The sequence below is a fragment of the Eutrigla gurnardus genome (assembly GCF_963514095.1).
Source record: "Eutrigla gurnardus genome assembly, chromosome: 8".
Lineage (NCBI taxonomy): Eukaryota > Metazoa > Chordata > Actinopteri > Perciformes > Triglidae > Eutrigla > Eutrigla gurnardus.
Genome location: NC_139922.1, coordinates 22265929 through 22404497, shown reverse-complemented (window position 1 = coordinate 22404497; position 138569 = coordinate 22265929). Strand labels below are relative to the sequence as shown.

Genomic DNA, 138569 nt, shown 5'->3' with positions numbered 1-138569 from the left:
CATTTAAATGAACAAGCACGGAGCGGTGCCGCCCTATTATACACTGATAAACAGTGAGAGGGTATTGATTTAAAACATTCTTTGAAATGATGGCTACGGAGCTAACGAGCCTCAGTCGGAGTGTGGAACATACGAATATACATAATTTATCTAATTCATCAGTTGGAATGAAAGGGGATTTACGGAGCTGGCAGAAGAACGCTCTGTAAAGCCTCATGCTACCAGACTTTACAACGGTGCCCTCCGCCTTTTTCTTTTTTCTGTCACTCCTTTCCTATTAACTGAGACATCCCCTCCATCCTTTTCCCCCGTGTCCATGTCAGTCACACGTCTGACACGTACTCCACACACTAGTCTGCACTTAACCCGGGAAAGCAGACACTCTCTTGGCTTAAAAACAAGCCGATGAGCCAAGAGGTAATGAGCAGTCTGTTGAATCTCATTATGAACCTGCAGTTTCTTTTTTTTTTTACCACTTTAAATGACACAATAAATGTCTTCTTTTTTTTTTTAAAGGGGTTACTGATGCAGTCGTCGACGACTTTACTTCCTGTGAAGCTTTTTTATAAGGATGGAAAAGGAATATAACGGGTAAAATATGTCTTCATGGGATTCAAATAATATATTTTACAATGTGTTTTATTGACTGTCTATTTAACGGACAGGGAAACAATATTTGAGAATATATATCATAGTAGACAGTATTATCTAACGCAATATAATGCGTAACGCCTTTGAGAGACTTGCTCAGTGTTTGTTGCCACATAAGTCTGTGGTGCTTTTGTCATATGATATTCTCCAACTCTAGTATACGTGTGCACGTGAGCGCTACCGTGCACTTATCCACTTGATGTCATCTGATCATCGCTCTGGATTGACTCTCATCCGTTTGCCTCGCGCGGCTGTCACAATGTTTCTTCACGTCATTGTGAATGAAAGGACATTAGGTGTGTTTAATAGTGCCGGTTGCCATGGAAACAGCCTCCTGCTTTACAGTGGTGGTGGTGATGGTGGAGGGAGAAAATAAGGGAGTGGCTGAAGGGCTCAGGGGGGGGGGGGCAGAGGTTTACTGTGTGTAGGTCAGGTGCTCTGCAAAATGCAATATCTTAGCTGCAAAGTGTTTTACGTGCACGCAGTCTACAACCGGGTCCGTAACTCATCAAGTGAACAACACGCCTTTTCACTCGGGGCTATAGGGGGCTAAAATGATCCGAACACTGCCAAATGGGTGGGAACCAATCACCAGTGTGCAGCATGTATGTGTAGCAGAGGCCCGATGTATAATGCATGAGTTTTATTCCTTTGGCGAGAGAAGCAAGTGGTTTGATATAGTCAAATTTAACAGCCTGGTTTCCAGCCTGATGTAGCTGTAAGCTGTTTAATGCTGTATTTATTGTCTAAAGGCGGTTACTCAGTAGACTGCATCTAATTTGAAGGTGTAATTATACATGTTAGTTAAGGAAAAACAGCTCAAAGCTGAAAACCTCTAAAGGGAAACGCCGTGAAATGTGGGGAAATGTAATTATCTTTCCTCTTATATGAGGATTTTTTATTTATTTATTTTTGTAATGATTGGACACAGTGCACCTCCATATTTGGCTTGGCGTGATTTTAGGATTAATCAGCCGTCTGCCCAGCAAGGATTGCAATTTGTAACCATTACATGTAATAACAGATTTCATTTTATGAGGAAATAACAGCATGCAGACTTTGATTACCTCTTGGCTGCCTTTAGTATTTTACATAGTTAATGTTTTTTGTAGTTCAACAGACCTCTGGGTTTCATTGCAAAGTGTGAGACGGTCTCTGAAAGCCAAAGGCTGTGGCTCTGGTTCAGCCCTCCATCTGCATTTGCTCCCTCCCGCCCTCCCTCTCTCTTTCATGCTCCTCTGCTCTCTGCCAGTAACATTTGTTTCAGGCTCACCAGACCACAATATACGCCGACTTGCTGCTCCAGCACCTCCAAATATCTGCTCTCCTTACACACAGCTATACCGACAACTGATCTGCGTGGACCGAATCATACGACACGTACAGCGTTGGCTTCACGCGTCGCCACGCCCGTCTGGAAGCCACGTGCACGCACCGTCTGACGGACCTGGGAGTGTTTCCGGGATGACAGATGTCACAACCTTCATCCACAGTTGACCTCACATCGCCAGATCAGTGGAATTATTAAATTCCCACTTTCAAAGACGTTGACCCGCATGCTTTCAGTGTCAGTACTACTGACCCCTGTTAGATGAGGTCACTGAATATGGAACGCTTTGTGAAGTCTTTCTATTGGCCGCCGCTCCACGATGAGCTTTAATCTATTACTGTAAAGGCAAAAGTGACTGAAGGAAAGGAAACACCGTCCCTCTCTCTTCCATTTGCCTATTCGGACTCTATTTCCCTACTTTGACTCATTATCATGCCTCTATTTGGACTCGCCCTCCATCTTTTCCTCTCTCTCTCTTGGCATCACCTCTGGCTCCAGTTAACTGGCCCAGGGCCCGACTCCAGCATGCTGACCCAGCTGAGGCCTCTGGTGCCACAGATCCTAACAGTGTTGCGCTGCATACCTGCGAGTCGCAAGCATCGGACCTGTTTCGGTCGCCGCCCGTAAACGTGGAGTCTCCTAGCAGGCGCTTCCTTAGGCACTGCACAGCCAGATGAGCTTACTCGTCTGTGGTCCCGATTGGCAGGTGGTGCTGAGGCTGTAACCGTGGCAACCCCACTCTCCCATAACACTTTAGGCCGGCTTTAACAAGCCATCCGTCCTGCTGCCTCCGTGGCTCTGCACCACTCTACTTTCTCCATGCCAGCGTATCTCAATCTTATCCAATTAAGCTCCGCTCTCTCTGATCGGCATCACGGAGAAATATCAATTGTGTTTTTTCGACTGTCAATACAGCAATAAATAGTCTTCCTCATGAGGTACAAAGTGATTTCCACAATTTTTTTCTGGCCTAATTCATATATGTAAGTCCAGCAAAATGTGATGAGATGCGTCACATGATCTGGAGCCAATTTTAAATCACTTTGTCTTGTTTATTGCTGTCACGGTTTCAATTACCCTAAATTAATTGTAGTAATCGCTAAATCGTATGTCACCATCTTGTTTTATTTCGCTGATACGAAGGTGCTCCACTCATTCATAAATCACCTGATGTTGCTCTCCTTCCCATTTCCATGAATACACATTAACTGCCATTAATATGCTCAATTAATCAATTTATCTTGGATTCAAAACTGGTTATTGGGAATTCTAATTATTAGAATTATGTCAATTATTTGGTTTAATTGAGTGTGTCGGCACGATGAGGTTCTGTTGATGTTTTTTCCTGCGCATGAATGAATTGTCACTCATCCATCAGCGTTGCTGTAAAAAAAGGTGCCAAATTAAGACAGAATAAAAATATATAAAAAGAAATGCTTTTGCCAACAGAAAAAAAAGAAATAAATGAAATCCCGGCAGAAAGAGAGAGGGAGGGGAAGGAGACAGAGTGCTCACCTGGAACATGACCCTGTATTGTTCTTCAGGCTTTTGAACCACGCACATGTTGCACCCCATTGTGACTTTTGACGCGGCTCTGGACTGTGCAGGTTCAAAAATTGCCCCAACCTGAAGAGTTCTCACACCGGGGCTCTGTCTATCGGGGTCTTTGTCTGTGGCAGTGGGAGAGCCCCACCCTCATTCGCAGACTTGTGGTATATTCTCCTCCTCCTCCTCCTCAGAGTAACACACCACGCATCCCTGCCAGGGACGGACACACAGTTTAGTTGACTGCCACTCTTCTCCTCCTCTTCTTCACGATTCAAGTGTTACAATCCAGAGTAGATTCAAACGTGGAGATCGTGTCAGAGCTGCAAGACCACGTCTTTGTTTCCGTCTCCATCGCATTTCAAAATGTTGCCTGTTTATTTGGAGTGGTTGATGTAGATCAGCGTGATGTAGGAACTGGAGGAAAGATGTTCTCTAGAGGTCCTGCTGGCTTTGTGCTTGTGGAGATTATGCCGTTGTTTCAGACGAATCAATGCTGATCCAGTGACTTGTGATCCAGTGATCACGGAGTACTCTTGCTCTGCTCCACCTGGTCTGATCTTTAGTGTTGAAACCTGGGGAACAGTGCAACCGTTTTCCCCAGCTCAACTTCCTCACGCAGCTCCAGAGTTGTTGTTTTTTTCCCTCGCAGCACTCCACTTCCAAACAGCGCACTTTCAGCGATGCTCTTTGAACAAGGTAGATGCAAACAACCCAGCTATCAAAGAACTCACCTCCAGTCCTGTTTTCCCCCTCCTCCCTCCCACAGCGAGCTTCCCGCCTGCTGCACCCTCGGCTTTCCAGGAGTGTGAAGGATTGCAGAGTGTGGCCGCTGAGATAACTTGTCCTGTCAGGACTGCCCTGCTCTCGTCCTCCACTTCGGGATCAATGCATTGTGAAAGGTATTTCCTAATTTAACTTTGAATTGGGGCGGTTGGAGCAAAGTGGTATCTTTTAAGCCCTTGCTGTGCAGCTAAGATAAGCTGTATTCCAGGGATGTAAGACCTCCAAACACATGCACACCTGCACACGCATCAAGACAGGCGACAACACACGCTTCTCTCAACTACAAGCACGCAAACTGCCAAATTTCCTGTAGCTGTCAGCACAACTGCCATCAGCAGAGCCGTCAGTTTTCATCCTGCCTCTCCAAATGATAGCAGACGTGTAAATAACACACGCCGAGACTGTAAGATTGCTATCCGCTGCAGCAGGAAGGCATTGTGTTTATCTTATCTGCTGTCAGCTATCGTGACAAGTGTTGGACCATTGATCCTCTACACGACCGGCACACTCAGCACTCTGGCCGGCTGCTCTAGGGTGAGACCTGAATGACGGATTATAATTAAATTAGTGACCTCTTAAGCAGAGATCAGACAAGACTGTGTCGAGAGATCAATATCAAACAAACTCCAATCAATTGGATTTTGTGCTTGCTGGGTTTTTGGGGAAATCCAGATTGTTTATCACAAGTAACATCAATGTTTGGCTTGTACATCCGATGATTTCAGGTCTGTTGTGTACAAACACATTTTCTCATGTTCTTGACCAGCTCCTATGAATGTCCTTTGTGGATTTTGATATGGAACTCCCGCTCACTTTCAGATTAGCAGTTGAATTCGAAGGCTATCAGAATCTGAATAACACTCTCACCCTGTCTACTCCTCTGCCTTCCGAGTCTAATCTATTGGTTAAACCTTTATCTTTAATCCTCCAGCGGGACTCGGGAGCCTTGTCTGAAAGGTCCATCGCCCTGTCTGGTGCCGGCGACAAGGTGTTAGAGCTGCTAATCCTCATTCAAGGCTCCGCTACACCTGTATCCTTTCCAGGGGCAGTGTAATCCCAAACTCTGGCTCCCGACACAAAGCACACAAAGTCACGCTCACTCGCAGTTGAATACTCATACACAAGCACACAGGGAGGTGCGATAACTTGGGGTGGGGGGGGACAACCCGATCACGATACAGCGAGGCATCAGATATGCTCAGCAGCCAGGTGTGCTCCAACTGTCACACCCTCTCTCCATCTCCGTCTCATGTCTAGCTACGTCTATCTGAGAAACAGTACATGATTATTGCAGTGGAGTGATTACAACCGTCCCCTGCTTGCCATGCTTTCAGAATCAAATATAATAGGAAATATGACAAATAATGCAGAAGGAAATGACTATTCTTCTATCAAAGCATTCAGTATAAAATTCTGTTGTCATAAAAGTTAGTCCATCTTCAGTCTGCAGCAGGCAAAAAAAAAAAGCAAAAAAGAAGGAAATTCAAGAATGGCAGTCAAGTAAGTCCATTTTAATCCTCCCTTTGTCCTCTGGTCATTCTATTTGAAATATCCACAGGAGGGTGTTTGTGTTTTTTTAAGAAAAGAAGTAAAAAGCCATGGTGGAGTATTCCAGGCGGTTTGGGGTGTTGAGCAGAGTGCAGCGCTCGTCTCAGTTCAGTGATAAATCACCATCAGCAGCCGCACAAGATGAGAGAAATCACTAACGGCTGATTGGAGGATACTTCTTGGCTTCTCCCCTTGGGCGCGACGGTAAGTGCACTCCCCCACTGCAACGGGGCGGGGGGGGGGGGGGGACACAAAAGGCGGTTGTTCCCCAGCGGTGGAGGAGCCTGCTGCTCTGGACGCTGCACTACTGCTGAAGCTGATTTCGCATGGATTTTACACTGTGTAATTTCCCTCTCTCTCTCTTCTTTCCCTTTTCCAGGGCTGGGCTCTCTTTTCTAGTCCCCCCCCACACCTCATTTGCTACCCTCTCCCTCCTCCTCACTCGCTCCTCTCCCCCTGCCTCGCTCTGCTTGTCTGCAGGCAAGAGAGCAAGCACTGGAAAGCCCATGCATACTGTTTGAGCAGGACAGGACAAGATAACCACCAAAGCTACATAAAAGTGAATGAAATATCAAGGTACGAGTGCACCGCACTATCGAGGCACGAGGGGAACGGGTTCATTCATCTTATGGCATGCGAGCGATTCTGTGTCACCTTGAGTTGTTATGAGAAGGTATTAGAAAGGAAAGGAAGATTGCAGTTCACACCAGTAAAAAAAGAAATAATGCTCAAAGCAGGTAGAGAGCTTGAGACTGGCTGTGCATTCAGATGAGGTTGTGGGCTGCCACAAAGAAGGAGGATGAAGAAACAGTTGGGGGAGGCGGGGGAGAGAGGGGGAATAAGTGAATAACAGGTGTGACGGGATACATTGAAAGATATGGAGGAGAGCCAAGAGAGAAAATGTAAATGCCTGTGTGGGAGAGCAGCGACGAAGCTGAGATGGGTGCAACAACGGTTTTCTGCAGTAATCAGAATGACCTGCTGAGGAAGAGGAGGAGGAGGGGGAGGAGGGAGGTGAGGTGGCGGAGGCATATGGAGACATTTCATTTTAAGTATCTGCCCAGTCTGGGACATATCTGTGAGTAAAAATCTTCTCTCCTCTTCTCCCAGTGAAACGCTACGCACAATCAGAGAATTGGTTAGCTCATTTTCAATTTAAAAAAAGGCTTTGCATGCACATTTGCTGCAGTGTCACTGCCAAGTACCACTGGGCTGGAAGAGGGAGACGGTCCACGGGGCAGACAGGATTAGAGTCATCGACTCCAACACGCTATTATTATAGTTTTTACACTACGCAACCACCAATCAGGGCTGACCTTTCTACTGTCACCTTCATGTCATTTTCTTATTTTCCCATCTTTGCGTGCTTGAAGTACATCAGAGGGATTCATCAGATGCCAAGAGCAGCTTATCTTCAATTCATGTTGGCTGTTAGTTCAACAGGCTTACACGCGTAATTCAGCTTGAATGCTGCACCGTCACTAATACCGAATGCACCCCACGTAGTTTACACTTAGTTAACACACACACACATCCAGGCAGACAGCCCTCTTGTCGCGATATCTGTCGCACTCATGCATCACCCGGCCCGTATATCTGTCTGCTTTAGATTTTCATCCCCAACGCAAAAGGTCAGTGTGTTATGCGGAAATAATCTGAAATATCAACTGGCCGCTCCACAAGTCGGAGAAAGTAGAGGGCATTTAAATTGACGGGTCTCTCTTGTACAGCTCATGTCACGATCTGCTTCCAGCTTAAATACCAGCACTTGTCAGCTCACATTATCCGCTACTGATTCTTGCACTTCTTTCTTTTTTTTTTTTTTACTAACCTGGACAAAGGGCAGGCCGCCCTTCCGTTCCTCAGCTGAAGTCTCACATGAGCATATACTGCCACAGATCTCAACCCTACGTGAGTAATGAACACAAACGCAGAGCAAAAGCTGGAAGGTATTCCAGTCTTCCTGTTATATTCCACAAAACAACATTCTGCAAATTGCACATCACCAAACTGCATGAGAGGTGTGAGGTGCTTCTGTCTCGTAAAAATGTTAATGTGAACACGAGTACAAGAAAGAGGAATTGCAAGTGCTAAGTTTATTATGGCAAAGGGAAAAGGAGAAAAAAGGCAGCTGGAGTGAGGGGGGAACAGTGGGGAGATAAAAGGAATAATAAAATATGTTGGAAAAAAGCAGACTCTTCAAGCGAAACCGTCCTTTTCTTTAGAAAAGGGGCAGCACAGGGAGTCACAGGGCTGATCGCAGCAGAGCAATGGAATACAGGCAGAATTTCAACAGTGTTCTCATTATTTATTTACTGCTCTGAGGAAAAGACTGCCAGTACATAATACACTGGTGCAAGAGCTATATTTTGTATTTTTGCATATATGTGTGCGTATCATGCACGCGACCTGACTGCCATATCCACGTAAGAGTTAGCAGCAGCAGCTTCATTCACATTCTGGAGAAGTCACTGTGTGTGAAAGCTATTTCAGAGAGGAAAAGATGAGCCAGTCACCTCTAAGTGGCAGAGAGAAGGCATGAGATGGGGATTCAGACTGTGGAGAGAAGGATAAATGAATGAATGGAAGAAAGGGGGGAAAAAAAGTCACTGTGTGGAGAGGAGTCTCCATGATCGGCAACTGTGTCTAATCGTAGTTGAGTGGAGGAAACTTTGTTCAGCAGTAGCGTGCACTTGTTAATTAATTATCTGAGGAAACACTGATGTACATCAAAGGAGGGCAGGCATCGTGCTGCGAATCGATCAATTCTTCAAAAGCAAGTCGGTATCCTAAATGCGTTTGTAAATTTGGTTTCTTTCAAATTATTGTTGCTGTTGGTTTCAAATGTAATAAATCACCAAATCGTTGATAAAGGTGTCCCACAAGGATCAACAGTAGGCCCTGTGTTATTAGATAAATATACATTTTTCCAACTGTGGACTGCAGTGTTCATATTTATGCTGATGATATAATGTTGCTGACCTCTAGGGTCAGAGTGTAATATCAAGGCCTGTAATATCCACCCTCTCAATATTAATTCTATAAATCTCATGTTTAACTCACTCAGAAGCTAAAAACTCAGATTGGATTCTCACAGCAGGACAGAACGTTTCTTTGATCCACCATTGCCATTTGATTCATTACTCAAGATGGCTATCGCATAACTATAATGCCATCCTATCCAAGTTGCAGAGAAATCTGACATCCTATCGCAGTTCAAAGTGCACAACCATGATTTCAGTTCAGAATAGTTTGGAATGAACAACAAAACAAAAAAAGCACATATTTCAAGTTCTGCTCATGGATACTTTTAATAATACATGTTGTTGTGATTTTTTTTGTGGGGGGGTCTGAGTCATCTCTGGATTCTCGCAAAATAAAAATCATGATTTTAGGGATCTGAATGAATTATGCCTAGCTAAGTAATGTAAAAAAGTAGAAACCATGCAGTGAAGATTTTGACTTTGAGCACTGTGTTTTAAAGTGAGCTTGTTTTGTAACATCATCATGTAAATAGATAATTTATTTTTATGAAAGGCGAGAGAAGAGACCCAGAAACACGCTGACACACTTGAGATTTGTTGAGCAGAATAAAGAGTTGAATTATCCGTCTATCATAAAAGGCTGACTGGCATGTGGGACGTGTAAGTCCTCTTTCACAAATTAATGACTTTTCTTGGCAGACGGGGAGATTGGCCAGGGAGGGGAGGGGCGGTATTCCCCAACGTCAACCCATCACTGCTCTTAAGTCTTCACTCATCGCAACTCTATGTCCTCTATTCCCAATTCTCATCTCGCTCTGCTTACTGTGTCGCAGCAGGCTTAACACAGAGCGGCGATGGGCTGGAACAAGGAGCGGAGGGAGATAAAGGGGATGTAAGGGGTAACGGAGGGAGGGAGGTGAGGGATTTGGCTCTGACCAACACCGTCTCACCTGTGAAGAAGGAAGACGAGGCCAGAGAGATTTCAGAGCATTCAATGAGCTGCTGGACCGGCCTTAATAAGGACCCCGCTGAGAGCCGCTGGTGGCATTTTAGCAATAAAAGACAACGAGCAAAACAAGAACATGGGGAGGGATTGTAGCAGTTTGAGCAGTGTGAGGCAGCCGGTTCAGAAACAAAGGAAGTCCAGTGGGCGGCGAAGGGCAATTACCACGGTACCGTAGGGGAGGAGAAAGCTTAGTGAGAGTGGCCTTATTAATCTGAGTGCTAATGTAGGGACCATGAGTCTTCATCTCCTTCACCCACCCCCCAACCCAGCGAAGGCGTGTGGCTCAGCCAGGTACAATATTAGATTCATAAAGGCTCAGTGAGAGCTAAATTAATTCCTCAGTTAATACATTATATCATCAACTATTAATTCTGTAATAATGCCGGCCGTGTGACGACTCCAGCTGTGAGATTCCAGATAATTCCCAAGCCCTTTTTCCGACCATGATGCCTTATCTTCACTGACTCTTCAGATCAATAAATACTATATCATTCTCCTAGCTATGCGTTTAATGATCCATATCGACATCTTTCACCTACTTGCCCACAAGGACACGTGTGCGTGGACACATACACCCGCTTTGATGCATTATGGAGAGAAAACGTACAAAACCTCATTAATTCCAGCTCCATCCCTCCTTAGTGATCTCACCTAATGTGATCCCCAATGGCTGCCCGCTGTCTAAATGCCTGCTTTTACAGCCAGAAGCTTTGATATTATTCTGGTCCAGCTCAGAGCTCTGCGCTCTCATGTTTCTAACATTAAAACAAAAAAAAATAAAATTCCCTCCTAATTACCCTTTAGATACAATACAAGCGGTGCAGCACAATGCTGAAATATGAATGATTTTTTTTTTTGCTAATACGCCAAAAGCCTTGCACGGATCCTTGGAAGATTATTAAAAAAAAAAAGAAAAACAGGCCTCTCTTTCTGTCAGTGTGAGCATATAATAAACCAAACATATCCCACCCAGGTGTTTTAAGACATCTGCGAGCTGTGCCTCTCCTCCTCCCACACACTCCTACTTATTTGCCCCAGGCTCATCCAAATCAATATATCATTAGCCAGTCTCTTCACTCACCCCCCCCCCCCCCCTCTTCTCCATCCAGAGAAGCTTACCTCCCCTCCCACTCCACTCTCCCAACACATTTCACACTATTTCATGCTGTTTTTCTACCGATACCTCGCGTCTCATCTACACCCCTTTGGCCTCCACCACCCAACTCTCACTTCAGCTCTGCGTCTGTCCTTTGTGTATCCCTGTATTTCTATGTGGAAGGGGGGAGGGGGGGGGGGGGGGTAAATGGGAGACTATGGGGGTTAAAGGTGTAAGGGAGGAATAGGGTAGAGATGGAGATAGTGTGAGGGCAGGCATTGCCAAAATATGAAGTGGGGGGAAAGAAAGAGATGGAAGCAGTAGGGGGAGGGGAAGCTGGCTGGCTGACTGCTGGCTGGCTATGTGGGTGAAATGAATGTGTAATTGCGTTGTAGTGGCTCACCAGACAACGGAGTGATAGCAGAGGAGCGACAGTCACTCCCCGGTGGAGGCGGCTGAGCCTGTGGGTTGCTCTGCATGTTGGGTAAACAGAAAAGGTTGTCAGTAGCGGGAAGTAACACAACCGAACCCTGCTGCAGGGTGTCAAACAGGGCCGGGGCTGATGGAACCACGGGGGCAGGCATGACTGAACAGGTGTCTGAACAGGTTGTTTTAATGTAAATAGCTGTTAAAGATTAGGGACTGTGTTACTGGCCCACTTTTGAACAAAACACACACCATCACTGTCCCTTCTATCCCCCCGGCCTTCACACAAAACAGGCCACCCATTCACTCACAAACCCACCCCGCCCTCCTTCCATTTTTTTTTTTATTTCTCTCCTCAATCTCCTCTTTATTTTCCTTTCCCCCTTCCTCTTTCCCTCCACTTAGAAGGACGCGAGGAGGGGTGAAGAAGAGGGTAATTAAAATGGGGACGCTGTGCAGTGAAAGACAGTAACGAGCTCCATCTCGTCCCTAAGAGATGGACGTATAAATGGAACAAAAACATATTGTGTGTGTGCTACAGAAATAGGTAAACAGTATATGGTCTCAGATGTTATTTTCCTCCAAATAAGAGTAGAAATAGATTACTTTGACGACCCAGTTGCCTCTCTCTCTCTCTCTCTCTCACACACACACACACACACACACACACACACACACACACACACACAAACACACACACACACACACACACACACTAGGAACAAAGCAGCAGAACAGAGCTTTGATTGATGTGAATAGCTCCAGGACAACTAAGGAAACAGGTGAGATAGTAGCAGCTCTGAGAGAGGAGAGGGGGATCAGATCCCAGAAACTGCACCATGGTAACTGTGGAGGGACAGAGAGAGAGAGAGAGAGAGAGAGAGAGAGAGAGAGAGAGAGAGAGATTGGCAAGACCAGGGAGGGTGCAGATGGAAGAGTCACCTTGAGGAGGAAGAGGGGCAGGAGGAAGGGAAGGGACACGGCGGCGATGCCAATTTATTTCTTTTCAACTCGCAAAGCTTGTAGATAATAAGAAGCACACTCGATGTGCAATTCAACTGTATCCGGGCGTGATTGCACAAAATGGTCAGAACGTGTGATAACTACGGGAGAAAATCCTTTAATCCTGAGAAAGGCTTCACAGGTGTCAAAAAAAACCAAACAAACAGTGGCAGTCTGTCCCATGTTGACTAAACACGGGAGTCAGAGGAGCTCTGGGAGGAAATGAAATCATATTGATCCAACTCACAGATTGATTTCCAAGAATATGAGTGCACTGCGTTGAGTGGTCGATGTAGCGTTTATCCACAACACTGTCGTCCTTAAACTCACCTGGGTTTCTGTTGATGGCAGCTACAAATACAGCTTTGAGATCTGTGGTGAGATATCTTCCAGGACTCAAAAGCTAAGTAAGTGGGGAGGATTAATCCATTTATACAGTCAAATAATGTAAACGTTGACAGGAATCATGGAATTGTCAGGAGTTTATGATATTTTACTGTTATTTTGAAATCCTGAAAACCAATGAGGATATACCACTTCCCCTCATTACACAACAGTGACATCTGCTGGTGGAGTACTGACACAGAATAACACCAGTTTGGTGATATTCTATAATCCTCTTATTCCAATGAAAAGACCAAAATTAACAATGAATTGATCTGTGTAGCCATATGTCTGTGCCACCTCCAAAAACAATTTAAAAACACACCAATGATCCACACCACAGCAGTGAGTTCATTCATTGCCATGAACGTCGGCCCTGTAGTTTATTTTTGAGTCTGTCTATCGTCTGCCTGTTTTACATACTCACATTAGTGCCAATACTAGAGCTGGAAATAGTCCCAACAAATATATTTATTAAGTAGCTTTTGCTAAAAAACTGAAGTGCCCATCTGTTTAAGGGGAATTTATTTTGGAAATCACTAGTCTTTTCTTTTTTTTTTTAAATACAGCGATATATTTGTGGGCTGTTTTCAAAAAGCATGCACACCCAGACAATAAATACTAGGTGCTGCACAAAAGATGGACAAAAATAGAGTCTGCACACTATAGATAATGCTCCCATGAAGCTATATTTGAATACATCTTCTTCAGACAAGAAGAACCGTTTTTAAAGATTTACATTTTCAGCAGAACACATGGGCTGAGAGTCTTATCCTTGAAATTTGCTCAGGGAAGAATTAACTGAACGCTCTTACTTGTTTAAAGGTATAACGTCCGATTTAAAACGGCATGTATTATTCTATGAGATCCCCAAAAGAATTTAAACAAATCAAAACACAAGATTCACCACAGGCATTTTTTCACAGAAGACGTTTTCCTCTTCATAGTAGTAAAAGCAAAAGCGTAACTAATAACATTAATGATGGTTCTGTTCTATCCAAGTGTCCTAGAACGCGTCATTAATTTTATTATTTACACTTTTACTGCTGAGACAAATAATGTCTTCTGTGTAAAATTGCTGATGCATTAAATGGCACAGCCTGCCACGTATCCATCACTGTCATGCAAAAGCATTAGAATCTGAACAGTGTTGTAGAAATGAACGTTGTAAGGAATGTGATAGGAATCAAATCTGCTAATTAATCAACTATCTAACACCTACGCCCTGGATGTTGCCTGGATTAAGGACTATAGTGGATATATAGACTGCTCCAACATTAGAGAGCCAGACTTTTTTTGGAATCCATCGTTCCTGATTACAATGAGTCTGTTGTTGTTTGTTGCCCCATCGATCATCTTTACACTGAGTTTACACTGAGAATGCATCGCATTAGTTCTCACCGCATTACTTTGATCATCCATCTGAGGCGTTCAGGAACTAATTGTTGGATGTTCGCTAATTCATTTTTGGTTTACTCCTTACTGATGAGATGGTAATGATTCATTGGAGAAGCTCAAAGTATACCAAGTACAAGCCAGAAAGGGAGCGTTCTAGATGTTCCTGAAAAAGCTTTTACTTAATCAAATATATGTGTGTGTTTACACTCAGGAAAACACTGAGTTGCCCTTGAGTTTCATTGTGTTTCTGAGTGATGCCAGGCAGGTGTTTCCGACTGACAATAAGCACCAGCTAGGGCATGATGGGCTACACAAATACACCCCCCCCAAGAGGAAGTATTAACACAAGTAGCCGTGTCCTTTGTACTGCCAATTCTGTGTGATTTGGCCACGAGACAAAGGCTCATCGCAGATGTGGGAGTATTAGGAATGTATTTTAGGTTTGGCCCTGCAGAGGAATTATGTTAATGTTGAAACGCTTCATGTTTTAAAGTGCACCCCAGACTGCATTTGTGAAGATGCACTATAGCTTTGCCGCACAGTTTATTGGAAATTATGTCCGTACCAGACCAAGGACACATCACTTCTTGTGAGTGCTGACAAATTAAACATTGATCTGGCACTAATGTCAGAAGAACAAATTAAATTGAACTGGAAATATTGAATGGAAGTACCTCAGATATTAAAAAAATATGTTGAAGTAAGATGTGTATTCAAATGTCATCCCTACATAGGACATTGTAATTCTGACAATCTAAAACTTGATATACAACATGTAAAACGTTCAATCACATCAATTCTGTGACCCATTATTATGTGACAAGCTACATTTATCACATTCTTTATTTTTGATAGATGCTACCAAATGTACAGTCACCATCACATTTATATAGGTTGAATACATTTTTATAGCTGTCAGTGACCCTGGATAGATTGGGTCCTACATTTTCATAACTGTAAAGAAAAAAAATCCAAAGATACAAAGAGAGTCACACATTTAGATGTGGTCTTTCTAATGGGATCACCCAAATCAAAATGTGTGACCCTCTTCATGTTTGTGGAGTTATTTATATCCTTTGATAAAATGTTAGAAAACATATGCAGGACACAGAATCTAATGGACAGTATTCAGTGTAACTCTGGCAAGCAGGCAGGGATGAGAAAATTACGATGAAAGTCATTCATAGCTTTTCATTTCCAATTACTTCGCAGATTCTGATTAATAATAAAAAATATAATCAACAAATATACATTTTTAATGATGTTAAGACTTAATTGAATCCCGGGGGGGGAATTCACAAGCCACCCAGCAGTGGGCTGTATAAAGTCATAACAATGAGCTCAACCTTTACCAGCCGTAACGTTAAAGTGATGAACACATCACCATAGCAATATTTATAACCCACTGCTAAAATTATCATTATTCTGAAATGGCCCCGTTCTACTTAATGAGCATAATGAATGCCTTTGGCACACAGAGTATAGTTTAATGCTGATACTTTTTGTTCTTTTACTCAAATAAAAATGTTATGACATTTAATTGAAAAACACTAAAAGTAAAATAGTTTAGCACGTGTTCCACCGCCGGCCAGCAGGGGGCCTCAGTGCACCGTTCGGTAGCCGCGCACACAGGCACAACAAACCTATTTCCCACCACTCTTGCTGGTGGAACCACGTGACAGCAACAAGGGGCGTGTGTGTGTGCGCGCGCGTGTCCTTGCAACGGAAGTCGAACGTTGTTGTTGCCGATAACTTCCTCCACCCGAAGCTAAGCCGCTAAATGCAGACTGTTTTAAAGCAAACATGTCGTACTGTTGCGTGCCCGGTTGTACAAATCGACGTTCTCCAGGCAGCGAACTGAAATATTTCAGGATACCGTCCGGATCCCGACCGTTTCAGGCCAACCGGAGACGTTTATGGCAACAAGCCCTCCAGCGAGTGAACGGCAGTATCGATGGGCACAAGACGAACGCTCGTATTTGTGGCGCTCATTTTATCTCACGTAAGACAACCGTGCTGTAATTCGACGTTTCTACGTTTCTAGTGTTGTAACGGCTGGCTGGGCCCCGGTACGTCGCGTTTGGTGTAACCTCGGCGCGGTGACGTCAATAGCAAGTTGAAAACCTTTTTGTGTTTGTTTGTTATTGTCTTTAGAGAAAGCCTCCTTGGATTGCAACAGTCCCGACTTTGTGCCTTCGGTGTTCACATGCACGAAACAGAGCCCCAAGGAAAAGGTGAACAGGTAAGAAACGTAAACGGATGCTAGTGTGAGGTTTTCCGCCATATAAAACAAGCAAACCCTGTAATGCGTATATTATCATTACATTTGTGGCGCTGTAAAGAGTTAGTCAGTGAACTTTTGCTGTTTTATAGATAATTAGCTAACTGCTTCAACTTACTACTAATGCCTCCCACACCACAAGCTGTTCATGGTCACCATCTTTATTTGAAAAGTGCAAAGTTTTTTTTCCTCCACCTTGATCAGTAGAAGACACATTTATGTTGTTTCCAGATGAAATAGTGTTCACATCTTCTTCTTTTTTTTTAAAGGTTTGAGGGTCGTAGAAGAAGCCTGCGCCATAAAACCAATGTGGACACTCCACCTAGAGCGGATTCTCCTGTGGACCTCCACACCTCTGTTTTGATAGAGGGAACGGAGACTCCATCAGTGCCAAAGGTAGCAGCTTCTACATGAATTTCACGCTTTGACAGTATATTTAGTTGTGTTTGTCCTTAGACGACATATAAGTTTACTTCAGGGTGGGTCTCTTCTGTGTGTTTTTCCCAGGAAGGAGAAACCTCGCCTAAACAGCCCGAGACCGAAACCACGCCGATTAAATCACAACCAACAACAAGCCCATTCAAGGCACCATTGTCATTTAAAGCACAGACGGGCTGCCGAGACCTGGACAAAGGGAGTCCCATTGTGCTCCTGAAACGTGTACACGTGCCAGCAAGTGTATACCAGCGTGATGAGTCCAATCAGAACTTCACCGATACATCACAGCTTCTAGAACACAAACAACTGCATGAAGAAGAAACAACCTTTGTCTGTGAACATTGCGGAAAGATTTTGACAAGTCAAGCCGATTTCACTGAGCACCAGTGTGTCCCCGAGCCTTCCTTTCCGTGCAACATCTGTGATCGATCCTTCGCTACAACCCATAACCTCAAGCGTCACAAGCTGCTGCATGTCAAAGATGGAAGGAAGTGCCACACGTGCGGCGTGCTGTTCTGTCAACGTCACAACCACGTTTTGTTCCAACCGTTGGCCGACACGGTAACCGAGTATGAAGAGGATCCCATCAACGTTGAGCCTCAAAAGGTCGTCAGTGATTTGAGGCCAAAAAACCATCCGCTGGCGAATCCTGAGCCGAGCCAGACTGCTGACTCGGATAAATGTGCTCAGAGCACAGTGACTGTTGCGCCTGGACCTTTAATCCAGACCTCATCTCCAGCCGTACACACAGAAATCCCTGTATCAAAAATCCCTGTATCAAAAATCCCTGTATCAAAACCCTCTGTGCCAGTGTTTCGAAAACCTCTCCCTGTGTCACTGCCCGCGTCGGTGACCAGGATCTCAAAGGACCCTGGTACTTCGTCTGCGTCTAAGCCACCCCTACCCAAGAACCCTGGTACTTCGTCTGCGTCTAAGCCACCCCTACCCAAGAACCCTCCAACCTTCACTGAAACCCGTCTCCCTGCACATCGAAAACTCCCACCCTCGCTAAAACTCTTTTCACCGCGGTTCCTCACCTCGGCGTTACTTGAGGTTAAAAGAAATTATGCATATATTTTAAGCAAACCGAGAAATGTTAAAAGGAAACGCGTGAAGGAGGAGCCATGCGAGCTGCCTCTGATTCCTCCAGATGAGCGAAGCGTCAAGCACATCAAAAAGGAATGAATTCCTTACGACCTTGGATGTTAAGCTCTGATCCAAACGCTGGGGAAGAAATGTACCCGTTTTAAAGACAAATGGTGATTGAATCAAGTACTTTGTTTTGCTGCAATTCAACCTCAGCTGGCTCATCACATTTTCCTTACTACTCATACCGAGACGCCTTAGAGCACATTCTGGCAAACACATTAATGTGTTTGCTGGATACTAAAACATGAGTTCATTTGGGCTCATTGTTGTGAACAAGTGTTCACATTTTGTTCCTATGCTATGTGTATACTGCTGCACTATTATCTTCCATGCCTATTTCCTTTGGCAGTTAGGACTAATAGGGTTCGGCACATCAATATGTTTTAATGTTTGAACGCATTATGCTGCTATTTTTATTTAGTAAGAGTTCTGTGTTTAGCTACTGTGCCCTCTATATCACCGATATGATGATATTTGTTTTTCCACTGTTAATAACACTGAGAAGATCCTGTAACTGACCTGGATTGTAAAACTGTTACTGTTACAACTGTTTGGACTGTATTCTGCAGTTTATAGGATGATAACCAGTTTAGTTCGCGAGCAAATGCACATTGCTATCAAGAATATGATGAATAACATTATCGAGAATTATATCTGACAAAAAATGTCAGTGAATTCAATTATCTACCTCAGTGACTGACAGCGTTTGTTCTTGTTTCCTCATAAACATTTTCCCCAATGCTGCAGCAATTCCAGTATTGGGGATACGCAAGTATTTTGGTTGGCCTGCGTCTACTAAAATTTTGAAATTTGGATTTATAAAGCAGGCTGGTGTATTACGAGAGGAAACTTCAGAGACTGCATTAACCTGCAGGGTTGCTGTAAGCCGAGGCTGACCCCTGAGACTCTTGTTAAATCTATTGCTATATGATTGCGATGTAAGTTAACCATATTGCATTATTTCCACTTTAAAGTTGATGCAAAACACCCTCTGACTCAGAAATAACATGTTTTAAAATGTTGCCATGATTGGTAATCTTGTTTTTGTTCATGTTTTTAATAAACTTTATTCTTGCTTTCAGTCACTACAGTCATGACATGACAATTTTATAGCAATGTTGTCTTAACCCTGTGTCGGGACCACTGTTAAAGCATTTGGACCTTTTAACATCAACATTAAAGTTCTCCATTTAAAAAACATTATGATTCTGTGATGAAAAATGTCTCCAGGTTTGTCCTGATGGTGGCACTAGAGAGACTTGAATTGACCCAAAAACGTTGCCTTCTGCCTGGACCGACCTCTTTATATATGTGCCATAGTGCATTAAAATGGTCTATGCTTATTCTGTGAGCTGCAATACAAAAGCCCATTGCTGAAAACTCCTCCACTGCAATGACTTATTACTTATTAATTACATTTTTAAGTTCACAATTCATGTCATGTGTAGTACATAACAAATTATCATACATTACACATACTGATGAAGCAGGACAAATAAATGTACTTATTGTCGCTTTAGACAAAAGCAAATAATACGGGAAATTAACTAAAACTTTATTTATTCAAACAGCTAGAGGAATTTCTTCACAACCTGGCAACACAGATGTTATAAATGACTCACTTATTACTGATCTGTTTAGCATTAATACATGTTTTTCACAATTCAATATAATGTTAATTATGTGTTTTTCTTGTTAGTTCTATAATTTCCAGTAGCACTTAGACAAACAATTAAATTGGTTTCTGTTATTTGGCTAAAAAATGTTCCCAAAAGAAATAAAGTAGGTTAAGTGTATATTGATTTTAGTCTTTACCCACAGTTCATCCCTCCGAATCCTCTGGTACCACATCTCTGAGCCAGACGCCGGCTCTCCCCCCTCTCAATCCAGGCAACCAATCGGCTGCTGAGGTCTGGGAACGCGAGCCAATCATCGTCGTCTCTGTCTGTAAGCGACAGCCACCGCGGCCAATCCGATTCGTCGCTCTCCATTCTCGCGGCCTTCCGACCAATAGGATGTGTACACAGCGTGCCTGGCCGGACGGAGTGGTGCTGATGCTGTGACAATGGGAGTCATCCAGATAAGCATCATCTGGACCGAGTGTGCTTAAAACACGGCGGCGGCGGCACGCGCGCTGAAATCACGAGGAAGCACAAGACGGGGTTAGAAACGCGGGGAGGAACCTCCAGCTGCTGCTCCGAGAGGGTAAGTGAACCTCCGGAAAACAAGCTGACATGCCCGGGGGCCAGCTGCAACTGACGGGGGGTTGGGGGGGCTGGGGAACCGTTGGTTGCAAGTCCGCAAATCCCGCTGTCGTTAGCGACGTCAACGCTCGTTACGAGCTAACGATACTTTTGCTTTTATTTTATTTTTGTGTCGAGTCGAGCATACTGTGTTAACGCGGCGGCTGTAATGCAGCTGTGGGTCAACTCGTCACATAGGTCGACTGCATTGCGGAGGGAGCATGCCTTTGCAGGAGAGCATGTGTCTACTATTCTACACACTGTCCTTGTATACGAGTCTCCAACACACCGATGCGATGCAAAAAGATAAATCGTGCTGCGCTGTGCACGCGGAGATTTCATGCTGACAGTTCCAGTTCAATGCATCTTGTTCCCAAATTCAAATGTGAATTGATATAAGCTAAACATAAAGGATAGCATACTGATTTTGATGTTGTTATGGGAACTTTGATATCTATTGCATGGATTTGCACAGATTTGCAGCGAGGTGCTGTGCATGCTGGGATTTGAAGTTTTTAGGCGGTGTGTCATTTGACAGTGGGTGAGTGGATTAGTGGGCGGTTTCATACAAACAGTGTCATCTTTCTTTCTTTTTTTGCTGTAAAAAAAAAAAAAAATGGCTTCCCTCTGCTTTTGAAGCCGAGCGATGGGAGCGTTTAGCCGACAGAAGTTTTTCCAGGAGCTTGCTCATGGCTGCCTGCTGCCTACAGCTCAGCAGGGCCTGGAGCAAGTATGGCAGCTGCTGGTTATCTGCCTGCTGTGTCGGCTCCTCTGGATGTTGGGTGAGATTCCGGTTATACAGTGTTATTCACCCTTCAGTATAGCTTTCAGCACCACAAACACCCGCGCTATCGTCTGTTTCTTTGCCTCGCTCTCTCATCAGGCCTCCCATCTTTTGTGAAACACCTGGGCACGGTGGCGGGAGGCTTCTACGCTCTCTACCTGTTCTTTGAGCTTCATATGATCTGGGTGGTCCTGCTCAGCCTTCTCTGCTACCTCTTCCTCTTCCTGTGCCGCCACTCTACCATCCGGGGCACCTTCCTCTCCATCACCGTGCTCATCTACCTACTGCTGGGGTAAGAGAAGCCCTCCCCTGATATCTGACAGCTCAGCAGCATACATCCGGTCTGTGTTTGAAGTGGACAGAGTGCAAAGTCAGTGAGGTTTAATTGGGGCGTCAAAAAAAAACTGAAGCTGTTCTCATCCAATTTGATCAGAGAGATGCACATGATGGAGACCACCAACTGGCACAAGATGAGAGGTAGGTCAGACATCAGCAACACACCTGATCGTTGTCGTTTTACTTTCATATTCAGCATTGATGAAGGGTTAGGGCTAATTTAAGTGCTGTTGCCGTCCAGGTTCACAGATGGTGGTTGCCATGAAAGCCATCTCCCTCGCCTTCGATCTGGACAGAGGCGTCGTCACCAGTGTGCCGTCGCCCATCGAGTTCATGGGCTATATTTACTTTGTGGGCACAGTCATCTTTGGTCCCTGGATCAGCTTCAACAGCTACAAAGACGCTTTAGAAGGACGTAAGCTGGTAAGTGTGATGCGGCGTCTCTCCAGAAGGATAGAGGGTCGGGGTGGGTGAGGATTATTTAAACGATTTATCTGGAGACGCGCCGCTAACTCTTTTAATCTTTGGTTCTTTTTTCCCCCCTTCTCCTCAGAGCTTTTCATGGCTTTTGAAAGTGTCTGTTAGCTGGGTGAAGAGCCAGGTCTGCCTTGTTATATCCAACTGCGTGGCCCCCTACCTCTTCCCTTATTTCATACCGGTCTACGGAGACAAGCTGCTACGAGGGTGAGTGGAACATACATACATAAAAAATCAAACCCCCTGTTTATTGTTGTGCTCACAGCTTCATGATTTGTTTTCTATTACCTGCTTTGTTTACAGCAAAAAGAGGAGGAAGATCAGGTAATTAATTGCCCTCCACACATTTTCTATGATATCCATAGTCAGTGTGTACATGGCAGTCGGCAGGAGTTACCGCACACATGCAAAGCACAGCATATTTCAGCCACTAAAAAATCAGTTGTTGTTATATATGAGTATGTGTTATATTTAGAATATTTCCACGGCTTGACCTTGCCAGCTGTTTCCGACGGGGAACTGAAGCTGTGTCCATTCATGCTCTCGCCAAAGCCACCACACTTCAGCGGGGGGGAAAAAACAACACCTTGCAGAACACCAGGGGTTGCTGGTCTACCGCTGCCTCAATTTGTTGCTTGTTAGTGTTTGATTTTGGCAAATTAAAAATAAGTTAGACAAACATTTTGTGTGAGGTAAAATTACTGCTTTTTTCAATGGAGTCTACGTCGAAAGCATAAATAACGACTTCAGTTCCCCATAAAAAACACAGCTTTCTTGAGGCAAAGCTAAACTGGCAACACATTCTAAATAGATTTCACACTTAAATTGATCAAAATAAAATGTAGTGGGCCTTTCTTTTAGGTGGCAAAAATAGGTTTTACTGCTGCCTCATGCTGTAACTCCTGTCTGCTTCTCCACACCGACTTTGGATAAGTATCTAACTATCCCTTTAAGGCATGCTTCCTTTCCATTCACCATTTGTGACACACCTTTTCCTGCACGCATGCATCCGCATTAATACCCCTCGGTTCAGCCACACGTGCACCAGGACACCCCGTCACCCTTTCATTTACCCGTTTCACTGTTTCACCATCTTGAAAATCGTGGTGAGATGCAGCCCATCACACTCAATATAACATGAATGTAATCACTGACGTTAACTGCTTCTCTCTTTATTACGCTGCTTCCCAGAGGTACACCAGCAAAGTACGTATTTAAGTGTAGTGCAATGATTGATCAGGTTGAATTAAACCTGAAATTAGCGCGTCGTACCCATCGGTTTCCCCCCTCTTTTAATCTCACTGCATTAGGTGGTTACTGGCGTACGAGAACACAATGTCTTTCCACTTCAGCAATTATTTTGTTGGTTATTTGAGCGAGACCACTACCACTCTGGCTGGAGCAGGCTTCCAAGAGGAGAAAGAAAACCTCAAATGGTCAGAATTGCATGTGCAGTATTCACATACGGCGTGTTTCTCCTTTTATTCACATTTTAAAAGCCTTTGTTTGACAGGGATATGAGCGTATCCAAGCCACTGAATATAGAGTTACCCCGGTCGATGGTGGAGGTGGTAACGTCATGGAATCTGCCCATGTCTCGCTTTCTGCACACCTGTGAGTTATAATGTTGCCAGTGATTGCTTGATGGGAGCAGCTGTGTTTTTTTTTTTTTTTTTTTGCTTTTCATTCTCATTATGATCGGCATGGTAACGGCTCATTTAAACAGCAAGCTGATGCTCTCGTCTCACAGATGTTTTTAAGAGTGCCCTGAAATTTGGGACGTTCTCCGCCGTCATGGTGACATACACGGCGAGCGCCCTCCTGCATGTGAGTACCATGTGGACGTCTCGCGAAATAAACATCTGTCGGCTACTCTGGTCTGATTGTTTCGTGTCTCACTCTTGTGCCGAGCAGGGTCTGAGCTTTCATCTGGGTGCAGTGCTCATATCTCTTGGGTTCATCACATACATTGAGCACGGTGAGAGTCTGCCCTAATGTTGTCTCCCTTTCAAACATTAGAACCTTCCCATTTAAAGAAGGTGCTTAGCTTTGCAGTAACGGTTAATTGCGACCGCTATCACACACACACTGTTTCTGTTCACTGCTGTGCTTGTAATTTATCTCATATGGCTGGAAAAGAGAATTCTTCCTCTGGCTTCCTTTTTTAATGCTTTGCTCTTGTTTTTGTGTTGCAGTGTTGCGGAAGAGGCTCGCAGCCATTTTTAATGCTTGTATACTGTCAAAGAAATGCCAGCCAAACTGCACTCACCGTAACAAAAAGGTAATGTGTGCCTTTCTCTTCCGTTTCAGAGAGAGAGAGAGAGAGGGGGAGGGTCATAGAAAGCTGCATTTCCACCAACTAGTGTGGTTTTAAGTAGCCGAGCTACCATCGATGTTGACCGTGGTGCGTCATTCACTCGACCCAGATTTTATTCTTTAAAAAACGGCAGCTTTGCTTTCCAAACTCGGACGCGGTACAGTTGACAAAGTGTTGAAATGATTCAGTGGGTGTCGTGTTGCTACGGCGATCAGCTGAGAATCCCGCCTACACCGAGGTGGTACTATGTGCAGTGGATAGGCGGCAATAATGAGTCAAACGCTGCATTTAATATTAGCAGTGAGCGTCTGGCTTTCTAGATGTAATCCTCATACAGTTGTTTAGTTTTGATATAGGCTAGTTAATTTCATTTGTTACATCTTTAATAAATGATTCATGTTTCATAAATACTTCTACATTCTATTCCACTGTTTTGTACATGTTGGGCACAAATCCTGGTTTAATTCCAACTATTTTATCCCTGCAAATGGCCATTGCACACTTCCTTCCTTTCAGAGGAGGAGGTGCTACAAAGGGAGCCTACCTAGTAGATCTTCTGGTTAGCAGTCAGGAAAAAAAATGTGGTTTCCGTTTTTAATCTGCATATAATTTAATATAAAAACATTGAAACTACCCCATATAATGTCTCCCTGATTTTGTCTTTAATAAGAATAATAATGAACTTTCTCAGCAGGCAAATCACATTAGTTTGTGAAACTTAATTAACAAGACATAAACGTAACCATAACGTATTACTAAAGTGGTGTATAATTCAGGTTTTAAAACTAGAAAAATAATAATACTGCAGCAGTTAAAACACAGCAGCCCCTATGGTCTGCCTTGTGCTGTTAGCTGATATATTTCCAGAGTTTACTGGCAAGGTGCCCAGCAAAAACCCCTTATGTTATATTGGTTACAGACATCAAGAGCAGTGGGGAATAATGATTTATGCCAAGGAACAGCAGCCCGGACTGTAACATAGTGCTGACCGCTCCCAACGTTCCTGGCAAAGATACATTAAAGCCCCTGGAAATGTGGTTTCAAATGATTCCTCCATAATGTTTAATATTCTAATATTCATGAGCAACAATCAAAGGTAACGTTTGGTAAATAAGTACCTTTTAGTTTAAGAGTTTAACAGTCAAATACTTAGTTAATCTGCTTGATGGAGAGGAAATGGTTATCTGGGCCTTTAAGAGGGAAAAAAAAAACCCCACGCAGATCGCAATGAAAGAGATATAGATAGTCTGAAATATTGATCGAAGCCTTTTGTTCTTGCCTCTCCCTCTACAGGAGCTATGGGTGTACGTGATTAACATCGCATTCAGCGCTTTGGCAATCCTCCACCTGACGTATCTGGGCTCCGTGTTCAACTCCAGCGTGGACTATATGGAGGAGGATGAGGTGAGGTCACAAAATGTATGCGACGATGTATATTTATACACCCTGCACTCATAAAATGTAACGGCACACTGTGTCACATGTGAAGCGCTGCGTAGGAATGCGACCGCAGCTGCAGTATTTAAAGTTCAAAGGGGAGAAGTGGACTGTCGTATCATTATTTTTGTGTTAGTTGGTTTAGATTCATGAAGAAATAAGCGATGAATCGTATAAATAAGTAAAGGTTTTGTAAATGCATTAAGCTTACATTGTATGTACCCCCCCTCCTCCTCCACACACAGGATGATATCACCCATCATACCATCCAGAAGTGGTCCGAGCTGAGCTGGACGAGCCACTGGGTCACGTTCGGATGCTGGATTTTGTACCGCCTCATTCTCTAATAAGGAGAGACGACAAGAAAGGGAAGCAATAATGAGAGATGTAAGCTTGGTTCTCCACTTCTGCACTGTGACTTTATTCTGCATCAGACTGAAGAGAACAGAATCAACTTATCCAACAATGAACCAACGAGCAGTGTTCAGGTAATCTGTTCACTAGTTGTGATATCCATGAAATGGAAGCCTGCTCTTTTCTCCCCGCGTCACATCCCCCCCTTTTTTTCTTTTTTTAAATCCTTGCCGCCGCTGTCGAGTCCTCATGTTGTGACAGCGGTTACCGATGTCTCACTGTGAGTTGCGATCGATGCCTATCAGCATGGTGGAAAACGGCGGCTCCTTTCTGTGGACACATGATAGAGCCCGTTATCTAGGTTTTCTTTTTTTTTTTTAGGACTGCGGCAGATGTCCTCCAGATGTGGTTTTCCCTCTCACCTCAAGTGTTTTACAATTGTATTTTTTATAGCTTTGAAGGATAAGGCTGCTGATCTTCTATCTTTATCTTTTTCTTTTTTTTCAACAAATCCAATGAAAAGGAAGGAAAGGAAAATGTTAGCCCATCTCTCAATACTTCTTGCAGTCCGTCTGTGGCTCTCAGCCTCATTTTATATGCAGGCTGAATAATTTTCTAAAACACCTGGGCATTGTAGTTTTTAGCAAACATTTCTGAAATGAGTAAATTGACAACAATGGAGGCCAATGTTACAGAAGAATAAGCCACATCAGCTTTTTAGGAGGATAAATGAATTGATGGGTTTCATGGGATTTGTTGGCGATTAAGAAAACTACAGAACATCAGCAGACTTATCCTTTAACAGAGCTTGTCTCTTGAGCATGTGTAAAACAAAAGAGTTTTCTTTTGAATGAAAAGTGCACAGGTTATATGAGGCCACACTTATGATGTTTAATTTCCCCATTTTGTGAATTTTAGACGAAAGAAAATTAATCGGTAAGTCTAGGAACTAACTTTTGTGGTGAAACTTCCAAATTGTGTTAAGATTTTGTTTATTGTTATTATTACAACTTCCTTTGCGTGGATAAGATATTATTATTAAATGTGAACTCTTCGGTATTGAAAATAAAGGTTTAGAATCAGGGTATTTGACACTTGTTACTGTAGGGGGGGGGGGGCGATGTTTAAACTTCTCTTCCAGTTTAATAGATGGAATTACACAGTATATGAGATGTTTATCCGTAGGTACAGATTTTTATGACACCGCTGCTTTTAATGGTGCATTTATGTAATTGATGATTCCCCGATGAAAGAATCAAAGGTGCGTCTGCATCAGATAACGTTCTGTCTATATCTTTCCTGAATCTAGAGCGTCAAAGGATCCGCTTCGTGACCGAGACGCAGCGTTTTAGGTTAGAGCCCCGAATGTTTGTTCCCGCCTGAGAACAAGTGCTCAACGTCTCCAGACCTAATACCACTCAATCCCACCAGTGGAGTGTTTTAAATATTATTCTGGTGTTTAAGGTTGAGCCAACTTTTCTCCCTGTAAATGTGAAAGCACTGATACATCTGTGATATTTTTATAAAAATTTTACATCAATGCCTGGATCGCCGTCTCTTTCATTCAACGTGGACGAATGTGTGAAATGTTAAGACATAGAAGCCGGATACACATGAGCTGCTGTAAGAAATAGTCGTTTATTTGCATTATTATGTACAAGAAGAATGAGTGGACTGTTGGACAGCCGATCTTGGTGTGAGGGGGGGGGGGGGGGGGGGGAGGATTGCAGAGAATGTTTTTGTTTTTTTGTTGTTGCTCAAAGCAACGGTCCGGTTTTTAACCTGGAGTCTATTTCTGAGCGTTTAGTAAGCCGGAGTGGAACTTTGTGGAGAAAAAGGGGGCCAGAAAAAAAGGCAACAGATGGTGATGGATGGAGATCAGGTTCACTTCCTGCCTCCGTGAGAGGTGAGCGGACGCTGCATTGGGAGGCCGCACAACAGCCCGGTCTGGAAACCCAGAGAGAGAGAGTGCGACTCAGCCCTGTTTGCCTCGAGAGCTCCCGTGTTTACGACGGCAGGACCCCAGCAGTGTCTCCAAGGCCATCTTCACAAACGCCTGGAAGTTATTGCTTCTCTCCCTTCGGCTGTCCTGCAAGGGGGACGAGACACAGACAGATACCTTCACTGGGGACACGGCAATCACGGCATCTCTCCCCCCCAAAAAAACCCACAGAAGTTCTATATCAATCCTTTATTTCCCACCGGATTAAATGAAAATGTACCTTCATGCTTACCTCCTTGCTTCTTGTTATCATCTCCTTTCTGATCACCTTTCTTCGGCTGCTCTTTAGGACTCTGAGGTTGCTGTGACACGAAAGCAGATATAAATACAGTGGAAAGGACAAATAATCACAGATTGAGAAGAAAATGAGGATAATATATGTACAGAGAGGACTTTCCTACCTTGGTAGCTGACTTCTTGTCCGACTTGTTACCTGAAAATGGCGGAAAGATTCACATGTATGTCATTTGGAAATAATGTCACTTTTGCTACATTTTTTTTTTTTTTTAATTGAACATACACCTCTAGTATCCAGGAAAATTAAACAAAACGCATTTTGTTCCACGCTGCTCACCTTTTGTTCCTGGCATTTTGGCTGTTCTCCAGTCAGTTCCGATTTCTGAGAGTGCTTAATGTGGTGTTCGACTCGGTCATTTATGGCCCGTGCTTGTGAATGGCTCTGTCACCGGGGCCCCTTCGAGAAAGAGCACCATGAACAAGCAAAGAGCCCCGTCAGCTGAGCAGCATGCCCCACAGCCCTGCAGGTCTTTGCTGAGCCAGGCGAAACCTCCGAGCTGACCTTGTCATACTGCCATTGTGAACCCACTGGAACTGTGTGTTCACCTATTGTCAACGACAAGAAAGCACTTTCATCATGTTACAACATGAGAGTGTTTCATTATGTTAAAAAAAAAAAAAGGTCTACTTGGTCACTTTTTAAAACAATGTCAATAAGCCACATTAGGCAGTAGGAAATGAGGCTATTTTGTATTACGCTAAATTAGCCTTCACCATTGTCAGTGCTGTGGGAGTGGAGGATGATAGCAGGGATCATTAAGCGTCCTTTTCATTCTTCATTGTGTGAACTTCTCAGTGGTGGAAGTACATTCACTCAATTACAGTACTAAAGTACTATTATAAGGTTTACTTGAAAAATGTTTGTTTTTTTACTTCGCTACATTATTAAACAACATTTGTTGCTAATTACTGAGATTAGTTATACACATTTTTCTTCTTCTATGCTCTATTTTGTTACTGTATTATGAGCCCCTATGGGTTTCATGCCTCTCCTTTTCACTGTTTTGTCTCTTCTGTTTCTGTTTTGCTAAATAAATAAATTAACTATCATTATTATAATAGCCTATTATAGTAGGAGGAGTAGTGTGTATTGTGTACATGTTTATTATAGATTGTGTACCTGTGGTTTCCTAGGGTTAGGGTGAAAGGTTAATCAAATATAATAGTGTAGTTGTGTCAAGGCAGCACTCCTAACAGGCAAATAAACGCTTTGTGCTTGTGAGCGTTAAAATGAAATGTCATTACAATCCTATGAAAACATGCTGTTGTAAATGTATGTTGTGTTTTCTGAACCAAGGAAAAACTGGCCTCATCATGTAAATCATGCAAAATGCCGTGAATAACCCGGATTCACGTGGCTCCGCGGTCGCGAGCTCCACATCAATACGTGGGCGGGGTTTACAACGTGTCATGTGACCTGACAGCAAAAGCAGCGATGGAGAAAAGCTAAGGAAGGTGAGCCGTTTTCGCACGTATTTCTCGGTGTTTCCGCGCCGTTTCGGGACAACGCGACGCCTCGTGCTCTGTGTGGACCCGGTAGCTGACAGGCTATCCGTCTAATGTGGAGAACGAGAGCGGAAGCGATGTTTAACGCGAGGACATCGGATATGATGTTGTGGCTAACTCGCTAATTGCCGGCTAACGTGAGTTAGCTTTGCGACGTTAGCTGTCAAGAAATGCCCGCTTGCTTTGGGTGCTGCTTCCCATACGCGCGCTAACATGCACCCCCTCCCCCTCCAATCAATATATACTTTATCCCCATTTGGCTGTTTCGCTTAAAACAATTTGTTCTCTGGTGTCAAACCAGCGCAGCAGAAACGCAGCTCAAAATCAGTTCCTGTGGTGCCATTTAGATTCTGCATCATCACCTGATTGAACGCTGTGGATGGGAGGGTGGGGTGCTATTTCTCTCCATTTCTCTCATATTGGCTAAGCTAAACTCTCACAGAATGACATATAAAACTAAAGTTTTTTTTGCAGTCAAAGTAGCTTATTAAAAAAATAAACTGAGTGGTGTATTTTGACAGGGATCTGCCCTGGCAGTGGATTCCTCTCTACCCAGAGTGCTTGTGGAATGGCAGCAGTTTGGCAGCAGGTTTTGGCAGTGGACGCAAGGTGAGACTCAATCATGCAGCAAGCTTTTAATAGTCTAAACTGATGAAGAAGCTATTCAGACGTGTAATTGCTTATGGATCACTTGTGAGTTATCGTGTGTGCCGTGTCTCTCCTCCCTCCCTCCCTCCCCCCCCTCCCTCCCAGGTACAATGCTTACCGCACGCCTACGTTCCCACAGTTCCGAACTCAGTACATCCGCCGACGCAGCCAGCTGCTCAGAGAGAACGCCAAGTGTGGCTTTGAGCCGGGGCTGCGCAGGCAGTACCTGAGGCTGCGCAGTCAGCTGCTGGCCCTGCGCTACGGGCCCCTGTCCGAGCAGAGCAGCTTCAGGGCCAGCAGTGTGCGCAGCTCCCGCACCACACTGGACCGCATGGAGGTCAGACCCAAAGAAACAGAAAGGGCAGGGGATGTAGAAGAGGTAGAATAGGAGGGGGTGGGGGGGGGGGGGGGGGGGTGGTGTATGTTCTAATTGGGGAAATGAGATATAAAATATTGGACAGTTGGAATGGAAAATATAGGATGCAATATACGGGAGCCATCTGGATGGCTTACTCTTAGTTTCCGTCAGTCGGCGGCATAGCCAAGCAACACTTTGGTTGCCCATACATATAAAGCTGAGCAGCTTGGTTGAAATGGTTGGCTTTGCCCATTTACATTGGCAATATCTTTAAGTTAAAAAATGCATGGTAAGGAATTATTGACTGTTGTTTTCTGATTATTTGTGGTCCCAAGTTCTGTCTTTACTTGCACTTACTCCTACGAGGTTCTGTCTTCCCCTGCGGCCTCCCTCCCTCTCCCCTCCCCTCCTCTTCTTCGAGGCAGGACTTCGAGGAGGACCCTCGCTCCCAAGGGGCTCGTGGTCACCGCCGGTCCGTCAGCAGAGGCTCCTACCAGCTACAGGCCCAGATGAACAGAGCCGTTTATGATGAGAGGTACCCAGATATCGTGAACTTGGGTTCAGCTTCTTGTCTTATCGCCTTGAGTAATTTAATTATCTTTGATTTATTTCTCCTTTAAGCCATCGAATTTTGTTGGATTTGCTGGCTGTAATTCTGGTTCAGTTAGTTGAGTAATGATCAGATCTCTTATATTGAGTTGTCAGCTGTAGGCAAGGGTTGTGAGGTGTGTTGTATTGATTATATGCTTACATGGTGGTTTTTATCTCTGGCCACAGGCCTCCGGGCAGTTTGGTGCCCACCTCGGTGGCCGAGGCCAGTCGTGCCATGGCAGGCGACACCACCTTGAGTGAAAATTACGCTTTTGCTGGCATGCACCACATATTTGACCAACACGTCGACTCTGCTGGTAAATCAGTCGCTTTAAATGTATGATAATCCCTTTTACATACACTAAGATTGAACATTTATTTCACTCTCTTTGTTCTTTTAGTTCCTCGGTTGCAGTTTGCCAATGATGACAAGCACCTCCTTGCTTGCTGCTCCCTGGATGGCACTCTGTCCATCATGACGTTGTCCCCTTCTCCACCCAGTGTGAAAGTGACCCTGAAGGGTCACGGCGGTCCTGTCACGGACTTTGCTTGGTCCCTGAGCAATGACATCATAGTGTCGACATCACTGGATGGGACTCTGCGTATCTGGAACACGGAGGATGGACGATGCATTCGGGAGGTCAGAGACCCAGAATCCAGCGAGTTGCTCTGCTGCACCTTCCAGCCCATGAATAACAACCTTACTGTGGTGAGTCCCATTTGAGACGGGTTATCATTTTTATCTTCTTAAGTACTAAGCCGTTGGTACCGCAAAAACTTGCACAAGGGAGTTGTACTCGGTAATGGGTAAAGGAAATATTTAAGAACTTCATGTTTTAGTATTTTTTGCTTTTAATAAACTAACATACTTGTTTGTGCTTCTTTTTGTGTTCTTTTGGGGAGGATTTACATTATACTTCTAATATTCTAATAGATTTTTAAATATTTAACTTCTCACCTGCATTTTTATGTGGTCTACTTTTAGGATACCAATATGTTTGCAGGGGGGAAATCCTCCTGACATTAATAGTTTTTCTGGAATAAATGTTTGAGTTCGATACCAGCTGGGAGAGGCAGTAGCTCAGGAGCTTGGCATGAGAACCAGAGGGATGCCAGTTCATGTCCCCACACGGTTCAAGTACTGAGTGTGGGTTGGTAGCTAGAGAGGTGCTGGTTTGCCTTCTAGGAACTGCTGGGGTGCCCTTGACCAATACACCGGATCCCCAAACTGCCTCCCAGCTGCTGCATACTAGCTGCCTACTGCTCCTAATACCGGAATGGTTGATGCAGAAGCTAAATTTAACTCTGTGCTGTGCTGAGTACAATACAATGTGGTAAAGTTGATTAACGATAAACCAACTGTGATTCTTTGATAGACTGATCAATTAGAATTAAAAAAAAAAAAGTACAATTCTGGAAATATTTGTATTAATAGTTAATCATCTGTTTAACAGTCTGGAAACAACAGTCACATAGCGGCATGCATTACTGTGATAAGTGCTATGAGGCTGTTCACAATAAAGTCTATGTTTAGTGCTTAATTACAGAATTAAAGCATGTGACGCACGATTTTGACATTTAAAATGTCTGAATTTAGAATCCAGACACGGGTGCAGATCGAAACTGCCTGCAAAGTTTGTCTTCCGAAGAGGACTTGAGCCACTGTTTTCGGTATTTAGTCTCTGTCAAATAAGAAGATGACTATATTAAGGCGAGTGTGAACAGCTTGTGAGGCAAGGCGGTGATTAAATCTGAAAAAAAAACAAAAAAAACATAAATGCCTTTCTTTTCATGTATCTGTTACCACACAGCCACACTTGTGTTGTTTTCTTGCTATATGAAGACACGATCCAATTATCTCACATATGCTGCTCAGAATTTTGGAGAAAGTTCAATTTTTCTCTGCTTCGGTCGTCGTGCACCCAGCAACCAACCCACAATCACTGATGGTGACTTTTGCAGCTTTTATTTTCTCTTCAATGAAGATGATATACTGTTAAAATGCATGCATCTTATTGACTAATAACACTGCTCGTTTTTGTGAGTGAAATATATTCACAAAACAATAAAGTTTGAGGAGGCAAACCCTCTCAATAGCAGCCTCTCATCCCAATTACTGCATATTTACACTGCAGTTATTGATTCATATCTTAGACTTGATTATCACCTTTTTTTGTTATTATTTTAACGAAAACTAGTGGTAAATGTCTTACTAAATTAATAATTTAGTTTGTACCTCTTTCTCAATGAGACATACTTGAATTGATGAGCAGAATGTAAAATCTAAGCAATGTCTATTCCGGTTTATTAAATGGAACATGAGGGAGATTATTTTAACCGTCAGTACCAACAACAAGCAATAACATTAATTCACTTTTTTCCCGTGGTTTGTACAGGTTTTACTGGTATGTCTGCCAGAGCAGTGCTGTATTACACACAAAGGAATATCCCATCATTGACATTTTCCCAGCTTCTCCCAGTCTGTTGATCGGTTCTGATTTGTGGGACTAGTGAAGGTCCTCAATCTGGGTTCTGTGTTGCAGGTGGGAAACAGTAAGCACCACCTGCAGGTGGTGAACATCTCCACGGGGAAGAAGGTGAAGGGAGGCTCCAGTAAGCTGACAGGCCGCGTGCTGTCCCTCTCCTTCGACGCTCCAGGCCGGATCCTTTGGGCCGGCGATGACAGGGGGAGCATCTTTTCTTTCCTCTTTGACATGGCCACAGGTACGCTCGCAACATTTCCTGTTTGGCAGAGGGCAAACTGACTGAATCACACATTATAATTAGCTTCTGAATCATGCACTGTCTCTGGTTGAGAGGGTTGATGCATTGTCGTCCCCCCCACCCCACAGGGAAGCTGACCAAAGCCAAGCGCCTGGTGGTGAGTGAAGGCAGCTCCATCTGCAGCATATCTGCTCGGTCCTGGATTAGCCGAGAGGCCAGAGACCCCTCCCTGCTGATCAACGCCTGTGTCAATAAGCTGCTGCTGTACAGGTCAGTCTGTGAGGGCAAGACACAGTTTTGTCAGCTATCATTTGAAGCCATCGTCACTGGTGTAGCTTGTATGCCAAGATGTTTTTACACGATTAAATCTGAGCAGTTACACCATCCTTTGCATATGCAGGGTGGTGGACAACGACGGAACACTACAGCTGAAGAGGAGCTTCCCCATCCAGCACGGTTCCCAGCACGTTCACAGCATCTTCTGCCCCCTCATGTCTTTCAGACAGGGGGCCTGTGTGGGTAAGACGTCTATGTTCCCGCTGCGCTATTTGAATAGAAAATTAGACCACGGTTCATTATATCCTGCAGGCTATATAGGTTGAATAATAGATGAAATGCTGTTTTGCATACAGAGAGAAAATGCCAACCTTTTAAGCAATTAACTAGCACACCTTGTTTGTTTTGTTTTTAATGAATTTGATTGGCGTTGTACAGCGTTCATCTACCATGCGGTTCTAGAATTTCATGTTAGTCATCAGTTGTTTTGAAAGTTATACCGCATGTTTGTGTAGGGGATGTTGACGTCACTCTTCCTCAGAGCTTCACCTTATTTGACTTTCCTCACCATTATTTCCTAACAATTAACATTTAATTTCATTGCAAGGCTTCTCGCTGCTTAAATGATCAGGTTTGCGTCTCCAATTAACAGAAGCATCTCGCTCGTAAAAACATGCCCTCGAGAATCGCCAGTTTAGGGATGTGCTGTGATTGCAGTGTTTCCTAAAGCCGCTGAGGCTTTGCAACGAGGCTGCTTACGTTATTTAAACAGGAAGCTGAACTGACACCTGAGGAGTGGCCTCGTATCTGTCTCATTGGACAGTTGAGGAGCCTCTGCTGCTAGAAATCTAAATGCTCTGACACACCCAGCTTGACAGTTGGGCATCGGCCAACCTCATCTGTGAGCATCTGTTTCTCTGGTTTTCGCTGTGTTTCCCGCACCGTTGGCACCAGACTGCTCTTAATAGCTGAATTTAAGCCGATTGTGCACATTGAATCATTAGTGGAGCCCGTCGGTGAGAGAAATCGCTCTGATTGGCTGCTCGGCATGAGCGAATCACGAGGCGAGAAATGGAAGCGAGCAAAGCAAGCAACCCGGTAAAGTCAAGAGGGCGAGCGCAGAAGTTTCTTCTCATTTTTCATTTTCATCTCATCTGATCATTCCAATACAACACGACCTGCTGGAATGACGTGGTGAGAAAATGGTAGGCAAACGCTGCTTTGTGTCATGAGTGCATCATAACAATGATTCTTCCCGTTTCCCTTTTGCCCGTGCTGATGTGGAGGGTTATTTCTTCTCACGCGGGCGAGAACGTACATGCTAGCGGGCGTTGGCTGTAGTTTTTGTGGTTTAAGTGACTACACAGACTAGGTCTTGGATGTCAGTTTGGTGTGTTAAAAGGGATTTTTAAAACTGTCTCTTGAGATTGTAAACTATTGAGATTTTTGAGAGAATTTCAGGAAAATTGTTAATTTTTGGCCATCCATGATTTATTTACCTAATCTTCGTAATTTCTCTTCGCCATTTCACTTCTTCATCTTCTGATTTTTCAGTGACCGGCAGCGAGGACGCCTGCGTCTATTTCTTCGACGTGGAACGCAACACCAAGGCGATAGTGAACAAGTTGCAGGGTCACGGGGGACCGGTGCTGGACGTCAGCTTCAACTGTGACGAGAGCTTGCTGGCGTCTGCCGACTCCACCGGCATGGTCATCATCTGGAGGCGGGAGCAAAAGTGACTGGTCCGCCAATAATTGTGCTTCCATCCACTGCATACGAACGGGCCTGCCTCTCAATAACCGTCCAGTTACACGTCTGTAGGTTTTCCAAAGTCTGTTGGAATATAACGGGCTGCATTAAACGTCTAAATAATGATAACTCAAGTGCAATCAGATAGAATACCACACTGTGTATGTGGTAGGGATGTATTTGAAATTCAAGGTATGGAGGGGATTGTGTGTGTCTGTGTGTGTGTGTGTGTGTGTGTACTCCTAAGGAATATCTTAACACAGAGAGAATGAGCACTACTCCCATGCATGTGTCATGGCTTACCTCCTGTTTGTACAGATACGACTGAATTCATGTGAGGAGGATACAACGTAATCTTCCAGAGAAAACCGGTCCAACACTTTGTATCACACTGACAGTCCCTCTGGCATAGATCTAGTTCACTATTTATGTAACTCTTACTCAAGCAGTGTAATCAAGCGTAGTAAAAAAAAAAACACACAAAAAAACCCCGCCTTATTTGCTTTCAGTTCTGCAATTGCCTGTTTGCATTCGAGACCACGTGCATGACATCCAGCTCTGAATCAGTCTGTAGGCATATCAAATTGATCGTCACAAAACAAACTGTGTTTTTAAGTATGTGTTTGTATTCGTGTGCGTGTGTGTATTCAGTTCATGCTGTTTGCAGATTGATATAATTTATTCAGTGCACATACAGAATAAACTACTTTAACTGTCAGCAGTCTAGTTTTCCTTTTTTTTTTACCCTCACCACGTATGTTTGAAACAGAATGGAACGAATGGAAATAGTAATAAGAGCTGAATGGAGTTGGATGGTGAAGGCTACAGTGTAGGAGAGTGGTAGTCATTGTGTGGGTCTCTAATATCTTCACAAGATGCCCTCTAAATCAATGACTACAAGGCATGGAGACTGTTGCTTTTTATAGCGTTATGGGATAATATATTTGAGAATTGTCAAAAAAGTAAGTATGCTTTTTCTGGTCTTTCACAACAACCTCAACTGTACTTTGTTGCTAGCGCTAATTAGCAGATATTAACGCACTAAACTGATGTTGGACATACGTGCTAATAATTAGCTTGTTAGCATGATCACCTAAAGCAAATGCCCTTACACTATCAATATTGAGGTTTCTGGTTTAATGTATATTTATATGGGAATGTTGGCATCACCAAGCTGTGGTTTGTGCAGTAAATATCCACAAACTATGAGGTATAGGTCAGAGGCTTCCAAACATTTCAGCCTATGATCCCTTAAAATAATGCAAGCTCTCGTAAGTCTTAGTGTGGATACGAGTTCAGTCATGAAGGGATTTTTACTTTTCCACTATTAATTCATTTGAATGAATGACCCAGGAGGTGAAAGTATCTAGCATGTCAAAAAGCAAATTTGGAACGTTTTGTACAGGTTTTGTTTTAAATAGGAGTCTGTTGATCCTTCAAATATTTATCAGAACCCTTTGATGCGTCCGACCCCTGATTTGGGAACCGCTGATGGATGCCAACCACACATTGCAGCTCCTGCACGTTAGGAATGTCTGGCCGTTAAGCTATAAAAATGATATATTAGTGTTGCGTTGTCCGACGAATGTATCGTGGCAATCTCTGCACTATTTGCACCATCCAAACATAATTAACTACGAATTACGGAAACAGGGAAGAGAAAAAAAAAATCACTGAAGCAAAGGATTCTATAACTTATAATGTATGATTAATGCACGAATGCAGCACCTATAGACTTCAGATTGTTTCCCTCCCAAGGTTGCTGAGGGTATTGTGACGTATAAATGTGGCTGTGGGTGTGGAAGCACAATGAATGGTGGGAAGGTCAGGACAAGGCTTTGTTTGAAACAGGCAGGAACGGTGCTGATAAAAAAAACAAAACAAACAAACACAGATTTCTATCCAAGAGAGCAATGCTAAACTTCTCCCCTGTGGTACGTCTAGGAGAGGGAAAAAAAACAAAAAAGTAAGCACTTTTAGATGAATTTTCGGTTTCTGCTGAGACGCGTGCAACCTGTTAAACCTGGACTGCTTCGAGGATGCTATCACAGCTGATGCTGCTCACTATGGAAACATCTTTTTTTTTCACCAGTGGCACACAAATAAAGACAATGGAAAATTATCTCTCATTCAAATTCAAAATACAGGCTAATTGTCTATCAAGAGAATACAAAATCACACAATGGCTGAATTTCAATTGGGTCCTAATTAAGACTGAAACGTATTATGTTCTCCCCCACCCTTTCCATTCTGTTTTATGACGTACACGATTATGCAGTAGAGTTGGCTGCATACGGTTTGACAAGTACGTTCCAGGATTTGTTTGCTCTTCTGCTTAAGTGGAGTTCTGACACTTGTTAAATTCAGTTTTAAAGAAGGGAAGTTTGTTTTTCTTTTGTCTAATGAGTGTCTGGATACCGCCTTAAACCCATTTCTATGTTTAAACAAAAGATTCCACAGCTGCCGCCTGAAAAGTGTGGTTTTAATTGATATGATGTCACCATTTCTGGATTTTGTTTTGTCTCAAATCTTTTCTTTTGTGATGTCATATGTTGGGGTGAAACATACGTGTTATGGTTCTACTTTGGAGCATAAATGTTAAAGAACGTAACTATCTTTATGCTTGAATCCTCTGTCTTTATTATAACACATTTAAAGGAGCTCGCAATGTCATTGTTTTTGCTTCATAGTTTAAAGTGCAGCTCAGTAGAAATAACAGATTTTTCTGAAATAAAATGCATCCTTGCTCAGTTCAGTACAGTCAGATCGGCGTATACGACCAGTAGCTTATGGTGGCTACTGTTAGCACACTTTAAATAGGCATTGCTGCCATTTTCCTGTACATTTTATTCATACTGGCCACTGAATAGCAAAAGTAACTTATCTGACCACTAGCTTAAGAAACTTACTTGTTAGATCCGCAGTTTTTTTGTCTCACAACAATCCTAAACTCCTCCGTTTGTTTGTGTATTTATACAAGGGTCTCTACAGATTTGAAAAGTCGATACTTGAGTGAGACATCACAAATCACTTCAACCTCACAACAGTTGTTGGTCAGTGTTCAGTGGAGAGGAAAGTGTCAAGAAGACTTTTTTTTCCCCCTCCATTTTTTCATTTCTCCATTCCCCCCCGTTTAAGCTTAACATCCAGGCAGGTCACAACTCAGAATGCATCAAAAGTAGAGTCTTTATTGATGAGTGGGCAAAAGAACCACCTCAGTTAAACTGTACAGTTACAGAATATCATCTCGCGAAGGAATGCCAGACGTAAAAATGATGGACCTCAGTTCCCCCGTTTCACTCCGTCTTTCCGTATCGACGTCTGTACAAGTTGTAATCCCCCGGTCTTGAATCTATAAATGCAGTGGAATGCATGCTAATACAGTATGCTGTGCAAGTGTCCACATTTAGAAAAATTGACTGCACAAATATACAGTATCTCTGCCTCACAATACTGTAGGTCTGACATTTTGTATGACAGGAATCTTAATTTTGGAGAGACACCTTCATGTACTGGTTTTCCACGCATCAAACATCTTTGGGGTCGTTTCCAGCCTGAAGACGTTTTTGATTTTGAACTTGCCGTGATCCAGGGCAGGACGCTCAGGCGGTGACATTTATGTTACGGGGGGGTTAAATATAAGAGGGCCAGGTAACATTCAAGTTTTCTTCCCATTAAGTGCCACTTCATTTCTTCATTTTTTCATTTTTTTCTTGTATTCTGGCGAGAGAATTAACAGTACTTTAAAAACATTCCCAGGATCATCATTTGCTAACGATTTTTTTTTTTTTTTTTTTAAACGTCATTTACATCCTCATTCAAGTCATTAAAATCCTCCGGCGTGTTTGCAATACTCAAGTTGTTGTTTTCTAATTATTCTGTCCTTTTTTTTTTTCCATAATCCATCTTTACTTCACATTCGCTTGTACGCTGAAAACAAATCAGACTACAATTTCAGTTACGGAAAATCCATTAAAAGGATACATTTCCATGTGACAACTATTCAATTTTGCATGATTTTGAGACACCGAGATGAGGCTGCTTTCATATTGACTCAATATTACTGGAACCTATTCTATTCATCGTTCTCCTTCCCTCTTCCCCCCTCTCACACACACATACACACATAATGCTATATAAAAACACACAAGCAGGAATATACATTCCTGTACAGTCTGTACAATATGAAATCAAGTCATATTTCAAAATAGTGTCATCTGCTTAACATGTATAGTTTACAAATAAAAGGAAAAACAGGCATTTTTTTTTTATGATACAAAGAAACCTGACACGCCCTAAATCAAGTCCAAAAAAATCAAGCATGTTAGGGGCTTCTTGGGTTCACAACAGCTATTTAAATGTATCCAAGGTTTTTGGGGGTCCATTCGATATTCAGCAGTCTCTCGAGTCACATGAAAAGGCGTCCGGGGTGGTCTATCAATCCATTCAGACCCTTTGAGTTCCTCGATGTGTTTCAGAGTTAGTAATGCTCTGATCAACACTTTCTATTCACAGTCCGCGGCACATTTCAAGGATTTCAACCCTCTTGTGTGTCAGGTTCGTGCCTCGTGTGAATAAGATACTCATTCTCCGTTTTGAAAAAGCTCTGGGGCGTGTCCCATTGAAATAAGGCAACATTATTTTTAAAATGGCATCTGTCACACTTAGCTGGAGCGGTGATAGTTGTGATCGTTCCTATTTATTAATCATACAGTACATCATCAGAAATACAAACCGTTAAAGCGTTACCACGGCGACCAGGCTTCGAAACCTCCGCGCCTGGCACTTTGACTCAAATATCAACATTCTTAATAAAATGGCACGGCGCCTGCGTTTGTTGGCAAACATTTGATTTTGTTGTGCAAAAACAACAAAACGGACACTTCACCAAGGTGCGTTAGATCACTTCTACTCTCCCTTTAAAACCTGAAACATTCTCTTCGTTAAGCTCATCGCTTATCACATGATGCAGTAGGCCTCGTCCTGGGGCAGGTGTTGTTTAGTCCTCCAGTAGGTGGGCAGGTGGGCTCTCAGCACTTTCCTCAGGTCCTCGTTGAGCAGGAGACAGAAGATGGGGTTGACTCCGGCCTGGGCGAAGCTCATCCACACCGTGATGGAGAGGTACCTGTGAGGGATGGTGCAGGACTTGACGAACACCCTCCAGAAGCACGCCACGATGTACGGAGCCCAGAGGACCAGGAAGAGCAGGGTGATGGTGTAGAACATCCTGCCGAGCCTCCTCTCAGACCTCACCTCCTCCATCCCGAGTAGCCGCCGATGTTGATTGTGTAGATTCTGCCTGATGCCCAACAGAGTGGGTGGCATGGGACCACGACCGAACCCCGCGATCCAGTTAGCCGCAGCTTGACCCGTGGCCCCGGGACCGTGGAAGGTCCAGTTCTGGCTGATGGCCGGCACCAGCTGGACCGGTTTCATCTTGCGGTGCCTGTACTCGAAGAGCAGCAGCTTGGCGTAGAAGCCGTGGGTGGCGAGGACCACCACGGCCAGCATGAGCATGAAACCCAGGGTGTCGTTGGTCTTCAGGTAGCGGTGTTCGAAAATGCACTGGTCCTCGTCGCGGATGAACTTGTACGTCCCCACGTCGAAGACGGGCGGGAACGCCATGGCGACGGCGAGGGTCCACACCATGCAGATGATGGCGGCGCAGGTCCAGATGGTCATGCGCTTGGCGTAGAAGCGGTGGTGGGCGATGGCAAGGTAGCGGGTGACAGCCACGCAGAACAGCATGAAGGCGGCGTGGAAGCAAAACAGCACGGCCATGAAAGCCACCACTTTGCAACTCAAGGCGCTGTAAGTCCAGGCCGAGCTGTTGTGGACGGAGACCAGCACGAAGGGGAAGCAGGCGGCGGAGCGGACGGCGTCGGCCAGGCACAGGTCCAGGAGGAAGAAGTAGGGAGCCTTGTGGAGTGTCCTGTCTCGCAGGACCAGCATGGAGACCACAAGGTTACCCACGAGGCTCACGCAGATGATCAGACCCAAGAAGACCAGCTTAAAGTAGGCAGACACATCCGCGGCAGAGATTCCTCCGCTGTTGGCGTCGCCGCTGCTGCTGCTGCCACCGCCTCTCGCCATTCCATTCTGCGAAGCCAGTACAGCCAGCAAACTGCCTGGGCCATCGATGGCAAAGGTCTGGTTAGACATTCTACAACCTTCCACCAGAGCCTGCCTGGTTCGGGGGCCCCTTTTAATAAACACTACAGATCCTCCTGCAGCCGTCGTCTCCCGCGGCTCCCACTCGTCTTTACAAGGAGAGGCCGTGAGGATCGTTTCTACATGACAGACTCATCTTTCCTCTTTGTCCACAACCTCACCACCTGTGAAACAAGAGACACACATTTTGAGGCATGGGGAGAGGATAAAAAAAAACAAAATGTCTGACGTGCCTGTTGGGTCTAAGACAGACCGTCGAAATGGAAAGCAAAGTTGCGTTTACCACCGTGGATGTAAGAAGTGCTGCGTTGGGCCGACGCGAGTAGGAAATCTCTTGCCTTCCTGTTTCTCTGAGGCTGGGATCAGATCAGCAGCTCTACAGCATGCCAGCTCCTTGGCTCTCTCAGTAATTACCTTGCCCGTTGCTAAGATACAACAGCTCACATACTTTGTGCAAGTGTGGGTGTTTGAGTGAATGCACGGGGGTGTACAGGGGAATGGAGCAGACAGTGCAACCAACACTGGGCATGTCCAACAAACAGAACATGTTATGCATTCTCCCCGCTGCTCTGTGCTGTGTGTTATTGTGCGTGACAGTCACTTAAAGAGCGGAGGGTGTAATCTGTATACCATTCACAGCTCATAACCGATATGAGAATAGAATGGCAGAGCAGGCAGCCATTTTTTAAATATATATATATGAATTTTTTTTTAACGTAGGTGAATTTGACTCAACAGGAGGAGAAAGTTATCATTCTGCTTATCATAATCAAATATCATAGTGTTTTTTTAGCCCCACAATCAGCCGTGTTTTAGGAAGGCGTGATTAAAAGCATGAAAATGCAACAAATTCAAGACGCAGCCTCTTTTACAAAACTCCTTTATAGGCGAGAGGTGATAATGAAACTGGGTGGGCCTTGTCTATGTAGGCCATGAAACACAATGTGATCTGCTGTAACTGTGGGCTTATTTTTTTCTCCCCCATATATATATATATATATATATATATATATATATATATATATATATATATAAAGCAGCCCTCTGCCACCTTGAAAAATACCATTTCACCTGATTAGATGGCTGTCATGTCAGCTAGGCCTGAAACACAGGCTGGAGTGGAAAAAACAGATGAACAGGTGTCAAAATCACCTCTGCTGTGTGTGTATGTGCGTGTGCGCGCATGCGTGTGCGTGTGTATGAGAGAGAGAGAGAGAGAGAGATGATAACCTACCTTTCATCCCTTCATCTTTTCTGGATATGTTCTTCACGGCAAAAACACACACAAAAATGATGATCCCAGTCGCTTTGTTTCACTGTTTGTCAAATCGAGAGAAAAAGCCCTAGAATAAAGCCTCATGCTCGTGCTGTGCTCTCGGGCTCAAACAACACCTGTTTTGTATAAATCCATCGCGAGGAAAAATCGAATTAAGCGACATATATATATATATAATAAACATAAGACGGCATAAGCTATCGAAGAATAATACTAATAATAATCAACAGCTGATCAAACAATCCAGGGGTGAGGACTCGGCCACATTTGAGAGATGTGCATGAAAAAACATCCACCGCCACCCTTTTACAGTCTCGTACAGGAGGGGGGATGTGTTTCATTTGTTGTCTGAATCTCGCCCGAGAAAAGAGATTTTATGTTGCATCACGTCGAGGATGGATCTCCAGAAGGGCTAGAAACAGACGCGATGGTAACAATAAGAATAAGAAGAATAATAAAAAACAGCACACATTATCTTGCTCTGCTCACATATATCCAAATGATGTCAGATTTTCAATGCTTATAATAACCCACCCACAGACGTTAGAGAGGGGGTGATGGAGGGGGAATAAGAAAAAGATCGCGCATCCCCTAAATGAATCGTCTTGGCGTGTATATTAGTGGCACCGGAACAATTAGTCCACACAGACAACAGCCTCGATACGTCTCTTTCCCCCATCCTTCAGTAAAAAACACACAAAAGGCGATGTATTTACCCCGAACTGTCAATATGCAGTCTTTGTTTTGCTGTCCGGCGAAGGTGGACTACATCATAATAGTCCACAATAAAAAAAAAAAGCCTCCGTGACAGAACAAATACATTTCTGACAAATCCAGCGATGTCACGGGTGGTGTTGGTGGTGTTGGTGGTGGTGGTGGTGGAGGGGGGGGGGGGAGGATCGCGTCGCCAAACGCTGTCGAAATCACGATTTCCCCCACACACACACAAAAAAAAGATGATTTTAAAAAAAAGGAGAGGAAAAAACAACGCGACTGGACTATAGGCGAATTATTCCTGAATAATCCCAATTATGGCTGCTTGCGAGGAGGCAGCTCGCACATTCGCGGAAACCGTCGGTTTTATTCGGAGACAGAGAGAGAGAGAGAGAGAGAGAGGGGAGAGAGAGGGAGAGGGAGGGAGAGAGAGACGGACCTGTGCAGTAGGCTATTGTGAGCAATTTGAAAGTGATGTTTTTATTCTACCCGTCTCCTCGGCATCATGTCGGGGCTGTGACGCGCTCTGCGTCCTCAGACAGCGAGGAGCTCCAAGCTGGAGACGGGCTCGCGTCTTTCATCGGCCCTCCCGCCGCCCTTGGTGACAGACTGCTGGGCTGACTGGACCCCGAATGACACAGACAGGCCGGACAGGGCGGCAGCGAGGGATTCTGGGTCTTTTGGAAGGTTGTTGGGCCTCCATTTTTTTTTTTAAATATGTATTTTTAAAGATTGTTTATTTGACAGAGACAGAAACTGGAAATGGAGCGAGAGACAGAGAGTGGTGGACATGCAACAAAGGTTGGAATCGAACCTGTGTTGCACTGTAACCACTGGACCCGGAAGGTGTTGAGGTCACTATTTGAAAAGTAAAATAAACTCAAATTTTCCCAGAAGACCTTTAATATCAGATATAAATCCATCATTTTCTATTTCTGTTCATATTTTCATGTTTTTGATTTATAACGCACACTCTACGTATTGTTCCTTTTCTACCTTGCACCTTTATTCTAGTTTTACAACTTTTATGTTCTCCTATCTCATTTAACGGCTCTCTATATAATATTCAGAGCATCAAATATTCATATCAAAGCATTTATGCCCTTTGAGCAGATTTCAGGTGACAAGATGGGCCGTCTGATAAGCAGCAGGACGGCTCCTCACTCTTTCAAGTGTTCCTCGTGATGGAATATCTCCGCTGGTACAAACGGGAAAGAGTAACTAAGAGAGAGAAAATAAACCCCGTAAACTGCTTTTTTGGTCAAAATGTCACAACATCCACAGAACCTTTTGAAATCACTGCTGAACAGCTTCCAGCGGCCTACTGCATTAAAAGGCGTTCGTTATTTCAAAGCTAATGTCTGTAGAATTCACGCTGATTATCCTCCTTGGGTCAGTTTTTAAGTCTGCTTACATTTTTAATCCATTCCACACAAATGAATCACTCCCAACCCTTTTCCTACACAAGTCTATGAAAAGAAAGTGTGCTCTGATTAATAATTTCGTTTTAATACATAATCCACATAAATTCAAAGGATTCCTGACATCTAAGGACGTTTGTGGGTTTGAGGTTAATAAAGTTGATGTGAGATATGGGAGACTGATCCTGCAGGAAAACACCAGAGTAGTTTATATGACTCATAAAGGCTCCCGTGGTCGAACAATAAAGATTCTTTCCTCCTGTCACGACACAGCAGAATAAGTCTGTGACATCTCAGCATCGGAGGTTCCCTGAGAAGGTCCCTTTAAAAAAACGTGGATCTCAGTTTACAATTGTGCTGTGTACTCTGTGACACCATGACTTCAGTGCAATGCATGACCTTTGCCTTCTATCTGCAGCTCATGTTGCCGTCTGTGTATATTTCCACTTCAAGCGAAGCCGAAATGCGCTCCGGAGACGGCGAAGGCTCTGATGTTATTTTTGTGATGTGTCAGTTTCTCCGCGCTGCAGTGTCATCGCTGTGTGCACGGAAGAATCGTGCACAAACGAAGGGCGAATGAAAAGACAAAGGAATAACTGGAGAGGCACAGTGATACAGGATATAGGGCCATCGTTTAATGGCAATACACTGCAAAAAATAAAATCACTTCAAACATGTCATTCAGTACTTCTGCTGTCAAAGTAGTGCTATAAAATGTTGTGTTGTGCAACAACAGTAATGTGGGTTTGACAGGAAGACATTTAGTGAAGAATAAATATGTGACATCAGACAGTTTTCCACTTTTGTCCCTCAAGCATCCATTTCAAACTTGCATTTACCATAAGTTGTTGTTTTTTTATTCATTAAGGCAAAAAATACTTCACTTCAATACTTCGCATTTGTAAACAAAATTCCATTCCAAGTTTCCCACAATTGTAACGCTTTGTCCCTTCATTCAAGACACAACATCTGGAATTAACCAAATGTAATTCATGGCAGTGAGGTTAGACAACAACATTTGCTACGCTTTTGAAAAACAAAAAGTCAGATAAAAACGCCACATACACAACCTCCACATGACAAGAAAAAAGTAATTACAGACCACTCACAAAACATCTATACTGTGCTTTAATGTTGTTAATAATTGACCACTCTTCTTATTACTTAACACATAACGCAAGAAAATATCTGTGTAATTACTTTCTCCTTGCATTGGACTTTGGAAACACTCATAAATTGTACCCTTTCATTTCCTAATCTAAAAACACAGTGATACACAACTTCAACAGGAGACTCGTGTGTGTTGTTTTTTAACTCGTTGGCTTATTTTTTGGAATCATGAAAAGGCACTTTTTTGTTGTTGAAAACCGATCAGAATGAACTTTTTTTTTTTTTTGGCACATCACAAACGGTGCAGGACCAAAAGTAGTCCGATGATGAAGAGGGCGCTGGGCTCCTGCAACACGATGGAGAGGGAGACGACTCCGCTCAGAAAGATGATGGATGGGATCAGATTCCTGCCTGCGTCTCGCTCAGACTGGAACTCATAAACCTCTGGCGTGTTTGGTGGATTCTCGAATAATAACGCGTCGGGGGAAATCTGTGGAGCGGACGGGGGAGCCGAGTTCTGGCCCGTGAATTCAGGTGGTGGTGGAGCTTCACCTTCTGTTCCCAGAGAGGCCTCACTCTCGGCCTCGGGAGACGAGAGTGCGGGCGTGCTGCCTTCGGGATCTGCTGCAGACCTGCTGGAACCTTCTGATAATCCAGCAAGTTCACTCAATCCCACCGCAACCTCTCGCTCAAAGCCCTGAGTCACACCAGGAGCAGAGACGCACTCAGTGGGCAGTTCAAGACGAGGACGGCTGCCGGTTGATCCGTCCTCCCTTGTCGTTGGCCACAGACTCGTCTCTGCGGTAGGAAGACGCTCCGACGGGGCCTCGGTGGGAGGAATCTCCTCTGAGGGAGGAATCTCCTCTCCGCCAGCTCGGGAGCTGTCTGATCTCGGCCTTGACTCGTGTTGCCGAGGGGGAGGTGGAGCCGGCGGCAGTGCACAGGGACTACTCTCTATGGGCTGCTCTGACGTTTGGTTGCCTAATTCACAGTGGAGTCTGGGTAAAGGCCGCGACTTATTCGGCTGCACCGATTCGCTGGCACAGAGTACAAAGGGCGAATTAGTTTGAAGCGTGCTCCCGGAAGACATGTAAGCGAATTGTTCACCTGGGGAAACAGTGTGCACGGACGGTGTGCCGTCAACAGATGGAAGCTCTTGGTTGGGTGGGACGCACGGACCAGATGGGTGAGCCGCAATCTGTTGAAGTAAAGCAGCGAGACAACAGTGACAGCTAGCAGAGTATAAAGACAAAGGGGAAAAGATTTGTATTCCACATTAACATCTCACACAGAGGAAGGAAAAGCATTTTACTGCATACTAATGCTTTTCCATGAAATGGATCCCATGCTGACAAAGTAAATGTGAGGAAAAAAAGCACACAAAACAGGCAGTATGATGGCATTGACTTACATACAACAAAACAGTTGGTAAAAATGTGTATTTTAATGCTTTGACTTATCCTGTCGGGAGTACAGGGATTTAGTCCAAATATATATTCCTTTAAGTGGAGCCCTTTCAGCATGAGGGCATCCAAGGGAGAAGGAAATGAGCTCAATGCCCAGAAGAACAAGACCAAGAGACATAAAACACAAATAACCGAAGAGCTAAGATAGATTTAACGCCACGTTATTCTCATGTTTTCAGATGAAAATCCTGCTATACTTTATATTTTCTTTTTGGGGGCAAAACATTACAGCCCTGCTCTGTTAGCCCTGTTAGCTGTTAGCTCTGTTAGCCCTGTTAGCTCCATTGGCCAAACACGAATCTGCTAACAGCTAACTGTAGCTGAGTTAGTCATTTGCTTAGCAATAGTGAACATATAACCGTTACTGGAATCACGTGATGCCATTAGTACTCCAGCCCTGTTTGAAACAACCCATGCTGTAATCAATGTCACAAATTCACTTTTTGAAGAAAAAACATAAATCTGAGCATAGCTCAGAAGAGTGGCTTGTTGCTAAAATGGCCAGCCCACCTTAAGTGAGCCTTGTTGTTACCTTCGGGGCTAGACCCACTTGCAGTAGGCGGCGACGTGGGAACTTGGCTTTTGGTCTTGAAGAGTTTATAACGTTAACAAGAAAAAAACACAAACAGAAAGTCTACATGGGGGTGGCACTTGGCGGTGGTAATTGCAGACCGTGGCTGTAATGTTTGATTTTCCAAAGAAGAGTCCAATCTGAAGCACTTGTTGATCCCTTGCGTTCCCAAGAGTAGTGAGTCAGCAGTCCAGGTGGTGTAAAATGGTCAATAAAAGATGTTTTCAATAAAGTATGTTTGCAAAAACTGTGAGTCACAGCAACTGTGGGTCCAGCAAAAAGCAATATTAGCCGCGGACAGACACACTCACAGACGAACACATACACGCGACCGGATACATGATCTCCTGGCGGAAATAAGAATCAAGCGAAACATACACGTACAAGTCATATTTGTTAATGGAATTCTATGTTGCATAAATTTAGAGCAACTACTCTCCTTTTGTCTCGAGAGAGAGCTTTGTGTAAATCTATTAAAAATGATTTTACAGCGCCACAAAATGAGTGCGGATTGCTGGCAATTATACTGAGAACAATTTAACTTGAGAATTATGACACAGAATTGGGAGAATTAATTTGTCAGGAACGATTAGGTCTGAATCCCCGAATCACATTCTTAAAGTATGCTGGATGACTAGTGGAGTGAGGAGAACATTTACATTTGGAAGTAGCTGATGTTCATACACAAATAACAGGTTCATTCATTTGAATGTCGGACCGAGGGGAAACAAACTGATGTTAAACAAAGAGATTTATACCAGATCTGTCAGGAGGTGGAATGTCATAACCTACTTTTTGACTGACTCTAGGCCGACTGACGTAGTTTAATCACTTACCTTTTATTTTGAAAAACAGATTTCTTATAGTCTGATATGGTTTATGTGTGGAAATATTCCAAAATCAACTTTTGTTTTGCCGAAATGGGTTAAAGCTAATGTAACCCCCAGGTAATCCTAGTTTTAAGCAGCTCAACAGTGCTCTCATCCACCATATCGAACATTACTGATACTTATTAGCTCACATTCTAGGAAACATGCTTATACGCTTTCTTGCCAAGCGTTAGATGAGGAGATCCATGTCTGCTCATTAAATATGAAGCTGCAGTCAGAGATAGTTAGCTTAGCTTAGCATACAGGCTGGAAAAGGAGCATTTAAAGTAACAATCTCCAATATTTTGATTTCAATAAATGTCTATGAAGTCAGTCTAGCAACGAATAAGGTAACAAAATAGTGATTGAGCCGTAATTACCCTTTATCACCATAGGTGCCGCCAAAGACAACAAAATGAGATCTGCAAGATTAGCTTTACTGTCTGGCACATAACCTCCGTGTAGAAATGTAAAAACATAATTTTGTATAGATGAATTAAAGCAGTGTGTAACTTATTAATATCACAGTGATTGTGCCAAACAGTGAGGTTTGAAATTAATTTCAGTAACATTTCAATACAGACAATTTACACCATAATCACATGTCATAATCACAAATAATGCACACGTATAGACATGACTGAAAGGGAAAAAAGGTGCAGAAACTTGGACGCCATGCATCACGAGATAACGAAAACAATGAGAAGCCGACAAGGAAGACAGCGGACGGAAGTCGTGCTACAGCGGTGAGAAGCGACATATTACCTAAGTTGTTGCCGAAGCTTCAATGAGCTGTGAACAATATAAACAACCAAGCCAGTGATGATGAGCTTTAAAAGTTGAACAGAAATGTTTGTTATGTTTGATTAGAGTAAAAGGGAGAAAGCACTTAACCTGCTTACCTGTTAAAAGGGAATTTGTCAACAAGTGCATGCAAATCAAGATCATTTGAACCGTAACCCAACACGCAATTTAAATATGCATCCTCTGCTGGGCAATGGGTAAACGCAATGGACCATTTTGACTGTTGCAGGTCATAGACAGGTCCTGAAGAAAATAACCCAGAGGAACTTTCCTGTTGACAATTAACATGTATTCCATTAAAAGCAACTTCCTTTCTTTCCCATTCTTCTAGTTGTACGCTTACCTCAATGTCAATCTCCGGCTGTACGATGGCCGGGCAGATGGGTACGGGTCTGACAAGTCCTGACATGGAGGCCGCTGCTTCTTCTGCTGGTGTAAAATAAACATGCTGTGAGAGCCCGATTAGTCTAATTAAAGGGGCAACAACATTTGCGTCGTGTCTTCTGTGCCTCAGATCAGATCTTTGAGACATTTCACTGCAGACAACAGGGGGAGTCTGATGAAACACACTACAGAGATGCACTATGGGAAATGTAGGATTCAGCTACCTTTTTAAAAAAAAAATCCAACATTATGGAAGTGTAATACTTGTGCAATAGCCTACCACTTCGAATGCAATATAATCATATAATTATGATTCATGCTTTACCTTCATCCCTTTCCTGCTCCTCCTCTGAAGCGAAATCATCATCCATGCTGAAAGAAAAGAGACTTTTGAGTTATAAAAGAATATATGTAAAATATAAAAACAAGACAAACTATATAATACACACTTTAAATGGCCTAATATTCACACTGTTTAGAGTCATTTTATACAGTGTCATTCATACTGGTTGATATGTGGGCAGATGCACAAGGTGAGAAATTAATTTATTTTTTTTAAAATGTCCATTTCTGTGCTGTGGCTTTGAAGCCAAATCCTCCAAACGATGAATCAGACGTGCATCATCTGAATCGGCTACAACAATCACCAACACCGACCCCCGAGATTGAAAGTTAAAGTATGAAGAGGGCACCTTCTTAATGGCAGAGGAAGGTGGTCACACACCATCATCAACACCTGTTACAGATAATTAGGCTTAATATTTGCTGATGCGGTCCGGCTGTGTAATGTGCTGAACTAGCCATTTTGATTGAATACGGCCGGGTATGTCTTTGCACCGTATTGTACTTTTTTGTGTGCCGTTCTGTGGCTGAACAGCTGCGCCGGCTGAGCGGAGCCTTTTAACGCCAAACGCCTCAGCGATGATGACACACCTCGTTAGAGCGCTTGTTAAAATAGACGGTGAGGTGGGAAATTACTGAGTGAGGTATTGTTGACTAAGGGGGTCGTTGAAAAGGGCAAGCACAATACAAATCAGCCCAAGTCTACGCTGAAGTTGACATTTTGGTGACACGAGTGACATGGGGCTAAATGTCTTTCTTTGCCCGCCCGATGGCACATAAATAATGGCCTTCTGACAGGTGTTTTAACGTGATTATATCAAAAAATCATTATAAATGAATAGGCATGTGGAGAGAATTCAGCTATGGTTGATTTAAAAAAAGAATGGCACAGAAATGTCTCCTTTAAGAAGGTGCTCCTGTTGAACGAGGGGGTGTTGCATCTTTGCCAAGGGTCCTGCAAAGGATGCCAAATGAATTAAAGGTCAAGAAGCGTGATGTGCATGTGACAGGAACATGACGAGCAACTTATCAGCTGGATAGATTTACAATCTGATAGAGATCTGAGGAAGATCTGCACATTATACATGCCCAGTGATGTGAAGTCACTAAGCTCTGCACACCCTGTAAACAAGTTTTCAAGCTGTATTGTGAAAGCACAGCAGCAACCCTCGATAATATATTTTTTTCTTCCTTTTTTGGAAAATCAAGTCTGCAGGAAGCATTTCATTGTGCATTTGAAGGTTACATGTGAGGTTGACTCTGGCACATATCTGGTCCAAACCCTTAGAAAACTCCAGCTGTAGAGTGTCCTTTGTCGGGGGGGATAGAAACAGGATGTGGTGCAGCTGTGTGGGCTGGTGTGTGATAAAGACTTCACACATTTCACACATTAAATAACTTGTTGCGCCCTGTTTGACCTGGGGTCACACTGCAAAACTCAGTGGCCGAGTTGATGCGAAACCGTTTGAGCCTTGAGCAAAACTCAACATAACATATAATGCCTTGGTTAATTCACATTAGTGTACAGTAAGTAGTGTAGACCCGCTTCATCCCATATCAACCTTTCCTCCCACCAGCTGCCTCGTTAATGTGTTCAAATCTAATTATCGGTGAACTTCAAGGCACCTAATGAGTCAATAATGGTTGCTACGGTGGGGACGCCGGTACCGTTTCTTCTTCCCCCTCCATTTTCAACCGGTGACTCATCCATCCCTAACAACCCATCTGGCTCCCTTCAGCTTCCAAACGGACCTAAGGGACCCCTTTTATGGGTGAACACAAACTCGGGACTAAACTTTTTCTTGACGTCTCCGGCCTCCGTCGCTGCGCATCGTGCGATTCGTCACACGCTCTCATGTCGATGTAATAATAAACAAGGCCATTTCGATTATTCCTCTCTGGGATTAGCTGATTGAAGCGGAGTGAATAAGGACGGGATGCGGTGCCAGTGCCAGCCTCCCAACTACTCAAGGGGGAAGGAGCCAATCTGCTCTGATGAAATTGCCCTGACTGATAGAAAAGGTCAGAGGTAAATTTAATGCAGGGAAACGTCAGGCCTGAAACCGACACCTGCCCTTTGCCTATTTTGATCGTCTCCACACACACACACGACTGGGGGATTGGCATTCTGAAGGGGGTGTGTACTCTCTCTCTCTTTCCAAAACGCTGGCTATCTCTGACTGCAGATGCTGAAGACGCCTTCAACCAACTTAGCTCGGTGGCTTTGATTCTCACCCCTCTGCTCTCATTATGACTGTGCAACTTGTTTAAGATTGGATGTGTCTTATTTGCCAAATCCAGTCTCCGGGCAGAACTTCTAAAAAGAAGTTGAATGCTCATTTCAGCCACTAAACCTCACGGGGAATTGGTAGGCAACTGGAGCTCTGCAGCTGTCAGGGACTTTTGTGATTGATCTCTTCATGATTTGATGCTTAATATGGAACATATGTCAAAGTATTAAACACTTGGGTCTTAAATATTATCATTCAGAAATGACTGTGCCTTGAAGTGTCTGAGTTCTTTGCTTTTTGGACACCTTTGAGCAGCATATTGAGGTTTTTTATCAACAATATCAATCTTTGGAGGTCAGGGGTCAAGCATTATGCAGCCATTGGCAGACAGGGGATTTACCTGTAATATTTGGGAGGTTTCAGGATACCTCTGGCTTGCTGAATGCTGTTGTTCGCCTGAGCCGAATCATCTTCGTAGGACAGGAGCAGAGTGACCGCATAATTGATATGAGCGTTATTAGCCCAGAAATCACCGTCGGAGGTTTCATAGCGGACGACGAACTCGATGCGGGAGCCGTGCGTGGTGTACGGGGGCGCGAAACACAGCTTGAAGGAGAACTGATCGGTGTCCCCCTCGTTGGATCCCGGGACGTACTCTGCCGGGTGATCGAAGTGGGTGGCCCAGTGATCCATGGTGGCTCTGATGTAAACCGCCTTGTGGAAGGAGACGTTCAGGACCCGTACCAACCCGGTGATGGCGAGCGGCTCGTCCTCCACCGGACACATCTGCTCCACCTCCACCTTGGCGGAGCGCACCGCCCGCAGCAGCGCGTCGCCGACCGGCGCGTTGAACTCCGGCTGCACGTGATAGCTGGGCTCGCGCTCCGGCTTTCGGTACTTCGCCTCCTCTTCCTCCCACCTGGCGCACTCCTCCTCGTCGTCCGACTCGAACGCGACGAATTCCTTCACGTCCACCAGATCCCCACCTGTTGTGTCGGCGAACAGCACCCTCTTCCCGGCGGGCAGCGCCCGCTGGATCCGCATGTACTCGGCGGTCTCGTCGTGGATGGAGTGGCCTCGCTTTCTGGGCACCGGGGAGCATCTCGGGATGAGGCGCACGTCCTCGGTGTCATCCTCATCATCCTCGTCATCGTCATCTTTATCCTGGTCGTCCGTCGGGGACTTGCTCTCTGCCTCCTCGGACAATTTGCCGTTTTTAATCGTGGTGAAATAGCCATCTTGGCTTGGTATGGATAAAAAGGACATATTTAGCACAGGTGTGCGCTCATGGAAGCTGTGCGCCGAAGACAGTAGCCTACATATGGCGTCTCCAAAAAATAAATAAAAAAAAAACACCAACTAGCCTACCAAATACTCATTATTTGCGCAGCAGTGCCCAGTGTAGATCCAGCGCTATCCCAGGGTTTACGCACAGAGCCTCTCTAGTCAACGTGTGGCGCTAAATGTCACCCATGGAAACATGTCTTTGCTGCCAGCCCTTGTGATAGTGTATCCCCTGGTTTACATGACTTTAGGCATCGCAGTTTGGCTGCTGTCGCGAAAGGAGCCGCGTCTAATTTTAGCACTGACCTACAGGGCTCTCCATGCCCCAAATGTGTCTTTTGCGTTGGTATAATCCTGCGACCCCCCCTCGTTCTGTTTGGTTTGGGCTGCCTAAACGCCCACTACTGGAAATGGGTTATTAAAGTTATATCATATAGCAGCCAATTGCACATTTAAAAGCGATGTATAGACACCATTAATGTATATTAAAAAAGCTTTGCAGACACCATCAGGTGGAAATGATTAAATCAGGATGTATGAGGAGCAGAGATATTGGGCATTTCATCACCATTACACTGTCAAGGTTAAAGTCCCCAAAGGAAATTACATAATGAACATACTTATTCATTAATATTGGATGTATATGTATGTGTGACACAAACAACCAGACTGTTAAAAAAACATAATTTGGAGGCTTTAGAAATAAAACACATTAGTGTTGTTATATAAATCCTCACACAGACGGGAAGTGTGTCCAGTCAACCGCCTGCATTGAAAGCCAGTATCATTGTTTACATCTGGACTTCATTTTTTGATATATGTGCTTAATAAATAAAAAAATCCCACATTTGAACAGCTGTGCAAATGGAAGAATAGGAAGTTATAAACTGCAACTGTGGTGAAGTCATGGAATAACAGTAATATACGTATATATATACTGTATATGTGTATATATATACTGTATATGTGTATATACACTGTGTATGTTTATGTATATTTTAAATTATTTGACACTAGGATTATTTGTGTTGCACTTGCTGCGCAGTTACACCACCGCCACAGAGATTAGCATCGAACACACACCCTTGTACGTGATTGGCGGAGAGATTTTAGCGCGGCGTGCCGTAGCCAATCGGAGGATTGTTTTTCTGTCACGTCGGTGCACGGATAGTAAGCTAACGGATACTGCAAACATAAACTAATATAAAGAACGCGGGCTCTTCGTTTAAGGTGGTGTTACGCGGAACGGTGGGTTTATTCGGACTCAAGTCTTCCTCGTTGGACTTTTACTCGTGAGAATGCGTTTCGCCCGTCACTGCGAAGACACACGACTTGGGTAACGGGAGCTAACTACCGTTAGCAATAGCCTGCTCGTTTTCTTTTAACGTTCCGCAAGGCCGCTGAGAAATAGAAGCGCTGCTTCCTGTTGTCGCCCCATTGAGAATGTAGGTTACATTACGACCAGAGTTACAACATCGCAGTGGTTTATCTAAAGACGCCAGTTTCCGTGGTGTTATCCGCTGCGTTTGAGCTTGTTTTAGCTGTGCTCGCAGGCTACCTAGCGTGTTAGCTATTTTGCTAGCTAGCTAGCATGAGTGAACTGACGGGCTGCAAACAGTCCGCTGACTCTGCATCGAGGAAACGGTGTCCGTCGCCCGACCGCGATGAAGCCAGCGTGATCCCGAGCAAGTCCACGAAAGTAACGGACGCGTCGAAGGAAGCGGGGGTTGCCACGGAAAGTTGCAGAAACAGTGAAGCCGAGAGCAAAGACATAGCCGGGTGCGAGGATCCATCTAAAGGTAGTGCGGGAAAACCAGATGCCGTGCAAGCGGACGGGGGGTCAGGGAGCACGGACGGCACCGGTGCACAGCCTGTCAACAACTCCAGTGTTGACGGCCACGGCGCCAGCAACGCGGAGAAGCCTCAGTCCTCAGATGCACACGGATCTGCTAACCTGAAGGTAGATAAAGAGAAGACAGCCGGAACAAAGCACCGTCCCTCGGCTTCCCTGGACCAGACGGACTCAGCAGCCATAGCAGCTGCCGAGGCACTCGCCAGTCTCACAGGAGGAGACGGGGAAGACAGCCAAGAAACCCCTTGTTCATCCGAGAAGGCTAAACAGGTGAAACAGGGGAGCAAATTTAAACAACGCGGGGGCCACCAGTCCTCGAGGACAGGCTCTAGAACGCAGGCAGCTGCTGCAGATAGCTCCACATCTGTGCATAGCACCGACAGAGAAGATGCGGATGAGATGCCAGAAGCAGACGAAGGGGATGAATCCATATCTGGTTCTTCCTCCACTCCGAGCTCCTCTTTCCCATCAGACAATGAGGACAATGACGACGGCGAGTGTGCCATCGTGTCGGTTAAGATGGCCCCGGAGATGAGGCAGTCGGTGGCCCTCCTGGCACAGGTACAGATGAGGCTGGAGGCTCTGGAGAAGAAGAGCGCCCGGCTTCACCAGCGGCTGGAGCTGAAGATCAGCCGTCAGCGGCGTCCACATCTGGATCAGCGCAGCTCCATCACGAAAACTATTCCCGGCTTCTGGGTGACAGCTGTATCCTTAAAAATGACAAAGGTCCCTCTTTTTCCGTTCCTCTGCTGTGGTTGAGTAATTGAAATAAACCCATGTTGCTGTTTTTTTCCCCTTAACGTCAATGTGCCAGCTGTTGAACCATCCTCATCTCTCAGCTCACATCGACGAGACGGACGAAGACGCCCTGAGTTACATGACTGACCTAGAGGTAGGAAGCGCTGACGTGTTCTTATAAAGCTTGGCTTTTACAAATGTCCAGAAGCGAAATTCAGACATTTCCTCTTTTTCCAGATCGAGTGCTTCAAGAATAACAAACTGGGCTACAGGATCCGCTTTCACTTCAGACGGAACCCCTACTTCCAGAACAACATCATCATGAAGGAGCTACACCTCGGGATGGGAGGTAAGAAGGAATTCGTCATGTTACCATTTGTAGACTTGCTTGTCCCACAACTTTGACCTTACTTGACCCGTTTCGTCATGCAGCTTTGAGATTTATATTTCAAATCAGGCTATAGGACTCATCACTGCACACTGAACAAACTGGTCAGTTGGACTTCACTTGCTATGTGGAGGATGCAACATTGTTATATGTTAATATACAAGGCCATTGTAGGCAGGTTATACATGTACATGTGTGTTTTGTCTTATGTGATATATTTCCAGTCTTACATCCAAAAATTGGCTTGGCTGTAAGGACTGTAAGGACTCTTATTTTAGGAGGCTAGAGGTTTAACCACAAACTGTTTTTTGCAACAATGCATAACAATTTTGTCATGTCTTGTTGCCTTTTTGTCTATAAGTATCACACACTATGTGAATCTATTTAATCCCTCCTATTGATTCCTGGCTTTAAGGTTTTACTCTTTGATGTATTGTTTAGTTTTATTGTATGTATGGAATTATGTGCACATGATGTTTAATTTTGGCAAAAGAGATTTTATGTCATTGTTTTTGATCTGGTTAAATAATGGACAAAAAAAAGATAGAATAACTAGTTGTTTTAATCACACAAATGTCACATCAAGCTGTACTGAGGTGTTTACATCTTGCTGGGCACCTGTTAGTACATGTTATCTAAATTTGATCATATTTTGAGGCAGCCTAAAATCTACATGGCCGTTAAAGTCTGAATCATCATTTTCTTCTCCTGGCCGCTGGTGTTGTAGGATCTCCCATGTCATTCTCCAACCCCATCCTGTGGCATCGTGGACAGAACCTGACGGCTCACAGCGAACCAAGGAAGTCGTCGCGTGGGGTCTACCAGACCTTTTTCAGCTGGTTCAGTGACCATAGCAACCCAGGCCAAGACGATGTAGCGCAGGTACAGCTGACCGCTCCCTCGTTCTGACGTAGCGTCACGATTATAGCACACAAAGAACAGCCACCGCATGAACACCATAGAGACTTGTTAAGACGGGTCACCCTTTTTAAAAGTGCACCCCTCTGGTGTCATGTATTCAGACCAGCCAGCCTGCATTCTTTTTTCAGTGTTATGACACCTTTGTAACATTTTATGTCACTACACGATGATCTCAGGGATCGCCGATAGTCAGACTGATCGCAAATATCTACTGGCTTTACCAAAAACAAGATGATATTTGGCTCATTATCCCATTAATGTATAACTTTATGATTAATATTAATATTATTATTATTATAGGCTGAATTAAACTGGTTGTTTTTATAACATAACTAATAAATAGAGCTGTATCTATACAGGTTCTATAACAGTTGGACACTTCAGAGCTTCATTCATACATAGAAAATGTCAATGCTTTAACAAAACATCATTTCTTCTTCATTGATTCAAGTTTCTTGGCGGTTCATGATAAACTCGATTCAGGGATATGCACACATTCAGGAATTCAGAAATGATACCCTGAAGCAACACAACGTGTTACCATGTGTACATTTTTCTACATGATACTCAAATGTTTAAGCACGTTTATCCAAGCGTATTAAATTGAAATGAGCCTTTTGCTGGTGTTCAGATACTTAAGGACGACCTCTACAGAGACCCTCTGAGATACTACCTCACACCACTGTGGGAGCCGAGGGAGAACGGCAGGTAAAACAACGACATTCTCGTGTGTGTATTCAAGCCCCAGACGCGTACAGTGTTGTGTGTGTGTGTGTGTAGTCACTGAACAAACCACTTGTTAAGCTATAAATCCTAGAAATATTCTCCGCCCCAGGTGCTGGAAATTATAGTTCATGTGTAAACTTCGATGGTTTCCTGCCACCACCCACACCTCTTCAGTCCGGCCCCACTCCTTTTTCTTTTTTCCTTCTGGGAAGACCAGGTGGGACGCATACTGTAACGATGAGTGTGTGTTCAAAATAATGTGTGTGTGTGTGTGTTTTGTTTTTCTCAAGCGGTGGCAGCGGGGCCAGAGCAGCAGACAACGGTAACGGAGATGGAGACGGAGACGATTGTGTGGTGATCTCCGACTCGGACGACGAGCCCGGCGAGGAAGCCGGTGAGGCTGAACAAGGCCACAGTAGGGAGGATGAAGAGGACGACGACGAAGAGGAGGAGGAGGAGGAGGAGGAAGAAGACGAAGAAGAAGAGGAGGAGAAGGGGCCAAGCGCTGGTCAGTGCTAATGTAAACTTATAAAGACCGCTAAAGCCCTACTGATCCACACGGCTGGTTCGGGTACAGAGACCAGTCATGTATGAATAAAAATAATGCAGATACACTTTCCAATTTTTTTTCATCACTTTTTATTCAGATACATTTTAAGCTTATTTCAGCATATCTAGAAAATGGTGGCTGTCGTAAAAAAAATAATTCTGTGATTGGAATCCATTGTGTTTGCTGTTGGTCATTTTGTGAACGAGAGGCCAGTTGCTTGTCAGAATCAAATTCAGCCGGTTTATGTTGTAGCTTTATTATTAATGTCTGGGCAATACAGGCGAAACTAAATAGACAGGAACTATCTCCTCCTCAGATGAGAGCCCAGAGGAGGAGGATGATGGTGGAGAAATTGTGATCGACGGTAAGACCACTATCACAACAAATCAGTGGGCTTATTTGTCATATTTTCTTTTCTACGTTTTGATTTTAATGTTGTAGTCTTGAGTTTGGGGTGTAATAGTCATATTTCCTAGCGATGAGGATCGTTTGAAATGATAACCATGTCTTTTTTTTTTTCTTGTTGTTGTTTTTGTTCTGTAGCCTCTGATGACAGCGAGCAAGACGACGAGGAGGCCTGAAAGGATGTGAAAAGGAAGAGGAGGTTTACATCGATGAAGAAGGCGAGTCGTCGAGGGACCAGAGACCAGGAAGATGAAGAGGACGCCTACGTAGAGGAAGAGAACTAGGGCAATGTCATTTTATGCATATATATTATATTAGTTTTTGCTGTTTTGTATCTAAAACACATAGGATCATTTTAAATCAGGGTTAACTATAATAATAAAGCCAAGGCAGCATTGTTTCCCCTCTATTTTATACAGTCAGTACTGTGTATTCTGATCCACTTTTTGCAAAATGTTTTTTTCTAAACTGGTTCTTAGACATATTATGCAAGGCGGTTCCTCCGAGTGGCGTTGGGACTTCGTACCACAGCTTCCACGCGTGTAGGTTAGATGGACGTTGCCACGTCTTGTCGTTGGTATTACATTTTAGCATTCAAACAAACTGCGCCGCAGCCTTCGGTGGCATCATGAAGTGGTCATTTCAAGGCAAAGTTTTGGCCTTTTTCTTTTTTTGTTTCTTTTTTTGTTTTTTTTTTAGAATTGACGTGATGAGACAAACGTGTCACAAGCTAAATTGATAATATTGATAGTACATTTCAGAGTACTGAACCAAAATTTCGTTCTCAGGGATGATCATGGTGGTAGTTTTATTGAAAGAACCATACTATACTGATTTTCAGAAATGTACACCTATTGTTGGCCGTGTATAAGGAAACGTGTACTCTACTGTAGTAAATAGGAACAAATGTTGTTTTAATATGCTACTTGTGTTTTTCCTTCTCCATCTATACGTTCACACACTGCCCTCCGCCCCGTTAACAATCTGTAAACCAGCTCTGATGTTTAAACTCATGATGTAGTTTGACTGTGGTTTCCCTCATTTTGAGTCACGCTCCTACAATTAATAGCTGGGTTTTGTATTATTATTATTATTATTTTCCCCCTTAGAATTTAAATTAATTTGCTTCCTAAAACATTTAAGATTTGTGTTCATGTAATGTGTTTTAAGATTTGTGTCTTCTTCTTTTTAAAAGGATTGTATTTATTATGTTTTTTTCTACACGTCCACATTATGGCATGCCTGTGAGCATGATATGTTAAGACGGGATGATTACATGATTTACAAGGATTTCTTTTTTCTGTACACGGTGTCGGTAAATGTCGATGAATTCACAGCAACATTATGGGGTGCACTGTAACAAAACTAGTACTTTGTATTTGCTTACTTTTCTTAGCAATGACCTGTAAATAATATTTCAGCATTGTCTTTTGGATGAGACGAGTACACGTGTTTAATCCATGGATGAATTTATCAAATAATCTGGAGTTTTTTCATGATCAGAAAGTTATATTTTGTGTGCTGTGTTTTATAGAACACTGTAGTTTAAAAAAAATACCTACTTGTTTGTTGCTTTGGTTTATTTTATTTGCTTAAAGATAAATGTCCACCTTTTGACTCAGACCTAATAAAATAGGCAGTTGTTTCACCTCGCTGTCTCTGACTACATTTCCGGATTTTCTGCGCTTTGTTTTACCACCGAGCTGGACTTTTCTTTTATACCACAAGATGGCAGTGTAGCTCAGATTATATCTCATCTCGGGCTAGACTTTGTTCGTTTCAATTACAAGTGAGCACAGTCTATAATTTAGTACTTTAATGGCGGTACTTAAGCTTTCAGGTGATCTTTAATGAGAAATAATGAACCACTGCCTGTACACAACATCTAAGCTTCTAATAACAAAGCATACATGTGGGATTTATTCACGGCGACGTCACCTCTTTGATATGCTTCGGCTGCATCGTGTCCTCAGAGAAGGGAATCAAACAAAACCCCACTGCGATACAGCTGTTCTTTAATGTGCGCCAGCTTTGATATGACAGCGGTGTGTGATATCTGACATTTGGATGGAGCACTGCAAATAGCCCCCGGGCAAGACATTTTTGGACAGGCCCAGACAAAGGAGCAGCGGCGGTGTTGCAATGGTACACTTAAACCCTTGATTCCACTTTTAATGCACAGCTATAAATATTCCACTAGCAAAAACCTGTCCTGCCGTAGGCCCTGCAGCGCCCAGGGTATGCAGTCTCGGATGGGCATATACTATTAATACTGATGATGGAAACGCGTTATACCCCATGTAATGATCCCATGTGAAACACGGTGTTTGTCTCCTCTTTGAGGCAGCCTTAACTCAGCCCGCCACGCGGCACAACATGTTTTTTTATGACTATGAATTAATAATAGCTTCCTACAATATTGATCGTGACAAACTAAGTACAGACTTGCTGGGACAACAAAGCCGTCCTCGCTCTGCTTTGTGGTCTGAGGTTCGTCTGTGAAGCCTTTGTTATGTGGCAAAAGCCTAAATGGATTCCCCCGTGTAAACTCCACTCCCCTGGGCTGAGCTGGTGTTGCTACTGTACACAAATCATCTTGTCACGCCGCTTCATGCTCTCACGTTTCACAGAGTGGTTCGGAGGAATCTGCTACTCAGACCGAATCACCGTAGACCAAAAGCAGCGGCTCATCCTTCACCTGTGTGATGGATGTTGGGGAGGACGGGTCTGTTTTCTGCTGGAGGGAAAGGGCTCGTGCTGCTCTCATGGGCACATGGGTAATCTGATAGGCTTGGGTAGGGCCCCCTGAATACTAACTACCTGTGTGTGTGTGTGTGTGTGTGTGTGTGTGTGTGTGTGTGTGTGTGTGTGTGTGTGTGTGTGTGTGTGTGGTGGGGTTTTTCCCATTTTATGGGGACATACATCTGATTCCCATTTATGTGACATTGTGGGGACTCCCTTTCGTTTTCGAGGACAAAATGCATGTCCTCATAATCCATAGATCATTACATTTTAGGGTGAAGACTTGTTTAAAGTGAGATTTAGTTAAAGGTTAAGGGTTGGGATTATCCTAGGGATTAGGATTAGGGTTAATTTCCTGGAAATTAATAAATCAATGTAACGTCTCCAACAGTCATGAAAAAACTAGTGTGTGTGTGTGTGTGTGTGTGTGTGTGTGTGTGTGTGTGTGTGTGTGTGTGTGTGTGTGTGTGCTGGGGTTTTTCCCAATTTGCGATTTTTCCCAATTTCCCAATTAGACAAATCTGATTGTTTCCGGTTTATGTCACGTTGTGGGGACTCCCTTTCGTTTCGGGGACAAAATGCATGTCCTCATAATCCGTAGATCATTTAATTTAAGATTTGAAGACTTGTTTAAGGTTAGATTTAGGTTTAAGGTTAGGGTAAAAGTTAGGGTAAGGGGTTAGGATTATGGTTAGGGTAAATCTCCTGGAAATAAATCAATGTAATGTCATGAAAACACTACTGTGTGTGTGTGTGTGTGTGTGTGTGTGTGTGTGTGTGTGTGTGTGTGTGTGTGTGTGTGTGTGTGTGTGTCTGGTACCTGGCTACATGAAAGCTTGCGTTCTTTAATGCCCCTCCAAGCATGCATGCCTATTAGTGGGAGCTGCACGTCACACACATATTTGCAGGGTTTCAACACCGCCGTGCGCCTACATGTGATTGTCTGCTTGTCAGATAATCAAGATTAAGCACAGGACTTGAACTGTGCAGAGGAGGGGGGGGGGGGGAAAGAGGGACGAGAAAAAGAGAAAAGAGTGAGTAAGATGGAGGGAAACGGATGAGTGAGGCGATAAGCGGAGCTGCCTGGGCCCCGACACACACACACAGCAGATGGATGACTCTTATCTGGGAGATCACAGAGTGCATGCTCACGCCGGGGCCCAGTTACAGAGCGCCGTGATCACACCAGACTGATGAAAAGGCCTTCCCCCCCTCCTCCCCCCCACCACCACCACCACCAATCACATTGCACATACAGCACACGCATGTACACGTGCACACACACACACACACACACACACACACACACACACACACAACCTGCTCGACGCGAGTGAACAGATTGCAGGCGTTTGCGTTACCTTCCGTGCCTTTGACATTGAAATTCACCTGGAGTCCGGGTGTCTCCGGGAGACGGGGGAGATAGAGAAGGGTGTGTGGGGAGATAAGAGAAATCGTTTCTTCGTTTTAATTGAAGCGGCAGAGCGGGCGCGTGTCTGCATGCACACACTGTGCGCATGTATGTCGGTGTGCAGAAACAATGTCCGTCAACAGAGGTGAAGATGGAGCTGAAGTTGCACATGCGAACAACAAAAAGAGATTTTGAACAGTTTTTCTTACACTTTTAACCGGCTATTAACCAAATGCTTCTTTGTGAGTGCTGACAGATTTACCTTTAAAGACCGCATCACATCCTCCTTTTCATGTACTGTAAGCCTCCCCCCTCCCCAACACACACGCCCCTTGTTTTTTGGGGAAAAAGCTCTTCTTCGACAGCTGTTGATTCTCCCAGCTGCATTTTATAGCGAGCGAGAGTGCCAGTCTTGTCTTTCGAGGCAGATGGTGACTGGCTGGCTGGCTGGCTGGCCCAGTGGACACGTGGCACTGTTGGACGTTTGCAGACGGTGCTCCATCTCAGGGAAGCTGCAGCTCCTGTTCGCTTGCTCAGTGTTCTCTGCAAAACCCCAAAAAACCTGTCAAGTCACCTCACTTTCGATACCACGCGAGGCGAGCAGGCTGCGACTGGAATGTGCGCCACGTCTGCACCCTTTTCGTGTCAAATTTTTTTTCCGAAGTCGCTCTCCTTTGATAGTCGTCGATGTGTGAAGTTCACGAGGCGTCCCACGGCAGCACCTGTTCCCTTTATCTTGCTTTTTCATTGTGTGCATTTTCCCCCCTGACCTGTAGGGTAATAATAAGTAGAGCCATGTCAGACGCGTTGTGCTTGGAAACAGAGCGAATAAACATGGTGGTTCTTTGCACCTTTATTTTCTCTACCCTGTAATTTCCTCCCTGGGTCATGCTGGTCTATCCCAGCATGCATTGGCAAGGACGTTGCCCTTAAACACTCCTCAATTCGTCAACATACATGTAGGAAGAGACCATCAGTGGGTCAAATAATGGGTTGTTTTTCCTCGAGGGGACAATACTCATGATTATTGTCATGATTGATGTGTTTGAGGCACCCGGGGTTTTCCGGAGCCTTAAGGTTGGCCTACAGGGATAAATGTCTACCTTCGCTTTACCTACCCATTAGATGAGCGGATCTTCCTGACAGAGCTTTTTTTTTTAACAGCCTCTGTGATTGTTTTCGGATCCAACCCATTTAAAGGCACTATTTCCTGCTCTTCGTCCTCGGGTACACAGAGCAAAAAAATCACCGTTCCGCTGATGATGGAAGACCTTTTTGGTATCTCTTTAGCAAAGTCCAGGTAGAAGTGGCCAGATAAGACCACAGGATGGTACAACCGGGAGATACGGGCGACGTTAGGCGGCTGGTCAGTGTACCGGTGTCCGTGGCCAAAGTTGAGAGCGCACGGAAACCTGAACCTAACACACACTCGTGACTCATTTCCTCAACTGGAAACAAGAGGGATGCCTCCTGTGGGGCAGGAAACAAAGACTCCCTCCTGGACACATCTTGACACACAACTGCCTGTAGCTCACTTCTGGCTGATGCCCAACTCGAGATAAGGTCGCACGCTCGCAAACTCCCTCCGCGTGACGGTGGATCCAAACCCCCCTGAGAAAGTCAATTAAAGATAAATCCAAAAAAGAATTCAAGCTATCATATATGCTTGCCAGGGACTGCCCTCTCCTGTGACCTCTTTTACACACTGACGCACCACATTGCCTCGTGTGTTTATTCTACGAGACCGTCGTGCAGCTCAGAATACATTGACCCCTCTGCTTTTTTCGAGTCTTCGGTGCGCCGTACTGCGTCAGAGCTCACGACAAAAGCCAGTCCGCTCAGAGAGCTGTTTTAATTTCAAGCTCAAGGCTCTGTTAACAGGATGGATGTCCTTTACATCCAGTCCCAACCCAACCCCCCCCCTTCTGGCTGCTTTGTCACCGTTGTCATGAGCTCTGGAGCCGGCCACGCAGGAATCCCAGGAATCTTTTTTTTATTTTTTCGGTTGACCTGACTCTGAGAAACTGAAAAGTAATGGCGACATTGTCCGAGTGCACCTCTTTAATAGTGGATTTCAGCTCCTGAATCATGTATAAGAATAGTGTGTGGCCCTCCATGGTGCAGGAGAAAGAAGGAAACACATTTATATAAAAAAAAAAACCATAGCTGCGTCACCATAAAACTGAATTATTCATCTGAAATAAACTTTGCAAACAAAGGGGAAAGGAAAAGACAGATGAATGGGAGTGAGAGTGGTGAGACTCAAACTTCCCCAGCAGCGACGGGGTTAATCATACCCATATGGTGCACCGGGAGGTTTGGTCCAATGCTGCTGTGGGCCAAACAGGAGAGGGGAAGGCTGGGTGGGGGCAGAGCAGAAGGGAGAGGGCAGCGGGGCAGCAGGGCAGCAGGTCTCCCAACACCTGCACCTGGTCACTCCATTCACAATCCAACAAGCCCCCTTTAAAGGACCAAAGCTCCGACGCTGCTGCTGGCTTCAAACTTTCTTTTTCTTTTTTTAAAAGAGTGGATCAATCGTTCAGGGATCATCTATGTGTTTTTCTTTTCTTCATATTTTTTTGTATGTGTTGCCTGGAAGAAAAGCCACCGGTCAACAGCGACTGATTAGGCAGCACCCCCTCCTCTCTCTCTCCCTCTCCCTCTCTCTCTCTCTGTGTCTCTCTCCCTCTCTCTCTCAATTCGCCAACCTATCGGATTGTTTAATGCCTGCGCGGCGCCGCTGAGGGAACATTTTCCAGCCCAGCTCCGAGGCACTAAACGCGGGGGGAATGCGGCGGTAACATCCAGCAAGTTTCATTTTTCCGTTTTTTTCCCCCTCCTTTCTTTTCCTTCCGGATCTCAGAAATAAACGAAGCGGCCATCGAGGAAGTCCTGAAAGCAACCAAACAAGGAAAAAAAAAGGTAGGACCTTTAAGTGTTGGTTTAACTTTTAACTGGTGCGTGGTTACTGTGTAGCGCAGCGGTTCTTTCTGTTCCTATTTCTGGGTGTTGAGTTAACAGGTAAGTGCGCACTCCTCCGCGCGGAAGGACACGAACTTATTGAAATCCTGTAATTATGTGTTATTTGTTCATAAATGGAAACTATATATTATTAGCTGCAGATGAACTTGAATCTGTCGTTACCACCCAGTCTAGAAAACCAGTAGAAATATCATAATAATACCACAAATTACAGTATATGGAGACATTCTTATTTCCTTACATCCTCATCGGTGATTTAAATAAACAGTATGAACTATTATGAGCTGGACATGTGATTCAGTAATCACCACTTGCCCTGTTGCCTTGCCATTTCTTCCTAAAATAATATTCAAATAAGCACTTAAAATGTCTCCATGTGTGCTCATGATTGGTTGACTAATTGGTTTTATTTGTCATTCAAAATAAATCCAGAGTGATCCAGATGATAGTTTCAACAATTTGTGACCTAAACTCCTGTGTCTCCATATCATTTTTTTTCATTGCCCATCTCACGGGGGAATATGGATTATTAAAAATGCATATAAAGCATTTGGTAGGTGGAATAGAGGTCAAGCCTCCCTGGTGAGCAGATGTATGGCAAATGTGATTTATTTCGTTTTTTGGCCAGGAAGCCAGCGAGGCGTTCCCACTGGCTTCTGGTTTTAATTTCCAAACATTCGGCAAAGCCAGTCATTTCAGTTTCATCAGACTGTTCCTTCTTTTTTTTTAATGGGAACATCTTTTTTTTTTTTATGTGTCACACATAAACGAATGCCTCGTTGTCGAACATAACGATGTGTTTTTGTGACACCCCCTTCTAGTTTTTCCACCGTGTTTAATCTCCCCCCCTAAAAGCCCTGGTTTGGAGGCTCGCAGCGGCCCACGGGGGCCTCGGCTACATGAATGCCATGAGAAACAGGAAAGCCCGTGGGATGGCTTATAGAACGAGCAACGCACACCTTGGGGGGGGAGACAATTTAATGGATGTTGTGGACTCAGCTTTTAGTATTCATAATTTATACGGGATCCTCTCCAGCAAAGTGCAGATGCATAATGAATGCTTTAGTTAAGGTCTTACAGTTGGGCTGCGTTTCAACACCCCTAAACTGTCAGAAATTGTTTCGGCGAGGGGGAAACCTGGCTCTTTGAACTGTCATATATTTCTCTCGTCAACTTCTGGAGGACGTCGACGTGCTTTTGTCGAAAGCCTCGGGCAGAGACAAGATGGGTATCGGAGGCTTGTTTTATCCACTTTTCTAGGAAAATGTATGTGGAATATATGTTGAAGAAAGTATCACACGTTTAAGGAAATGTAGAGGATGAAGACACGAATCACCTCCTTTTCAGGCGTTTTTTTCCCCTCCCTCCCATGTGACTGTGCTTGCAAAAACCATTATACAGTCTTAACACATACCTCGCTACATTTACACTTTAAATAAGTAATAAGGCTGTCATATTTTCCAGAGCAGGTGTGGAGATTTGGACGTTGTTCTCTCCTGACAAACTATACGTCTCGCCTTGGAAGGCTGCAGGCCTGACTTCTGATGAGAGAGAGAGAGAGAGAGAGAGACTCTTGCCTGTCCTTCCTTCTTTTTCTGTCTCCCATTTCTCATGGGGCACTCTATAATAATAATAGTTCATTCCTCTCTTTTTTTCCCCCTCCAGATTTAGATCTCTGTGGGCTACCTGCATGACTGTTACCATGACAGCATCTGGAGCCCAACTCCTCCTGTTGGCCCTGTGTGTGTACCGAGGCTCGGGCCTGCAGCAGTCCGCCCCGCGGATCCGCCTCTCCTTCAAAGGTGAGCTCCTCCAGATTAACTTAAAACTCCACTGACAGAAGGGCTTGTCTTAATAGTTTCTTCTACTTGTTTGATTTCTCCCACTAAGCTAAACTAAACCCACACGCACTCACACGCCGGTTATGTTTCCTCTTTATGCATATGTAAAGAAGGCATTTCCTGCCACATGTCAAACAGCGCCACGCTGAAAACAAAAGGTGGATGTTACGTGTGGCTGGTCTGCCGGTGGTGCCCTTCGACAGAGTTTCTCCCCACGCCCTTCAACTCACACGTACTATAGTCTGACCTGTCTTTCTTTGTTTTTGATGTCTGACATGGGGAAGGAAACACCTGAAATCTGATCACAGGAGCTAAAATGATATTTCAGATCTGTGACGTCCTGGCCGCGGGGGTGTAAATCCAATCTGGGCACGGATGGTGGTGTTTAAGCCTTTTTTCCCCGTATATTCTCCTCGCCCTGCTGAACCGTAAACCAGCAGAGATTCATGTTACTAATACGCGGATGAGACCGTTGAAACAATGCTGGATGAGACCACCCCCCCTATGATGTTGCCGCTAAGTGCACCTGCACACGCTCCTCACCTGAAGTAGCAGAATTAAAGGTGTGAACGCAAATTAACAGCATTCCTCGGCGCTTACGTTCAGAGGTGAGTCGCGATGCCGCTGCTCCCAGGTCAGGTCCGGGCAGCCCTCGATGATTCAACGAAGAGCCTTTTTTTTTAATGTTTTTTTTTTTGCGTGGTGTCAACGTCAGGGTGACGTCAGACACGATATCTGCGGTGAGCTAATCGCGAGATCTGCGGTTGAACACTAGTTGCACGTCTACACGCAGGACGCTGTTTTTGTATTCTTCCGATGGGGATTGGGAGCCTGAAAACAGCTGTCTACGTGCTGTTCGTTAGAGAGTGATTGCGGTGCATTTTTACATGCGATTTACCACTAATCCCCCTCGCAGTAAACAGCTTATACACAACAGTGTGTGTGTGTGCAACCTAGTAGACTAATTCCACAAGTTTGGTCTTGAACTTGATCACCTTACACCTACAGAATCTCCCATCTGCACAGAGCTGTCCGAGCAGCTGAACCATTTGAGTGTTCAGGTTTTTGAAGATAAAGCAGCCACAGTCATAGATCTGCCCCTCCCCCTCCCTAATACCAAACAAAAAGGGAGAAAAGTTGGATTTACTCCCCGACTGTTTTCTCCCACTCTGAGGATTTATTGTTCATTGTTTGTGACACCGGGTCTCTTTGTTCCCCGAGGCGCCTGTGGAGGAGGCTTCAGGGCCGGCTGGAGGACACGTGACCCTCCTCTGAGCGAATGAGCCGGGGGCCTGAGTGACACCCTGAGGCCCGTGGAGGATAGAGACCTCATATTGTTTCCTGTCCTGTCTCTGGGACGACGCGTCGGTTAAACTTCAAAGGGGTCGAGCCGAGGTGGAATTCAGTCGTTGCTAGAGAGCAAAATGTGCAGTGTAATCGAAGCCGTGTCTCAGACGCTCGTGCCCCGTCACCGCTTCGCCCCATACTTCAGATTTGCCCCGGCACTAAACGGCGGTGGTCATTAGTGGACCCTCGGTGACAATGCGTTGTTCGGCTGTAACACGAGAGCTCGTAGTGGCTTGTAGTAGCTTACGTGAATCGTGTGTCCTTCCCCCGTGTTTCCCCGGCGGTGTCAGAATGCTGTCAGGGGATAAGTGTTTGCTGAATGTTTACCAGATGATGGCAGTACATTGTTTGCTATTTTGGGAGGATGGAGACATGTATAGGGGTGTGGCGTTTCCACATTTAGCCCCTCTCGGTGAATCCACTATGGCCGAGTGGAGCCCGGACAGACCCTTTTGTTATCCTGTGTTTACCTCTCAGGAACAGAACCGGACCTCGTCCCCCGCCTCCGAAGGCTCCATCTCGTGTCGTCCGGAGATCCGATTGCGCCGCTTATTTTAGTTTAGGCACCTCCACCGCATCCTGTTAGCGTTTGACCTCCAAAAAGGAAGATGGCTGGCGCTTTGATGTAAATAAAGATTTGCGCTTCCTCCTGAATCCCTGTAAGCCGGCTTCTGAGGGCCTCGGTGAACATTTGTCAATATATAAGCCCCGCTGTCTTTAACATGCCTCCGCTGCACATATGGTGGTCAATATCTGGAACACGTGATTCCAAAGAAATGGCGTTCAGGGTGCGGCACGTGGTCCATTTGTCTTCGCAGCAGATGAGAATTGTTCAATTAAAGCTTTCGGGAGGAAAGAAAAAGAAGGGCAACGTTTTCCACCGCGGCGTGTCTTAACAGGTTACGCTCTGCTGAACACAATCCTGATCTTAGGAATTAGCTCCGAGTTCCACTGACCGTGTTTCCTAAGGGACCCGCTTTTTGCATCCGACTCCGGCGGGGCGTGCGGCGCCTTAAACTCAATCAGCCAGTCAGGACACATAAAATATTGAGATCTTAAAAGCGAATATGTTTCTCCAAATGCTCCAAGTTGGGTTATATTTAATCAGTGACACACATTTTCCAGAAAAGAAGCGAGAGTGGGTTTGTTGCTTAAGGGACCAGAAGTTCATCCGAGTCGGTAATGAAACATGTTAAAGGGAATTAAGGGAAGAAGCGACTAGCTTTTTGAGGTAACCTTTGCTCCCCCTGCTGTTGGGCTTCTTCCCCCCCCTCCCCACACAGAACTGATGGACACGAGGGCGGCGCGGCCCTTCAGTTTCTCCTTCAACACCAGCGACTACCGCATCCTCCTGATGGACCAGGATCAGGGCCGTCTGTACCTGGGCAGCCGGGAGTACCTGGTGGCCCTGGACATGCAGAATGTCAACAAGGAGCCCCTCATAGTGCGTAACGAGCTTTCTTCAATCCAGTCTGCCTTTTGGTATGTGGCATTAAGTCTCTGAATGCAATAATCCCTCTTTTTTTTCCAGATCCACTGGCCGGCGTCCGCTAAGAGAAAGGGAGAATGCCAGATGACAGGAAAGGGAAGACAGGTGGGATCACGCGCTTACATCCTGTTCTTTAAATAAAAAATAAAAAAATCCCCCTTGCGCTTTCAAGGCGGCACAATGACGGCGATGACGATGTTTGATGAATTCCATTTCGTCTTTCCGCACCTCTTGTTCAGGGCGAATGTGCCAACTTCGTGCGGCTGATCGAGCCGTGGAACCGCACCCACCTCTACACCTGTGGAACGGGCGCGTACCAACCCATCTGCACATTCGTCAATAGAGGCTGGAGGGCAGAGGTGAACGCAGAGACTTTTAACAGGGGTTCACAGAATCCCTCCGCAGTGGGCCTGGAAAGTGTTAAACATTTCACGACGACAAACTGGGACACTGATTTTTTTGTTTGTGATTTTGCTCCCATGTGGCGTTTTAGGCTCTATTTATATGCACGCTCTCTCTCCCTGCAGGACTACCTGTTTCGGCTGGTGCCTGGGTACGTGGATTCAGGGAAGGGAAAATGTTCATATGATCCCAAACAGGAGAACATTGCCGTTCTGCTCGGTAAGACGTGCTTTAATTTATAGAGCAAAATGATGAAATTCCTCACGCCAATGAATCATAACTCCCCTTTCTCTTCTCCTATTGCCTCACCTCTGCAGATGGTAACCTGTATGCGGGGGTTCATATTGACTTCATGAGTACAGATGCCACTCTGTTCAGGACCATGGGAGGGAGAACGGCAATAAGGACGGAGCAGTACGACTCCAGGTGGCTCAACGGTGAGTAAGTGTGGGTGTGAGGCGGTAAACGTCGCTGATTGCAGGTTGTGGCTCCCCCTCATTTTATTTGACAACCGCTTGCCTCAATCGTCCCCCCTTGGATGATCTGTTTTTATCCCCCCCCCCCAGAGCCCGTGTTTGTTCAGATCCAGCAGATCCCTGACAGTGCAGAAAGGAATGACGACAAGCTGTACTTCTTTTTCCGCGAGAAGAGTCTGGACTCGAGCGGCGGCGCGAGCCCCAGCGTCCTCGCCAGGGTGGGAAGAGTGTGCCTGGTGAGCTCAAAAACCGCAGTCGTATAATTACACGAGAAACACACGCCAGCTCACCTCGTAATACGAGGCGCGTTGTGCTCGTCGAGCCGTGACCTAATTTCCCACCTGCCTAGAATGATGAAGGAGGCCAGAAGTCCCTGGTGAACCGCTGGACGACGTTCCTGAAGGCTCGTCTTATCTGCTCGGTGATAGGAGACGACGGAGTGGAGACGCGATTTGATGAACTACGTGAGCCTCCCCCTCCTCCCCCCCCTCCACGCCTGATAAAATAAGCACTGCGTTTGAACTGATTGCATTTTAATTGCGACCGCTTTTGAATGTTATTGATTTTGTGTCTTCTTCCAGGAGACGTGTTCATCCAGCCGACGCAGGATGAACGAAACCCCATGGTGTACGCTCTCTTCACCACAGCGGGGTGAGTTGTTTCAACTCCAGTGTTTTTTGATCTCGGGAAGAAGTTTGCAAGCTCGTCTCTTACCTCGCCCCTCTCACCTCAATCGTGTTTCTGTCTCAAGCTCCGTGTTCAAGGGCTCGGCAGTCTGCGTGTACTCGATGGCCGATATCCGCAATGTCTTCAACGGGCCGTTCGCCCACAAACACGGCCATAACTACCAATGGACAGAGTACACCGGCAAGATCCCCTACCCGCGGCCTGGAACAGTACGATTCAATCCTGTTACCTTCCAAATCATAAACCACATGACGTCTAAATCTGCATCAAAAAGAAAGCTAACAAAAGATCTTCTTCTTCCCATCCAGTGTCCGGGAGGAACCTTCACCCCCGGGATCCGCTCCTCCAAGAACTTCTCAGACGAGGCTGTGAATTTCATCCGGGCCCATCCGCTCATGATCCATCCCGTTTATCCAATCCACCGCCGCCCCCTGGTGGTGAGGACGGGCGTGGACTACCGATTCACCGCCCTGGTGGTGGATCATGTGGATGCCGTGGACGGACGCTACGAGGTGCTCTTCCTGGGGACAGGTGGGACAGCCGCGGGGCTGATGGCACCGGTCCGACTGGAGGATTAGCCTCGGCGGTAACATGCGGGTCTCACATGGTGGTTTCTCTCGCTCCTAGATCGGGGCACCGTCCAGAAAGTGATCGTTCTGCCGAAGGACCCGACCAGCATGGAGGAACTGACGCTAGAGGAAGTGGAGGTTTTCCGAGTACGTCTATATATATGGTCCTGAAAAGACAAAAATACTAAAATGAAGAGGTTGTGATGATTTATCATTTATTTGTTATTTTATTATTTACTTACAGTCCAGAGCTCCGGTCAAAACAATGAAAATATCCTCTAAAAGAGTAAGCTTCTTCTGAAAAGGCACATTTTTTATTTTTATTTTTGTTATTTTTGAGTTTTCATGTATTTTTTTCTTGCGTCGCCACAGCAACAGCTGTACGTGTCGTCGGACGCAGGGCTGACCCAGGTGTCGCTGCACCGCTGTGGCGTCTACGGCCGGGCCTGCTCCGACTGCTGCCTGGCCCGAGACCCCTACTGTGCCTGGGATGGAGAGAGCTGCTCCGCATTCACCCCGTCCACCAAGAGGTCAGGGGCGTCTCCACGTCAGTGCACCGTGTCTGGAGGGGTAAAGTGTAATTCCTAATTCTTATCTTTGTCTCAGGAGGAGCAGACGACAAGACGTCAAACACGGCGACCCGCTGAGGCAGTGCAGGGGCTTTAATGCCAAAGGTGCGGCTTTAGGGTTTTTTCACGCACACGTCAAATTCTGTTTTGTGGCAGTTGTCACCATCTCTTCTCTCCCTCTCTCTGGCCGTGCAGTGGAGAAGCGTCTGAGGGAAACGGTGCAGTTTGGGGTGGAGGGCAGCAGCACCTTCTTAGAGTGTCAGCCTCGCTCCCCCCAGGCCTCCGTCAAGTGGCTCTTCCAGAGGGAAGGCAAGAGGAAATTGGTGAGGAAAGCACTCTCGGGAAATGTTAAAAGAATTGTTTGACATTTTGGGGAATACCACTATTTGCTTTCTTGCGGAAAGTTAGATGAGAATGTCTCTAAGGTAGATTTAGTTTCCTTCTGACAGGTAGACTAGCTGTGTCCCCCTTGATGCCAATCATTATGCTAAGCTAAGCTAATTGGCTCCAGGCAGTAGCTTCATATTTACAGGTCAGATATGAGAATGGTACCAATTTTCTCATCTCATTTTCAGCTAGAATTATGAATAAACCTACTAACATAAATGGACTGATTTTAATGTATATAGTGCTTTTCCAGTCATTCACACAATGTCTTGCTCAAGGACACTTTGGCAGGGGTCAGGAATCAAACCACCGACCTAACTCATTGGTGGACATTCGCTCTCCTGAGCCCCAGCTGCTGTAATCTTTAAACAAATTCAAATATGTTGTTCCCTCTTTGACCATTTCCTTCCCTTTTCTGCAGCTCACCCGCACAGCAGGTATCCTGAAGACCAACCACGGCATCCTCCTGAAGTCCCTGAACCAATCGGACGCGGGGCTCTACCACTGCCTCGCCACCGAGAACAACTTCAAACACACGGTGGCCCGCGTGGCCCTGCGCATCCTGGACCGAGATATCGTTCTGGCCCTCACCGCCCAAGACGAGGACGAAGAGCCGAAAACTCGCCACGCGGGACCTTACCTGCAGTCGTCCCTCGTCTCCACGCCCTTCCCGCCCGAGATCAGATTGATCAACCAGTACTGCCAGTCCTACTGGGAGCAGCTCAGCCCCAAACAGCGGCAGCAGCAGCAGCAGCAGCAACGCAAGCGCACCAGCCGCAGGCACACGGAGGGCCAGGACCAAGGCCTCGGCTAGGGGGGGGGCGGGACCGGCGCGGTCCAACACTGGCCTGTGTGGACTTTTAATGGTGGACTTTTATGTTTGACATGCATGTTTGTGTATCACCTCCATTCATTAGCAGGTGATGCTGTCATGCTGTCGTTAAAGTACTATATTTGTGGTTTTAGAAGTGTCAGCCTAGAAAATACACATTGTGTATATTTTACATTACACGTGACCACTTCCCAAAGGATACCGCACAGTTTTACATTTACCATCTCCCAGGTGTCAGCTTGTTCTTATAAGAAGGGTATAAGGCATAAGGGGAAAATATTTATTCTAACTTAAAATCAAAATGACTTTCAATTTAGGTGACAGACGTAAGAAAAAATAAATTGGATGTTTTATTTTTGTAGGAATTCAAATTTATTTTGAGGATAAACATCAAACTTTTGAGAATAAATCAAACTACTACTGAACATTTCAAAAAAATTAATTTTCAAAAAAAGAAATTCTAAAAAAAAATGCATTTTTCCCGTTATGCATCGCCCTAATTATCTTCCATATTTCAAGAATGATCACCTATCTTCGGGATTCTTGGTGGTATGTTCAGGTGCTTGTGGGAAACCCCAGCATCTGTGACATAAGGTCATTTTCACAACATCCACGTTTTGCTTATTATGTGTCTTCCAGGTTTGATTTTCCAACGACATCATTTGCGAGAGCAAAGGATTATTCGGCAGCTGAATCTTTAAATTTTGTATTTCCAAGCTTGCTTGTTGTGATGGATCACATATTCCACGTAGGTGTGATGTAAAGTAACCGCAGCGTGTACTTGCTGGGGCTTCGACGTGCAGAACCACAGGTATGATACTGCCAAGTATCTCGAAACAGAAATGTAATATATTGATTGTGAATATAATATATATATGGTCATTGGATTACTCTTGTATTGTATGAATATGATGCTATGAATGCATATGTTGCATGCATATGTGTTGTTTTGTTGCAAGTTGTACATTTTACGTGGTGTGTAATGCTGTTTGTAAGGTGTAAAGTATTGTGTTGAGCTGATTCCATTGGCTGTGTCATGTGATGACTCCCTTTACTGTCCTGTGCTCTCGTGACCTCCAGCCTGCGAGTGTTGGAGGTCTGTGAAGCACGCGGTGTTCTTCCAGTTATGCACTTTGTCGGTGGTGGTGTTTTTCGAGGGAATTTGGGATCTTTGCACAGATGTATGAGAAAATGAAAGAGGAACAATTTGTTTTTGTACAGTATGTTATTTTAAAAAGGGGAATGGAACTGGCTCGGATTTAGTATTGATCGTTGGTGTCCTGTCATAATGCTGTATTTACAGATTTTTTAAAAAAATGGCTCTTTTCAGTGGTTTTTCCCCGGTCCGAGCCGCCAGTCACCATCATTGTGAGTATTCACGCTGTTCAACCTACACTGGAAATGTTGGAACAAATATATAAACATTTCAGAATTCTCTTAAACTTGTCGTCATTCAGCGTCATTGAATTGTTTTTTTCCCCTCAAGTCATATTCCAGTTTTATTATCAGCTATTGAACCCGAAAATCCAACATAGTACCAGTATTACAATTCAGAGGTTTACATTAGTTCCAAATGCCCACAAACAAGAATATTTCCACATCAGTCGTCCCATTCGTCGTCATCGTCGTCTTCGTCTCCACCTTCGTCTTCACTTTCATCTGAAAAAAAGACGACGTATATCGAGATATGAGACTTTTTTTCTTACGCTTTCGGTTCCATTCGGTTGTAATTAATGTTCCGATATTTACCAGAGGAATGGATGGCTTTGCTCCTCTTCTGCATCACCATCATGAGAGCACCGACGATGCCCTCGCCTGACTCTGATGTAGGTGGAGCTGCGTCGGGAACGTCCGTCACCTGTGGCACATCAGGACACGAGCATTAAAACACCAACGTCTGGACTAAACATGTATGTAATGCTTTGGAGAAAAGGACGTTTGCTTTACATTTTTGAGCTTCTTCCCCAGTCGGATCTGATCTAGCAGAGCTCCTCTGCCGGATTCACCTCCTCCTCCGGATGCTGGCGCTGTTGGTGGTGGGCCACCAGAGAGAGGAGGAGGAGGTGGGAAATTTGTAGAAATAGGGGGAGGCGGAGGGGGCGGGGGAGGAGGAGGCCCTCCACCTCCTCTGCTGGGTGTGGATGGGACAGGAGGAGGTGGGAAACCCATGGAGCGCTGTGGGCTGGATGTCGGCAGGGGAGGAGGCGGGCCGTGGGAGGAGATGGAGGGTGAGGCGTGAGAGGACTTTGAGGGCGAGGAGAACTGAGGAGGCGTGTGTGGCGGCGGCGGCGGTGCCCCGCCTCTGCTTGGTGAAGGAATTGGGTGAGGCGGGGCCCCTCGAGGCGACTGGCCCGGGACGGGAGGCAAGGGGCCGGAGCGGCTTCGTGGAGGTGGAGGAGCTGGAGCGGAGGAGCCAGGCACAGGAGGTAGAGGCCCTTGCCTGCCAGGTGGAGGTGGTGGAGGCAAACCACCTGTAACATAATTCAGTCCAAGCTTTAGAAAACCACATTAATGAGCATTAATAAGAGATAATATTAATAACGTGGGAGTCTGACCTCTGTTCGCCTCCCTTTTGACGGCCTCCATGCCTCCAGACTGCTCGATGACGTTGTAGATGAGCTGGGACGTCTGCTCGTCCCTCATCTCGTCTTTACTGATCCCGGCTTGGGAGAGCAGCTGCCACAGATCCGGGTCGATGTTGTCGGGATCCCAGCCGACGTGACTAACATGTCTGACGGGAAGGAAATAAAAGGACACAGTTTTACAAATGTAATATAACATCGAGGCAACACATTCATCGTCTCACTCACTTGAATCCACTGGGTGCCCCGATGTCTGCTTTGGAGAGTTTGGGCCCCTTCTTCCCTTTCTTCTTGTCCTTCTTCCCTTTGATGCTCAGAGGCGAGGAGGCGGCGGGCGAAGGCACGGAGCGGTAGCGTGAAGAATGGATGTCCGGGTTCTGGATGTCCACCGTGGACATGTGGAGAGAACCAGGGCTGCCGGGTGAAGCTTTTGGAAGAGATACAGAGAGTGATGGGATTCCATTATCATTTCATTTCACGCATCACCGGTGTTATTAAAAAGTATCAGTATCGACTTGTTACGCACCTTTTTCATGTGAAGGTCGGGGCCGCGAACCTACAGTGACGGGGAAAAGAGGAGAGAAAATACTTTAGACTCTTATAGATCTTATGGAGGATAAATATAATTCCACAGCCCAGCTCAGTGCTATCTTACCACTCGGCGGCGGGGGGCGCTGTTTCTTATCTGTCAGAAAAAGAAGTGTGAGAAACCATTTTGCGACAGCACACATTTATTCAGCTGAAATCACCTGATAAAACAATTATCTAGCGTTTAAATGTGGATGTAAGAATCAATTATTAAATAATTTGAGAATGTATTATAATTTGTGTTTAAAGGAAGTCTGCAGTATAAAGGACTCACTTGTACATATTTTTTAAATTTAGGAGAAAAAAAAGTTAATTTAGAAATTAATCCCAAACATGTTCTATTATGTTAGTGCGTATGTTAATGAGATCCAAACACGCGTCATATTTGGGGGTGCGTGACCTCGTCAGCTGACCTTGACGGTTGTTTCTCTGGTTGATCTTATCCTCCACTGCATTCTGGAAGGCCTCCGCTTCCTGCTGCAGCGCGAAGTTCAGTCCGACCTGACAGTCCTGCGTCGAGGTGAGGAATGAACAACAAGGGAGTCACGTGTGTTCAAGATCAAGATTTATATGACCTGCAGCGTTAAGTTTCGACGGAAATAATAGCAGCGCATTTCTAAAACAATACGGTAAAAAAAAAAAAAAAAAAAACATGGTGGGGAGAGGCCGAGGGAGGGTGCGCGTGCTTACATCCGCTGCGAAGGTATGAAAGTAGGGCTGAGGCGAGTTGTAGACGATCTGGTTGTAGAGCTCCTGCTCCCAGATCTGCCTCCTGCTCTGTAGACGGAAACATTGGTGAATACTTCTCAGCAAATACTCATAGATGTGAGTCACCGCGTTCTGTTTGGTAACTCACACTCACAGTGTGGTGACGTCATCGGGAAGGCCTAACTAGTTTGTGTGCCTGCCTTGTGATGTCATAGGTCATGGGTTACCTTCAAGTCAAACATCCGTATGTAGTAGGAGCGCAGAGGGTTGTCCTTGATGAAGCACACCACCCCGGTGTGCTGCAGGCTCCATGTGGAGGGACTGTGGGGCAGAGCCATGAACAGCTGGACCACTGCAGTGGCGATGGACTGCAACACACACACACACACACACACACACACACACACACACACACACACACACGATGAAAACACCTGAGCGTTTTATTGCAGCTCGTATGCAAATGTGCACTTCTGTGGTGAGGATCAACTTCCCCGTCTGCATTCATTAGTTCAACCCTTTTAGGTGCTGCTGACTCTCTGGCGTTTATCGCTCATCTAGGTATTCATTGTGTGCCGTCGTTATCCAGAATGCTTATCTCGGCGGCGTGAAGCGACGCCAGCACACAAAGCAACTTCTGCTCCCTCGGCTTAAAAAGACTTAAAAAACCCAACGACGGTGTCTAATTCTGACAACGGGAAATGGGTTCAGTCACTGTTTCCTGTTACAGCTGCCTCCTTTCTTTGATGACCCAATGTCAGCTATTCCTTTTTTTTAAAAATCTGCATCGACAGTCTTCGAAGAAAATATATCTAAAAATATGACACCATTTAAATTTACCTTCTACTTAAGACTCTTATAAGTAAGCAAATAAATGGACAGACTCTAATGTAAATTCAGGATATGATGTTTAACTACCGAAGGAAACAGAGAGAAGTCTTGAGGGCTGAGACTATTTATGTATCAACCAGAATAACATATACTTTCCTTTCGCTTTTACAACAAACTCTTGCATCAGAAAGCGTACAAGTCAGAACAAATACAGCAGGTTATCGTCATCCATGGTGGGCACCCTCTCTCCCCCCCCCCCCCCCTCCACCACCACCCGCCACCAGTCAGCCTCGAACTTACAGCACACCTTCTCCCCAGCAGCTCCTCCAACTTCTCATTCTCCTGCTGGCTCAGCAGCGAGCTCCGGACGCTCTCCGTTTTGCCTTTAGATCCACGGCTCATGGTGCTCTTGATTAATCTCCCAGCTTTATCTTGAGTTCATGTGCACGGCATGTGAAAAAAGGTCGTCTGAGTGCCGAGCTCTACGGCTGAAGGAAGTTTCTCTTCTGCGTTCTGCGCACACATCAACTGAAAGCAGGAAACGGACAACCACACTTCTCTAACCCCCGCTTTTCTTTTTTTTTTTTTTTCTCTCTTCTTCTTCTTCTTCTTTCTCTCTCACAGACGCAGAGCAACAAATGAAATGTGCTACTTCCATTTTCGGAGGGGTGGCAGAGTGCTCTTCTCCCGCTGTGAGTACGTTTCATTCTTACAGCCACGAGGAGGAACATTTTTCTCCTTTTTTTTTTCCACACAAAGCCACTTTGTACAAATGTAACACGTTTTATTGACAGATAGCAACAATTACAATTTAATTTAAAAATGTACAGGATGAACAACAAAGTCGAAATATCTTTTAGTTTAAAATTAAGTTTAAAGAAAAAAACAACAACCAAGAGATACTCCATTTTAACTTAAAACCCATAGGTTATTTTACACCATACTGAACAGTTTCAGCGCCATTTTTAACACTGGATTTATTTTATTTAATGTACACATTTTTGATTTGCCTCTGCTGAATGTAGTAAAAAATAAAAAAAACTAATAGTGTGTTACATTTCAATGTGACACAATAATATATTCTTTGGTTTGCGGTAAGGGAATTCAAGAAAGATATTGTACAAAATGGGACGAACCACCTCTCTGGGGGCCGTCGACTCACATGTGATTGTCAGTAACTGTCTGTTTGACCTTCAGGTAGCAGCCGTACACCACAAATTGCATTGTATCCGTTGGATTAGTTCTAAAGAAGTTCCCCGTAGGCTCAACTTCCAACGTGATCACCTTGACAACGGTCATGAATAGATTAACAAAAAGGATCACATTAGAAACATCCATTAAACTCCATGTAAATGACTGGAATGGTTAGTGTGGAGCTGCAGACTAACCCTTGCTGGTCATTGAATTTATGCGGATTTTGGACACAGTGCTGCACCAGCTGATTTACTAAATGGATAATCAATCAGCAACCAATGGATGAACGAACTGAAATGTTTGTTTTGTATGCACAAAAAAAAAAAAAAAAAAAAAAAAAAGGAGGGAAATGATTGCCTTTATGACACTATAACATTTCTGTCGTGTAAAATCTGAGAACGCAGGGAAGTAGATTGGGAGGATTTTGGCAGTGACTGAGCTCTTCCACGGAACTGCAGACATCCACACTCTAAAATTGGATTTCCATTTGAGTCATGTTGTCTCCATTCATTCTTTTCGCTGTCTTTCGCATTTCTACACATGCCTCCGAACCACACACAGTGAGGCGTGACATAGGTTTTATTCAGTCAGAACACATTGCTTTGTATTCTCATGCGTCGCCAGCTTTTACCGGGTCTTTTTTGTTTTTGTCTTCCCCCCCATATCGTGTCCAAATGCTGTCTTTTTGTCGTTTGTTGGCGAAGGTTCTTCACATATCCTTCGTCCCGCGCAGCTGAGCGTTTTTCTGCCCCTGGACGAGAAATCTGATTACGGGGGTCATTTTAACGACGGGGAGGCATTAATGACTTTGGTTGGCATTAATGACTTTGGTTGGCATTCTCTTTCGTGGTGTCTCTGTTCAGTCGCGGTCGCTAGTGCCCGCCTCCGCTGTGAGACTCCCCGGACACCCAATCCATGATGATAAACGACATGCTCATGATCATGAAGATGAATCCCAGGGCGGCGAAGCAGGCGGCCTGCAGGAGCGGAAGGAAGCAAAAGGACAAAATGAATAAATATAGAAATAACCACTGTAAAGCATCCTGGCTGGCTGAAGGAACAGCGTTGTACCTGAATCTTGGGTCTGGACTTTAACGGCTCCTGCTCTTCGGGAACAATACGGACGTAGAAGATCCCAGGGAGGATGAAGATGAGGCTGGGGGCAGATGTGGCGCCTGAAAATGACAGTTGGACACAGTCAGTGATCACACCGCCACACCGCCTCACACTAGCAGAAGTTGCAGTGAAGCTCAGACAGGGGCGGCCTATTCTTCCCGTGCAAACGTACCGATGATGCCAAAGATGTCGCGGATGGAGGGCACGAAGATGACCAGCAGGTTGACCACAAAGATGAGACAGAATGCAATGGAGATGTGCACGACCCAGCTGAAAGGCTTGTCGGGGAACAAGATCTGGAGCAGGGCCCTGCGGATCTACAGAGGGAAGAAGTGGGAGAATGTCACGATATACAAAACTATACATAAAAGTAAAAGTTGATCTTGTTTTATCACCACGGACGACATCATCCTTAACAAACTACTGTTGAGAAGCTGTAAAGCCACCTACGGTCACATAAGTGAGCATAAGTTTCAAGCAGCAGCAGGTGCTTCCTGTGCAGTCATTCGGTATTAAAGGAGTAGCTTGGGGGAAATTTGCTCATTTGCTTTTTTTGGTGAGAGGTAGACGAAATCAACGATACCCGGCTCATATATCTGTCAGTTCAATACGAAGCTTGAGAGAGCAGCTGGTTGGCTTTGCATAGAGACTGGAAGTAGCTGGTCTGGTTCTGTTCTAGGACTACGAGCACCTCTAAAGTTCACCGCAGGCAACCAGTGGAGACTCTAAATAAATAACCCTCTTGGAAAATAAGCTTAAATAAATGTTTCTGTGGATAAAACAAATGAGATGCCAGGTGTAAATTATTAAGATTGAGATGTTCTCGTAGACCGATCTGTGAGTTTTGGAAAGAGTCGGGCTAACGGTTTCCCCCTGCTTCCAGTCTTTATGCTAAGTTAAGCTAACATCAGTGATATAACTGTCTGAAGTGTTTATGCCTCCAGTATGTGTTTACCGATTTGCTTTGTGTCCTGATCTGAAAAGGTCAGGACACTCACTTTTAGCAACTCTAGATCATTCTGATGACGTATTAAGATAATGTGTAAAAAGTCAACACACTATTGAAAGAGAAACAGCTGGTTTCAGAAGTTACACTCTGGCAGTGACAGCACTGAAACAGTAAGCTATATAAAAGTTGACTTATTCCTGGACATGCATGCATCCTTTGGTATCATCAGTTATGTGGTGTAAAGGCTTCTTATTTTGGGCAGCTGTTGTAAGTTCAGTATGTGTCTGGACATTTCTTTCAGTATTTAGGAAAACCTAAAAGAAAATGTCAAATGTTTTTTTTGTTTGTGTCAAAAAGAAATTCCTCATTAAAAAAAACATGGCATGCGGAGTGCCACATGGCTCAATTCTGGGTCCACTACTCTTATGCCTCTACTGCTTAAATCACTATAACTAGGGGACATCATTCATAATGTCGATTGTAATGATTGTAATTAAATATGTGGTTATCCCATTTAAAAATATAATTACTACATTTTAACTCAAATTAACTCTATTTAGGTCAGACCCTTTTCTCAAGGAAACTTGTAATTGCATAAGGCTTCACTACACTGGAGCTAGGTTCTTTTTTATAAAAAAATTATTTTAAGGTGCAAAATGTTTTAGGTTTTTCAATATTTTTAATACGTCAATGTTTAATTATTTTCAGGCCGCATCTGCCGATTTATTTTCTTGACTTATCAATTAATTATTTTTTCAATAAAATATCAGCAAATTGGAAAAAAAAGGTCCACACAAACCTGAAGAAATCCAGATAAAAAAATCACATTTGAAAAGCTAGAACCCTTTTGGATTTGAAAATCAATTATTCAAATAATTGTTGAAGCTTTATATTCTTTTAATCTTCTCTTTGATTTGATCTGGATGTACTTTTGTTATGAAGAGAGTTCTAATGTGTGGAAATCATCCCAAACGTTGTTGTGCTTGCTGATAGGCGTCTTACCGGGAAAAGGACCACGGGGACGGTGAGAGTGACGGCGACCAGCACGGCCACGCGCACACAGAGGACCAGGACGTCCAGCGTGCCCTCACGACTGTAGGTGTGTAACAGCTCCGACTCCACGTTACCTGCACACACACAAGCCCTTTTACAAACCTCACGTGGTCCGTTTGCTGACTCGCAACACTGGGTAAATGCATACAGGCTCCGGGTAAAAGTGACTCATTCATTGGAAAATTCTGGCCATTCATAAACTTTGGGAACAAGGTGAACTTTAACTCAAAACGTTATCTTACCGAAAAAGGTGAGGTAACCAAACAGAGCCGTCAGCAGGTACATGATGAACATGGCCAGGATGGAGACGTTGGCGACGTTCTGCATACGTTTCTTGGTGGCACTGTGGTGAAGGCGAGCACAGCAATGAGTCATGAGAAGCATCACATTTTGGATTTTTGTGACTCGCCTGGCGACATTCTGACTCACTCTCGTAGCTCGGTGTAGATTGGTAGCACCTCCGGGTGGCAGACGAAAGCGAAAGCCAGAATGGGGATGGTGTACGCCGTCTGAAAGCCAAACATGCCAAAGGTCAGTGAGTAATCCACCAATGGGGGCTCGAGGACCACAATCAAACGCTTGTTTTATAACCGCTGTTGACATAACATCCCTCAATGCTGTTGACACAACGCGTTCTACTCCAGTGGAATCCGCTGCGCTACCTGAGAGATAGATGCAGGTGACGCAGGTAATGTGATTCAGTGTTTTCCTCTGACCTGCGAGTTGACGGTGAAAAGTTTGGCCTCGCAGGCGTCGTCTGTCCCATTAATGGCGGCGTGGGAGAGGTGAGCAGTTATGTTCATATCATCACCGTCCAGTGGACAGGGGATGTTGAATTTCTTGTAGATAACCTGGGGAGGCAGGCCTATTGGTTAATCGCAGGAAATTAAATAATAAATATTTAACAGAGGAACAGGTATATTTGTTGGCTCAGTTGAGACTCACCGAAATGAGGAAAAACACCATGCAGGAGAGGGAGAACCCACTTGTGTAGCCCAAGTAACCTGTGTTGCAATGATAGTAAATGTTGCAGCATGATTTATAGATCGTGGTGACGGCACTTTCAGTTTCAATGCAGCACAAAAAAAAAAAAAAAACGGGTAGTGGATAAATGATGAAACGTGGGAGAGTACAGGAAATTTCCAAATATAAATAATAGAAAAAATGAATGAATGCGACGACAGGGATGGAAAGACATACCGAGTCTTTTCATGAGTGCTAGAGGAAGGATGACCAAAGCGCTAACAATCATGATCAAGTAGTTTCCATTCATGAACCATTCTCTGAGAGACAAGTGGACAAACAAATGACAAAACAAATCAGTAAATCACCAAACAAAAAATCAATGGTGTCATTGATGAATCACTTTATGTAAAATATATATATATATATATAGCAGTTTGACACTCACCCTGTGTTTTCCTGTCTACCGAGGAAAGCTAGAATAACCAGCGGGAGCTCAGACTTGACGATGAAGAGGTAGCTGGACATTGCTAGAAGGAAGTGAAAGCAGTCGATCTTAGCACATGCTTCCATTTACAGATATCAGACGTAAACATCAGAGGGAGGAAATGAGGAAATTATACCTCCTATGTTGTGAACTGTAATGATGCACGCAGCCAACATTTTTCCCGGGGCACCAAAAGCCCGATTCCCAAGCTGCTCATAAGCCCGGATGCCTGAAAAATAAATGATACATATATGAGTGCGGTAATGAATACAGCCCAAAAACTGTCATATCACAGATTTGAGTTGAGCTGTGTGTGTTGCTTACCAACAACTCCAGCACATTTCAGCAGGAGATGAATTGAATAAGCAGACAGAACGGCGATGCACACCAGCAGGATTCTGAAACACACAAGAGCAGAGATCCCATTTAATTTGTGTCTCACGGTTAAATGTCATAAACATTATTATTATTAGGGCCGTCCATCGATTTAAAATTTTAATCAGATTAATCACAAGGTAGCTGTGGATTAATCACGATTAATCATCACCATTCATAAATATATGAAAAATTCCCATTTTGTATGTATATTGTTATGGGAATGGAAAGATAAATGACATATATATATATATATATATATATATATATATATTTATATATATATATATATATATATATATTTATATATATATATATACTTGCGATACAGAGTACTGCTACTTAATATACCATTACAGTTCTAACAATAACTTTAAAAACATTCAACTTTGTGTTTTCCTGATACAAACAGCAGAGTTTGCAATAGATATATTAATAATTAATGTTTAACCTGCTGTCAGTTACACAGTTAAAATAAATATTAACACTTGACAACATTAAGACACTCCGGGGAGACACTCGCTAACGTTACTTTGTTTTTTGATAGTTTCATCTTTTTTTTGCGTTAATGTGTTGAAAAATGAGTGCGGCCGTTAACTCATGAAATAAACCGACGTGCATTAACCCGTTAATTTTGACAGCCCTAATTATTAATATTGTTGTTGAGTTAAAACTGTGCTCATTATCTGAATAATGACAGAAAGAAACTTCTCCAACAACTAAATTCTCACAAGCGATTCTTGTGATTGTTGTCTTTTTAAGAACATTTTTGAGAGACCGGCTCCTCGGCCTTCCCCACGCACCTCCTCCCCCCTCCCCCCTCCGCCACATAGCACAGGCCTGATCCAGATGGGCGTGTCTTGGATCTGATCGCCACGGGGGCTATTTTTAACCACTCAAATCTGATTGAGAGAAGCTGCGTGTGTATGAGCTCTAATGTACATTCTGACAGATCAGGCTGTAGCCGGTGTGTTTGTGTGTTCGGCATTCCACCTGCAAACTCACACCAGGTAGACCGACAGAAACACACAGGCATACTCAAGCGCAGAGCCCCTCCCCCTTCCACCACACATACCTGTCCAAACACAAATACACAGTCAGATGATACCCGCCCACACACCCACCCACCCCCGCCGTAGCCCTACTTCTAGCCTTTTAAGGACTACATCCAAGCTGGAACCACCAACACATACTTTATCCTGATTCTAATATTAACCCCGAGCCTAACCTAAAATAATGATGATTTATAATTCATGTATAAAGCACAGGTCACAAAGAGCTACCAGTTATAGTCGTAGTAAAATATATATAATGAGGGGGGAAAGCCATAATAAAATTTGCTGAAAGGGAAAATATAAAATAATCAGAAATCTTATTTCTAAAAGTCACTTTTTGGAAAGTGAGGACCAGGCAGCTCTGCTCTCTCCTTCTAATCCCGAGGAGTGTGCACGTGCGGCTTCACCAAAGTACTAAATAGAAATCACAAGAAGCAGAAATCAATAGACTGTTGTCTGCTCACGAGGGAACAATATTACATCTTAGAAATACTGCACTGTCCTCAAAAAACCTGCTCCTCCTACACGGGTAGAGACCTACACAATCGTTTAGCGACGTTTAGCCGAAAATGAGGAGCGTGTTTGGCTCACGTGGACTCACAGAAAGAGAATGATTCCGGTGTTGGACATCGCAAAAGCCAATCCCAGAATGCCGCTGCCCATGATGGCGTTGCTGAGGTTAAAGATGGACATGCCAAACGAAGTCTTCCCTTCGAACTGCAAGAGGACGACAACAGGTTACAAATCAGTGCACAATTTTAAAAAAATCATGTGCTACAAATCAATCAGACTTCTGGATTTTTCAACATACAGCCGAGTTAAAGCACTCACGTCTGTAAAGCGACTTTCTTTCTTGACACCGCTTTTATGTGGCAGAAACTCTTCATGTTCAGCCAGGCCTTCCAGCCCATCAAACCTACAATGGAATAAAAAAAACATTGGTTCAAGGGAGCCACGGGGAAAAAAAGCCTTTTTTAGAAATCCACATTTAAAACATTTGAATTGGAACGGCTGCTGTGACGTGTATGTACGTGTATCTGTAATGTGTATTTTGTGAGCCTTACCCATCTTCCTTGTGTCCGTTCATCTTCTGAAGCTCCATCCTGGATGCCGGGGTCGTGACTTGAGGGATCTACTTCTGCTAGACTGAAAGAATCCTCTTCAAACTGTCACCCGGCTGGAGGTAAAGAGAAAAAGATGATGTTTAATTCACGGCATGCTCACCCAAATCTACAAATGACAATGATGGTTTAACGTCAGCTGGGATTCCCATCAATTTACAAGGAGATCTCAGTCTGAGGGAGAATCGTGATTTTTATGGACATACTTTTGAGATTGGCTCTGGTCTCCAACGTGATAAATATAGTGTAACATCACAGTGGCAGACTGGCAAAGACCTATTAAAGGTACATGTATTTAGTTGAACAGAAGCCACAGCACTCGTTTAATTGCAATGCGACTAATGTAATACAAACAGAAAACTGTGTGTGGCTTTAAAAGGGCAGACCTATTTATAAAGTCTCAAGACACACGCTGCAATTTTCCCTTCTTGCCAAGGACAACAAGAATGTAGCATTTTTCTTTTACCCCGGCAAAAAATCCTTTCACGCCGCTTCAGTTTTGGAATTCTGCTCCCCGCTTCAAACGTGAGAATAAAAAAAAAAAATCCAGATTGTTAAAGAAAACTCCACCAAAAAGTTGTGACAGTTGGGATGTAAGTCCATTTAAAGCTTGTGTGACATGAAAGGCTTTAAATAACAAATGTTGTCAGAGGACTTATGTTGCTCTAATCTGTTGTGGGCCACACAAAGCTGGCATGGACGGACTCTGGGAACGAGCGTAGGTCTGCGCTGCCACGGGGGTCATGGGATACTTCACTCCTCTGCGGGGTCAACACTGCCCTCACAGAGAAGGGCAGTCACATGTGACCCCCAAAGGCCACACTCACACTGCATTGTGCCATTCCTTAAAAGTTTCACATGCAACCAGATTTTTTTTATTTTTTTTTATAATCCTACACCCATCAATAAACAGGGCTCTCTATAATAAACCATACAGCTTGGTGCTTGATAGCAGTGGGTGTAGAGATAAAACAAAGGGTTCCTGTGTAAACCGTGTTATTTAGTCTAAATACAGAGTAGCCCTTTTTTCCTGCGTACCGGCCACGGGGTCAAGTTGGGTCAGACGTTTAAAATGTCTCCCAGCTACGTGCCCAATGACTTTCCCATGCTCCACCGCCGGCACACGCAGCCAACAAAATATAGGCCAGGAATGTTTTCTCGTTTTTTTTTTCACAAAAGAGTTTTGATGGATTAATTACCACATTCTGAAAGGCAGATCCACGCCGGGCCGTGAGTTGCATTTTCACGTTGGGGGATATTGAGAAACGAGACAAACCTGGTTAACTAGAAACGTGTGACAGAGTGGAAACCGTAAAAGTGTGTGTGTGTGTGTGTGTGTGTGGGTGGGTGGGGGGGGGATGTTCCACTTAACCATCCATCTTAACATCATTTTCCCCCCAAAACTACTTACCCACAACCCTTTACAACATGTTGTAATCAGAAAATATCTCAGAATGTGACATTAAATAATCTATATAAAAATCATGTCATTGTCATTTAAAGTTGAACACAGTAGATATTACTGTAGCTTTACAATCCAGCAGCGTGCACCACATGGCTCTTGTCTGACGCAAGACCAGCAAAGTATTGACAGTAGCCCTTCCCTTCTCTTCCTCCTACTTCTAAAACACAAGACACACACATCTTACAGCAACTTACCCTGGTGGTCAAGTAAAAGGCAAGCTTTCTTTTCGGATCATTGACGGGAATAAATCCTTTGCGGAAGTTCACTCAATTCGGACTACCCCAATGTTTATGTTTAGCTTTGTTCTCGGGAGTCTCTCCAAAGCTCCTTGGTAGTGAAGAGAGGAGAGAGTGAGAGAGATTAGAGGCTGGGGAGGAGTGAGCGGGAAATGGTAACACCCATACTTAACCCTTTGTTTAACCCCGTACAGGTAGAGTCACAGTCCCAAAGGGCCCCGTGGGGATCCGCTCGCCAGGTGTCTGCACTGGGCAAGGTGTCAACTATACTGTCGACACAAAGGAAGCGGATCCGTAGTTTTCAGAGACAGGTAATCCAAGGAACCCATCAAATCGACAGGGTGCTTCCGGTCTGCATACTAGAGGCCAATTACCATGTCATTACAGACTATGCCGGTAGAAAGGAGGGGGTGGAGCGGGAGTCAACTGATGGGGGGGCTTTGTTACAGCCTGGGCGGATACTCACTGACAGTTTGCAGCCTGCTGGAAGTCACAGTGATGGTAATTAGCTTAGGAGATAAGCGCCGTTTTAAGATTGCCCACATGCGATTGTGCTTAAGAGTGGAAACATTTGTGCATGCATAGTGAATCGGGAAAAACAGAGACTGACACGAGCCGGTTGTAATGAAAGTAACACGTCGAGAAGAAGTTCCTTGAAAGTACGTCTTTCAGCATCCCAGAAAACGGAGCTTTTACAACATTTTTGCGTCTCCATATTTCTATATCATACGAGGAAGTGCCGTGGAGTTTACACGCTTCCTGAACACGGCAAACACGTGTTGAACCACTTACTCATTCAACAAGATTAAAATGTCGTCCACTTCTCAGGGGGGGGACGTTTCCGTTGGCTGATAAAGTTCCACTGCAGATATGAGTGTTGCCCGCACACCCAAGAAACACCCACGTTTTCTTTATCAGAGCGGGAAATGCTGGGAAATACCTTCTGTTTCCATATATCTAGTGATCTAGTGACGTGTACACAGAAGGCAGATTCTTTTATACCTCAAAGTCTTTTTTGGTTTCATTATTAGAAAGCTGGACATCATAATCAAGAATGTTGTCAAATTCAGTCTATTTGTTGATCGAGCTCCGTACAGATTATGTGAATTTAAATAATGAAAAAGCTCATGGCTCCCTCGGTCACCTTAAATGACCCTCAGCTAAACCCTCAAGTGATGTGGAAAGACTCCAGGACGAGGCCGCTAAAACATAAAATCACTCCCGTAGTTCATTAGGAGACACGCTATCTTCATAAAACGTCACGTTAAATGTTATTTTTGTAACCAACGGTGATGCCAGTAATTGCAGCCAAGATGCTCTCCCGTTTCAGTGTCGGAAACAAACCGCCAGCATGTCAAAGAATAGACCGCTGCAATAAATCCTCAGCTGAAAGGTTAAAGCAGAAACCAAGAAGAAGAAAAGAATGTTATCTGTGTCGCGACCGTAAGCACGTCATCAGTGGAGTAAATGACTATTCTCTCAAGAATCTCCTCACGTGGAAGCATGGGGAATTGTGTCGTGGCCCAAAGCGTGTATAGATAGCTGGCATGCAGGCCTTCTTCTGGTACTCACCCCTGTAGTAACAGTCAGACAGACGAAGGCCTTCAGTCTAAACAGAAGTAACGAGGTAAATTTCAATCTTGTTGGCTGGATCACATCAGAAATGTGCTTTTTTTTTTTTTTTTTTTTTACAAAGCAATGAAGTTCCCTGCCGCTGTAAGAGAAATGAGAAAAAAAGGGTGAAGGAGGGAGGTAGTAATTGCGCGAGTTAAGATATTTCCTGCCATGTCAGAGCCCCTCCCCGTTTCCTGCAGACTGCTCAGCCCACACGTGGTGCTCTGTTACTTCATGAAATACTATCAACTAACTGTATACATGCTCGGACACTGTAAGCATTCTGCCAGTGTTTTACTCCAGGAGCAGTTTGGAGTGTTCAAGCAATGTATCGAATGAAACGTAAAGGCTTAAAGCTGACAAATGAAGTGTTCAGTAGTCAATGTGACCGTGCAGCTGGTGGTGTCGGCACACACACAACGTGTTACTGTGGAAAGTTACATTTCATTTCTTCTCTGTAACTTCGGCTTTGTGCCATCAGCTGTCGCTGCCATCTAGTGGACCACAGACAGTAAGGTACCCAAGAAAAAAAATCACTGATCAGTAAATTACACACACAGTAGCACCCAAATGTAAATTAAATCTGTTATTAAAATAACCGACTTTAATTCATCCGCTCCTACACGCAGGCCAGTGTCATGTTTTATACAATGAGAAGAAGTAGGACTGCAGCCAGGTCTGATTTTCTGTTCTGTTAAATTACAGGAGATGGTGGGACATGCACTCCACATACCCACACCTCGTTTTGTGCAATCGACAATCCAAAACTTGTAAATATCCAATTATAGTTGTTTAAATTAAACGGAGAAAATGTTACAAATGAACAAATCCTATCATTTGAGAAGCTGAAACCTTTTATTTCTGCTCTGAGAACAAATAAAACCAAACTCAAAGGAATATAAAATGTTTTATTAATATTAGCAAAAAGAGAATACTTTCAATGATTCAAATCTGTGAAATGATGAGATGTGTGTGTGTATAGTAGTCCTACAGTACATGTTTGGGCAAGTGGTGGTAATTCAGAGGAAAAACAACTTTTACAGTAAACAGGTCACTTCCCCTTGTCTACCCACACAAAAAAATTACAGCGAGCGTCGGGGTTGGAGGCGTGTCCCTGAGGACGGGCACACACGAAGAACTGCTTTCCGGTGGTCGGCCCTTCCTTTTTCACAGTACGAAGCACGCAGGGTTCCCCGTGGACCTTACAGGAGGGGGGTGGGGGCGGCCCCCGAAGCACTGACCTCCAAAACACTAACGATGCCCCTTTCTTGGCGTCTGAGTGGCCCGCGGTGGGCCCAGGGGTTAAATGTTCCGCCTTCCCCTGTTCGTTATTTTCCTCTGAGGTGCTGCTGGTGCACAGCTGTGGTGATCCAACAGAGACCGGCTCAGTATTTCCAGGTTCGCTGCTTGTGGCTGAGGGTGCGTCAGGGCTAGTTGTGGATGCTTTCTGGGAGTTTTGTGATGAGGTAACCCTGTCAGTGCAGAGTGTTTTTTCACACTGCCTAAGGGGGGCTTCAGTAGGGGGAACGTTTTTGAGTTTGAAAAAGGAGAGTAGGCTGCCCTGTGGTTTGGAAGTAGTCTTCACTGTTTTAGGCCTTTTCCCCTTTGGGATAACGGAGTCCGGTTTTAATAACCGTTTTTTACCGGAGGCGTTTCCAGCCCCGGATGGGTTTAAATTCTCTCTCCTTTCCTCCTCTTCCTGAGATCCAGGTAATGCATCCCTCTGCTCGGACTGAATGGATTTTTGGTCCACCTTAACGAGGAAGCGGGAGAGTTTCTGCTGTTTGCCAGCGAACTCCGGCAGGTAGCGTGTACAGAGGGGAGGAGGCTTGGGGCTGGGCAGGAGAGCGCAGCTCAGTTTTCCCCAAACAGGGCAGTGGTCCGACCCCTCCACCTCCGGCAGGATGTCTGCTGCCACAAACTGCTCCTCGACTAACCGGCAATCGGCGAATATGTAGTCAATGCGCGTGCCGTAGTTGGTCTGCCGTGCTCCGGTGAGGGTGGACCAGCATGTGAAGGCGCTGGTGCGAGTTGGGTGGAAATAGCGAAAGGTGTCCACAAATTTCCCGCCGTGGACTGGTTCCGATGAAGTGACCTCGGATTCGTCATCGGGTTCTTCCTCCTTCGTTTCCTCTTCTTGTGTGCCACTGTGCAAAAAGCCATTCAGCCACTTCCTCCCGGGGTTTTCACCGAAATCATCCTAAGCAATGAGAACCGCCAAGTAGGTGGAGTTTGATTACAATGAAATACATATTCTGCAGAAACATTATTTTATTTTATATGATAGTTTGACTGTTGACTAACTTCATATTAACCACGCAGACACGAGAATCGATCTTCTCTGACTCTCAGCAAGATATTGAATAAGCATAGACAAGCAAAACATCCATATGAATGCATTTAAACCTTTTTACTTACTAAATCACTGGGGTCACAGTGGTCTATTTGCCGGTGGGATGTATTTACATCTCCTAAAACAATCACGTGGCTGAAAAATAGAACGAAAAAAAAAAAAAATTAACACAAATGTTAAACATTTTGTTCAAAATGATGCTGTAAATGCAAGAATTACGTATAAACTGCTTCTTTTACCACAACCAACGACTCGCATTGCAACACGTCTGAAGGCACATGTGTGCTTAAATCAAGCATTGTTAGAAATGAAAACGGCTCCAGTTTGAATGTCTAAATAGAGCCGTGCATCATTGTAACAAATCATTATTTTCAGTCCGTGGAAACTCACCCCCCAGCCTTCAGTATAGCTTCAGCCCGACTCTGAAGCACCTTGTAGAACTGCAGTTTGAACTGCTTTCGCTCCGGCTTCTCAGGATCAGCCCGTGGACAATACACATTGATTACAGTGACAGTCTGCTCTTTGCCCCGGCACCTGAGGGGGGAAACAAGTCAAAGAGGCACCTAAATCTATAGTTTACAAAATAAATTACACATGCATTAGAATCTCCCTTGTCTTTAACAACAGTTTATTTTGATCAAAGATGTGGAATCCTTATAAGAGGAGAATAATTTGATGAAAAAGTAAAGATTGTGAGGGTTATTCTGGTGCATATGCAGTTAAATGATACAAATGGAGTAAATACTACGCAACAGCACATAAGCATGCTATAAGGAAGCATCAAAGCAGGGTGATTTTCTCTTACATGATGTTGTGCTGTGTGAGAACGGCTCGCCCTTCGTTGTCCAAAAGCTGCAACTCCTCGCCACAGAACTCAGTCTGGTCGCCATAGCATCCGACGGCCCCTTCGTGGTTGGTCAGCAGCCCCGTGAGACCCTCCTCAGCCGCCAACGGAGTGGCACTGTCTTTACAGTAAGTGGCGACCCCTTTTGCATGCCAGGAATGGGAGTTTTAATTAGTTTGTGTGGTGGTCAGCACTGCAGCAACCATAAAGCATGTGTAACAATGGGTGGGGACTTAACAGGGATTTCCTGTTGCCCTAACAACTGAGTGCCCATTCAGAGAAGTTCATTATTGGCAATCTTTTTGTCTTCTTTTCTAATACAATTGGAAATAAACACATTAATTGTTAAAGCACCTGAATAGCCGCTGCGCCCTCGACTGAAGCTGAAATATGAGTTGTAGCCATCAACAATGGCAGTTCTCTCATCAAGCAAGTCTCCTGTGAGGGGGACAAATTCAGGGTTTAACACTCCTGTCCGGTATGTTATGGGTACATGACATGACGGGTTTCCAAACGCCACTTACTCGTCACTTTTGTCTCTTGAACACAGATAATATCTGCGCCAAGTGAGTCAAGGGCCCCTTTAATTCCGCCTCCGAAAGTCCTTATGCCGTTAATGTTCCAGGTAACGATCTTCATCGCGACTCATTTGGTCTTCTACCGTTGTTTGACTCGGGACGCACGACGCGCACACCCGGAAGTAAAAAGGAAGCCAAGGAAAGTACGAGCGGAAGTGCATTTATTCGCTAATCTTTCGTTGTTTCTCTCATATTTAGTGTTTTCTCTTAAACATTAAATTGTTGTGTTTACGGAATTAATTTTGAATTGTATGTATGTATACAATTGCCCACAATTACACTTAAAACAAAAGGTGATTAAATGTTGGCGTAATTTGCATTACGCTGTTGCCTAGCTAGGGGGGGTAATAGCGCTTTCACGTTTTCGGCGCGCTTTTGACACCAGACCTCACTGTGAAACCGGAGAGCCGAGTGGGAGGAAGCGAAGAGGGGCTGTTTAAGTAACCTGGGGCTGGAGCCGCCTGGCTGCCTACTATCGCAATTAGCAACCGTTGCCACTGACAGTTGCGCGGAGGAAGTAACGCTACACACGGTGGACGTTTCGCTCGCAGCCGGCGAGCTCCATCTTTGACACAAAAACCAGAGGGTGAGTGAGCTAGTTTTTTAGCGTTAGCTAATTAGCTTGTCTGACAGGATGCGGGTGACGTTACCGCCGGAGTAGAACAACCGTGTGAGCCTGTTCCGCTAAGCCTTTTTGTACCATTTAACTAACCACAACGCGAAACTAGCTAACGTTAGCTACATCATTTAACTCGACGTTGCTAGTAGCATTGTGGTGTGGTTTGCTGCCCGCATTTGGCTAAAACTACTCTAGAGCTAGCTGTCGGGCCGGTTGTCGCCTTAGATTTTGTATCCATGTCGGAATAATATTCACTAACTTCGGAGACCACCTGACCGTTTAAATTAACGCGAAAGTGAGGGAGAATATAATTGCAGGTTAATTACCTATTTTAATATACTCTCTTGATGCTGGGGAGATCTAGTTTGAGTACGGTTAAGAGCAACGGATGCATCATTCACCGGACAACCGGCGGCTGGTGTTTCCATCTTCGGTCATAGGAGAGGACATGAGGATAAAAGGGAGGTCCGCCCCACCCAGTCAGTAAGCATGGCCAAAGTAACCTTTATCCATGCTGTTGACACGGCTGCTTCGTGGAGGACACGCAATTAAGCTGTCATAAACGCGCAGCTAACATTAGCTTTGGGCGTATTCGGAAGAGATGTACCCTTAACGTTGCTGATGTTGAAGGTAAATGGTGTTGCATCCGAGTTTAATAGTGGCACCCTTTTTTTTTTTTTTTTAACTGCGGCCGGTAGAGGAATCATCCGAGTCGATCTGTAGATACCATTGTTTAACCGTTATTCAAAACAGGCAAATGGCCGCAACGTACTTGATGGAGGTGTACATTGTTACTTATGACGGCTAAATACATATTTGCAAAGTGCATGAGTTATCGTTTATTATTTGGATTTGTCTAATGGCCACTGGCATTTTGAGCTGAGTGGAATTTTCCCATTCAACCAGTCCTCAAGTTAATCTTGCCCTATTCAGTTTGCTCAATGGATGTTCCAATATGATTTATTGTTCTAAGAAGTTTACATAAACGACGTCTTTGTGTTTTTTTTGTAGTGTGGAGTAATGAGAGTGGGAGAGTGAAGGAGGCAGGTGTCCCAGTAGAACATTGGCAGACGAGTGGGAGGCCAAGCAAGGATGCTGGAGGCAGATGCAGACACAGCGGGTGCAGCAGTAGAGAGAGAGGAGGTCGAGATGGGGAGCGGAGACATGAAGACCGAGGTGGTACGGCTGACTCTGGAGCTCCAGGAGGCCACAGAGGAGAAGCTGCAGGCAGCCCGCTATGGCCTAGTGGTGCTGGAGGAAAGTGCTGCTCTCAAGATGAAACACAGGCAGCTGGAAGAGGAGCATGAAGCACTCAAAGGGGAGCTACAGCAGCTCAAAGAGGTAGGAACACTCAAGGCATTATAGTTATATTTAGACAACTTGAGGTTTTTGAAGTCCCTCCCCAACAGTTGCAACCATTTTAAATATTTCAGAATATATGTTTCATCTGCATTACCATTGTACAAAAATGTTTTTCTAGAAGTAGATGGTGTCACATGACATTGAGAGGTTTTTTTATATATATATATTTAACACGTACAAGTGACCTGTGACTATGTCTTGAATTTGATTGCTCATCTCTTTATTGCATCTTGGTAACTCGTCGTCATGTCATTCTGCTACCACAATAACAGTTCTGTTACAGCTGCGACCTCATGTTATACTTTCAATGAAGGGGCTTGTGATTGCATGCTGAGTCAGTTTTGCTCTCATATGTCATCTGATGCTGATGGCATCAGTGGGAGAACACTATTTAGTGATTAGGACAACAGCCAATTAGTCAGCACATCCGGTGCTTTTAAAGTGTTACTTTCTCTCTCTCTCTCTCTTCATACTAAAATGATTTTGATTCTTGAATGTACAAAGTGTTGTTATATTGTTGGTTGTTTGTAAGTACAGCATTCGAAATGTGCCCCTCCTCTCCAGCTCAATGCATTGGCAAAAGAGCGCAGAGGGTGTTGAGTGAGATAGCGTGAACAAAGAGGGACGGAACAAAGCCCTGAATCAAAACAACAAAACCATATTTCTGATTTTTCACGACGGTTACATTCTAAAGCAGAAATAAACACATCGTAACAAAGCGGCAGTGTTTGACCTGGGAATAAGACCTGGCTACATGCTTATTGGCTGGGGGTTACACCCCCAAAAGGGGTCCAACTGCTCTTTGAGAAAGGTAGAAGGCAGGGTCTCCACAGATACACTGTACCAGTAACTAGACCAATATGTCATAGCTCAGATTACCATGTAATCCATGTCTATCACCGACAAATTGGGACACATTGTGCCTTCCAATAATTTTTTCTTTTTGATAATTATTGACCATTGAACACTAAAATTGACAACATCTCCATAAACTGAGTTTGTGGACTCAGACGGGCCATTAATGTATTTAGTATTACTGTAATGGCCTTTTAAAAACTGATTTATATAAGAGGGTAATCCTATAAAATAAAATCCTGTCATGTGGACAGATTTTTGGTTTTGCAATTGTTCCATCCACCTGTTTGAATTGAGACGTATAAAATCCTGCTCACAAGCAGTTGGATATTTAGCAATAAATATGTGCCAGAATAACATTGAAACTGGTCAAAGCTCTTTATGGCTTAAGGGACGTAGTGGTACAGAATTTCAGCATTTTTTTTAATAATCTGCATAAACCCCATGTCTTGGCTGTTTACCTACCTAAGCTGTGGCAGGGTTTTAGCAACCCAGAGCAGACTCATGTGTTGTGAATTAGCATTATGTTATACAACCACACCAGAATGATCAGTAGAGTGTGTTTAGAAGCATGTTCATCTCATTTAACACCTTATTTCATAGCTCTTTCATCTGCAGTCACTGATGCATAATGTGTCACGGTTACTAATTATAACAGGCTGTGAAGAAAAGAAAGAAATACCTGCTTTTACAGAGCTAAGTGTATTGCTTTCAGTTCACTGTATCACATCAGCCAGATACAAATACAGAGGAACAGTGTGGGAAATGCTATTAAGGTCTGGTGTCTTGTTACCAAACCAGAGCAGCCTGTATGCCTGTAATCAGGTTTAACATGGGTGTTGTCAATGAAGCCCTATTTCCTTCCTTTGCTAAAGATGCATATCTTGCCTTGATATGCGTAGCATAACTTGAATTAATTTGTCTTTCAGCACTGCAATTGTTCCAATGTGTCCTTCAACTCCTTTTTTTTTGTTTAAAGGCATTTGCAGATACTGTGAGCAGCCAGAAGCGTGCAGCTGCAGATGGAGAGTGCCGGGAGGAAAACTTGCTGCAGGAGACTGCCACTAAGGAGGCTGCCATGGCAACCCGCATGGAGGAACTCCAGGCAGAGCTAAAGCAAGCACGCCTTGCTCTGAGCAATTCCCATGCAGAGATCGATAGACTTGGGGTGGTCTCCACCCAGCTTAAGAAGGTATAGTGGCTCTCTCGGTATACCTGCACGCTGGTGTTATACTGTATACTTCCAGTTGCTGTCTTGTCATGATACATATAATGGAACCCTGAACCTATATTAGTTGTGTAGACTTGTTCTCAAAGTAAAATTAACCATGCATGTTGTGAATTTGGTAGCTGTGTCTTTTGAATGTTGTGCTTTTTACTGATTTGACTGTGGGTTGTGTTCTACAGGAGTGCGAGTGTCTGGAGGCTGAAAAGGGCCATCAGAGGGATGAGATGAAGGAATATAAAGTGCGTGAGCTGCGCCAGTTGCAGGACAATGGCGAATTAGAAGAAGAGAACATATCTCTGCAAAAGCAGGTGTCTGTGCTCAAAGAAAACCAGGTCAGTTATCACTCAAGCTGCAGCTTTACTAAATACATGTCCATTCTACCTGGGTGTAGTTGTAAATGAATAGATGGATGGATTAAGAATAAAAACTGTATCCAGAATGGTAGTATTGAACATATATGTAGAAATACGCAATTAAGTTGAGACATTCACATACTTGTGATATTTGTGTTTGTGAAGTACATGTAGGTGGTCGCTAATACACTATCATATGGTCAATGTTATAGTGTACTGCATTCACCTTTCCAGTTGCTGGGTGCTTAAATGTTGCTTTTTCTGGAAAATGAAATGTCTACCACAGCTAAGAACAGTTCTTCTCTTGAGCACCTGCTCTTGTTGTGAATTCCCAGTTGGGTTGCTGCCCCTGAGACACAGACATGATGTGCAATGAAACATGTCACTGGCAATATGCAACAGGAAATTAAAAACAAATTTGAGTTGTGAGTAGTACTATGACAACCAGGATCCAGTGTAGCAATTTTATGATTTACAAGTAATAGCGGGTCACTCAATTTCAGAGTATCTTTCAAGTCCTCCATGACTTTGAATGCTTTGAGAAATGATGTGTTGTCCTGGGAAAAATATTGCTCCTAGCTGTGAGCAAACTGTCAGGAATCATGTAACAGCCAGCTACTGACAGACCAGATAAGCTTCAAATGCTTGTTAATGGGTGAGATTATTCAACGGTCACCATTTCATTGGAATGTTGGAAAATTCTTTGAATTGACAAGGTTTTAATCTACTGAATACATGTCACATGCATGTTATGTTAGCTTGCCCATGCAGGAGAGAAGCCCTTAACAGAGTATGGGTGCAACTTCAAACTATCAAAAACACCACAGAACAGATTCAATATTTAGGTAGGATGTGTGTGTGTTTATAACAAAATGTACTTAAATGTATCTTTCAAAATGTTGAACAGTATGTCTGATGGTTATATTTTATAGTTTTGTTACTGTCATGGTTTGGATTCCTGAGATTGTGAGACAAGTGCTTCCATTTGAAGATGTGCCTTATGTTTATGTTGCAGCTCTGCCAAGACAAACTGTCCATGACTAGTTCTAAATGTAGACAGGATTTGTTAGTGTGTCCATGATCCTTTAGTGGTCTTTTGGATGACATTTAGTCTCGCCTCTACAGTCTCGGAAATCCTGTCGGAAATCCTTTTTGTTGTTATACACAAAACCCCTAAATTATAGTACTCTCAGACATTGGAAAGTAGTTTTAATATTACATGTATGATTTGTATTATTTACGTACTGAACTGTACACATCCATTTCCAAGAGAAAATTGGTGCTAATCATCACTCGTGTGCTGACAAGGGGAATAAAACAACATAGAAAGACCCATTAAAAACATCTCTCTGATTGTGCTCCTTGGAACATTTCAGGTTGAGTTTGAATCGATAAAGCTGGAGCTGACCCACAAGAACGAGGAGCAAGAGGAGCTGCGAGCTCAGATGGAGGAGGCAGCGAGGCTGAGGGAGATAGCAGAGAGGCAGCTGGATGAGGCCCTGGAAGCCCTGAAGGAGGAGAGGGAGCAGAAGAACAACCTGCGTCGAGAGCTCTCCGCCTTGACCCTTAACCCCTTTGATTCTGTGGGGAACCTGGAGCTCCACTTGGAGCAGCTGGATGACAGCCAGGAGGAGGGCCAGGGGGGAGAGGGAGAAGGTGAGGGAGAGGATCAGGACAGCGGCATTAATAATGGTCCTGGGTCTGCTCCCAATTCTGCTCACCCTCCTCACTTGGGGGGCTCCAAAAGTAATGGCCTCATCCATCGCTACTCCACTCCACGCAGCAGTGACGTATTCCTGCGTGCTCCAGCCTCAGGGCTGGTGTCAGACCTGCTGAGTGAGCTACACTTTTCAGACAGCCAGAAGCTAAAACAGCAACTCCTACAGGTAAGCAACAAGACAATATTCCTAAAAATATACATACATTAATATGGTTAAGTTACAGGAAAAAAAGATGAAAATGATTGCCACAAAAAGATGTAGGGGCAATAATGTGTTATAATATTTAAATTAGACAAGACAATGCGAAGAAAAGCCTGTACCCTACTGCTATTCCCTTTTTAATTCACTCATTAAATGGGAACAAAGTGTGAGTAGTTGTTTTTTCATAGAACTGCATTTGTATTTAAAATTAGCATTTCTTTATTAATAAAAAGCCACCGGGTGCCACATTGCATCATCTACTTCACCAAGCAATTTAGAGAACTCCCACCTGATACAGTCGAGCCTCACAAATTAGGGTTACTTAGGAAAATTAAGAATGTCTTTAACTGTCATCCCTCTGAGGAAAATATATTATTCATGATGCACTTAAATCGGGGGCTGGGTTGGCAAGCTTCCACCCATCAGATGTTGGGTGTGGATCTGAATGGGGTCAGCCACTGACTTACATAAAAAATGCATGAAGAGTAAAGGTGATGGGGGATGGGGGAGATGTTTGTGTTACATAGAACTATCCTTTTGTGTGATGGTAAATAATCAGCAATCAGTTTTGGCCTAATGGATGATTATTCAACTAATGAACATCAATAATTTTCATACATACCAAGGTTTTCATGTGTCCATGTGTGTGTGTGTCCAGGCAGAACGAGATAAGTCTGGTCTCATTAGCAAGGTGGAGGAACTCCAGATGCAGCTGGTAGTGTCCAAACAGGCCCTCAGTCAGCAAGTGGACAAGGTTGGATCCCTCACCCAACAGCTGGAAGCTGTGAAGGGCAGCCAGCACAACAACGAGGCAGATGACAGGGGAGGCGATGAGACGGATAATGGAGATGGTGGCAACCCCGTCTTTGACTACGAGGTAGACACCAAGAGCAAGGAGGTGTTGGAGGCGCGCATGCGTTCAGCCAGCGAAGACCTCCTGAAGCTGCGAGATGAACTGTCTCAGGCAGGAACTCGGTACAACACGCTGGAGCACAGGTACAAGCAGGAAAAGGATCGATGGAGGGCAGAGGCCCAGGAGCTGGCTGACAAGATCCGTCAATGCATCAAGTCCAGCAAGCAGGACCAGGAGCGCATCTGTGAGCTCGAAAAGGAGATTGGAGCCACACGAAAAGTAGCCATTGATTCAGAGGGGCACTTGAGCGTCGCACAGGAAGAGCTGCTGGCTTTCTCCGAGGAGCTGTCCAACCTCTATCACCACATCTGCGTGTGCAACAACCTGACACCCAAACGAGTTACCCTGGACTATTACCGTGATGGCGCTAGGTCAAGCATTGGAGGCAGTAGTGCACGAAGATCGCACTACGCCTACCCCCAGCACAACTCCCAGAAGAAGCCGCGAGCCAATGACATGTTCAACTCCAAAGCTTCAGCATTGCAGTTCATGGGGGAGGTGGACAGTGCAGGAGCCAGTGGAGACTCTCCTAATTGCCCTGGATCCCCCACCCTGGATTTCAGGGACCCTTCAAATGTCCGCAACTTGGTAGCAGTCATCCGTTGCCAGATCAAACACCTCCGGGTAAGACAGCACTGCTTATCACATACAGTATGTCAGACTTTATTAGCATGCCAATCTAATACTACTACGAGTATTAGATTGTTTGTGGATTGAAACATAACTAGTTAAAATTCTCTAACTCCTTCGTTGCGGCTCGATCACTGAAAGCCAGGTTTTTCGTCTGGGCAAAGGTCTCAGCTTGGACTGTTAATTGTAGCTGATTAGCTCCCGTGGCAGGTCAAATCCAACGCCTGGCGTGGGACTTGCTGACACGTGTGTGTGTGTGCGAGGTGGGTGGGTTTGAATGGATTAGATTATGAGGCACTGTGGCTTCCTCTACACTGAAAAATGCAGCGTCTGGAACACTGGGAACCTTTTATGGAGTAAAACACACAGTTTAAAATGCATATAGTTGCTCTTTGCCTTATTTTATTTCTGAAGACTCATTTCACAGGTGTATAACCATATTGTTAAGACATCTTGGATTAACTGGATTCATTTAAAAAAAATAATTTTGGCCATAATAGATAATAAGATAATAGTGATATTTGGATATACTTTATATAAAAAGAAAAACTCTAATACTATAAGACAAACATAAATAATTTGGACATAATGGTTATTTTGCAAGTCAAACACAGTTACCTCTGTTATGAATGAATGTCTATGCTCTCTCAGGTGGCAGTGGACCTCTGTCGTCAGAGGGGCGCGATGCCTTACTCTGGGTTCAGCAGCAGCGGAGAGTTGGAGCGGGATGCTGAAAGCCTAATGGAAGAAGTACTTAAACTCAAGTCCCTTCTCAGCACCAAGAGAGAACAGATTGCTACCCTCAGGACTGTCCTCAAGGCTAACAAACAGGTAGGTCACAACAAGCACTGGCTATGCTCCAATTTTCCCTTTTTATTTATTTGCCCTGTTTGAAAAACTTTAGTCTTGTAACAGGCTAGTATTCCATGTCAGGGTATTCATCTGAATCAACCTGTCAGGGACTTTCACTAAAACGTAATCCCCTAATGTCCAAGGCCAATATGTGGATTTTTTTTAATCCTGTCATTAAAAAGCACACATAATATTGACAAAGGCAGTGTGTTGACCTGTTTCCTCACTGTCCCGTCTAGCAGTGACTTTGCACTCACGTTGGTCTGCACCTTGAGCACAGGGGGAGGTTGCAATCCTCAGTTTGAACTCTCCTCTACCTTCCCTTTCCTGTGGCTCAAGCGCTGCCTGACCTGCTTCTGTCATTCCCTTAGCTGTCACTCTCACTTTCACAAACACAAACACTCTCAAGGTAATCTTTTTGGCTGGGCTGTCCTCACATAAAGTAGTTCACCCTCTCAATTCTGATTTCTACGACTGTTGTTTTTCTTTCTCTTTTCTTATCGCAGATATGTCAAAGGTGATCACACCTTAGGCTTCAGCTTCTTTCCTATCAAGCCATTATTATTAATAGGAGTATTTTTAGTATTATCAGCTAAGCCAAACCAAAGTGATGCGTTCTATCTCTCCTCGTCTCCATTCAGTGATGGACACAGCGCCACGGCCCTATGATAATAGACTAAATATAGCCTAGCTGTGTTATGTTTTTGCTTTTTTTCTGTAGACTAGATAAAATGTCTATTTAAAACAAATCATGCATGATAATATGCATTACACTCACTTTGAAAGGGGGGAAGATGCTGCTACAGTAGCATATAATGATAATTTGTCTTGCTGGTGATTTGCAGACAGCAGAATTGGCCCTGTCCAATTTGAAAACCAAGTATGACACGGAGAAGAGCATAGTGTCAGAGACCATGATGAAACTGCGCAACGAGCTCAAAGCCTTGAAGGAGGACGCCGCCACCTTCTCGTCACTGCGAGTCATGTTTGCCAGTCGGTAAGTTTTCCTTTTTATGTTTGAGATAAGTAAGCGTTCTATGCCGCAGCGTTGGAAAAGACACAAAAGACCTGTATTTATTTTGTCCTGTGACAAAGTAGATTTTTCTTTGCTTTGCACTTTATTTGAGCTGAACCATGTTGATTAGTTCTGACTGTCTGCTCTTTTAGTGCTTAGTAATGGTGCTCTTGTTGTGGTACAGCTTCTGCTATCGCTCAGTGTAATAAGCTTACCGTGCTTATTACGCCTGTAGACAATCCACCAGTTAACGTGAAGATTATGAACCACATGCTCTGCCCTGTGCCGATGGGGGAGGAGGCATGGACAGATTTGTCCCATCAAGCCAGGTCACCTTAGGGAAGGAAAAGCCTTATGTCTGAGGGACACGGGTGGGATGGTTGGCAGGATGGGATGGTGCTGTCAAGAGTTAAACTGACAGACCACAACACTTCAGTCACTAATCACTAACCTCTTCCCAGAATCATTTTTGCTTGGATAATTGTTTGGAGGTGTGTTGTATTGGGTTGTTGGTGAATTAATGTTTGTTTCCCTTTGCTTTTTAATGTTTTTTTTAATAGACAGCAGAAATGTTTCCAGTGTTACAAATACTAATTGCCAGAGAAGCTTCTTAGACATGCATTACCTGTCTAGGCCCTCTCCAGACAGTTATGAGCTGGCATATGATTATCCCTAAGAAGGATTGGAGAACAGACAGTGGTCAAGGACTACTACTGCCTGTTGCAACAGGCTAAAGATTACAGCTTAAAAGATCCTCTTGTTTATAACTAAGTTACGTGGTGCCATCATGTGGCTAGCTGGAGTGAATGCATTTCTACGGTATATGATGAAAATCGAGTATACATTTTTAAACTCGTATTCCAGTCAAATTATTTCCTAATTGTTGTCTTCTTCACATAACATAACATTTTGTTAGTTAAATATCAATGTATGTGATGCAAAAACGTGTGAAGACATCAATTTAAGCTTTGGCAACTTGTGATCATTTTATATCTTTTGGATTTAAAGGTAATACATTTAAAAATTATGCTAGATTAATCAACGATGACAGAGTGTAATTTCTGTTTTGCATGCGTGTTGTGTTCCTCTGGCTTTGTGCATTAATTTGTTTTTGCCTGCTTGTGCATGCTGCACTTTTACACTATGTACAATCTCTCAGGTGTGACCAGTATGTCACCCAGTTGGATGAGATGCAGAGGCAGCTGGCAGCAGCCGAGGATGAGAAGAAGACACTGAATTCCCTGCTGCGTATGGCCATACAGCAGAAACTGGCTCTTACCCAGCGTTTGGAGGACCTGGAGGCTCCTTTGTCCCCCCACAGCTTGAACAGCAGCCCTCGCCGTTCCCGGGCCAAAGAGCTGGCCACCAAGTCAGGCCGGGCTCCACGGAGCCCCCGAAACAGTCCCGCACGCCCCCCATTGAGAAGCAGTCCACGGGCTAGCCCTGTTCTCGGCGGCAGCGTTTCTGCAATGGCCACGCACCACCTGCGAGGTTTGACCCGAAGTCTCCACACAAGCCCCGTAAGAACCCCTCTCTCTCTTTGTCCTGACAACCGCATCCAGACAAGCAGCCGCTCATGCAGTGGCAAGGGTATCTCACGGGACGCCACCTTCATTAGAAGCCACAGTGTCAGTGATATCTTTAACACAGAGTCGAGGTTCGGATACTCCCCAACGCGTAAAGGCTCAACCAGTTCTGTGAACAGCGAGGTAACGGTAAAAAAAACACAAGTCAGTGATTCAAGAAAAAGTATGTCAGGTCGGAGAGCTTCGCTCCCTGTACGTCAAGACACCTTCGTTACAGGTCGTGTTGTACCAGCGGCTTCCAACAGGCTAAAGTCTCCTTCGTTTTCCTCGTCCATAGAAAATCTAACCTCTTCTAAAGCTATGCGTGTGCATCCTAACACATCTGAAGCATGGGGTGAAAGAAAACTAAAGCCTGACCTAAAACCAAACTTAGATACTTCGGTTAGAAGAAAACAGTTGAGTTACAGGTCTAATTCTGTACAAGCAGCAACTGCATGCCGTAACACATTTCCGTCAGATACAGTCTCTTCTCCGCTGAGCGCTAAACCTTCAGGTGCCCGGACAACCACTTCCCTCCCTGATCACAATCCACCTGGTAAGACCAGGATGACTGGGATCTGTAGAGAGTCCAGGCGTAGATCATCATCCTCCACAATCAGAACGACGGAGGAATCGCTCATTAATGTCGGCAAGAGCTCTGGTAGTAAACCTCAGGGCACACCTGCCAGGCCCCGGAGCTCACACTCTAAATCATCTCGCAGGCGTTGAGATAAAGTAGCAAGCAGATATATGCTGCATACTAAACTACTTTATTTATAGATATAATTAATAAAAACATATAAGCTTTATTAAATAAGCAATCTTTAGTATTTTGTTTAGAGACAGGCTTGCTTTGTCATACCTTCCTCGCCGGGGTATACGCTATATGACCACCATAAGAGCCAGCCCTCCATCACACTGCTACACTCACAGCTAAAAGGGTACTGGTAATTTAATATTTCCTTCCTCCCTCTCTCTCCGCCTCTCGACCACACACACAGCGGGTACCAACCGTACCGACAGCAGTGGGCTGAATGCAGCAGATGGTGGTGGCAGACTGGCAGTTGAATAAAATCCCAAACTAGAGATGTCAACGATTAGACAAGACAACATGTTTTTTTTTTACCAGTCACGCAAGTTGATCTGTAGGTTCATTTACATCTATATATAATTTTTTTTACTATATTGAGCTGTGCCAACAAAATTAACCAAAACTGACATCCCTACTATAAACTGAGCTTTCTGAATCAACAAAAGATGGTAGCACTGAGTAGCTAACCAGCTAAACTGCCTGTTATACTATAGACATCTGGTGGTGCGCGCTGTGCACAAAATCACATGACTTCAGTATCATAGATAGAGCAGCGTCTGTATAAAAATGAAAATCATACTGACTGATTTCTAAATACCGTGGTATGCTGTAGTATTATATTGTGGTTAGTTTGCTTTTATCCATCTCATGCGGCGGTTTGGAGACCCTAATTGGCTGACCCTTTTAAATGTTGTATTGATCCATTTATCCTTATTTATTACCCTCACCTTTTTGCTTATTTTTTTTTAAACTAAATGTTTTTTTGTGTCTCTGTCTCACCCTGTCTCTGTAGCGCTGAAACACTCCTTCCATTACTCCAAACACCCTCTTCTCCATACGGACCTTCATGTTGACTCCCGGCTCCCTCCTTTCCTGACTCAAGACATCTTGTTCATCCCAGATATGACGCAACATTCCCCAGTCTACCCACCACAACCATGGATATATTAAAAAAAAAAAAAAAAAAGCTTAAAAAAAAAAAAAAACTCTCATCCCGCCCTCTTGGTTTTCTCTGCTTGGAGCAGAGAAGCCTGCATGCAGCCTGGAGAAGGATGAAGAGACAAATGTGCTGCTCATTGCTCTGTGAAGTCATTGACTGTGTCTTGTCCCAAGTGGATCCAACTTCCATCTGGTCTTGTTCAAGGCTGCCGTGTGTTGTGGTGTACCAGTAACAGTATTTATTCCGGAATGAAGGACCTTTCCTGTGCAGTATTTACTGTCCTCAGACTTTGATTCGAGGCTCTGATCTGTTTTAAGGCTGTAAGTCTTTACACTCTTGCCTTTTCGTCTGGCATCCCGGTCAGGCCTGTCTGGCGTCTTTTCGTGTCTGTAAGCCATTAGATCACCTGCATTAACTCTTCCAGGTAGTTGTTTTTGTAGAACAAAGCAGCCTTATTAATATAATTGCTATCCTACAAATAAAGAGCTTGCTATCGTGTTGAGGTTCCTCCCTTTCCCTGGTGGTACAATAACTTGCCCCTTTTTTATCCTATGACGTGTTTGGCACTTTGGCTTTAGCCAATCAGCCACTCCCTTTAACTGGAGGTCAGTAAAACCCTATTTCATTGATGGAAATAGGTCAGCCATAAGTTAACCACCTCAGGTCAAACAGAGTAATCAGATGTGGATTTGGGAGATGTTTAATGTGCATCTTGTTTTGCGAACTATGCAGATCAAGTCAGGACAGTGCCTGCATACTTCCTGCTGTTCTTTAGGGTCAGGGTGGGTTTTGAGACTTGCCTTCACTTTCAGTAAACAGTAGCTGGCTGCAGCTGTTTTACAATAGCCATTTAGTATCTCTCACAATAAGCAGATTTTGGAAGTCATCTGGGCATGCCAAGAGGCAAAGTTACAATCGTTGATCGGCTGATAGCGTAATTTCCTGTTCGTCTGTCTGTGGCTTTTAAAATACTTGCAATCACTCCAGAATTCAAGTGGCTTGATTTGCCCAAAACAAATACTAATATGTTGGGTCGTACGCATTTCTCTTGGTTACATAACCATAATAACAGTTCCCGTTCAGCTTTTGCTTTTTCTCATTACTTTACCTAACAGGTAAGCAATGAAACTCATGTTTTGCATTCCATCATTTTATATCACCATGCCTTTTGTCTGCTACCAAAGTTAGCATGTTGTAATGAACCAGTATTACCCACAACACACAAACGCTTTCTTCTCCTGAGGCTACGGCGTCCATTGTTTCCTGTTAGGAATGCCAATAGTGTTGGCAGGCTGCTGTTAAGAGTTGCTGCTTGTAGCAAAATGGAATAATAATAATGTCCATTAATTTTTAGGAGTAGCACATTATGACTTAAAAGAAATAATAAATAGATGTTACAAAACTAAATATTTCAAAGAGCGACGTTAAGCAGGGTGCCTGGCTTGCAAAGGAAAAAACCCAACCCATCTACATGTAGTTGCTGATTACCCACTATGTGTTGCTTATAGAGTGGTTTGATGCTTGGGCTGTGAATTGAGGACAGCAACACATGCGTTACCATTAGCATTGTAACGCTTGCCTCGTTGAATGCAGTTAAAATTCAAATTGACCTGACGAGACCAATCATGATCTTTGAGATCACATTAAGAAACAGCTGTTTGAAAAATGGGAACTGAATGCAAGAAAATGTTGACAACCATTTTGTTTTAAACTAATCTGTCCTGTGGTTTAGTAGAGGCCACATCCTGCTGATATTGTTTTGTTTTTAGTGCCTTGGTTTTGATCTCGTCTTGTTTTTAGACTACATCACAATTTTCTAATTAGAGACTATTCAACACTGTAGTTTGATTTTTTTTTTTTTTTTAAGTTATGTTTTATTTACTTTTGAGGAAACTCATGAAGCAGTGTTGGCACTGAATAAAGCGATATTTCATTTTGATAAAATATTCTCACTTTTTAGCAAGCGTGTCGTATGAAGTTATATTATATGAAGTAATAAATGAATATGGAAAATGAAGAACATATGTGTCAAAAACACAGATGGAAGTTTATTTGCTTGCTAAGAAGTGGAAGTGCTTTAACATTACGTCATATCCCTTAGAAGGTTGTAAATGGATTTCTTAATCTATTTAATTCACTCTGTGCAGATGTTTGTATAATTTAATTGCCATTGTTGTATAATATTTTAACTCGTATTTATGTGGTCTGCGTTCCGTGTAAATTGTTCGTGAGGACGACGTGCACACACCCCCGCATAACACATTGGATGGTCCTCAACTTTTTATGTGTATATGCAATTTCTTTTCACTGACCTGTGAACCACTTTTGTCATGAAGAATAAAAACAAGTCAACACTGTATGTTGTTTGCATTCTTATGACCATGCTGCATGTTTTAGCCTTCACTTTAAATAGAGTTAAGTGGTTACGTCTGAGGTGATTCAGCCGGGCGGATTAGCCAATAAGAGAAGTTCCATCTTTGGACAAATCTAAAGTGAAAAAAAAAACCACGTTGGACCAAAAATCCAGGGGGATTTGGACATGAGTAATCTTGTGCAAATGTTCCTCTGCGATTTGTGAAATTAAAAGAAAATCCACTGCAGATATAATCGGATGAAAACATGGTTCCCAGAACTAACACAGAACGCAACCTCTAAAAACAAAATCCCTCTTTTACAAAAAAAGTTTACACTTTAAAAAATGCATTTAATTGAAAGCAACAAATTAACTAACTGCAAAAACGAAGTTAATACACAAAAATAGGAGGAATAGGATCGGAGGGTCTTCTGGAGGTCTGGGGTTCCCCTCCCCCAAACTTTCTTCAGAGGAACATCCCAGAACCAACCCTTCTTCAAGAACTGGTAACAAACTGGAAACAAGCCTTGCACAAAGAACCCCCGCTCTATTCAACTCGACCACATGGCTGGTCAACCCCCTCAGCTGCCATTTTGTAACACATGCGCACACACACACACACACACACACACACACACACACACACACACACACACACACACACACACACACACACACACACACACATATAGGATTTCCTTAGATGGGCCACTTAGACAAGCACCTTTAATCTAAAAACATTTACAGGAATTATTAAATCCCTTCATTGGGAGTCCCTCAAAACTACACCAACCTATCGAGATTCTTAATTTGTGATTATTTCTGTGAGCATTAAGCAACATCTTATAGTCGCCTACTTGCTGCTGGAACCTGTATTCCTGCAGAACAAGTTTGATAAGTGCCAGCTCACCTTAAATGACCTCCTCCCATTAAGATAAATAAAACAGCAGTCATTTAGAAGCAACCACTAGGCAGTAACGCACACTGGAAGAAAGGCAACGAGGATTCACCTCCTTCACCCTCCCAAAACCCATCCAGTTCACCCTTTGCAGACCTGATGAAGGAGCTGGTCTCTGCTGGAACCATCCAGACCTCTCAGGTGGTCTGTGTTCTGTTCCCAGAGTCTAAAGTAAACATGGAGAAGCAACAGTCCGTTTTTATGCACCATATATCTGAAAAAGAAAACGGCATGTCCGCTGCAACTCGCACTTCTTTAAATCAAGGCATTTCTTGTTTCCGCTGCCTTTTTATTAAATCAAATAATTGATAATAATTGCAAATTCATAATTTATAACTGTCTGTAAAGGTCATTTAGAGCAAAGTCAGGTTTTTGTAGACGTTTTGATGACTGGTTTATTTGTATTCAAACAGATATTTTCAGTGATTCTTTTGCACTTTGTCTTTTCGTGTTTTATATAAAGCGTATATGATTGCCCGGTTGCTGCAATGATTCAAGATTCAAGATTTTAATTGTCATGTATTTCATGGCATTGCAAACATTCGTTAGCAATTAAACTCTTAGTTTCAGTGCAAACCCAGCAGTGACTCAGGAGTCACAAATAGAATGAAATTAAATAAAATAAAGTAAAAATAAAATACAAAAAAAATAACACTACAATAAAGAGCATGCATTTTAAAGGATAAGAAATGTTATAAATATATTCTCCTTCAGCGTGCAAAGGGAGCCTCTGATTACATTTTTAAAACATTAAATACCGTACTCTTCTCTCATGGGTTTGTTATGATGTGCGTGCGTGTCTTCGCGTGTGATTGGCTGCAGGGTCTAACAGGGGGCGTGGTTATCCGGGACCATGTCGACATGTGAGGGCGTGTTCTCTTTCTACATCTATAAGCGCGAAGAGGCAGTTTGTTTTGATCTACTTCGCTCGTTCCAACCTGCAGCTGAAGTGGCTTCTTTTTTTCCCCTTTTTTTCTGTTTTAAATGTGTCAACATCGGCGGAGTGAAAATGTCCTTTAAGACAGTGGGCACAGCATTAACACGCACGCTGTGGACCAGAGGACACAGCACCCCCCCTCTTGTGCGGTCCCCCAAAGTGAACAGACTCTCTACAACCAGCGGGGAGTCCGCGGGAACAAAGCGGGGCTGTGAAACAACTCCAGAACAAAGTTGCGGCTCCGGCTCCGACGGACCGGGAGGCGAGGTGCCACCGCCCGGCCAGCCTGCTCACAAACGCTCGACCGGGGACAAGAAGCGAGTCAAGGACCCCGGCGTGAGAAGACAGCCGTTCACCTCCACCGCGGCTCGGGTGAACCAGACGCACTACCTGTGGGCTCGTTACAATGACACGAAACGGCTGGTTCACGGTAAGCAGAGGGTCCCCACAAATATATGTTTAACCCCCCCAAAAAAGTGCCCCGAGTAACAGTTGGCCGTCCACGTCAGCGGGGCTCTCACGTTAGCCGTTAGCCGAGACATTTTGTCCCCACCATGGATCGTTTTTCATCCTCCCTCTAGATTAGCCAAACGTGGAGAGATAATTGTTTTGGTCTCTCCTCCCCCTCCTCCTCAAACGTGCCAAATCTGAAATAAACAAGTTCCCCACACTTTATTTGAACTTAAATAACCCCATCGTTAGCTAACAACAAATAACTAGCTAACGTTTGTTTGTGAGCTACCCTTTTCGTCTTGTTGTTGTAGTTGAGTAAACAATTGCTTTTGGCTAATAGTGGACAAATGGGTTGTTTAGCATAGACTGGAGGAAGCCACGGTCATTACGTCACATTTGACAGACAAGTTAAAGAGCTATTGGGGCATGACAAGCTTAGGCTACATTTATACAAAGTATCTCTACACAATATCACGACAGGGGCCATTCATCAGGCATTGATCAATCAATGTGAGACAAGGATGTTTCTCAGAGTCCACCCAGGAAGGGGAAAAGACCAAGATCTTTTCTCACAAGATCAACTAATCAGGATAACAATGGTAACAACAATCAAATAGGAGCAACAGGATATTTAATTTATTATTATTTAATAAAACTGTGAGGTAACACATTTTCTTCTACAGTACCTAAACCCCCCGAACCAAATTTGACAGCTAAAAAAAACAATGTCTATGGATATTTAGTGTTGTTGAGAAGTTTGTCATTTCTTAAGTCAACAAACGGTGCAAGTCAACAAATGGTTTGGGTAAAAATAAACCCCCTCTGGCAGAAAGCCAGACCCCCCCCCCATGAAAAATGCACTTCTTACCTATAGCACTATAGCACTTTGATCACAGCACTTGTACTTGTTGTATCCTTGCTGAACAGTTACTACTTTACTCAAATGAGGACCTCACAATTGTTTCTATTTTTTCGCTCTTACTTTATCAGCAATGATATGTTGTGCTTTCTTTCTCTTGACAAATGTATTTATTGTAAGTCGCTTTGGACAAAAGTGTCCGCTAAATGCCGTAAACTCTAGCCAGGTAACTTTATTCCATGCACAGGTGTAATGTTATCGCACCAGATGTGTTTTTTCCCCCAGCAACTCCTTTTATCAGCTGGGGAGAGAAAGAATGAGCAAAACCTGTTGTTTGAGAATTATAAGTGCGGACGAGTTAATTTAATGCCCTCTCAGACTTTTTAAACGTGACCTAGCATGTACATAGAGACATTTCCAGTAAGAGTGACTAGAGAGAAACCAGCCTCAGGTTCTGAGGATACTATTACTCAGCTGAAGCACAGCAGTGACACGCTCCTGTGCACATATTCCAGCCAGACTATTAGAGGTTGTCAAATGTTTGTTTAAACTGTGTCCACGTGTTTGCTGCATGGCCGTGCTTATCAGTGTGTGCAACGGTGGCAGTGCATAATGAAAAGAGCCTCTATTACAATTGGTTGTGAATGCTGTGCTCCTAATCAGCGATCATTTAAAGTATATACCGGTACTCTACAAATAATCGGTAAGGATGTCAACTGTGACAGTTGACATAAATAAATAATCACTTATAAAGCACATATTACGCAACGTCCAATGAGATTTCCAGCTTCAGTAGATCAACACTACTGCACAATCAGCTGGTTTCATAACACAAGTTAATATTCGAGGTTTATTCAACATTGCGAATGACCTAATTCCACCCCTCCTCAAATGAAAAGGAGTCATTGATTTCTGTCTGATTTCATCTGCCTTTTGGCTGGTTTAATTTTTATGTGGTTTTCCCGTCTGCTGCCAGAGCTGATCCCGCCAGGTGCGTGTAACCTCCTCAACTCGTCCACCATCTATGCCAACAACGAGGTCGGCCTGGCCGACGTCGACATCTACGGCTTCGACTACGACTACACGCTGGCGTTGTACTCGAGTGCGCTCAACGTAATGATCTACGATGCAGCACGGAAATTCCTAATCGAACACTTTAAGGTGTGTGTTTTTTTTTTTTGTTGCATTGAATCAAGTATATTGGCGTTACAGCTGCTTTTAGACTCAGGTTGATTTATCCGTTTTGTCCTCCTTGACAGTATCCTAAAGACATCAGCAGATATGATTACATTCCCAACTTTACCGCTCGGGGTCTGCACTACGACATCCAGAAGGTAACTTATTTTAAATCACAAATGCGACTTTGCAGAAAGAGAAATGATTAAATTTCCCCATACAGATACCAACCTGACCTCTTTTCTCCCTATGTGTAGGGTCTTCTGATGAAGATAGATGCTTTCCATTACATTGAGCCGGGAACGGTGTATCGGTAAGAGGTAGATGCTGCGTATGCAAGCGTATGTTCAGCAACACTTATGCCACGTTTTTTTTCTTTATGTTACTCTTTTAAAATCCCTGCAGCTGAAGGCAAAATCATCCAGGAGTGTGTTTTTTTTTTTCTGATACTGTTGTTTTAAGTTCTAGTGCATTCATGTGTGTTTGGTGTTCCCAGGGGACTTAGTCCAGTTCCAGACGAGGAGGTCCTTGAGCTCTACGGGGGGACTTTCCATGTCCCCCTGCAGCAGGACAGCGGCTTCTACGGAAAGGTGAGGGGGATGTTTAAAATAAATAATAGTGTATAATATATATTCAGGCATTTCAGTTGGCTTTGAATATTCGTAAGAGCTGCCTGACAGTTATTACAGTTACGACCCTCTGAATTCTGATATTTTCAGACTGTGTGTTTCCTGTGAGACATGTTTGGTTTGGCACAGACGGTAATTTCGTAACATCATGGGCTCAACACGTGATTATAATCTCATCTGGCCATTCTCAAACCGGGATGTAGTTCAGGCTTAAATCTGTACACTGATGTTTCAAGCGTCTGACTCGGCATGGCTTTGCTATTACATAAGCTCCCGATGCTGAATTTGGTAATCTCATTTGTTCCACTGTCGTCAGCTGGAAGGCTGTTCCTTTCCTTAAACGTTGACCGCAAGAACTCTGTGTCCATTCAAATCCTGTTTGTTTTTTCAGAGCTGCACCCAGTCATGTGAAGTAGGAATCTCTAGAGTCTGGCATTGACATGTTAACTTGACATATTTGCTAATTAGGAGCAGTTTCAAATAGTTTCCAGTCTTTTAACCACTTTCCTGCAGCCGGGAGTGTGCCTCTCCTCCTTTCTCCTTGAAACATTCCTATGAAAACCCGTTTTAGTGTGGCTCTTGGTTGTAGTGAAAAATGATTCCTGATGTGAGTTTGTGTTAATTTTACAAGTTCACAAACATTTACTGCATCAAAAGTAATTATGAGGCATTTTCTATCACAGGGACCAAAGGTAAAGCAGTTCATGGACATCTTCTCCATTCCTGAGATGACTTTACTGGCTGCGGCAAATGATTTCTTCATCAGCAACGGCATCGACTATGATCCGGTTCACCTCTTCAAGGATGTCTCGGTGAGTATTGCCCCTCCCCCCCTTCCAACCCTCGCTGTTTTGAATGTTCCACCCAAGTCTCGCCCTGTAGCTCATACTGGGAATCACAACGACCCAGTGTAGTTCTCTGTTTTCACACAATGGGATTCCTCAGCTGGAGGCTCCAGATTCTGCTGAGTTCAGTAAAATGTCGCAATGGACTCATGAGTGGAACAAATAACAGTAACTGGTTCTCCCCTTGGTACTGGGATGCTGGGGTTTACAGTTACAATGCGCTCAACTTTTAGATTTTAAACCGCCCCTATTTGATACTTTATGACCTTCAAAAGCAAACAAGACCAAGAATCTGGTGAAATCAGACAAAATCATGCGGGTTCACCGGAAACTCAGCCCCGACTACTGCTTTAATCCTCAGGAAGCGATTGGAATGGTTCACCTGAAAGGCTACATGTACAAATGGGTCATGGAAGATCTGGGTAAGAATATGTTTTTCCTAAGTTTGTATGAAATCAGCACATTGCTGCGCATTAAAATAACAATAAATAAAAATAACCTTCTTCCTCTTCTTCATAGATAAGTTCATTCTGAGAGGAGAGGAGACCTACAATGTTTTGCATCGATTGGTCGGTCATGGCAAAAAACTATTCCTCATTACGAACAGTCCCTTCAGCTTTGTGTGAGTAATTGAGTCCGTCAGCGCTGAGTCCTCTCTGACCCGTAACCAATCTGTTGTTAGAGTGTTTGTCTCCCTTCTGCTGTGTGCAGGGACAAAGGGATGACGTACATGGTGGGAAAGAACTGGAGAGACTTCTTCGACGTTGTCATCGTCCAGGCAGACAAACCTCACTTCTTCACTGATTGTATCAAGTGAGTAAATGTTTTGGAGCAAGTGATGAACAGAGTGTTACTCATCGGGTTCAGAAATGACCGTTTAACGTTGTTACTCTTACAGACCCTTCAGGCGTTTGGACGGGAATGGAGACCTTCAGTGGGAAAAGATAAACACTTTAGACAAAGGACAGATCTACAAACAGGTCTGTAGAAGTGTAGGACACTGCCTGTCATTAGGCTTATTTCTCTGTATTCAGGAGCTGCGTTTTTACATATTTACTACTCGCTTCATTATCTGTCATAATGAACTAGGAAGAATGACATGTTGTCTTTTGTGTTTCAGGGAAACCTGTTTGACTTTCTGAGACTGACAGGCTGGAGAGGTTCAAAGGTTCTTTACTTTGGAGACCATCTTTACAGTGACCTGGCTGTAAGAGCGTAACATCATTTTTAGATTAATTACAACTATACCTTTTTTATTTTTGGTTGAGGCTCAGACAGATGCAGTCACAGACAGATTCACTCACTGCCGGATGCCTACTGTCTCTCCACCGATTGCACAATTCAATGTAACATTTGGGTGGGGCTGCAGAATCAATACGGTGTACAGTGTGTACACCAGATGGCAGCACAGACTAAACAAATGTAGAATCAATGTAATGGATGTCTGTGTAGAAAGTAAAGGAAAACATTAACAGTTTATAATGGAGACATTTATCAGCATCATTTTTAAATTAGATGTGAAGATGGCTTTAGTTTGTTTTTATTCTGTGTGCAGCGGAGTATCTTAAACCCACTTATTGATGCATTCTCACAGCAATTCATCACGTTACAGTTTGACCAAAGCAGTTTGACTTGTTGTGGCAGGACCTGATGCTGCGACATGGCTGGCGTACAGCAGCCATCGTACCTGAGCTGGAGCAGGAAACCAAAGTGGTGAGCACGGACCGGTACGCTCTGAGCCTCACCTGGCTGCAGGCTTTAACCGGCCTGTTGGAACGCCTACAGGTAAGAAGTCGAGAGTCTCAGACTTAACGAGTGCTCTCCAAATGCTTTAAAAGGTTAACATAGACAGACGCTGGCATAGTAGGCAGTTACTAATGTTTGGTAAGCTTCAAATTGCCAAATAAACTGAGGGGAAACCACAATCTGCACTGTCACTCATTTCTAGCGGTGTGTCATTGGTTGTTATGTTGACAAAATAGGATGTCAAAATATTGTCCAAACTGTGTTCTTCGCCTTTGAATTTAGGATGAGATCATTCTTTGCTTGTGTGTGTAAATCTTAGATTTTCCATCTGGTGTTTTTTTAGTTTTTTTTTAATAACAGACCTCCGTTTGATGTTGATTTCTTTATTATCTTAGACACACAAGGACCCAGAGTCTAAACTGGTTTTTGAAGAATGGCAGAAGGAGAGAGAAGAACTCAGGTGGGTGTCTTCATCTCAATCCATGCACTTTCTATCTTTATCTTATTTATGAATACGTTAATAAAATAAATATATGCAATGATAGAGAATATTATGACATGAACAATACTTTCATTTTTGATACTTTATCATCCAATTTGACTTTGTTCTACTCTGAGAAAGTATCCGAACACCCCTCTTCCACCACTACATATATGAATTCATACATGCTTAAAATCCTATTAACTTATACCCTACCCTTGTATGTTGCAGGGTGATGACTAAGAACATGTTCAACCCTCAGTTCGGCAGCATCTTCAGGACATGTCACAACCCCACTTACTTCTGCAGACGCCTGTCTCGCTTCTCAGACATCTACATGGCCTCGCTCAGCTGTCTTTTGAACTATGACCCCTCGTACACCTTCTACCCCCGCCGCACCCCTCTGCAGCACGAGGCTCCTCTGTGGATGGACCAGCTTTGCACGGGCTGCATGAAGACCCCTTTCCTGGAGGAGATGTCTCACATACGATGAGATCCATTCCCTCCTCAGTGACTGCTTTGTATTTCTTCTTTTTTTGACGTCCTATAGTTTCTTTTTAGTCCAGAAGGTGCCGCACAAACTCCCTCCACACAGAGCAAAGCGTTCCCGTAGTCACCCGCCTTTCCCCCATGCCGCCACCAGAGGGTGCTGTGTTACAGACAGACAGACTTGAACCAAAGTGTTATGGCAATAATAAGCAATATGAGCAAAATACGCACAATAATAACAACATATTAAAAAGAGTAAAATCTCAAGTGTTGGTCTCTTATTAACGATGTTATAACGACACGTAATAACAAAGTTAAAATGAAGCAAGTTAGATTAGTTGTGATTGACTGATTATTTGATTGGCTGTTTGGTTGCCAGGCAGCGCAGCCTCCATTCATCGCCGCTCCGCTCAGCATCACGAGCTCATTCACTTCCAGCCGCCCGCCCGAAGACAGCAGCAAAGGTACTCTCTCTCCCTCTCTCTCTCTCTGTGTCTCCCCCCCTCCCTCTCTGCGGGTTGTAACACCGGGGCTTGACCACGTGCTCGTGTGGATGTGTCGTTAGTAAGTGGCTTGTTGTTTGCAGCTGGATTCCAACAGCTGGAGGAGCGAGTCCAGCGGTCTTTGGGAAGTTTCGCTGTCCCGGGTCGGGGTTTGGTGTTGTGCTGCAGCTCCGCCTGCATCGCCGCACAGACGTTTGCGTTAGTCCCGCGTTTGTGTCTCATTTTACCTCCTAAATACCGGACTAGAAGTGCCGAAAGTCTCTCTAGAGAGACTGCGTTGAAAAGCAAACTAGGCGTTGTCCATTATAGTAAATATGTAAAACTGCAGTTAACTGTTTTCTGGATGAACCTCGTAAAAGATCAATATTTTCTGAATATCATTCCATTACAGAAATAAAGAGCCCCGAAGTGTGCAATATTATTATTTAATGTCTATAATTATGATATTTTAACCAATAAAAAGTGACTGTTGTCTTCTACTGAGGATGCATTCAAAGACAACAACAACCCTAATAACACATTTAAATGTCCTCTGATCTCAGTCATGCAGGCTATTGATCCATTTGTGGATCACATTTCCATCGAGGAGTCCAGGACTTCCTGTTTCCTCAGCAGAGCCCTGAGTGTGTCTGACTCCTCTAGTCTCCATCCTTTTGCACATCAACAACCCTTTTGGCACAGCGCTCGCTTTGCTGCTTTGTTAGGATGAAATACAATATTCACTCCGTTTGTTTATTTAATCCTTGTATTGTCTTCACTTTTGGGACCCAGGACATATTTGGGGTATTAAAAACAATTATGATATCAAATTTTACTTTATAAACCATTAATATATATTGTCTTTATCTCAATTTCAAACAATAGAAATAGCATACGGTATGTTGAATGATTGTAATCAGAAAAAGGAAAAAATGTATACTTCTTCTTTGAAAAATTTGAAACGATGCATTTCTGTTATACCAACATCCTGTTTTAAACACTGTGCTTTTGAACTGATGCATCTGTGCATTTGCAAGACAAGTCTGCTTCATGGCTGCCTGCCTTCAGTGAACAAACCTCCAGCTGAGCAACACAAGCTGCCAGGACTAACTCTTTTTTTTCATGCTGACCCCTTTAAGCATGTTAACGTATTTGGCAAGGGAGCCTCAATTTACTGAAAAACAAGTGGAATGAATGCATTCAACAAATTCACCTTTTTATAATATTCTGTTTCACTTGATGGACAAACTTAACCCAGAAAGTGATTACACAGATTTTATTTTCCCTAAAATCCACCCCTCGTGTGCCAGTGAGCTTTACCCGCCCTGGAGTAGCAACCCTTCACGCTCCAGAGCCTCCATCCTGGGTTTCTCCAGCTACAGCACTCCATCCATTCACTGTTCCATTTCCTCATCCTTTTTTCATTTATATATTTTTTTATCTTTCTGCCACTCAACGTTTCCCATTCTCACTTCTTCGTTTCCTCACCTCTAAATCTCCCCATTCCTTTCCACATTCCCTCCCTCCCTCCCGTCCTTCGTATCTTCCAGTTGAGTGCCTCCGTTTCTGTCGCTACGCGTTCTCAGAGGTTTGTGTGCTCTCTGGCAGCAAGTCCCTCCACACAGCAGCCCCTTCTATTATTAAATGTAACGGGACTTTTTTACTTTTACAGCTGAGCACCGCTCTCTGCTCGGCGTAGGGGACGTCTCCCCTGTTGCAGATGATATTCCTTCATCATCCTTGAAACTAAAATGTTTTTTTCTATATTATCATTCATAAGCTTCTGCATACGTCTATTTAAAACAACGTCTTTGTTCATTCATGAGTCCTTTTGGTGAAGCAACAATGAAGAAAACAGAGGAATTGTGAATCTTAGTTCTGGCTGTAACACACATGAGTCTGGGGGGATGAGCGGTGGGGAGAGAGGCCTCGAGGCGGCCACTAATTGGCCCCTGCCAGTGTCCTGGAGTGGCGCTGCTTGGATTCACTGTTGTGTAATCATTAATCAGATCTCACATGATACGTAATTAGCTTGTAACGAAAAAGGTTAGAAATCACCACTAGAAGAGGGACTTGTTTTCGCCTGAGGAAGATCTTGTAGATCCAAATGTTGACTTGACAAGAAAGTGTGTGATGTCCGTTGGAAAAAACTCCTATATGCTCACATTGTCAGACTCCCAGTGGACAGTTTAGAAGAAAAAAAGAACAGCAGAACCAAAGAGTGTCTTTTCTTCTTTCTTGTTAAAACATAGTGCCCTCATTACCCACAAAGCAACTTGGTTTTAGTCTCCGTTTGGCTGGGGATTCAGGTGTGTCAAGCAAAAAGTAATGTAATATAATCTTTCATCGCCCCCACTACTGTGGTTCCTCGGCTTTTATCATGAGGAATTACATCTACGCTGCTGCAAGGCTTATAACCAAAACCATCAGACGAGTCCGTATCTCTTTTAATGTCACTTAGAGGCCTTAAAGTGACCTCAAAGTTGAATTGATTATTCTTCGCCTTGTCGTCGGCTAATCTAAACTCATCACATGCTGAATGGACACGTTTCCTTATATCCAGGACGATTGCTTGCCTGGCATCCTCCACTCACTGTTTGACCCAGTTGTTTTCTTCCTATGACTGTAGCATATTGAAGGAGTGGAGAACTGTGCCGTTTCTCCTCGCATCAGCCTCTATTGTATATTAAAGAAGAAGGGGAAAACCCCCCCAGAGCTCCACCCAGCCAGTTTGCACACAAGCTTTTCCAGATTTCACATGGATTATTTATACGCTGGTTTATGTGAGGCCACGGGCTGCTCAGGAGACGCTCCGCCGCTCTTTCATCATGGTGCGTATATAGGATATCCCTTTGGTGCTTCATCACGCATGGAAGTCTGTGAAGATGCACTCTTTAGCTGTGCGATTTACCCCCTCCTGCGTTCTTGCCCTCTCCTGCTTTAGCTGGATGTCTTATGTTATTATGATGATAATATTGAACCCTTTGTAAATAGCAGCTCTGCCTGTGTTGTTTGAAATGCAAGCCTGTGCCTTAATTAAAGGGGGTTCAGGGATGAGGAGGCAGTAAATGAAGACGCAGTGTGTCATTGTGAAGCTGCCTGATGGCAGAGAGGAGAGGGGATGATTGGACTGCTCATTTTATTTCAAATCATGAATTCCTTCCTCTTCTTCTCCCGCTCTGCTATCATAAAGTCCCTGTGTTTTATTTCCTTAGGTGACGTGTTAATTATAGAGCTCTCCCCGGCACAGCCACACAAAACAATATTTAAAACCCTCGTGTCAATACTTAAATGTCTTTTTTTAGAAATCGGATGCATCATTTCCCACCCTGTTGAATTATTCATCTGCCGACTGCGTTTGTGTGCGTTCTCTGCTGGGAGGAGGATGTCAGCTGGACCGCTGCAAAGAGCTTATTAGATGGAAAGGGTCCTGTCTCTTTGATGGGCTTTGAATGAGTCACCCACTCTCCGCCTCTGTATGTGTGAGGCGTCCGGGTTTATTCTCGGGGTCTTCGTCACAAGTTGCTGTTTGTAGCGTCGCCCCGTGCAGCGGTTCCAACAGCAGTTCCCAGAGTGCATCACCGTGCTTTTATTGTAATTGGTTTTGTCTGTGCTACACCTCACACACGCTTTGATGTCGGCCTCATTAACACGCAGCAAAGTGTCTTGTCAGAGCTGGAGGACCTTGAACTCTGTGGCTTTTATTTCCATTCATAAATCTTGTGTAGAAAGTCTAAAAATCATCACTTTACATCCTGCTTGTTAGATATAGTATGACATCGCTGTGACTCTGTTTCATAAGTTACAAGCTAGGGAAGCATTCTGATAAGATGAATTGGTACACCTTAATATTTTAATGACCCAACTGTAAAATGCAGGGCATGTAGCTGAGTAAAGCTGTAAAAGTAGACGTGCTACACTGCAGTGCAGGGTTTGTATGGTTGACATGATACCCGGCCATCGATTCATCCTCCTTGCTGGCTCTCTGTCCGTCTCTCCTGGTTTCAAAGTAATACTGGATTGGGTTTCTTGTTGTTTTTTTGTTTTGTTTTTAAAAAAAAGAACATTATACTGGAATGAAAGATATTTCAGCGTTTCTTCCCCAGTCACCAAATGGCTAAATGCCGTAAGCGCTTTCTAACCTAAGTGCATTTCCTTGATCACATGTAGCACTTAAAGCATGTTATGGTGAGGAATTAAAACACTGCAATTTAACATTAAATCATCATCCAGAAGAAATGATGAAAAAGGTTCTTAGAAGCCAACGTTAATGACAACTGCTTTTCTCTTTAATGGTTATTGTTGCTTCTTCTCCGCACCATTGAGCTGTATGACAGGTGGATGGAGCATAGATGCAAGGGAGGGGGTGGGGTGGGGGGACATCACCCAATCTGGTCCGTTACCATGCAGACTCTCTGACCCCACTGCTCCACTTCACTCCATTAGCTCTATATCGGTCTGGAAACAAGAAGTACTTGTCAAACCTGACAGTAGACGCGGGCACAGTGTCAGTGTCTAGATGACTTGGTTTAATTCAGCCTCAGAGAACAGGAGTTACCTTACAAAGACACTTTGTCATTTTCTGTTCAATTACTTTAAGATCGCCTTTAATCTTGTCTTTGTTTCTATAGAATCCTTTGAATCTGCTCGGCCTAAACGTTGATGAAATCCTGCATGGAAGCAGCAAATATCTATCGTCAGTTATTCAAATAAACATGTTCAGTGACATCAATGCACTTTGTCTGCTTGCAGTAGAAATATAAGTTGTGTTGCTTTTTAAAAGTTAAATCCGAGCACAACCTTTAAGGCCAAACAAATAATGAGCAGTGACAACTAAAATTCTGAACTAAAAAATATAATCAAATGTGAACAACAGAATATACAAAAAATACTTCTTTAAAATCCATATACCATGAACTTATGGTATTGAATAATTCACCAACTGTTGTCATCAAAATCCCTTCTTATTATTAGTAATTTTACAACGAAAAATAGATTAAAATATGATCAATTCAGCTTTTCCTTACTCTTCATGGTTCACTTAAATTCTTCAATAAATTACAAGACACTAGGGCAAATTTGTCCTGATGTCAATATGATTTACACCACACTGTCCAGTAGAGGGCGCCGTGACTCTGCATTCTCTTCTCCATCATCAACTACAACTCAGTAATACAAGGCACAGGCATGTTGACTTTACACTTTAAAGACCCAGCATAAAAACTTTCTTATTGACCTTCAAGTGCAAATGTTTATGGAATCCACCAACCTGCTGATATTAGATCAGTCGACGCTGCAGTTATGCTCAGTAGAAATGAAAGCTATCACATTTGCTATTCCCGTTAATTGAAAGCAGAGGGATTGAAATTCAGGAATTGCCTCGCTTGCCGAGCGCCTCAAGTTGAGTCTCGTCTGCTGTGGCGAGTCATCTATTGATCACCTGACACAAAGACCATGTCCTTCTCAGTCGCCGAGAGCCATCCATCAACGAGAGAGAGAGAGAGAGAGAGAGAGCGAGCATGGCGGCGAGGATCCATTAGAAGTGAAATAGATATTTTACTGCAGCAAAGATCAATGAGCAACATGTCCCTGTAGCTGTTACCCTCGTGCTGCATCGGATCATTGTAGTCTGAAAAAGATGACGAGTCATCGATCTTTGTGATACTTTTAAAGAAGTCCCGTATACATGAACAAGATATTTTTCTCACCAATCCGATGACCAGAAAGGGAACCTGTAGGGAACTCATAACTGCATTCAGACCACAAGAGTGGAGCGTTAAGTGGGACGGAGCAACAACACCTCTTTCTTCGTCCTCGTGCGCCGTAATATCCTGGCCGCTCTAATGAGCGGCTATGAAAGGCCACAGTGTGTGTGTGTGTGTGTGTGTGTGTATGGGGCTCCCAGGGGCCCCGAGGGGAATCGTGACCTCATCGGACGGAGGACGCTTCACTGGACTCGATTCACTCCTTCCAGATGGACGGTCAACATCCACTTCTGTAACTTCTCCTCGACAGCTAGAGGAGTCTTCTCTGTGTACGAACCCTTCCTGAAGCTGATGTCAAATAAACTGACGAAGAAGCCGGAAAGAGGGCTGAATTACCTTTGAAGTGACGATTACGTCGAAGTAATAGACCTTCCTCTGTCTAGAGTGACTTTACAGGCAGGCTTCAGTCGTGCCCTCTCACACAGCGGCTGCTGAAATGTGATGAAAGTGAAATGCTGGCAGAGATAAGGCTCGGCTTGTTTCCTCACGCTTCCAAGCACAATTGCTCTTTGAATGTTCGCTCCCCTTCAAATATTTGTACGGCACCCCTTCTTCCGCAAACTCCCCCTCTCCAAATAGCCCACGTGTGTGTGTACTCCTTGTTCGACCAAGTGTCTGGAAAATATTTAGAATATACACACCGGCCATAGGCGGCGTGTTCATGACGATACAGTTCAAATATTGTGGGATGATTTAACCCGGTTCTTTAAGGGGCCGCTCAGGAGCTCGGCCTCTACTCCTTTTAGAGAGGTCGCAAAAACATTGACTTCCCCCTCAACCCCCAATAAAAGCAAAAATAATTGATTTAAAAATGTACTTTCTGTAGTGGAATATTCAAGGGACATCTAAACTAAATACCAAAGTTGCATGAACTACCTTTCTTTCTCGAACGTAAGGACTCTCATCTGAGGTGTGACGGAGGAAACTGTGTGTTCCAGTAGGATCAATTTTCAGGGCCTTCAAAGGGTTATTGATTGCAATTTAGGGGCACTCTGTTCAAAGTTGGCCACATCTTCTGTTCCAGACTGCAGGATACCCTCTCTTCATTTTATTTATTTATCTCCTCGGCTCAGTTGTATCCTGAAAAGTGCATTATAGATATAATTTGTTGATATTTGACCTGCTTTAAAACATAGAGAAAGGCCAGGAGAATAAACCCCTCTTCATATAAGGTATCAAATATTATTCAGAATTGAGCATAAAGCTCATTTGGTTTTCTATTTGAAAATATAAATCCAGCTATACTTTGCCCTGAACATCACGTTGCTTTGTATCACAGTTGATTTATGATGTTCCCCCGGCCTCAAACGCATTAAACCTCCGACACATAGAAAATGAGATTTCACATAGAACCCATTGATAAATTAAGTTGCACCTCCATAACAAAGGCCTTCACACAAGTTGCCTCTTTAAAGTGGCACAACGCTCATTTTCCCTCAGAGTTGCTGCCCCACGAGAGCAGACCTGAGGGCCAATGGATGATCTTTTCCTCCTCACGACTCTTCATCACGCACCACTGGAAATATATTACTGAGCTCAAGCTGGAGGAGACATCCCTGAGGGGTGATAGTATGTGTTTTTTGTTTTTGTTGGTTTTGCAGTATCAGTAGCTTCTGTGAGTCTGACGACGGGGATGTCGGAGGGGGTTCTCCATTCCTTTTGTCCTCCACAAGAGTCTTCCTGTCCGTCCGCTTCCTTTTTAAGACAAAAGAGGAGCCGGAGCTGAGAGCTCGGGAGGACTGGGCTTTCTGTTCTTGAGGCGATGTGATTATAAGGCCTTTGACTGTCTGGGCTAGCACCCCATTCAGATGCTTCGCACACGCCACGGCTGCTTTAGTTAATTGAATTGTCAGGAAAAGCAGACAGGACTGAAGGTAGCGCCGCGACCGAAGCGGCAAATCAATAGAGTGGTGCTTAAGTAAAGTTGGGGAGCGGCTGTGCCAAGGATGGAGGGTGGTTCCAGCACGTTTCTGATTTCGGCTGCATTTTGGTTGAAGATTTATATTCCACGTTGGATTTAAAATGTCTTCACAATCACGAAAAACTAAAAGAAACTTTAAAAAGTGTTCTTAATCAGTCCCCTATTATTCATTACCTTGCATTTAATGTGCTTACTTATTTAGTATGGATTCTAGCTAACTGTGATACATGGCATTATTTCTAGGTTAACTGTCTTTATATTTATTATGTTGTTTAAGGTCGCCTTTATATCATTTGCTCAAAGATATCAGGACGGCTAACTCTTTCCTGTTGACCAATAAATTGTCAGTGTCAAATAAACTAATAAAATAGATAAAATGCTTGAGGAAAGCTGGCATCGCAGTGAGGCTGTACTCTGGCTAATTACTATGCTCACAATGTTTAATAGGGGATATTAAGGTGGCCATCAATTCTAATTATGACCTAGCAATAGTTATTCCACTTCCTTCGGAGGGAGTTGTGGATGTCTGTAGCCGGCAAAAGTTGTTGCAACAAACCCACCGACGTCAACCTCATGATGTCACGGAAGGAAAAGTTGGCGGGTCTCCAAATTCAGCAGGCTTCATCCTCTGGGAACCATGAATATCTGTACTGAACTTCATGAAAATCCACCGCACAGTTTTAAAAAAACATTTCAAAAGTGGCAGACGGACAGACATCGGAGCCCCTTGCATGAGCTGCCAAAAATGTCACTCAATAATCGTTATAATCAGTGAAGCCTCTATTAGCCGAAGGTCTGGTCACATCCACGGTGGAGAGACACGGCGAGGTCCAACAAAGTCAGACAAGGACTGTGATGATGCAATGGTGGAGACATGATGTAACTGTCTATCAGGGAGATTGTTCTGGTTCTGTAGGTGCATTGATTAATTAAGTGCTCAGTTACTACGAGCGCTTTGCAGTTAATGTAATGAAGACATCATTGGTCCCTTGGGGCAGATTTAGGTCCTGGATTGGGCGAGGTGTAGTTTATTCATGATTTAGAGTCAAATTAACTGTCGCCAACTTTAAAACGTTGCTTCCCCCCTGTTGGACCTAGCTGACCCTGTCCTGCCTGACGTCCGAGCCAACGGTTTGGGAGTGAAAATGTCCGACCAGATCTCTTGACGCGACAGACTCCCAATCCTTTCCTCTTTTTTTTTACTCTGTAATCCGTGCAGCCTTAATGTTGTTGTTCATCAAACTCAACCGCCGGCTATCAAAGCGAGTCTGTGTGTCCAGACATTCACTCCATTTAATCAGCGCGGCTGATGCTAATGCAGGATCACGGTGTGCTGTATTAGCAGCCCCCCTTTTGTGTGTGCACACCGGAAAAGAACTAAGAGGGATGAGAAACTTATTCAGGAGGTCATCATCATCATCATACGTGGGCGTGGCCCTGTAGTGAACACACTGGTGAAGAATGGTGAACTGTTTGTCTACACCCTGTCTAACCAGCTGTCTTCCAGTGACAGAGAGAAGGAGTGTTGCCAGACTTGTTCTATGTAAACTCTCACAGTACCAAGAACTCCTCTGCGTTTTGCCTGCAGCCATTTAAGATTTAAAAAAAAATCAATCATAGCAACCAACAGTTTTGTGCTGCAGAGACCCCAGTAGGACATATGTTGGATAAAAAAAACACCTGCTGTTTGTTCCCTGTGATCTTGAGGATGCACGTTAGTAAAAGGCTGCCACTAACACTCCTGGTTCCCTGGGAGACGGTCATGGTCAGTCTCCCCCCCTCCCTCCCCCATCCTGTTGCCGTTCCTCCGGCTGCCTGTGAGGAGGGAGGCGTGTGCGGCAAGGAAGAGGCACGTTAGCCGAGGCTTGCGGGAGTGGAACTCAGACGGCGGGGCAGAGCATACACACACACACACACGACACACACACACACACACACACACACACACGCTCAGTCAGCGAATGTGACACAAGTGCTGGGGCTCCGTTCAGCGGCGGGTTGACTGGCTCACTGCTCTCCGTTCGCCGGCATGCCGCAGAGAAAGAGGAGTTTCACTTTCGGAGCCTATGGAGGGTAAGGATGAAATATTGGACTCATTTGTAGAACAACTAAACCTTTTATACCACACACAGTTCTGATTTGAGTGTGTGTGTGTGTGTGTGTGTGTGTGTGTGTGTGTGTGTGTGTGTGTGTGTGTGTGTGTGTGTGTGCGTGTGCGTGTGCGTGTGTGTGTGTGTGTGTCTGTGTCTGCCCCCCCCCCCTCCCTGTTTGATGACTGTGCGGATTCTGTGTCTGCACGTTGATGCCATTTGTACAAGAATGGCATCGTAATTGCGATGACAGCTTTTGTCCTGAAAACGGTGCTTTCTGACACAGACTGGACCTCAAACACGCCGATGAATGGTTCTGGGGTTGCAGTCTGTGCACTAACGGTGAGGCAGCAGATGTAGAGAGGAGGGTAGGTGAGGTTCCGGCGGTAGACGGAGCCGAGTTGAGTGTTGTCAGTAAGCACTCATGTCCCCAGTGTTTTTTTACGTGGGCCCACTTCAGACTTTACAAGCGGGCGGACAGGAGACAACGCAGTCAGCAAAGAGCTTTTTAAAAGGTGGAACAGGTGCTCCAGTGCAGCCGCATGCCTGACTGACTTCAAGGATACCTCTCCTGTTTATTACTGTGTAGGCTGTTCATGTGTGGAAGGGAGCCTCAAGAATGTCTGGAATACCAATAAGCCCTTTTCATGGAACCACTTAAGACATGTCAGAACAGAATAAGCACGAAATGAATTATGGTTCCATTTAATTAAGAGTTTCTTTAGGTAGCAGAGAGTCAACTTGAGTGACCAATGAGTTTGAGTGGTGCTACTGGTACCAGTTGTGTTTTAGGGGACGCAACGTCGGCCTGGATCACGTCCATCATTTTCTGCAGATGCATGTTACATTGGGCATAACAAATATTGTTTTTAAAACACTTCCGATGGTGCATAAATCTTGCCTTTGTCTTGAATGTTGAAGTTTCTTTTCAAGTTCACGGGATCACCGCTGCCCCTTGTGGCTCACTGCTAGCAACCGTTTACCGGCCCTCAGGGAACAGTGATGGGCACACTAGAAATCTGATTTCGACGAATGAGATTTACGCTTCATCGAAAGTGCTTTAAAAACTGTATTTTCAGGTTCTACAAGGGGGAAATACTCAGAGGATGAAAACAAGCTGGTTGTTTTGGAAAATCTGAATTTGTTTCATTTCCCCACCTCAGCCAGAGTCCAGCACACAGCCGCCTTGAGCTTCTCTAAAGACCCATTTACTGTGTGGGAGGCAAGATAACTACAAGTAAAACCCACCCACAGCTTAAAGAACTTCCATCCTAAAATAGGCCACATATAACTCTAAAGTTGAAATATGAAATAGCAGGATTGTACTGGATTTATAGTTGAGTGTTAGGACCAGTACTCAATTAGATGCCCCTTAGCAGCCTCCCAATCGGTACACTTGGTAATTGATTAATTCCAATCATTTGCTTCTGTACTCTAGAGAACCCTTTAGCCAGTGTGCAGCATAAATAAAGCAAAACACTTTGCTCGTCTGTTTAGCAGCAGCACTGAATGCCATTGCATTCTTGGCATTTCGATTGGTAAGTTTGAGTGCTTACATCAGTCTGTCATACACAGCATCCCATTGGTATCCACTGAAGAGAACGCGGCGCCTCTGGTCTCCGGCTTTCTCTGGCTCAGCATTGCTGGATAATATCATCAGCATTAAATATTAACGGAGCGGCCACTTAATTTTAGTAGTTATTGTTAGTGGTTTGTTGGCTAGGTTATGGCTCTTTTCTTTTTTTGAATTTCAGGACTACTTTTTTACTGGATACAGAATGAGTCATGTGTGACAGTGATGTTGGATCTGCTTTTACCTGCCTGTTAAATGAGAGCCAGTGTTTAAAACACAGGCCATAAGTCTGTGTTTATTTCATGATTGCATAGTTACAAGAGAAGGCCAAACAAACACTGTATAGAAAGTCATCTGAATGCTCTTTTACTGCCCTCATTGGCAACACGAACAACGATGCTGTATGTTGCAGTGTCACATAGAAACATCGGAAGAATGCACGTCGATCCTGTTCAAAAGCAAGGAGTGGAAAGACTCCCATTGTTTTGAAATGGGAGCAGGCCTGAATTGTTACTCACATTCTCTGGTCAGCTGATTCAGAAATGTCATTGCGTCAGGTTAACACAACGACAGAGTGTCTGGGGAAAAGGTGTTTCCCAGCGTGACACAGATTGGATTTTTGATTATCTAGCATATAAGGCTGATTGTATTAAATGTTGTACCATGGACAACGGGAAGACAACGCAGAGAGGGTTCTTTATGTTTGACAAAGGCAAATGTTTGCATGATAAAAGATGAGTAGACCTCAAGGCAGGGCTGTTTGACGACGGGAGGCCGCTGAAGTACCTTTCCAAGGGCACTGGCAAAACAAACGGGAGGTGTAGGGCAACCGGAGGGCTCTTAATGGCCTACTCTGTCAGTCCACCTTGGATATTTACTTTGACATTCACATTCATATTCACAACGGAAAGCCGTCCACTGAGAAGAATGTGGTGGCCTGCAATTATTATGCTCAAGGGCTAACCTTTTAATTATTTTTGCTCTGATACAAATAAAAATAGAGAACAGAAAAACTGGGACTTTATGCTTCTTGACACAGTAAAAACTCAACAATTGATGTAGTTCTGATCGCAGAATAACACCAACAAGAAAGCAAAAAGGAGTTGACTATGGTACGATACGGTCATTTATAAGGATATTGATAGTATGAACCCAGATTGCAACGACTAGTCATTACAGTTTGCGTCACCCAGTTGTACCAAAGGGCATATTCATAACATGCCAATCTCTCACCAATGGTTTTGCATGTAATTGAAAAGCACTTTTTGACTTTTGCATGTAATTTCGCACCTTGGCAATACGCTCAGAGTAAGAGTTCTCTGGAAGTCATGTGATGCAGTACAAAGAGCGAAAAGTGTGAAACAATGGCATGACTTTCAACCGGGAGACCGGAGTTGTTGTCCCGTGTAAAACTAAAGCCCAAGTTATGCTTCCGCGTCGACACAACGCAAGGGGGCTTGCGGACCCCTTACGTCCTTGCGGACCCCCCTTACGTCCAACGCAAGGGCCTGACGTGCACCTCCCAAAAATCCTAGACTCGCGTCGAGGCGACGCAACACCAACGCAACACCAACGCAGCGGCATTGGCTGTGATTGGTCCGCTAACTACATCCGCTGGAGACCGCTATCCGGTTTCCACTCATAAGCACCGCCATTTAAACTTTTAAAAGGCTACTTTTATTGTTTGCACCTTGTTTTATTGTTTGCACCTTGTCGCTTTTGCACAAAGAAATAAAACACCAAGTTCTGAAAAATTGTGGATGTTTAAAGCCGGAAAGTAAACAAATAGGCTATAACGAGGCTAACGACGATATACGTCAAGAGTCTCGGTCGGTCGGTCAGTCTTTACAAAAAACATAGCGCCCTTTACCGGTGTGGCATTGAATTGCATTTCGACACGTAAACCCAACGCAGAACCATCACGGTCTCCAAGCAACTGCGTGGCCATTGCGTGATCACTACGCGGAAGCATAGCCGAGCCTTAATAGTCAGCCAGTGATTTACTTGCGTTGTCTTCTTAACCTACATACAGAACGTAATTTAGTCTTTATTTCTTGATATTTTCCTAAACATCACCAAATAGTTGTGTTGCCTAAGCATTTGCAAATAGTTTTGTTTAAATTAAAAATGTTAACTACTCGTTTAAAGCTGCGTCTGTATGTGACGAGTTGAGAATGAGAACATTAAATGACGCACGAAAAGCAAACACCCATTCACTGCTCTTCTTTATCTAACCAGTTCACCCGTGGCTGCATTTTTTCCATTCCATTCGCTCTTCAGAAACAATTTGCCAAAGATATCTCTTGATATCTTGATGTACAGTGTTTTTTTATCAGACAAGCAGATAACGTTGAATTCCTGCTGCTACAAGATTATGAAAAGCTTTTCACTTTACAAGACAGTTGTAAGCAGCCGAACAGTTTGCTTTCAATGTTCTCTTTTCGATATTCAGAGTGCCAATATAAAAGCAAACAACAATTTGCAATGTTAAGCAGCTGTGGACTTTGGCTGTTTGAGGGGCGGTGGCAAGCATTATTATCATTAGCATCCATCATCTTGAGCAGCCTTTATATCATGTTTTCTCACTTTTAAAGCCACCGTAAAAGGAACTTTTTCACATTTTCTCCACTGGAAAGGTGCCTTAGAATGCGCTTCATCATGTTTTCTCCACTGGAAGGGCACATTGGTGGGGACTTCATCAAGTTTTCTCCACTGGAAAGGCACCTTAATTGGCATTTCATCATATTTTCTCCACTAGAAAGGCACCCTAAAGAGCACTTCATCATATTTTCTCCGCTAGAAAGGCACCCTAAAGGGCACTTCATCATATTTTCTCCGCTAGAAAGGCACTCTAAGGGGCATTTCATCATGTTTTCTCCTCTAGAAAGGCACCATAACGGGCACTTCATCACGTTTTCTCCACTCGAAAGGCACCTTAATGGGGACGTCGTCATGTTTTCTCCACTGGAAGGGCACTTTAGAGGGCACTTCATCATGTTTAACGATAAAAATAATACTGATCATGACAACAGAGAATGTGATTTTTTGGAGTGAATGTGATAGATATTACAGCGCCTACTAGCAGTCAGCATAGCTGTGGTACCACTGTACGTGTGTGTGTGTGTTTTCATATACACTGTATCCTACTGTACTGTAGCTAAATGAGAACATTCAACCACTTTACACTCATTTCTCTATCAATGGTTTCATTCAGTCCACGCTGGGTCGAGATACAGTTCAGCTCTGGTCATGTGGTGTTTGACAATGTTTCTTATTACTACTTTGAGCACTTTATATAATGATATTGTTCAGCATTGCTCTAGGCCTTTCTATTTTTGACAGCATTCAGTTTCTATCCTGACGTTTAGTGAATAGCTCACTGCAGAGTCTGATACTAGAATATGTGTTTAGGTGTTGACAACGATCTCATTCTGAACAACCTGACTAGGCTCTCGATCCATCCAGGCAACCACCTGTCATGCTTTTGCTACTTGTTGGTCTGTCTGTCAGTCTCCTACTTTGTTCCAGACTGAAATGCCTCAACTTTTTGATGGATTGTCATGAAATTTGGCATTGACATTCATGGTCCCCAGACAATGAATCCTGCTGACATTGATGACCCACCCATGACTTTTCCCTCTAGCAGGTTGACAGGCAGGTTGACATTTTTGGCTTTTGGTGAAAGAAAATCTTGACAACTACTCTAAAACAGTTGGATGGATTGCTATGACATTTTGCACATACATTTATGTTCCCTCAGGACGAATTGTAATTACTTTGAACTTACTTTGGGGGTTTATGTCCAAATACTTTCTGCTTAGTGCTAATAAGCAAACGTTGGCATGTTAACATGCTAAAAGAAGATGGTGAACATAGGAAACGTCATACCTACAAAAACATCAGCATGTTAACATTGTTGAACATGTTAGGATTGATAGGGTGCAGCAACATGCAGTTATATCTGTCCCATAGGTCTGACCTCAAGGACAACAACATCCGGTGGAATTAAATGGTCAGTCAAACTAAAGCTACAGTGAGGGATTTACTGTGCTGGAAATTCATTTATCTTTGTTTTGACTTTGTTTAGATTAGTCAGTGAGGCTTACTGCTAAATTACCACGACTTCATCATCATCACCACCATCATCGTCGTCATTAAAGCTCGTAGCGTCTTAAACCCAAAACTGGACTTCAGCATGCTCTGAACTCACGTGAACTGGGTGTAACACTGATCGTGACTCCAACAAAGTTTATTTTAACCGTACGAGCTTAATGGGATCATCCATCCATACGTCATCTGTAAGTGCTTAGGGTCGCGGGGTCGCTGGGTTCGATCCCAGCTGACAGGGTGAAGGCAGGGCACGCCGTGGACCGGGTGCCAAGCGATCACAGGGCTGACTCGTATAGAGACAGACCACCATCCACGCTCACATCCACACCTATGGGACACCTTGTCTAATAGTATGCAAACTAACAGCAATGACCATATACTTGTGTTATACACCTTTTTTTAATCTGACATTAAAGGCTTATTATTTACAGCGTCCTTACACTCTTTCCCTTTGTTTTTCTACTGGAAAGAGATTCATTCAAGACAGAAGCTCAACACACATGCAAGCATCTGAAAAGTGACAATGATAATTTTGCTAGAGATGCGTTTGTCCCCATCTTGGATTATTCTAAATTTAGAGTCCCTGTTATATTTCAGATATAGAATTAACAGTGCAAAAAGTTGTTACTGCAGCACATTTGGTTACTGAACAACAAAGTTGTTTGCTCAAAGCTGGATTTTACTCTGGGCTGACTTCTCAACTCCGTGGGGTGACCTACTTACCACGAGCAATGTTGCTGACTTGATACATACCGCAGGCCTCAGCTAATTCCTGAAGTGTATAAAAACGTTTAAAAGTTTTGAAAAAGAAGAAATTAGGAACATTTGGAATTGCGCTTAAAGTCAGATTAAGTCGAAATGAACTAGCTGACACTGTGATGGCCCAGGGTTTTTTAGGGGGGGGGGCTTGAGCCTTCTCATCCCTTGCTGATGTACGTTTCCATGGATACCAGCTTGTGGTTGATACCTAGCTAAGAGCGTAGAAGCATGAAAAACAATTTGCCAGTATTTGACTACCACCTCCTGAGCTGTAATTCCCATGCATTCCTAAATGCACTGGTCCATCTAGTCGTTCTGTAAATAAAAACCCGGTACACAAACTGTTTTTCAATGTGTGATTTGAATGTGCAAATATGACTCAGAGCCCACAAATGCATTTGCGCAGGCAAATCTATTTAGCCATCTTTTTGTCCACTGCGACAGTTGTTCTCTCAGAGAAGGACAGAATTTTCTTTGTTGTGCTAATGTAGCTGAGAGGTGTGTGGGGTTTTTTTTGCGTCTCCCTGGTTGTGATACTTCTTTAGCTGTCCACGTCTTTGCCTTTCAGAAAAGGTAAGTTTAGTATTGATGGGAATAGTTGTAACTGAATCATTTCTGGGTGTATGGCAGATTTATTTTGTGTCTCTTTTGATCTAAAAACAGTCATTTCTTTACTTCAAACCAAACTTCTCAGTATCTTCGGATAAATGATTAAATGTGAGCGATCTACAGTTCTTATCCCCTATCTGAAAACAACCTTATTATATCCCACCAGACAGCTTACAGCCCTTCTGTAACAAGCTGCAAGCAAAGAGAGGCACCTCTTCCCTTCATGATCTCAGACAAACGTATCTTTATCCATCCCAGCGTGTTGACATGAGGTCTCGCCCCTCGGGGTATCGCGTTCTGTTTTGCTGTTACGGTGACATTCTATTGCAAATGTCCTGTATTGGTTTTTGGTATTTCAGTTGGCAGCGGCTATTCAATAATCTCGACACGCCCCGGTTGATTTCATTTTATGGGAATTCCATGAAACCTGAGAATGGGTGAGCAGCACAGGATGAGGTTTAGAAAAATGTTATTCTTAGTGATGCAGCGCAGATGAAAACAGCTGTCCTCTCCTCTCACTCGGCTCCTTTGAGAGCGGAGCCGGCGGGGCCCATAAGTATGAAGGACCAGCATGCATTTCGCTTAAGATGGAGATCGTATTCATCCGCACACATGCGTCCGTCAGCCTCAGTGAAATCAACACTTTTGGTAGATTGGTAGACAGACAACCACGACCATCCGTCTCCATGTCAATATGGAGACCCGGAGGGGAAGCAGACGGCGTTCTGCTCTAACAACGCCGGTCTGCTGATTTGTGACTTCCTTTCACAAACACAGTTTTCTGAGCAGAAGGAAGCTTAAAGTCTTATACCTCTTTTCTTGCAATCAATGACGTTTTTTTCATATGCTTTTTTTTTTTCACATGAATGAAAACAGGAGCCTGACTCATGGGATTTTATTTATTTTTAGCCACAGCTATTCTAGTATCATGACTATAAATACAATTCTGTCGCACAACATAAATTGTGGCTTTGAATGAAAGTCTCAACTATCGGATTAATTGTCAGCTCGTGGATTATTTATATCATGGATTGCCTCGGTGCTGTTTGCTGGGGAATATACAGCACCGAAGGCAGC

The 138569-nt window shown here is 44.1% G+C and overlaps 13 protein-coding genes, 1 long non-coding RNA gene and 1 pseudogene across 24 annotated transcripts in view; 8 read left to right on the top strand and 7 right to left on the bottom strand.

Annotated features, from left to right (window-relative positions):
• LOC311017023 (PDZ domain-containing protein 4-like) overlaps nucleotides 1-4269 on the bottom strand; it is a 13988-nt gene extending 9719 nt beyond the window's left edge. For both annotated transcript variants that reach the window (XM_084015123.1, XM_084015124.1), the window contains exon 1: nucleotides 3497-4269. In XM_084015123.1, the coding sequence (XP_083871249.1) occupies nucleotides 3497-3556 (60 nt within the window). In that variant the 5' untranslated portion in view covers nucleotides 3557-4269. The remainder of the gene's footprint in view (nucleotides 1-3496) is intronic.
• An 11627-nt stretch (nucleotides 4270-15896) lies between these two features.
• Nucleotides 15897-19291, top strand: LOC311017043 (uncharacterized protein). Its single transcript, XM_084015156.1, has 4 exons — nucleotides 15897-16158; nucleotides 16311-16398; nucleotides 16707-16833; nucleotides 16945-19291. The coding sequence occupies exons 1-4, from the start codon at nucleotides 15960-15962 to the stop codon at nucleotides 18058-18060; spliced, it is 1530 nt and encodes a 509-aa protein (XP_083871282.1). The 5' UTR covers nucleotides 15897-15959; the 3' UTR covers nucleotides 18061-19291.
• An 806-nt stretch (nucleotides 19292-20097) lies between these two features.
• Nucleotides 20098-27078, top strand: LOC311017881 (protein-serine O-palmitoleoyltransferase porcupine-like). 2 transcript variants are annotated; one of them, XM_084016524.1, is made up of 15 exons: nucleotides 20098-20229; nucleotides 20907-21049; nucleotides 21151-21343; nucleotides 21485-21528; nucleotides 21629-21810; nucleotides 21941-22071; nucleotides 22168-22188; nucleotides 23056-23070; nucleotides 23175-23300; nucleotides 23378-23478; nucleotides 23615-23691; nucleotides 23779-23842; nucleotides 24060-24145; nucleotides 25475-25585; nucleotides 25864-27078. In XM_084016524.1, exons 2-15 carry the CDS (start codon nucleotides 20914-20916, stop codon nucleotides 25963-25965), a joined length of 1389 nt encoding a protein of 462 aa, XP_083872650.1. In that variant the 5' UTR covers nucleotides 20098-20229; nucleotides 20907-20913; the 3' UTR covers nucleotides 25966-27078. The 2 variants fall into 2 exon arrangements, with proteins under 2 accessions (XP_083872650.1, XP_083872651.1); XM_084016525.1 differs by lacking the exon at nucleotides 23056-23070.
• Nucleotides 27079-27815: 737 nt separating this feature from the next.
• On the bottom strand, nucleotides 27816-28813 carry LOC311017882. The gene is made up of 4 exons (XR_014597659.1): nucleotides 28549-28813; nucleotides 28376-28407; nucleotides 28207-28276; nucleotides 27816-28061 (listed from the first exon to the last, which is right to left on the bottom strand). It is a non-coding gene; the product is annotated as an uncharacterized lncRNA (long non-coding RNA).
• An 849-nt stretch (nucleotides 28814-29662) lies between these two features.
• Nucleotides 29663-36841, top strand: wdr13 (WD repeat domain 13). The gene is made up of 10 exons (XM_084016523.1): nucleotides 29663-29726; nucleotides 30299-30386; nucleotides 30531-30762; nucleotides 31209-31318; nucleotides 31561-31691; nucleotides 31776-32083; nucleotides 33918-34098; nucleotides 34227-34368; nucleotides 34499-34617; nucleotides 35929-36841. Exons 2-10 carry the CDS (start codon nucleotides 30346-30348, stop codon nucleotides 36111-36113), a joined length of 1449 nt encoding a protein of 482 aa, XP_083872649.1. The 5' UTR covers nucleotides 29663-29726; nucleotides 30299-30345; the 3' UTR covers nucleotides 36114-36841.
• A 2454-nt stretch (nucleotides 36842-39295) lies between these two features.
• LOC311017343 (putative G-protein coupled receptor 173 pseudogene) lies at nucleotides 39296-44447 on the bottom strand (annotated as a pseudogene). The gene is made up of 2 exons (XR_014599288.1): nucleotides 43529-44447; nucleotides 39296-42458 (listed from the first exon to the last, which is right to left on the bottom strand). The product of XR_014599288.1 is annotated as a putative G-protein coupled receptor 173 pseudogene (transcript).
• Nucleotides 44448-46873: 2426 nt separating this feature from the next.
• LOC311017114 (protein phosphatase 1 regulatory subunit 3A) lies at nucleotides 46874-55553 on the bottom strand. Of its 4 annotated transcripts, none has more exons than XM_084015277.1 (5): nucleotides 53883-55553; nucleotides 51235-51281; nucleotides 50869-50954; nucleotides 50487-50513; nucleotides 47799-48013 (listed from the first exon to the last, which is right to left on the bottom strand). In XM_084015277.1, the coding sequence occupies exons 1-4, from the start codon at nucleotides 54746-54748 to the stop codon at nucleotides 50487-50489; spliced, it is 1026 nt and encodes a 341-aa protein (XP_083871403.1). In that variant the 5' UTR covers nucleotides 54749-55553; the 3' UTR covers nucleotides 47799-48013. The 4 variants fall into 4 exon arrangements, with proteins under 4 accessions (XP_083871401.1, XP_083871402.1, XP_083871403.1 ...); XM_084015278.1 differs by having other exon boundaries at nucleotides 50869-50951; nucleotides 53883-55552; XM_084015275.1 differs by lacking the exon at nucleotides 50487-50513 and having other exon boundaries at nucleotides 46874-48013; nucleotides 53883-55548.
• A 357-nt stretch (nucleotides 55554-55910) lies between these two features.
• tspy (testis specific protein Y-linked) lies at nucleotides 55911-61995 on the top strand. Of its 2 annotated transcripts, XM_084015292.1 has the most exons (8): nucleotides 55911-57323; nucleotides 57433-57510; nucleotides 57594-57705; nucleotides 58472-58626; nucleotides 59297-59373; nucleotides 59682-59899; nucleotides 60258-60305; nucleotides 60485-61995. In XM_084015292.1, the coding sequence occupies exons 1-8, from the start codon at nucleotides 56358-56360 to the stop codon at nucleotides 60520-60522; spliced, it is 1692 nt and encodes a 563-aa protein (XP_083871418.1). In that variant the 5' UTR covers nucleotides 55911-56357; the 3' UTR covers nucleotides 60523-61995. The 2 variants fall into 2 exon arrangements, with proteins under 2 accessions (XP_083871418.1, XP_083871419.1); XM_084015293.1 differs by lacking the exon at nucleotides 60258-60305 and having other exon boundaries at nucleotides 55912-57323.
• A 4902-nt stretch (nucleotides 61996-66897) lies between these two features.
• Nucleotides 66898-77516, top strand: LOC311016658 (semaphorin-3F-like). 2 transcript variants are annotated; one of them, XM_084014513.1, is made up of 18 exons: nucleotides 66901-67421; nucleotides 69147-69283; nucleotides 71953-72113; nucleotides 72201-72263; nucleotides 72398-72517; nucleotides 72686-72779; nucleotides 72878-72997; nucleotides 73127-73272; nucleotides 73386-73500; nucleotides 73618-73687; nucleotides 73788-73932; nucleotides 74032-74254; nucleotides 74351-74439; nucleotides 74537-74578; nucleotides 74665-74822; nucleotides 74899-74966; nucleotides 75057-75184; nucleotides 75670-77516. In XM_084014513.1, exons 2-18 carry the CDS (start codon nucleotides 69172-69174, stop codon nucleotides 76060-76062), a joined length of 2247 nt encoding a protein of 748 aa, XP_083870639.1. In that variant the 5' UTR covers nucleotides 66901-67421; nucleotides 69147-69171; the 3' UTR covers nucleotides 76063-77516. The 2 variants fall into 2 exon arrangements, with proteins under 2 accessions (XP_083870638.1, XP_083870639.1); XM_084014512.1 differs by having other exon boundaries at nucleotides 66898-67421; nucleotides 72398-72779.
• A 31-nt stretch (nucleotides 77517-77547) lies between these two features.
• wasb (WASP actin nucleation promoting factor b) lies at nucleotides 77548-81330 on the bottom strand. Its single transcript, XM_084014515.1, has 11 exons — nucleotides 81090-81330; nucleotides 80186-80326; nucleotides 79941-80027; nucleotides 79664-79760; nucleotides 79318-79347; nucleotides 79189-79218; nucleotides 78891-79089; nucleotides 78636-78811; nucleotides 78028-78551; nucleotides 77830-77938; nucleotides 77548-77739 (listed from the first exon to the last, which is right to left on the bottom strand). Exons 1-11 carry the CDS (start codon nucleotides 81189-81191, stop codon nucleotides 77681-77683), a joined length of 1554 nt encoding a protein of 517 aa, XP_083870641.1. The 5' UTR covers nucleotides 81192-81330; the 3' UTR covers nucleotides 77548-77680.
• A 252-nt stretch (nucleotides 81331-81582) lies between these two features.
• Nucleotides 81583-92553, bottom strand: LOC311016662 (sodium-coupled neutral amino acid transporter 3-like). Of its 2 annotated transcripts, XM_084014517.1 has the most exons (17): nucleotides 92376-92553; nucleotides 90762-90894; nucleotides 89046-89158; nucleotides 88813-88897; nucleotides 88583-88698; nucleotides 86876-86949; nucleotides 86688-86780; nucleotides 86513-86594; nucleotides 86302-86384; nucleotides 86047-86105; nucleotides 85818-85952; nucleotides 85531-85610; nucleotides 85344-85444; nucleotides 85051-85175; nucleotides 83272-83416; nucleotides 83055-83158; nucleotides 81583-82960 (listed from the first exon to the last, which is right to left on the bottom strand). In XM_084014517.1, the coding sequence occupies exons 3-17, from the start codon at nucleotides 89081-89083 to the stop codon at nucleotides 82856-82858; spliced, it is 1425 nt and encodes a 474-aa protein (XP_083870643.1). In that variant the 5' UTR covers nucleotides 89084-89158; nucleotides 90762-90894; nucleotides 92376-92553; the 3' UTR covers nucleotides 81583-82855. The 2 variants fall into 2 exon arrangements, with proteins under 2 accessions (XP_083870643.1, XP_083870644.1); XM_084014518.1 differs by lacking the exon at nucleotides 90762-90894.
• A 754-nt stretch (nucleotides 92554-93307) lies between these two features.
• On the bottom strand, nucleotides 93308-96299 carry apex2 (APEX nuclease (apurinic/apyrimidinic endonuclease) 2). Its single transcript, XM_084014514.1, has 6 exons — nucleotides 96139-96299; nucleotides 95969-96052; nucleotides 95576-95756; nucleotides 95161-95304; nucleotides 94836-94905; nucleotides 93308-94617 (listed from the first exon to the last, which is right to left on the bottom strand). The coding sequence occupies exons 1-6, from the start codon at nucleotides 96251-96253 to the stop codon at nucleotides 93469-93471; spliced, it is 1743 nt and encodes a 580-aa protein (XP_083870640.1). The 5' UTR covers nucleotides 96254-96299; the 3' UTR covers nucleotides 93308-93468.
• On the top strand, nucleotides 95723-111614 carry LOC311016657 (protein bicaudal D homolog 2). 2 transcript variants are annotated; one of them, XM_084014511.1, is made up of 10 exons: nucleotides 95723-95742; nucleotides 97823-98152; nucleotides 100008-100220; nucleotides 100436-100588; nucleotides 101986-102495; nucleotides 103190-104068; nucleotides 104726-104905; nucleotides 105772-105923; nucleotides 107101-107461; nucleotides 109111-111614. In XM_084014511.1, exons 2-10 carry the CDS (start codon nucleotides 97904-97906, stop codon nucleotides 109114-109116), a joined length of 2703 nt encoding a protein of 900 aa, XP_083870637.1. In that variant the 5' UTR covers nucleotides 95723-95742; nucleotides 97823-97903; the 3' UTR covers nucleotides 109117-111614. The 2 variants fall into 2 exon arrangements, with proteins under 2 accessions (XP_083870637.1, XP_083870636.1); XM_084014510.1 differs by lacking the exon at nucleotides 95723-95742 and adding an exon at nucleotides 96595-96778.
• A 1853-nt stretch (nucleotides 111615-113467) lies between these two features.
• Nucleotides 113468-120371, top strand: nt5dc2 (5'-nucleotidase domain containing 2). The gene is made up of 14 exons (XM_084016386.1): nucleotides 113468-113935; nucleotides 115794-115978; nucleotides 116077-116151; nucleotides 116251-116306; nucleotides 116490-116583; nucleotides 117306-117434; nucleotides 117829-117889; nucleotides 117987-118089; nucleotides 118179-118280; nucleotides 118366-118447; nucleotides 118588-118674; nucleotides 119112-119252; nucleotides 119609-119673; nucleotides 119926-120371. The coding sequence occupies exons 1-14, from the start codon at nucleotides 113578-113580 to the stop codon at nucleotides 120185-120187; spliced, it is 1800 nt and encodes a 599-aa protein (XP_083872512.1). The 5' UTR covers nucleotides 113468-113577; the 3' UTR covers nucleotides 120188-120371.
• A 9886-nt stretch (nucleotides 120372-130257) lies between these two features.
• Nucleotides 130258-138569, top strand: part of LOC311017499 (rap1 GTPase-activating protein 1-like) — a 39301-nt gene continuing 30989 nt past the window's right edge. The window contains 1 exon segment of the mRNA XM_084015881.1: nucleotides 130258-130424. Within this exon segment, the coding sequence (XP_083872007.1) occupies nucleotides 130381-130424 (44 nt within the window). The 5' untranslated portion in view covers nucleotides 130258-130380.

Bases quoted from the DNA above. Each gene is read 5' to 3' on its own strand.
- LOC311017043 (XM_084015156.1), top strand. From the start codon at position 15,960: ATGTCGTACTGTTGCGTGCCCGGTTGTACAAATCGACGTTCTCCAGGC. The intron at 16,399-16,706 runs GTAAGAAACGTA...TTTTTTTTAAAG, and splicing joins CCCAAGGAAAAGGTGAACAG to GTTTGAGGGTCGTAGAAGAA. The intron at 16,834-16,944 runs GTAGCAGCTTCT...TGTTTTTCCCAG, and splicing joins AGACTCCATCAGTGCCAAAG to GAAGGAGAAACCTCGCCTAA.
- LOC311017881 (XM_084016524.1), top strand. From the start codon at position 20,914: ATGGGAGCGTTTAGCCGACAGAAGTTTTTCCAGGAGCTTGCTCATGGC. The intron at 21,050-21,150 runs GTGAGATTCCGG...CTCTCTCATCAG, and splicing joins TCGGCTCCTCTGGATGTTGG to GCCTCCCATCTTTTGTGAAA. The intron at 21,811-21,940 runs GTAAGTGTGATG...CCTTCTCCTCAG, and splicing joins CTTTAGAAGGACGTAAGCTG to AGCTTTTCATGGCTTTTGAA.
- wdr13 (XM_084016523.1), top strand. From the start codon at position 30,346: ATGGCAGCAGTTTGGCAGCAGGTTTTGGCAGTGGACGCAAG. The intron at 32,084-33,917 runs GTGAGTCCCATT...TCTGTGTTGCAG, and splicing joins TGAATAACAACCTTACTGTG to GTGGGAAACAGTAAGCACCA. The intron at 34,099-34,226 runs GTACGCTCGCAA...CCCACCCCACAG, and splicing joins CCTCTTTGACATGGCCACAG to GGAAGCTGACCAAAGCCAAG.
- LOC311017114 (XM_084015275.1), bottom strand. From the start codon at position 54,748: ATGTCCTTTTTATCCATACCAAGCCAAGATGGCTATTTCACCACGATT. The intron at 50,955-51,234 runs GTAAAGCATGAA...ATTTTACACCAG, and splicing joins GGAGCAGGAAAGGGATGAAG to CAGAAGAAGCAGCGGCCTCC. The intron at 48,014-50,868 runs GTAAGCGTACAA...TTACTTCAACAG, and splicing joins AGCCGGAGATTGACATTGAG to ATTGCGGCTCACCCATCTGG.
- tspy (XM_084015292.1), top strand. From the start codon at position 56,358: ATGAGTGAACTGACGGGCTGCAAACAGTCCGCTGACTCTGCATCGAGG. The intron at 57,324-57,432 runs GTATCCTTAAAA...TCAATGTGCCAG, and splicing joins CCGGCTTCTGGGTGACAGCT to CTGTTGAACCATCCTCATCT. The intron at 57,511-57,593 runs GTAGGAAGCGCT...CTCTTTTTCCAG, and splicing joins GTTACATGACTGACCTAGAG to ATCGAGTGCTTCAAGAATAA.
- LOC311016658 (XM_084014512.1), top strand. From the start codon at position 69,172: ATGACTGTTACCATGACAGCATCTGGAGCCCAACTCCTCCTGTTGGCC. The intron at 73,501-73,617 runs GTGAGCCTCCCC...GTCTTCTTCCAG, and splicing joins GACGCGATTTGATGAACTAC to GAGACGTGTTCATCCAGCCG. The intron at 74,255-74,350 runs GTGGGACAGCCG...TCTCGCTCCTAG, and splicing joins GGTGCTCTTCCTGGGGACAG to ATCGGGGCACCGTCCAGAAA.
- wasb (XM_084014515.1), bottom strand. From the start codon at position 81,191: ATGAGCCGTGGATCTAAAGGCAAAACGGAGAGCGTCCGGAGCTCGCTG. The intron at 80,028-80,185 runs GTAACCCATGAC...TTCCGTCTACAG, and splicing joins TACGGATGTTTGACTTGAAG to AGCAGGAGGCAGATCTGGGA. The intron at 79,761-79,940 runs GTAAGCACGCGC...ACCTCGACGCAG, and splicing joins TTCATACCTTCGCAGCGGAT to GACTGTCAGGTCGGACTGAA.
- LOC311016662 (XM_084014517.1), bottom strand. From the start codon at position 89,083: ATGGAGCTTCAGAAGATGAACGGACACAAGGAAGATGG. The intron at 88,699-88,812 runs GTGAGTGCTTTA...GTCCTCTTGCAG, and splicing joins AAGAAAGTCGCTTTACAGAC to TTCGAAGGGAAGACTTCGTT. The intron at 83,159-83,271 runs GTACGTTTGCAC...TGTCATTTTCAG, and splicing joins CGACATCTTTGGCATCATCG to GCGCCACATCTGCCCCCAGC.
- apex2 (XM_084014514.1), bottom strand. From the start codon at position 96,253: ATGAAGATCGTTACCTGGAACATTAACGGCATAAGGACTTTCGGAGGC. The intron at 96,053-96,138 runs GTAAGTGGCGTT...TCCCCCTCACAG, and splicing joins TCAAGAGACAAAAGTGACGA to GAGACTTGCTTGATGAGAGA. The intron at 95,757-95,968 runs GTGCTTTAACAA...GGCATGCAAAAG, and splicing joins AGGGCGCAGCGGCTATTCAG to GGGTCGCCACTTACTGTAAA.
- LOC311016657 (XM_084014511.1), top strand. From the start codon at position 97,904: ATGCTGGAGGCAGATGCAGACACAGCGGGTGCAGCAGTAGAGAGAGAG. The intron at 98,153-100,007 runs GTAGGAACACTC...TTTTGTTTAAAG, and splicing joins AGCTACAGCAGCTCAAAGAG to GCATTTGCAGATACTGTGAG. The intron at 104,069-104,725 runs GTAAGACAGCAC...ATGCTCTCTCAG, and splicing joins GCCAGATCAAACACCTCCGG to GTGGCAGTGGACCTCTGTCG.
- nt5dc2 (XM_084016386.1), top strand. From the start codon at position 113,578: ATGTCCTTTAAGACAGTGGGCACAGCATTAACACGCACGCTGTGGACC. The intron at 117,890-117,986 runs GTAAGAATATGT...TCTTCTTCATAG, and splicing joins ATGGGTCATGGAAGATCTGG to ATAAGTTCATTCTGAGAGGA. The intron at 118,675-119,111 runs GTAAGAGCGTAA...TTGTTGTGGCAG, and splicing joins ATCTTTACAGTGACCTGGCT to GACCTGATGCTGCGACATGG.